This window comes from Cibotium barometz, chromosome 33 (genome assembly GCF_041138505.1).
Source record: "Cibotium barometz isolate CiBa-2024 chromosome 33, ASM4113850v1, whole genome shotgun sequence".
Lineage (NCBI taxonomy): Eukaryota > Viridiplantae > Streptophyta > Polypodiopsida > Cyatheales > Cibotiaceae > Cibotium > Cibotium barometz.
This window is the reverse complement of record NC_141078.1, coordinates 17,991,216-18,135,394: the sequence shown is the minus strand read 5'-3', so window position 1 is coordinate 18,135,394 and position 144,179 is coordinate 17,991,216. Positions and strand designations below refer to the sequence as shown.

The 144,179-nt window shown below is 43.2% G+C and overlaps 1 protein-coding gene across 8 annotated transcripts; it reads right to left on the bottom strand.

Annotated features, from left to right (window-relative positions):
- Positions 1-54,351: 54,351 nt before the first annotated feature.
- LOC147619370 (uncharacterized) lies at positions 54,352-141,793 on the bottom strand. 8 transcript variants are annotated; one of them, XR_015261844.1, is made up of 12 exons: positions 141,599-141,793; positions 141,371-141,488; positions 141,140-141,196; positions 66,662-66,734; positions 66,377-66,464; positions 58,738-58,806; positions 58,557-58,627; positions 58,386-58,474; positions 57,797-57,933; positions 57,599-57,688; positions 54,859-54,943; positions 54,352-54,745 (listed from the first exon to the last, which is right to left on the bottom strand). XR_015261844.1 is itself a non-coding variant. In XM_086773002.1 (11 exons), the coding sequence occupies exons 1-11, from the start codon at positions 141,707-141,709 to the stop codon at positions 54,989-54,991; spliced, it is 942 nt and encodes a 313-aa protein (XP_086629128.1). In that variant the 5' UTR covers positions 141,710-141,793; the 3' UTR covers positions 54,767-54,988. The 8 variants fall into 8 exon arrangements, 7 of the variants coding, with proteins under 7 accessions (XP_086629128.1, XP_086629129.1, XP_086629124.1 ...); XM_086773002.1 differs by lacking the exon at positions 54,352-54,745 and having other exon boundaries at positions 54,767-55,027; XM_086773003.1 differs by lacking the exon at positions 54,352-54,745 and having other exon boundaries at positions 54,769-54,943.
- Between the last annotated feature and the right edge of the window lie 2,386 nt (positions 141,794-144,179).

Below are 144,179 nucleotides of genomic sequence, written 5' to 3'. Positions count from 1 at the left end.
GAGTTACGGTGAGCACGTGGCAGTTGATTATGATAGCCGCCCACATCAATGCATTGGCATGAATCATTCTTTTGCGTCAGCCGCCTCAATTGGCGTTACTTTTCGCTGTGACACTGACGGTAACAAGATTTGAATTTTAGAAGTTTACGTTTGCAGAGCTTGAAATTTCAATTACGCTTGAATAAAATTGTTTGCAAATTTATTTATTTTTGGGAGAAACAGGAATATATTAAGAGAGGAGGAATTTACAACGTCCTATGAGGATAGTCCATGGGGAGACCATAAAACAGCTAAGCCAATAGGTGGCTTTAGCTACAATCCAAAAGCTCTCAAAGTTGAATTTACATATCTGAACAGGAAAGGGATTGATAGGAATAACATAGAACCAATGGACTGGGGATGAACCACCTATATTCAAAGTAAAGGACATGTATGAAAAGGTGTGCTCACCGTGTGTCCCCCACTGGTTTATTCAGTGAACTAAGCCAGATGATAACCATAATGAAGCCTGCTGAAGCATTCCTTTTCCAGGCCTTGACACATGCTTGCCCTAGTGTTCACAAAGCAATTTGGACGTAGGAGAGAGCTCTGAAGTTGGGCTATGGGAATGGTCTATGCCCTCGATGTAAAGCAAATGTGGAGATTGTTTCTCATCTCTTTTACACATGCCCTGACACTGAACAGTTCCTGAAAGTGCTTAATGATGCCTCGCTCACAGCTGGAAAGAAGTTCTGTTAGGGGAATGTCGACAGTTAGACCCCCTAATCTGGCAGTCTGTCACATGTCTCCTGTTGTGGCATGTCTGGAAACAAAGGAATGAAGCCCTCTTTGGCATTAAAACTAATCACAACTTCTTTCTATTTCTTGACAGCATTCTCAAGCTGACAAAACAAGTCCAACCTAGAGGTGAAAGTTCGGAAGCTGGTCGTTGGGGCAGGATCAACCGTGGAGAAAGTGGAGGAAAGTGCTAGATTGTTTGCAAATTTAGCTAATTCACCTTCTTGGTGGAGATCCCCTATTCCCCACTTTTTTTATAGGTCTGGACTCTAAACTCTCGAGGCCATTTGATATCAAATGAGTAGCCGAGGGGCCCGTCTTCTCTCCCCTTCTCTCTCTCTCTCTTGCTCTTTTTTTATTTTTCCATTTAGAACAAAACAAAAAAAAAACTTTTTTTTAATTAATTCTATTCTCGCTCTCTTCCCCCCACTAGTGGCATGACCCGTCTCCGACAGGCAAGAGATATTTTAACATGCATAAAAACACATACTGGTCCTTCGAACGAAAGAGGAGAGATAGGCCTTATATTTGAAGCCCATTTTGCGCCTCATGGTCCTCAACTTGGCTAATTACATATGAAGGTTACAAATAGTGTCATATTAGGTGCCTTCTCACTCTCGTTATGAGTACATGATATATTTGAAGCCCATTTTGCGCCTCATGGTCCTCAACTTGGCTAATTACATATGAAGGTTACAAATAGTGTCATATTAGGTGCCTTCTCACTCTCGTTATGAGTACATGATAGGATAACACAGACACTAGAGTCTAGCCCAAAAACCAATACAAAGTCAATAAATCCTCTACCATCCAAACACAAAAATGTCAAAAAGAGTGACCCAAAAAAGTAGATCAAAGCCCCATGTAAAACCATCATCATTGACCTGCACATAAATTGGCTTGTAAGTTAACAAGAACCACACAATTTACTTCTCTTTACACCGCTAATAACGAAGTTGATGTGGTTAACCATTAAAATAATCTTCGAGCAACTGGATTCTCTCCTTAGAAGTCTACTAGTGTCGCGACCTGTCTCCGACGGGCAAGAAGCATTTTACATTTTCAAGGAAGCATTTTCCATGTAGTTACAGGCAAAAGAAATATGTGTAAAATCACCCTTCCTTTCCTTTTAGAAGCTAGGCACATCAAGTTACACACAAACACGCATAATGATGTATGTATGTATGTACGTATGTGTAATCCATTGAAACCATACATACATAATGATGTATGTATGTACGTATGTGTACGTGTATGTGTAATCCATTGAAACCATACATGCTACAATTGGAAGATGTGTGTGTGTGTGTGTGTGTGTGTGTCTATGAACGCATGCATGCATGTCACATACACACATGTAAATATTGTCTATGTAGGTGCACACACCCATAATATCCATAGATATTGTTCACACTCATACATATATGTATAAATCGTCCTCAACTTGCCAACCTTCTATATAAACACATCATGATTTCTATATAAACACATCATGATTGCCATATATATCCATATAGAAGCTTCTAAAGCACCAAACTTGGCATATAAATATACATCTGGCATTACAAACCCATAAAATGATCACAATCTTAACACACATGAACACGGCTTTAAAACAATCTTTGTACAACTGGATTATCTCTCCTTGGTAGTATATACCTCGCGTCTCCATCTGGCAAAATTTATGCCAAAAAAAAAAGCATTAGCATTGAAGTGTAATTCTCATTGGAAAAAAGCAGGGTAAGGGTAAAAGCTTACAGAACTCATTTGGTGGATCAATATTTGAGGCAAACAATGTTTGAAAATGTTTGTAAACAGCAAATCGAAAAATTCTGTATTGTCCAGTGCCTATGCACCGAAAATCTAACTTATCAAGCTTTTCATAATCCACAAACATTACACGTACATAAAGTTGATCTACAACCTTCCGCAATCTTAGATTATAAATTCCTATGAGCCCAAAGCTCTTGTCTCGTAACTGTCTCGAAACAATAATCTAGGTTCTAAACAGTAAAGATATTCCCTGTTGCAAAAAGACTTTCAATAAATATATAAATTAATCAAACAAAACACAAAAGTTACATAAAAAGGAAGTTTCTATTTTTACCATAAAACACCATTGCTCTCTAATAGTTCGATAATTAGAGATGATGTTGCTTGTCCTTCCCAAAATGGAGGGTCTATAATTTAGACATGAATATTAAATAGATCTTGGAGAACAATAATACCTATATATAGCAAACATCTAAAAAATTTACCTTGAATATCTTGTCCATCACCATAAACAAATGAAAATGATCTCCTTGCCGCATCCATCCTAAGCAATATACCCCTGATATCAAATATAACTCTCTCTCTCTCTCTCTCTCTCTCTCTCTCTCTTTCTCTCTCTCTCTCTCTCTATATATATATATATATATATATATATATGTATGTATGTATGTATGTATGTATGTATGTATGTATGTATCTATATGTGTATATATATATATATATATATATATACATACATACACACACACACACACACACACACACACACACACACACATATATAGCTCTGTGTGTGTGTGTGTGTGCTCAGTAGCTTGAGCCAAGCAACGAGTAATATAATAGCACTGTATATAAAAGCAATCCAAAAGTAAACAAAGACTGCACTTACACATCTTTGGAAACATTCTCCATTCAAATGCTTACTTCATTGTACAAAAATAAATGTAGTCTCTAACATTTGGAAGCTGCCATTTACATTTACATTCTTCGGCATGCCATTTACAAAACCTCTTTGTAGACAACATTGGTTGTGAAGACTTCATTTGCATTTGAATCTCTTGTGCTACTTTCATATTCCACAATATTCTTTACACGCACACTTTTACTGCATCGCATGATCTAACACGTGACATAGCAACGTATAGTTGTCCATGTGTAAATATTTGTGTGGCCAAATAAAGTCCCAATACACTCAATGTTTGTCCTTGTTGGGACTTATTTATTGACATACCAAAAGCTAACCTGACAGGAAATTGCCTCCTTCTCATGTCAAAAGGAAATGAAGCATAGTAGACATAAATGTTATCCTAGGAGTCTCTCCAATGTTTGTACCTATAATGATTTCTGCTTCTATCACCTTTGAGTTAAATTGCTTGCATATCAATCTAGTCCCATTACAAAGTCCCGTCGAGGGTCCAAATTGCGGAGTAGAATGATAGGGGCATTAATCTTTAGAAGTAAGCAATGAGGAGAGTAACCACCACCTAAGTTCAAACTGTTCAAATACTCAATTGGATACAGTATTGCATCATTCTCGTAAGAAACAACGGAATCTTCACTGAGGTATTCTCTTTCAAGACCAGGCAACAAACTCAAGGCTAGTTCATTGATCTCATTAACCTCTAAGTTTCATGGTGCAAGAATAGCACGGTCTAAGTTTCATGGTGCAAGAATAGCACGGTCTTTGAAGAAGCATGCATAATCCTCAACTCTCTGAAGATCTTTGTATACCCATCCTACCAAACTCAAAACAGAGTTGCCATGGATCAACATTTGTAATGGAATTACCACTCTGCCATCATTGTTTTCATGACCTATAGTGCCATCCCCAATTTGTAATGTCCATTTGATAAATTCATGTTCTATACCATTATAAGCACTCTGTCTAGCCCGCATGTTTTGGGTGAGCTTTAATACACTCATATATCTCCAAATATGTGACCGGTATAACGTTGCATCAACAATGTCCTCGTGCAATCCCTTTGGCACAATCGATAAAATTTTCCTGATGTCACCACCAAAGAGCATAACTTTTCCACCAAGCATTGTATCACTTTGCATAATGTCTTGTCCAGTGCTTCATATGTGTACCTATGCATCGTTGGAGCCTTGTCCCAAATGATTAACCTTGCAAGCTTCAACACCTCCACTAATGGGCTATTAGCTTTGATTCCACATGTGCTAGAAGCATTGAGTACTAATAAGATTTTGAATCATGAGTGAGCAGTATGACCATTTGAGAGTAACAATGCAGCTATTCTAGACGATGCACGTGCCAAAGGCAGATAGCAAGGCATTGTAAAGATAAGTTTTGCTTGATCCACCCTATCCATCAAGGAAAAAAACACCACCCTGGTTCAAAGAAACAACTCTAAGGATAGTATCAAATGCTCTTGATTGACAACTATTAAGACTCCTTTCCATGGAAACAGACAAACCAGCCTACAAAACAAAATCAAACATCATCTCTTCCATCAACAAACCATTGTTGACTGTGGCAACACTTGAAATAGGCAACCCTTCAAAATTAGCTAACCGCTTTCCATACTGGTGTAAGAGATCTTGCATGTGTAACAAAGCCTGATTTTTTGCTATTGAGTGACAAACACCAACATCAACACAACCTCTCTGCTGCAATGAATGGAAAAAATCTTCTGAAAGTTCGGCAAAGAATTTGTCCCAAAGCTACCCAGGGTATATAGGCTCACAAAAAACCATTATAATGACAAACAATTGACGTAGCTGGAATCATGTATTCTAAATTGTAGCTTCATGGAGACACATGTACCACTCCTCATCACTCTCTAGCATTCCTCTGCCTTCACATGTAGCCTTAAAACATGGATACAAATGACCATTCATTGTTCGCAAATCCTCAAAAGATTTGCACCCTTTGCACACTGTGGGTAGCATCCGTAATAAGTAATATTGCTCACTTGCACTCGAACTAACATTATATATACGTCCAATCATATTTTCCCTTTTCCTTTTAGTCCATGAGCGAAGAGCCGAATTCCACACCCACTTGCAAGGGAAATCAACATACAATAAGCTATTTGCATCCGCATACAATTGATTGGCTTTGAACCATTCAATGAGAGATGTTCTTTGGTTTTTATCACAACTAATCACTTCACACTTCACGCAAGTCATCTTGGTCATTGAAAAGCACATTATTGTGCATTGGGAGATGAATATGTAACCTTTGTATATCGTGCTTTTCATCATGAAAATCATATTGATATATACGTCAACATGCCTCTGAAGAAATGTACCGTGCATCCAAATATTGACTAACCTCATCAATAACCCCATTTATGTCTTGCAACTCTATAGTAGCTCTATCATATTCTTTGTATACATACTTATACAAATATTTTACAGCTGTAATGGTAGAGCATATTTCTATGTTAATATGGGCTTTGTACCTCAGAGAGAGAAAAGGGTTATATCGAACAACCCATCGACTATCTACTCTATGATCCTTTACCTGGATGAATCTACCATCATCTCGTCGCATGTAAGTTGGATACCCATTGTCATCAATGCTAGTAGTCTCGTAAAAATGTCGAGGATATCGATGTTTGTAACTCCCATTAACCATGCAAGGAGAGTGCATATTCAGTTCACCACATGGTCCATGGACATTGCAATGACTAATTATGTTGTGCAAATCTTGTAACATAACCTTGACAGGAAGTTCAGCACATACCAACATATCATAGTGAGGGATCTCGATCGATTTACATCCACTTTCCAATATCAATAATATATGTACATGTGGCATGTCTCTTCTTTGAAATTCAATAACAGATTCAAATCCTAATACCGTTCCAAATATTGATTTTTTCACCAATAAGTGCATCATGTCCTTATGCTTCTCATAAAATACCCATGCAGTTAAGTTGAGTCGATCTTGGGTAACCTGACCCGACAATAAAGCATTGGTTATTTCATCCCACTTGGGATTGCAAGTAAAGGTGATAAACAGGTCAGGTTTACCCATCTTTCTAACAACAACCATTGAATCCTGGTACAATTGATGCATATATCTAGGCGCCCCAGTATATGTAGATGACAGTACCACCCCGCGTCTAACAATGCTCGCAGAGACTCTATTAACCCCGTCGCTTAAATTAACCATATTTGCAAGACCTTGGTATACTTCAGCACACAATACTTTTTGATTATTGCGTATCCATACTAATCTAGATTCTTCCATGCTACTATATGCATCAACAATGTACTGTTACAAAAGACGACCACCCTGTAGAAGGTATGCATTTGTATCTTCCCTAATTTGCAATCTATAAGCATAATATTGTTGTTGAGTTATAGTCTTTGCATCCTCATTTGAGCCTTCCCTATTCCTACCATTGACTGGAATTCCAACATGCCAACCATCCTCTCCTTTTGAGGAAATAGAAGAACATACACTAGAGGCATATATGAGCGATGCAAATTAGATATTTTTTTAGCACCTGTGCGCGAGATTATTTGAATATCTCTATGCCCCATATGAATATCATCTCCTTGACCCGGCATGATAGTTGCTACCTCACTTCCTGTAGGGACCAAGTATTGCCGTGAGGTTGATCGAGCTTCAGTGATGACCATTCTCAAATTTGCATGTGGACTTGACAGCAACATTTCTCTCATTGAACGAAGTGCACAAGCGTATGGATTATGTACATACATCATTTCTTGCAACCTTTCAACAATGTTATGATTTAAAGAGGGCATCCCATGAAGTCTATTCTCTAATTCATGCTCTATATCATACACATAAAGCTGAGCAAATCAAGGAGCCGCATTTCGGGTTTCATCAGGCATGACAAAACCAACACGATAATAGGTGGTACCATGGATTCGAAAATTGAATACTCCTCCTCCCCTAGTGAATTGACTATCCAAGTGAGCACCCAGTGAAATGAATGCCAAGGCACTATTATAAGAGCGTATATTCTTTCTATATTCCTTACTTGCATTATCATTACCACACAACAACTCCACTAATGCAAGAGGTGGATTTTTCAATGGTAGTAAAGAGACCTTCCCACTTCCACAATAGTGTTTGCCCACATATTCTCCAAGCTTTCTTGACGCCTCACACTTCCAAATTATAGCACCACAAAAATGGCACTTGCAAGAAAGGCCTCCTAATGAGTGAAGAGTACAATCTCCAGAATATACCACCCCATAGTTGCTGGGTGCTTGACATTCTGAGGCAAAGAAAACACTCACCTTATAGAGTGACATTCAGATTTAATATCTTTCACATCACCAACGACAAAAGTTATAGAATGGAAATAATTATTCATAGGTAGCTCATTTAAATAAAAGGAGAAAGGGTCTCACGCCAAATATCTATGTGTTTGAGCATTGTGATGTTCATTGATAGGTTCTTGAAGAATCGTAGCATTGAGAGTTGTTCTGTTTCTTGAATCCAAGTGGATTCTGCCATGGGGTTCACTATGCTCCTCATTTCCAACCCTTCCAAATGTTTCAATTCCAGTTATGTTACAGTAATCCATAAAATTAGCAACACTTTGTTTCCGAATGCAAGTCCTTGCCCGTGATTGTTTACGGTGAGTCATGCGTGTTACATCCAAAATTCAAAGCCGACAAACTTGGTCCAAACTCAAGTATGTATAGCTCCTAGCCATCTTCAATCTCCTTCCAAACACAAAATAACGAATACTATTTTTCTTGACTTCAAACAAACATAATACTTAAGATAGACAAAGAGAGAGACAATGACATAGAGAGAGAGAGAGAGAGAGAGAGAGAGAGAGAGAGCAGAGTTGAAACATATTGAGAGATGGAAAATAAGAGCACGAAGATAAAATAGAAGAGAGAAGTATTAAATTTGACAAAATAGAAATTTCATATATATCGCCAAAATAAAGAGCCAAATCTCTAAGTTGGAACACAATCTAGCCCTTTAAAAAAAACAACATCCCTCTAACAAAATCTCTAAGCAACTATCCTGGCTTCTAAAACACGACAAATCTTTTTCATAATTGCATTGAGTCGATTAACATATATCTTTAGACTCAATACCTCAACGCCTAATGTACGCACTTGATCTTTTAGAGAATCTACGTGTTCTTTACATTGCCCATTACATCCATGTAGACATTCCCCAATTTGAACATGCATGTTCTCCATGAAAGAAAGCATGTCTAGTCGGTTTGCCTCCATGCGACTACTACTGTCATGGACGCGATGGAGATGATGAGTCAACTCATCTCTTAACATATCTCCCCTTTGGCTACCACTTCCACGAATCTCATCCCAAAGGGCATCCAAGTACTCCTTGCAAGCAATCGAATTTTTCTCAGTACGATCGCATGTATCCGCAATAGTTTGTAGACGTTTAGAGCTTGTTTGTCTAGATGGAGACCTTGACCGAGCAAGGTGTTTTGTAGCTCGAACATTCATAAGCTTAGGTGGCATAGACAAAGCTACTTCTTCATTGGAAGAATCATCCACAGCCACTACATCTTTGGAGCGGTTGTTATTATTTTGAAGCTCCATTTGCTGAAATCCAAAATATATATCTTAAAGCTCTACAATTATCTCTACGTATCTGTGCCAACATATACCTAACCCTAGTAACCTATATGTATACCCCACAACAAAAAAGAAGAACATAGTGATACGTATAATTGTCTATGAGAGGTTTTTTTGCTTTTTAAAGAATATGTACCAATTAAGAATACATTCTCCAAGACTACTACAATTTGTATATTTTATATATTATGAACAATCTCAAAGGCAGAAGTCCAAAAAATGAAAGGTTTTTAACATATCAATATTACACATATTTGCAATCATATTATCAACAACAAAGTAAGATAGAAATATATATAAAAATTATCATGATGTACACAATCCTCTCTCTCTCTCTCTCTCTCTCTCTCTCTCTCTCTCTCTCTCTCTCTCTCTCTCTCTCTCCTTTTTAACACAAAAATTGAGAGAGATAGTGACAGCATCAAAAGAACTAACCTCAAGTTGAAGAGAGAATTATATTCAAAAGCACCAACTTTGATTCAATCGGCCTTGTGCTTGCTTCTACACATTCACATACAAAGACACATAAAATAATAAACATATGATCTCTCTATTTTTTCACCCTCTCCTAGCTCCTAGCCATATTTCACACCAAATAAAGCACAATAATCCCAATGTCTCTTTGATTAAAAGGAGCTTGAGATTGTCATCTAGCCTATAAGGATCTAAGACTATATAAATATATTGAGGATTAATATCATCCCACCCATCAAAGCCAAGAACTTCCTATTTTGGGCTACAATGATATCCAAAAAGCCCAATTGTGGCATCTCCTCAAAGAAGATCGTATCCAACAATTTGTTATTGTCATAGGTCAACTTCAAGATATTTAATGGCATGTCTCTGCATGAAACATAATCAAGCTATATATTAATAACAATCATGATCTTTTTTATACTTAGAGATAGTAAGAAAGAATAAAAAATACTTATACAATCTACCACCAATGGTTACTAAACAATTACAGAACCATATTTATTTTCGAAGGAGCTTATGCTTTGGGACACATTTGATAACCTCATCGAATATTTGTCGTCCTCGATCTCTATCACCATAGACATTATAATCTATTTCATAAAACGATCAATCAAGCCCAACCTTTCTTGAATAATCATGAGCGTAATATTTTCATCTAATTTATCTGAATCTAATCGTATAGTAATTTGGAAAACATCGTTCCAATTAACAGCATAAACTGGCCATGGCCCATACCAACTTGGAACATAGAAATAACGACGCTCAAACTCGCCAACCAAATTCACCCTTTCCTCAAAGGAAAGAGTGCTTCTCATGTGCTAAAAAAAATGCAAGTCACCTCTTCCATGTGTCAATCATACATACAATTATATATAAGTACGTCGATGTTTGTCAAATATACTAATGCGAATACATTGTGTGTGTACATGGATGTTTGGACCTGTACATTTGGGTGCTTAACCTTCGTGTGTGTACACGTGTGTTTAATTAAAGACACATAAGTACACACACACACACACACACACACACACACAAAATAACACACACATAAGATAACTATAACTCCCTCTCTCTCTCTCTCTCTCTCTCTCTCTCTCTCTCTCTCTCTCTCTCTCTCACACACACACACACACACACACACACACACACACACACATGCGCTAACAGAAACCACACAATTTACTTCTCTTTACACCGCTAAACGAAGTTGATGCGGTAAACCATTAAAATAATCTTCGAGTAACTAGATTATATCTCCTTAGAAGTCTATACTCCTCGCCTCCATCTGTCCAAATATATATATATAAGATAATAACATTAGCTATTAAAGATATATTTTTTTTAGAAAATAATCGCTACGAAGATAAAACCTTACAAAACTCATTTGGTGGATCAATCTTGAGAAGAATGGTGTTTGAACATGCTTGTAGACAAAAAATTGAAAAATTATGTATTGTCCACTGCCTATGCACCAAAAATCTAACTTATTAGGCTTTTCATAGTCTACAAACATTACATGTACATAAAGTTGATCTACAATCATTTGCAATCTTAGATTGTAAATTCCAAGGAGCCTAAAGCTCTCACTCTGTAAGTGTCCAGGCCATACAAACCTAGCAATAATCAAGGTTCAAAAAAAAATTATTTTTTAAAATTCTGTTAATAAAAATTTATATTTATAATTAAACGTAATAACTACATAAAAAGCAAGTTTTTATACCGTAATATACATGTGTACTCTAATAGTTCGATCATTAGAGATGTTGCTTGTCCTTCTTCCTAAGATCCCCCAAGGTCCACAATTAAGCTATAACGCGATTAAATTAATTATGATAAAAACTGATGACTATATTATAGCAAACATTGAGACAAATATCTTCGATATCTTGTCCATCGCTATAAATAATTGAAAATGATCTCCATGCCAATCGTGATATCAAATACGACACTACACTTCTCTATCATTTACGCAAGATTTTGAGCACTCTCTCTCTCTCTCTCTCTAGACATTAACTATTTTAAACTGAAAAGAAAAATTAATAATGCCACTCTAAATAAAAGCAAGTTAAATGCAAAACATTTATTTATCCAAATGTTATAAAAACAAAAATGCACTCACTGTGCCCCTATAACTATCTCAGCAGGAGCTGGGGTACTCCATACTTGTGGATCTGCATGGTGGCTTTATCTCAATGTCAACCATTTAATCCACACAATGTAAGTACATTTATATATCAATTCAACATTACTGACAATGGTAGCTCTCTCTCTCTCTCTCTCTCTCTCTCTCTCTCTCTCTCTCTCTATCTATCTCTCTAGACGTTAACTATTTTGAATTGAAAAGAAAATTTAATAATGCCACTATAAATAAAAGAAAGTCAAATGCAAAACATTTGCTTATCCAAATGTTATAAAAACAAATATGAACTCATCGTGCCCCTATAACCATCTCAGTAGTAGGAGCTGGGGCACTCCATACTCGTGGATCTGCATGATGGCTTTACCTCAATATCAACCATTTAATCCACACAATGTAAATACATTTATATATATCAATTCAACAATGGTAGCATCAATGTGGGAGATAAATTGAAAGAAGTTTGCCTTCCAACTCCTATTTAACTTTGTCTTCGCATCACAATAAAATAATTGTCATTCTAAAAGAAACATCAATCACCTTGAAAGCATGCACACTTACTTAAAAACCACATAGATTGCACATGTCATATCTTTACAAACATTCTCCTTTCAAATGCTTACTTAATTAATACAAAGATATTTATGAATGTAGTCTCTTGCATTTGTAGGCCGTTGTATCAATAGTTCATTCTCTACCTTTTAGGCATTGATTATATTTACATTCTTCTAGATGCCATTTATAATACGTCTTTGTAGACAACATTGGTTGTGTAGACTTTGTCTGTACTTTCAATGCTACTTTCATGGTCCACAATATCTTTTACACACACTTTCATTATATCTGATAATCTGACACATGACATAGCAACATACAATTGTCCATGTGTGAATACTTGTGTGGCCAAATAAAGTCCCAACACACTCAATGTTTGTCCTTGGGACTTATTTATTGATATACCAAAAGCTAGCCTTACAAGAAATTATCTCCTTCTCATGTCAAAAGGTAATTGAAGCATAAATGGTATGAATGTTATCCTAGGAATAAAGACCCTATCTCTAATGTTTATACCTGTAATAATTTCTACTTCTATCACCTTTGAGTGAAATTGCTATAATATCACTCTGGTACCATTACAAAGTCTCCATCGAGGGTCCAAATTATGGAGCAGCCTGATAGGAGCATTCATCTTTAGATGCAAACGGTGAAGAGGGTAACCACCACCTAAGTTCAAACTATTCAAGTACTCAATTATATATAATATTATGTCATGTACAAAAAAGAAACAACCGAATCTGCACTGAGGTATTCTCTTTCAAGACTAGGTAATGCACTCAAGGCTAGTTCATTAATCTCATCAACCTCGTGATTTGGTGGTGCAAGAATAGCGCGGTCTTTCAAGAAGAATCCTCCACTCTTTGAAGATCTTTGTACACCCATTCAAGGAGTTCCCATGGATCAACATTCACAACTCTACCTTGATTTCTTGGATGGTCTATATAGCCATCTCCAATTTGTAAAGTCCATTTGACAAATTCTTGTTATGTACCATTATAACCACTCTGAATGACCTGCATGTTTTAGGTGAGCTTTAAAACATTCACATATCTCCAAATATATGACTAGCACAATGTTATATCAACAATATCCTCATGTTATCCCTTTTCCCTACAAAGAGTAAGATTTGCCTAAAGTCACCAACCATTAAAGAGCATATTTTTTCCACCAAACACTCTAGCACTTTGCCTGATGTCTTTTAATGTCCTATCCAATGTTTCATATGCATAGCGATGCATTATTGGAGCCTCATTCCAAACGATTAACCTTGCAAGCTTCAACACCTCGGCTAATGGGCTATTAACTTTAACACTACATATGCTAGAAACATTGAGAACCAATGGGATTTTAAAACATGAGTGTGCAGTATGTCCATTTGAAAGTAATAGTGCAGCTATTCTAGAAGATGCACATGCTAAAGCAACTTGATTCTTTCCATGTAAGCAGGATAGCAAGGCATTATAAAGATATGTTTTACCTGATCCACCTGATCCATCAAGGAAAAAAACACCACCACTTGTTTAAATAAGCATCCTTAAGGATAGCATTAAATGCTCTTGATTGATAACTGTTAAGACTTCTTTCCATTGAAAGAGCCAAATCAGTGTATTGAACAGAATCAAACATCATATCTTCCATCAACAAACCATTGTTGATTGTAGCAACATTGATCTATCAGGAAGAGCCAACCCTTCAAAATCATGTAGATGTTTTTCATATTGTTGTAAGAGGTCTTATATGTGTAATAGAGCTTGATTCTTAGCTATAGAATAACAAACACCATATCAACACACCTTCTCTACAAGCCAACGAAAAAAAATCATCTAAAAGTTTGGTAGAGAATTTTTTCCAAAGCTATTGGGGAGATATAGGCTCACAAAATACCAAAATAATGACAAAATGTTAACGTAGTTAAAATCATGTTTTCTAAAATAGAGACATATTCCTTATCACTCTCCAACATTCCTCTAATTTCACATGTAGCCTTAAAACAAGGATACAAATTTCCATTATCACTATTTGTATATCCTCAAAAGATTTACGGACTTTACACACTATGAGTAACATGCGTAGGTAGTATTGCTCACCTGCACAGCAGTTGGCTAACATTATACATACGTCCAATAATATTTCTCCTTTTTCTTTTAGTCCATGATCAAGAAGCTGAATTCCACACCCACTTGTTGCAAGGAAAATCAACATATAGTAAGCTATTTGCATCTACATGCGATTGATTAGCTCCTCTGAATGATTCACTGTGAGAGTAGTTCTTTGGTTTCTATCAACGACTACTTACATCACGCAAATCATCATGGTGGTCATTGAATATAACATGATTTAGCATCGGGAGATGAAATGCAGCCTTTGTATATCTGGCTTTTCATCATGCAAATCATATTGGTATAAGCGTCAGCTTGCCTCTAACGACGTAGACACGTACCATGCATCCAGATATTGACTAAGCTAATCAATAACCCCATGTGTATCTTAGCTCTATCATGTCCTTTGTATACATACTTATACAAATATTTCACAGCTATAATGGTAGAGTATAATTCTATTTGAATATGGGCTTTGTATCTCATACAGAGAAAAGAGTTACATGGAACAACCCATCGACTATCCAACCTATGATCTTTTACTTGTATGAAACTACCATCGTCTCGCCACATATAAGTTGGATACCCATTGTCATCAATGATAGTAGTCTTAGAAAACTTTCAAGGATAACGATGTTTGCAAATCCCATTAACCATGTAATGAGAGTGCATATTTAGTTCCCCACATGGTCCATGAACATTATAATAATGACTGATTATGTTGTGCAACTCAGGAAACATCACTTTATCTAGAAGTTTAGCACATACCAACTTATCATTAATGAGCAATCTCAATCAATTTACATCCACTTTCCAATATCAATAATATATATGTGCTTGTGGCAAGCCTCTTTTTTGAAATTCAATAACAGAAACAAATGTCACTACCCTTCCAAATAATGCTTTTTCACCAATAAGTGCATCATATCCTTATGCTTATCATAGAAGACTCGTGCAGTCAAAGCAAGTCGATCTTGGGCAGCATGACCCAATAGTACAGCATTTCTTATTTCATCCCAATTAGGATTTCAAGTAAAGAGAATAAAGAGGTCAGGTTTACCCATCTTCCTAAAAACTACCATTAAATCCTGATACAATTGATGCATATGTAGAGGCCCCCCAGTATATGTAGATGGTAGAACTATTCTATGTCCAACAATGCCACAGGAGACTCTATTGACCCCATCGCTTATATTAACCGTATCGAGCCCCCTCCCCCCCCCCCCCCCCCGATATATGTAGATGGTAGAATTATCCTACATCCAGCAATGCCACCAAAGACTCTATTAACCCCATTGTTTATATTAACCATATTTGCAAGCCATTGGTATACTTCAGCATGCAATGCTTTCTGTTTATTACGTATCCATACTAATCTTGATTCTTCCATGATGCTATATGCATCAACAATGTATTGTTGCAAAACTCGACCACCACATAGAAGGCACACATTTGTATCTTCCCTTGTTGCAAAAGTCCACCACCGCATAGAAGACATGCATTTGTATCTTCCCTTATTTGTAATCTATACACATAATATTGCCACTAAGTTACAGTCTTTGTGTCTATTTCTACCATGGAGATGAATTCTAACATACCAACCATCCTCTCCTAGGAAACAGAATAACATACAATAGAGGCATATATGAACGATGTAAGTTAGATATTATTTTTATAGTACTTGTGTGAGACATTATTTGAATATCTCTATGACCTACATGGAAATCATCCCCCTTAAGCGAGCATGATACAAGCTACCTCACTACCTGTATAAGAACTAAGTATTGCCTTGAGGTTGATCGAGCTTCAGTGATGATCATTCTCAAATCTACATATGGACTAGACTGTGACATTTTTCTCATTGTACGAAATGCACATGCATATGGATTATGTTTTTACATCATTGTTTTTAACCTTTCAAGCATGTTATGATTTCAAGAAGGCATCCCATGAAGTCTATTCTCCAATTCATGCTCTGTATCATACACATATAATTGGGCAATTTGAGGAGCTGCATCTTGTGTTCCATCGGGTATTACAGAGCTAACACGATGATATGTAGCACCATGTATTCAAAAATTAAATACACCTCCCTCCTAGTGAACTGATTATCCAAATAAGCACCCAGTGAAACGAATGCTAAGGCATTGTTATGAGAGTATATTCTTCATATATTCCTTACTTGCATTATCATCACCACAAGTAACTTATTAACCAATGTAGGAGGATTTTCCAAAGACAGTAAAGAGATGTTCCCACTTGTAAAACAGTATTTGCCCACATATTGTCAAAGCTTTCTTGACGCCTCACATTTCCAAATTATTACAGTAAAAAATGGCACTTATAAGTAGCAAGGGCTCCTAATAAAGAGTAAAGAATACAATCTCCAGAACATAACACCAAGGTTACTAGGTACTTAATATTGTGAGGAAATGAAAACACATGCCTTGCCGAATGACATTCGAATTTAATACCTTTCACATCGTTAACAACATAGGAAATAGGTTTAAAATTAACACCATATTAGAGAATTTGGGAATCTACCAATTCCCGTTTTTGAAAATTAAAAAAGGGGGACATGGATAACATGCTTATAAGTTTCTCAAAAGCTTATGATGTGACTTATCATTGGAAAGCGCTTCCAAATGGGATCTAAAGAGCCATAAAGCGCTCATTTCGGATTAATGGTGTTCAAGTTATGGAACATACAAAGTTTTGACCACGTGTCCCAATCTTGTGGGAAATTCCCATATTCCCCAATATAGTGTTAATTATTAATATGACCAATCTCATCTATAGGTAGCTCATTTAAATTAAAAGAAACAGGGCCTCTTGCCATATCTCTATGTACCTAAACATTTTGATGTTCATTGATAGGTTTCTTGAAGGACCACGGTAGCAGTAGGAGTTGCTCTATTATACATGAATCGAAGTGGATTCCTGCATAGGATTCTCTATGCTCCTTCTCATCTTCAGCTCTTCAGCTCTTCCAAATGTTTCAATTTCATTCTTCAACCCTTCCAAAAATTTCATTTACATTAAAGTAATCCTATAAATTAGCATAAATTTGTTTTCAAATGCAAGCCCTTATTCATGAACAGATATGGCGAGATACACGAGTCATATCCAAAATTTGAAGCCGACAAACTTGGTTCAAACTTAGGTATATATAGCTCCTAACCATCTTCAACCTCCTTTGAAAAACAAAAAAGTAAATACTAATTTGCTTACTTTGCTTTTACAAACATTCTTAACTTCAAACTGATAACAAAATATTATCTTATCACATTTATTCTACTTGAAGTGCTATTATCTTTGCGTATGATCTTGGAGGCCTATATCACGACATGTGACCCTACTCTCAAGGATAGACTTTGCACAGTAAACATGATGTAATTATTAGATAAATTTAAAATAGAAAAGTGTGTCCCGGTAAATAAGAAGTTAGTAGATCTAACAAATACAATCCATTTACATCTCTAATTTCTATGTATGACACTAAGAAGTGATGACCTCTCTCCATCTATGACCTTTCTTTGCTAACAAAGGCATTACTCCAAAGAGAGAGAGAGAGAGAGAGAGAGAGAGAGAGAGAGAGAGAGAGAGAGAGAGAGAGAGAGAGAGAGAGAGAGAGAGAGAACTGTAAAACATGTTGAGAGAGAAAAAGAGAGAGCAAGAGAATATAGATAGAAAGAGAGATATAAAGACAATGAGAAAATAGAGAATTCATAAATATCACCACAAAAAAGCCAAAGCTGGAAAGTTGTAATAAGATTTTTTCCTTGAATAAATACATCAATTTTAAAGCTACTAACAAAACGTCATTAATCTCACAAAATCTCTAGACAACTACCTTGATTTTCAACATACGGCTCATCTTTTTCATGATAACATTGAGTCGATTAATAGATATTTTTAGACTCAATACCTCCAAGTCTAGAGTATGTACTTGCTCTTGAATCGGCTTGTTCTTTACATTCCCTAGTATATCCGCCCTAGACGTTCCCTAATTTCAACATACAAATATTCCACTATGGAAATCATGTCTAGTTGGTTGGCCTCCATGCGACCACTACTATCAAGAACGCGATGAAGATGATGTGTCAACTCATCGCTTAACATATCTCTCCTTTGGCTATCACTTCCATGGATCGTATCCTAAAGGGCATTTAAGTACTCCTTGCAAGCAACTTGATTTTTCTTAGTACACTCACATATGTCTGTAATAGTTTGTATACGTTTAGAGCTTGGCTGTCTTGATGGAGACCTTTACTGAGCAAGGTATTTCGTAACTCGAACATTGATCAGCTCAAGAGGGATAGACAAAGCTACATCAGAATTGGAAGCTCCATACGTAGTAGCAACCAAAACTAAGTCATTGTTATCATTCTGGATCTCCATTGTTGAAATCCAAAATAAACCTCTTAAGGCTCTTCAAAAATCTCTTTAAATCTTGGTCAACATATAACATAACCCTAATAACCCAACTATATACATATAGATACCTCGTAAATGCAAAGAGGAAACAATATATACTCTTAGCATGCCATATAATCGTCTCTTTAAAAGTATAGTATTAGAGCAACCATAAAGAAAGTTCTTTACTTTTTAAGGACATTTTTCTATTTTTTAAAGACTAATATAGTCTAAGTAAAAGTAATCAAATAATTTAACGTATGTATATCATCTTAAGTCCATATATTCTCTCTCTAGAACTCTCTCTATAGTCAAATGCAATGGTCTCATAAATGAAAAGTTTCTAGCTTAGCCAGCCTTGCATATCACTATAATAAACTCTATTTATGTGCACACACTAAAGTATTAAAAACACGCAAAAATCACTATTACATTCACATTTGCCATACCAATTATATCAACTATAAAACATTCAATAAGAGAGAAAGAGGGATAGAAAGTATTTCTCTCTCTCTCCCTCTCTCTCTCTCTCTCTCTCTCTCTCTCTCTCTCTCTCTCTCTCTCTCTCAGCCAACCAAACATATCGCTAATAAATAAATCTCTTTATCTACGCACACACAAAGTACAATTTATTTCTGTGAAAAAGTACAAGAGAATGTGTGAGATGATTCTATTCTCTCTCTCTCTCTCTCTCTCTCTCACACACACACACACACACACACACACACACACATAAATACGCAAATACGTTAGTTCTCTTTCTCGTTAGCTAACGTATTTGCTTATTTATATGTGTGTGTGTGTGTGTGTGTGTGTGAGAGAGAGAGAGAGAGAGAGAGAGAGAGAGAGAGAGAGAGAGAGAGAGAGAGAGAGAGAAGAACTAATTATCAAATGTGTGTGTGTGTGTGTGTGAGAGAGAGAGAGAGAGAGAGAGAGAGAGAGAGAGAGAGAGAGAGAGAGAGAGAGAGAGGGACCAAGATAGAGAGAGTGATCATGTGTGCCATAGAGAGAATGAGAATGATAACTCCTCATTGAAATTTTCATGGTGCGTTGGATGAGTGACAAATAATTATGAAGATATATATATATATATATATGTATATATATATATATATATATATATATATATAGAGAGAGAGAGAGAGAGAGAGAGAGAGAGAGAGAGAGAGAGAGAGACATCTATATTTACTGAATAATCTCAAAGATTATAACATCATTATCTTTAACAATTTCCTTGTCGAAATGCACTTCAGTATTTCCCTAAAAATGTAGCGCTTTTCCTCAAAGCTCCTACATCTACTACCCACAATATAAAACCCATCTAATAATCCTATAGGGGTCTAATGTTATATAAATATACTACAGATTAACATCATGCCGTCCATTAAATCCATGAACTTCCCATTTTGGCTTGGGTTAGTATCCAGGATCACCCAATTACGGAGCTTGTAAAAAAAATGTATCCGACAATTTATTATTTTCATACATTACCTTTAAAATGTCTAATAACATATCTCTAAATAAAACATAAACAAAACTTCATATTAAAAAACAATCATGATCTTTCGCTTGAGAGAGAGAGAGAGAGAGAGAGAGAGAGAGAGAGAGAGAGAGGAAAGAAGTGAGAGAGATAGAGATATTATTAAAATTACAAACAATTCAAATACTTAAAAAAACCTTCTAGCACCAATCAGGGATTTAATATTCACGTGATCACAAGATTTTTTGTGATAATAACACATGTGAAAAAGTATTTCACATGTTCTCATGATACCATTCACAAAATAACAGGTCACTTGCCATTTAGGAACCCCTCAAAAGCTTGGCTACATATGGGAATAAGCTATTCACATGTTCTCATGTTACCATCTTCACATAATAGCAGGTCAGTGTGGCCACCTAAGAAGATTTTTTATGCCCGACAAAGATAATTTTTTTAGGCCCTTGTGAAAGCTTTGTGAATATAACATGTGATCACAAGATTTTTTGTGTTATTAACATATGTTATTAACATGTTCACATGTTCTCGTTTACGTTAGTGAAATCCCTGGCACCAATACTCACAATCACACAAGAAAGACACACCCTAAAAAAAGGATAAAAACCTTATATCTGTAAGATTCCTCTCCCAACCCCTTTTTGATGTCTAGTATCTTCCCCTGTAATCAATTCCCTCTTCAGAAATATAAAGACCTTGTTTCTAATTGTTTTAACCTAGAGAGAGAAAATAGTCTAGAGAGAGAATATTCAGATTTTGAATATTTTTGGATAGAAAAATATCTCTTATAATTAAGATGAATTCCCCTAAAACAGAAATTCAAAAAGAATTTTCAAATGTGCAATTGGAATTAATTGGAAATAGGTATAAAGAACCTTAGTCTAAGGGTCTAGATTTTCAGAAATCTTTAGACTATGGTCCAATTAAGGTTTCTATGGACCAATAGCATCAATCCATGTGTAGGGAGGAGATAAATCCAATTTGTAAAAAGAAGATACCCAAAAATGAGTAAATGCTCACATAAGGTGAAGAGTTGAAAATGTACAAGGTTTATTAGTAAAAAACTATGAGCAATGTTAAAAATATGAGATATTTTGGGTATAATGATTCCATTTTGACACATATGTAAGGAAGGGGAGTTCTTTAAAGGAGGTGCATATTTCACATAAGATGAAGAGTTGAAAATGTACAAGGTTTATTAGTAAAAAACTATGAGCAATATTAAAAATATGAGATATTTTGGATATAATGATTTCATTTTGACACATATGTAAGGAAGGGGAGTCCCTTAAATGCTCACATAAGATGAAGAGTTGAAAATGTACAAGGTTTAATAGTAAAAAAAAAACTATGAGTAATATAAATATATGAGATATTTTGAGTGTAAGGATTCCTTTTTGACACATCAGTAAGGAAAAGGAGGGCCTTCAATGAGGCGCCTAAAACACATGCTTAAATGAGTTTTAAAATCATAAAAGTTGAGATATTTCATCTCTCCTCTCTCCTCATTCAAGTCTAGTTCCAAAAAGTTAGCTTAACTGACCTAAAAATGGTCAAAAAGTGACCAAACTGACTTGGAAAATTCTAGAATCAGTTTGTTGGTTAGGAGCTCAAATTTTCCTATAAATAGAAGCCTCCCCTTGTTGAAAAAAATATAATGTCTTATGCATTGTTACTCTACTCCACCTAAGCCAAGAACTGTGAATTCTTTAATAATTCACTAGTTTTTGACACTTCCCTCTTTCTTTAATCCCCATTGGTGGCTCCATCATCATACTAAACCAATTGATTGGTTGGGGGCCTCTACCGTGAACAAAGAATCAAGAAAATTGTAAGGTAAGTATGGTGAATTTTGATTTTTCTATAATTTCTCAATGTTTCTCTCTTCTCAACCCCTCTCAAGCTTGAGAAGCTTAATTGGTATGGTTTTTGAAATGCTATTGAAGTTAATTAATTAATGATAGTAAAGAATTACATAAATTTCCATTTATGTTTAATTCTAATGGTTTTTTTTCTCTCTCTCACTTAAGAAATGGTCATACTCATGACCATTCTCAATCCAAATGAGCTTTTCATAAAGCTTTTTCTTAATCCAAGATTAATCTATGCTTGAGAATAAATTAATAGTTTTTTTAATCTATATTTTTAGTTTATGATTATTTTTAAATTAATCCATTAAGAGTTAATGATCCAATTAGGGATCATTCTAATCATTCCCTTAAAGATAAGCCTTATTTTTTTGAGATTTATCAGTTATAGTAGCGGAGCTATGGCAAAATTTTATAAAATTTTACACATAAAATAATTTCATTCAAAGCATGAAAAGAGGATTTCCTACCATATTCTAGGAATTATCATCCTAGATTAATTGAAAGAAATTCATTAGAATCATGAGAAAATTAAATTTTTATATTATGCATAAAGAATAAATTTTTATATCAAAAGTATTACTTTTATCATTTTTATTTTATGCATAGAAGTATGCATAATGGATAAATTTTTATATCAAAAGTATTACTTTTATCATTTTTATTTTATGCATAGAAGTATGCATAATGGACAAATTTTTATATCAAAAGTATTACTTTTATCATTTTTATTTTATGCATAGAAGTATGCATAATGGATAAATTTTTATATCAAAAGTGTTACTTTTATCATTTTTATTTTCATGCATAGAAGTATGCATAATGGATAAAATTTTATATCAAAAGTGTTACTTTTAGCATAATTAAATTTCATGCATAGAGGTATGCATAAAAGATAAATATTTTATTATAAAAGTGTTACTTTTAACATAATTGAGTTTCATGCATAGAGGTATGCATAGAAGATAAATATTTTATTATAAAAGTGTTACTTTTAACATAATTGAATTTCATGCATAGAAGTATGCATAAAAGATAAATGTTTTATTATAAAAGTATTACTTTTAACATAATTGAATTTCGTGCATAGAGGTATGCATAAAAGATAAATATTTTATTATAAAAGTGTTACTTTTAACCTAATTGAATTTCATGCATAGAGGTATGCATAAAAGATGAATATTTTATTATTTTATTATAAAACTGTAAAGAAAAAAATAATTATTTTATTATAAAAAGTTATTTTCATCATATTGAATTTCGTGCATAGAAATGAAAAAATAAAATAAAATATTATTATTTTATAAAAATATTACACAAAAAAATGATTATTGTAAAAGTGTTACTTTTATCACAATTGAAATTCTTGCATAGAGGTATGCATAAAGGATGAGTTAGGATGCGATAAGATGAGTTAAGATGTGATAAGAGGTGTATGAGATGTGATAAGATGAGTTAAGATGTGATAAGAGGTGTATGAGATGTGATAAGATGAGTTAAGATGTGATAAGAGGTGTATGAGATGTGATAAGAGGTATATGAGATGTGATAAGATGAGATAAGATGTATATGAGATGGGTTAGGATGTGATAAGAGGAGTTAGGATGTGATAAGAGGTGTATGAGATGTGATAAGATGAGATAAGATGTATATGAGATGAGTTAGGATGTGATAAGAGGTGTATGAGATGTGATAAGAGGTGTATGAGATGTGATAAGATGAGATAAGATGCATATGAGATGAGTTAGGATGTGATAAGATGAGTTAAGATGTGATAAGAGGTGTATGAGATGTGATAAGATGAGATAAGATGTATATGAGATGAGTTAGGATGTGATAAGATGAGTTAAGAGATGATAAGATGTGTATGGAATGAGATAAGAAGTGTATGTGATGAGATAAGATGTATATGGGTTGTCATAAGGTGAAAATGGATGTGATGTAAAAGAATAGATGTGAAGGCGTATGGGGCTATATGAATGGGAAGGAAAAAAAATAGATGTATGTATGGATGTATGCATGTAGATGTGGATGTATGCATGTAGATGTGTATATATGGATGTATGTATGTGGATGTGGATGTATGAGTAAGAATGTGAAAATGGATGTATGCATGGATGGGTATGAAGAATAATGAAGGTGAATGTGTATGGAAAATAATGTGTCGTTGATATGAATGAATGGATGAGAATGAGTACATATGAAAGGAATGTGGAATAAGTAATGTGGATTGAGAAGGGATAATGTGGAAAGATGGAATTCGATATAGAAACTGTATTTTGTGACTGTTTGTAAATGACTGTTTTATGTCAAGAATGTTGGGAAAGCACTTTGACCGTCTTGTGATCAAGGTCGTGGAGACCTAACTGATAAAGTTGCAATTACTGACGGAGAGTCAATGGAGGACGTCTCGCGCAGCAAGGTCGGCCGAGGTCTTGACCAGCCTCGGTGCGATTAAAATGGTGAGCTTCCGGTACGGTGGATGAGGGGCCAAGGAAGCGGCCTATGAGTGAAGCGCTAGGTCACCTGCGAAGGATCCTAGAGGGTGCTGACCATACGGTGCTCGGGCTCTGGGTCGCCCAGGATACCCACGCGTGCGTCGAGGAAGATATTGGAACAAGGAGTAAGAGTTGTTTTCTGAAATCGGGCATGGATCTAGTTGATTGACCTTGCTGGTCTTCAATGGATGAGTCCATGGCTCTTTATATGGATCTGTTGGTTGATCTTGCTGATCTTCAACGAGAGTCCATCTTGATAAGTGATTATATTGCCGAGTATTATGGGCTAGGAACTATTGAAACGGCCCCTGTGTGGACAGTTGGTGAGCGTTCTAGTTGCCAATGATGCCATAGATACTCTGATGAAGGAATGATGGGAAATTGAATCAACCGGATAAATTGGAAGATTGTGATCAGTGATACTATGGTTTTATTAAAGGATTGTTTTTGGTTGAATCTGTAAAAAGGCAATTTCATATTGGGGGGTGTGTAAGTGGTGTGACTAGTTTTATAATTGCATGAATTTCCGGCTAGGGGACCTTGGAACTCTTTTCCTTGGTACCCGGGACAAAACCTAACCAAATTCTTAATTGGATCCCATCACTACAGTGGTTGGGCGGTTGGCTAACCCATGGGACTGGATGGGGTTAGGCTGGACTGATGGATCCGTAAATCGAGACTAAATTTTTGTTGTTACGATAGATAAAATAAATCCCGGATAGTAATTGTTCTATGGATAGGAATCAACGGCTGTGCCTCTTGAATGGGGAAAAAAGCGTTGATCCCAATGATCCAAGTGCAAGTTTCTTCCTTGATCTGACCGAGTATCTTTATAGATGCAGTCGGATCAACTTGATCAGTAATGATCTTGACTACGTTAGAGTAAAAAGTTACCCTGGTGGAATCGCCCGTGCTTTCCGGGTAAAGGAAGTTTTTCCGGGTTCGGTTTTGGAACACCCGTCGGATTAGTCTCTTGTCCGGATATCCATGGGTGAGGCCCCGAGTGTGGGACCCCTGTCCCGCGTGAGAAGTGCTACTTCCGCTGCTAGTACCCCGAATTCGTTGCTCGGTGGGAACAGGGATCTCACAGTTGGTATCAGAGCGAAATTGAAAGCTAATAAGGATAATTAAATTCTTATCTGAAATTAGTAATAAGAATTCAAAAAGAGCATTTTCATAATGCATTTTCATTCCGTAAGCTTCTTTAATGAAGAAATTTTTAATCAAAGAAATTGTTTTTATAGATGGAAGTTTCCCATTTATCTGGTATTCCTGACCTCACCCAGTCTCAAGATATGATTGCATTTGCCTTCGAGCATCTCATCTCTTCCGCTTCAACTCCATCAAGCCGAGCAAGACTCGCACGCCATTTCGAAGAATTATATTTTACTAACCTAATGGAGAGACGAAAGCATAAGTGGTTTGCACGGCAATATGTCCACGCCTCCTGCAACCGGCGTGCAATGCTGAGGCAGAACCTCTCATTGGCCATGATTTTGATAAAGCTGAAAATGACGCGTGGTGTCATTCTATATAATTCAACACCTCAAAATTTCAGACTTTATTGCCGAGTTTATAGACTCTTTAGTCGATTTATCCCTAAGGAGAAAATAATAGCTCCCTTCGCAATTAGAGAAATTATGTAACAGGGCATGACTATGGCCCAGCACCGTCATCTTATGCGTCTCCCGAGGAGATTTTGAATTTTGGAGCCGAGCCACTCGATGTACTTATTGCAACTTGTATATAAATATACAAATGTTTTTCCTATTATTTAAGTGATTGTTCACGGACGATCGGATAAAGAAAAATCTGTTTATCAAACATATGTCATAAATCTCCAATAAGATCAACTGAGGAACCAATTATGTCTAAAATTTATCAAGAAGCACAAAAAGGTTGTAATTGTGTGATATAATTCATACAATTTGATATTCAACTGAAATTCGTAATTTGGTAATTGGGTCTTCAGATGGAAGTACCGCAATTATAGAATCCCTGACTTGCTTGAGGCCTAGACATGATGGTATTTACCTTATAATTCCAAGGGCCGTGACTACCCGTATATACCGAGAGTATATTGCAGCTCTTTACTGACAGTATATACGAGTAAATCCAAGACTTGAAATTATAAGCGTTAATGCTATCCAGATGATGAATTCGAATAAGGTTGATATGATTTTTAATTCTGTTTGAGAATTGATGAATTGATTTGGATTCTGATTGAAAAATGATGATTTCTGAAATTTAGTTGAAATGTAATAAGCTGAGCGAAACCACAATGAGGATGAATGGGACGAGTCCCTGTGATGATATTCATAACTGGAATGATGATAATGATTTCAGCAAATCACTATGAGATTAGTGGGTTGTGTTGTCAGATTACTACTGTTAACACTTGACCGGTAGATCAAGTTAAGGGATAACAAATTGAGAACTTACTTAACTGAAATTCCCGTGGAAGAATGTTCAGAAGGAAATTTTTCGGTCTAATGGACCATTATCGTGTTAAAGATATGAATGATATGATCTGAATGAATTGTTATTTAATGATGAGTTCTATATAAGGGATATTTATCCCCGTATTCTGTTGGGTTGACCTGAATATAAGGAACCCCAGAATAAATTGGATCTTAAGAAAAAGAGTTGTCCTCTACTTACGAGATGAGGACATCTCGCGCTTTTTTAAGTGGGGTAGAATGTAAGATTTCTCCCCAGTTTTTGAGGTATTCAAAAATAAGAATCTCCCTTCTGATCTTATAACTATTCTCTCTCTAATATATAAATTTTTGACAGAATCATGAGACAAGGAAACCGTAGCCGTCAGCAGCCAGACCCTATCTCTGAAGATAACGAACTTGACCCTGATGTTCGCAAGGCTCTTCATAGGACTCAGCCAGGACCCTTCAATGGAGAAGGGGAGAACCTGGGTGAGACTATGGAGAAATGGGTGGAAGCCATGGAAGAGTATTTTGACGTCACAGGTTATAATGAGCTGAGCAAAATGGCTCTTGGCCGGTTGAAAATAGTGGAAACAGCCAGGGTAGCATGGAGGAACCACTGTGACACCAACCGTCTGAATAGAAATACTCAATCTTGGAATGACCTAAAAACCTATTTGAGAAAGAGATTTTGTCCCCCTGGATTTTTGGAAACCAAAATGAACGAATTTTTAGAGCTAAAGCAGGAGAACAAAACCATTGAAGAATATCACCAGGCCTTTGCTCTTCTACTCAAATACTCACCACCTCTAGATGAAGAACAGCTCATGTGGCTAGGTTCATTCGGGCAATGAACGAACCCTTGGACACACTGGTCAAAAATGCCAAACTAGTGTCCATGGCTGAAGCAGTAAAAATGGCAAAGGATTTTGCCAAAGCCTTTGTAGTAAAGGTCCCGCCAAAGCCTGCACCCTCTAACTTTAAAAGATTCCAAGCCCAGGAGGTACTTCAAACTTTCCACCCCCAAAGAGGCAGCAAGGACCGATTCAGAATCAAGATGCAGGAAGATTCCAAAGTGAAGGAAGATCCTTCCCCCAGAATACTTTCTCAGGAGGACCATCTATTTTAAGGATGCAGAACAATGAGACCAAAAGTGAGAACCGGTGTTTTGGATGCCAAGGTTTTGGTCATCAGTTAAAAGACTGCCCAACTCCTACCATGTCAAGGGGACAGGGAAGTCTAGGACCCCGAATTCAGAGACCAATTCCTTCATACCAGTCTAATCAGGGTCCGTCTTACCCAAGCCAGGGTAACCCCAGAAGAACTCCAAATCAACCATCTGCCTCTATCCAGAGTAACCTCAGACCTCCTTTCCAGAACAGGGGCAACCAAAGAGAAAGAATTTCACCTCAGACTGCAGCAGCCAGAGCAGTCACAATTTCAGAAGAAGTAGAAGAGGAAAAAAGGGTAAATCTTTACTGCAATTGAAAACCAAGGGCTTAACCGACAGTTCTCAAGTCATCCATACTCCAGCAGAATACCAGGGAAAAATCGACCATCCTCTCCAAGGCGTAACGTTGAAAGTGATTGAAGAAGAAGAAGAAGATGAAAGCGATCATACTCCAACTGTGAGATGAGAACATCTCGCGTTTTTTAAGTGGGGTAGAATGTAAGATTCCTCTCCCAACCCCTTTTTGATGTCTAGTATCTTCCCCTGTAATCAATTCCCTCTTCAGAAATATAAAGACCTTATTTCTAACTGTTTTAACCTAGAGAGAGAAAATAGTCTAGAGAGAGAATATTCAGATTTTGAATATTTTTGGATAGAAAAATATCTCTTATAATTAAGATGAATTCCCCTGAAACAGAAATTCAAAAAGAATTTTCAAATGTGCAATTGGAATTAATTGGAAATAGGTATAAAGAACCTTAGTCTAAGGGTCTAGATTTTCAGAAATCTTTAGACTATGGTCCAATTAAGGTTTCTATGGACCAATAGCATCAATCCATGTGTAGGGAGGAGATAAATCCAATTTGTAAAAAGAAGATACCCAAAAATGAGTAAATGCTCACATAAGGTGAAGAGTTGAAAATGTACAAGGTTTATTAGTAAAAAACTATGAGCAATGTTAAAAATATGAGATATTTTGGGTATAATGATTCCATTTTGACACATATGTAAGGAAGGGGAGTTCTTTAAAGGAGGTGCATATTTCACATAAGATGAAGAGTTGAAAATGTACAAGGTTTATTAGTAAAAAACTATGAGCAATATTAAAAATATGAGATATTTTGGATATAATGATTTCATTTTGACACATATGTAAGGAAGGGGAGTCCCTTAAATGCTCACATAAGATGAAGAGTTGAAAATGTACAAGGTTTAATAGTAAAAAAAAAACTATGAGTAATATAAATATATGAGATATTTTGAGTGTAAGGATTCCTTTTTGACACATCAGTAAGGAAAAGGAGGGCCTTCAATGAGGCGCCTAAAACACATGCTTAAATGAGTTTTAAAATCATAAAAGTTGAGATATTTCATCTCTCCTCTCTCCTCATTCAAGTCTAGTTCCAAAAAGTTAGCTTAACTGACCTAAAAATGGTCAAAAAGTGACCAAACTGACTTGGAAAATTCTAGAATCAGTTTGTTGGTTAGGAGCTCAAATTTTCCTATAAATAGAAGCCTCCCCTTGTTGAAAAAAATATAATGTCTTATGCATTGTTACTCTACTCCACCTAAGCCAAGAACTGTGAATTCTTTAATAATTCACTAGTTTTTGACACTTCTCTCTTTCTTTAATCCCCATTGGTGGCTCCATCATCATACTAAACCAATTGATTGGTTGGGGGCCTCTATCGTGAACAAAGAATCAAGCAAATTGTAAGGTAAGTATGGTGAATTTTGATTTTTCTATAATTTCTCAATGTTTCTCTCTTCTCAACCCCTCTCAAGCTTGAGAAGCTTAATTGGTATGGTTTTTGAAATGCTATTGAAGTTAATTAATTAATGATAGTAAAGAATTACATAAATTTTCATTTATGTTTAATTCTAATGGTTTTTTTTCTCTCTCACTTAAGAAATGGTCATACTCATGACCATTCTCAATCCAAATGAAGCTTTTCATAAAGCTTTTTCTTAATCCAAGATTAATCTATGCTTGAGAATAAATTAATAGTTTTTTTTAATCTATGTTTTTAATTTATGATTATTTTTGAATTAATCCATTAAGGGTTAATGATCCAATTAGGGATCATTCTAATCATTCCCTTAAAGATAAGTCTTATTTTTTTGAGATTTATCAGTTATAGTAGCGAAGCTATGGCAAAATTTTATAAAATTTTACACATAAAATAATTTCATTCAAAGCATGAAAAGAGGATTTCCTACCATAGTCTAGGAATTATCATCCTAGATTAATTGAAAGAAATTCATTAGAATCATGAGAAAATTGAATTTTTATATTATGCATAAAGAATAAATTTTTATATCAAAAGTATTACTTTTATCATTTTTATTTTATGCATAGAAGTATGCATAATGGATAAATTTTTATATCAAAAGTATTACTTTTATCATTTTTATTTTATGCATAGAAGTATGCATAATGGATAAATTTTTATATCAAAAGTATTACTTTTATCATTTTTATTTTATGCATAGAAGTATGCATAATGGATAAATTTTTACATCAAAAGTGTTACTTTTATCATTTTTATTTTCATGCATAGAAGTATGCATAATGGATAAAATTTTATATCAAAAGTGTTACTTTTAGCATAATTAAATTTCATGCATAGAGGTATGCATAAAAGATAAATATTTTATTATAAAAGTGTTACTTTTAACATAATTGAATTTCATGCATAGAGGTATGCATAAAAGATAAATATTTTATTATAAAAGTGTTACTTTTAACATAATTGAATTTCATGCATAGAGGTATGCATAGAAGATAAATATTTTATTATAAAAGTGTTACTTTTAACATAATTGAATTTCATGCATAGAGGTATGCATAAAAGATAAATATTTTATTATAAAAGTGTTACTTTTAACATAATTGAATTTCATGCATAGAGGTATGCATAAAAGATAAATATTTTATTATAAAAGTGTTACTTTTAACCTAATTGAATTTCATGCATAGAGGTATGCATAAAAGATGAATATTTTATTATTTTATTATAAAACTGTAAAGCAAAAAAAATGATTATTTTATTATAAAAAGTTATTTTCATCATATTGAATTTCGTGCATAGAAATGAAAAAAAATAAATAAATTATTATTTTATTATAAAAATATTACCAAAAAAATGATTATTGTAAAAGTGTTACTTTTATCACAATTGAAATTCTTGCATAGAGGTATGCATAAAGGATGAGTTAGGATGTGATAAGATGAATTAAGATGAGTTAAGATGAGTTAAGATGTGATAAGAGGTGTATGAGATGTGATAAGATGAGTTAAGATGTGATAAGAGGTGTATGAGATGTGATAACAGGTAGATGAGATGTGATAAGATGAGATAAGATGTATATGAGATGAGTTAGGATGTGATAAAAGGAGTTAGGATGTGATAAGAGGAGTTAGGATGTGATAAGAGGTGTATGAGATGTGATAAGAGGTGTATGAGATGTGATAAGATGTATATGAGATGAGTTAGGATGTGATAAGAGGTGTATGAGATGTGATAAGATGTGATAAGAGGTGTATGAGATGTGATAAGATGTATATGAGATGAGTTAGGATGTGATAAGAGGTGTATGAGATGTGATAAGATGAGATAAGATGCATATGAGATGAGTTAGGATGTGATAAGGTGAGTTAAGATGTGATAAGAGGTGTATGAGATGTGATAAGATGAGATAAGATGTATATGAGATGAGTTAGGATGTGATAAGATGAGTTAAGAGATGATAAGATGTGTATGGAATGAGATAAGAAGTGTATGTGATGAGATAAGATGTATATGGGTTGTCATAAGGTGAAAATGGATGTGGTGTAAAAGAATAGATGTGAAGGCGTATGGGGCTATATGAATGGGAAGGAAAAAAAATAGATGTATGTATGGATGTATGCATGTAGATGTGGATGTATGCATGTAGATGTGTATGTATGGATGTATGTATGTGGATGTGGATGTATGAGTAAGAATGTGAAAATGGATGTATGCATGGATGGGTATGAAGAATAATGAAGGTGAATGTGTATGGGAAATAATGTGTCGTTGATATGAATGAATGGATGAGAATGAGTACATATGAAAGGAATGTGGAATAAGTAATGTGGATTGAGAAGGGATAATGTGGAAAGATGGAATTCCATATAGAAACTGTATTTTGTGACTGTTTGTAAATGACTGTTTTATGTCAAGAATGCTGGGAAAGCATTTTGACCGTCTTGTGATCAAGGTCGTGGAGACCTAACTGATAAAGTTGCAACTGCTGACGGAGAGTCAATGGAGGACGTCTCGCGCAGCAAGGTCGGCCGAGGTCTTGACCAGCCTCGGTGCGATTAAAATGGTGAGCTTCCGGTACGGTGGATGAGGGGCCAAGGAAGCGGCCTATGAGTGAAGCGCTAGGTCACCTGCGAAGGATCCTAGAGGATGCTGACCATACGGTGCTCGGGCTCTGGGTCGCCCAGGATACCCACGCGTGCGTCGAGGAAGATATTGGAACAAGGAGTAAGAGTTGTTTTCTGAAATCGGGCATGGATCTGGTTGATTGACCTTGCTGGTCTTCAATGGATGAGTCCATGGCTCTTTATATGGATCTGTTGGTTGATCTTGCTGATCTTCAACGAGAGTCCATCTTGATAAGTGATTATATTGCCGAGTATTATGGGCTAGGAACTATTGAAACGGCCCCTGTGTGGACAGGTGGTGAGCGTTCTAGTTGCCAATGATGCCATAGATACTCTGATGAAGGAATGATGGGAAATTGAATCAACCGGATAAATTGGAAGATTGTGATAAGTGATACTATGGTTTTATTAAAGGATTGTTTTTGGTTGAATATGTAAAAAGGCAATTTCATATTGGGTGTGTAAGTGGTGTGACTAGTTTTATAATTGTATGAATTTCCGGCTAGGGGACCTTGGAACTCTTTTCCTTGGTACCCGGGACAAAACCTAACCAAATTCTTAATTGGATCCCATCACTACAGTGGTTGGGCGGTTGGCTAACCCATGGGACTGGATGGGGTTAGGCTGGACTGATGGATCCGTAAATCGAGACTAAATTTTTGTTGTTACGATAGATAAAATAAATCCCGGACAGTAATTGTTCTATGGATAGGAATCAACGGCTATGCCTCTTGAATGGGAAAAAAAGCGTTGATCCCAATGATCCAAGTGCAAGTTTCTTCCTTGATCTGACCGAGTATCTTTATAGATGCAGTCGGATCAGCTTGATCAGTAATGATCTTGACTACGTTAGAGTAAAAAGTTACCCTGGTGGAATCGCCCGTGCTTTCCGGGTAAAGGAAGTTTTTCCGGGTTCGGTTTTGGAACAACAGTCGGATTAGTCTCTTGTCCGGATATCCATGGGTGAGGCCCCGAGTGTGGGACCCCTGTCCCACGTGAGAAGTGCTACTTCTGCTGCTAGTACCCCGAATCCATTGCTCGGTGGGAACAGGGATCTCACAATATCAACTTAGCTATAGTATTCATTAAGATAAGCATCACATATATGATCATGAAATAATACTTGTATTTAATTTTTAATGAATTTATGCTTCGGAATACATTTAATTACTTCGTCAAATACCCGTCGTACCTTCTCTTTGTCTCTATAGACCTTATAATCTATTTCATAAAAATCTATCAAACATAAAGTTTCCTTAATATACATCAGGGCTATATTTTCATCCAATTTTTCTAGTCCCATGGACGTATAATAATTCCGGGATATCTATCATCCCATCTAGTAGCTTCGACGGTCCATAGCATAATCCATCCCCTATAAAAGAAACGGTGCTTGAACTCTCTAGCCAAATTTATCCTTTCCTCATAGAAAAGAGTGCTCCTCATGTGCTCAAATTATATGCAATTCACCTCTTCCAAAGCATATGTGATTCACATGTTCCATATGTGCCATACATACATATATAATAACATGTATGACATATGTATATAGATGTGATATGTGCAAGTATGCAATAACATATAAATAAACACATGAGATTTAAAAAAAACATGAAAATTAAAAGGCAATGTATATGTTAAAAAACATAATACTCTCACTTATATACACATGGAGATTTTTACAACCATCTTTATAAAATGGAAAAAAATATTAAAAAACATTACTCTCTCTGTACCTCTCAATTGTAATGAACACGCATGATAACGTCATCAACCAATAGTGTCAATTCTTCAAGACAACCGCATTATAATTTACATCTCGGATATTTTGGCTACGTGCGTCTACAGATCTCTCTCAGCTTCTCTACCCTCTCTCTCTCTCTCTCTCTCTCTCTCTCATGTGTAGAGGCTCTAGATTGCAAGAATGTTTAAGATTAAGAATTAATGATGATGGGTAGATTGTTTAGGTCATAATTGGTAATAAAATTTTATGTATAAGGTATTTGTTATCTCATATATATGGATAAGCAAGCCCCTAACTAGTCTATTATGGTAAAAACATGTGCACATATAAACACTTGTCTACATATCCACATATTTATGTGTGTTGCGTAAATAAATCCCTCTTTGTTCAAAATATTAGGCTTAGAAAACTTCTCAAATCATTTGCACAAATGAGAAGTGCTTTTCAAACATGTTTAAGTGAATCTAGTGATCTAAAATCTACTAGATTCTAAAATCTTACGTTTAGTTTTGTACTTCTCCCCATCCATAACCACTATTAATTTTCATTTCCTATGTAAATCTTTTTCTCTCACTACCATCCTTTCTCTCTACCCTCCCCACTCTCTCTCTCTCTCTCTTAGCATCTAAAGGTTTCAACACTTATCAAAAGAAAATTGGTTTCTTAAAGCTAAGTACAATCAAGGAGCACCTATCTTTTCAAATTGTCCTTTACACATGTGTGTCTAGGTTTCATTTGCACCTACACTAAAAATTGGTTTCTCAAAGCTAAGTACAATCAAGGAGCACCTATCTTTTCAAATTGTCCTTTACACATGTGTGTCTAGATTTCATTTGCACCTACACTAAAAATTGGTTTCTCAAAGCTACGTACAATGAAGGAGCCCCTATCTCTTCAAATTAAGCTTTATACATGTGTGTCTACATTTCATTTGAACCTACACTCATAAGAAAAATGCAAACAATTCAATGTACATAAAAACATACATATGTACAACCAAACAAACATAAATACATACAAATACTCACTTGTGTGTTTGTGTTCAAAAATATACACACATGTGTATAAGTCCATAGAATACATCTCGGATATTTTGGCTATGTGCATCTCTCTCTCTCTCTCTCTCTCTCTCTCTCTCTCTCTCTCGCGTCTAAAGGCTCTAGATTGCAAGAAAGTTTGAGATTAGGAATCAATGATGATGGGTGGACTGTTTAGGTTACAATTGGTAATAAATTTTATGTATCAATTAGAGCTGGGTGTTGGATAAATCAGACAGAACTACACTCATTGTGGTCAAAGAGGATAGGGGGAGACATCATGGAAACTTGGCCCAAATTAATCATTACTGATACCACAAACTAAACATGCATGCAATCCAGTGTTATCCACAATGGCTCTCCCTCTCTCTCTCTCTCTCTCTCTCTCATCTCATGAAAACTTACATTATTCAAACTTTACGTAGACATTATGTATAAAAAACTCACTTGTATTAATAAACAGGATTTACATTGATTGTCGAACATAGTATCTACGATAAATTTTAAAGCTAACTCATAATGTTCTCGAGACGCCTAGCTACAGCCTTGCGTCTCTTCTTGCTAAGTGGAAGGGTCCCTAACAATATGGCATTAACGACACAATCTGGGTCCTCACCAATACTCTCTGCAAATGCAGTGTGTGCAAGAACTTTAGAAGAGTAACCCCCTTGGAAGGTAGCGTATGCTGCAGCCTTGTTGATGAGCACTATCTTGTCAGCATTTCTTGGAATCGTTGACAAGCAAAGGACCTTGCTAAGTACTTTGAGGGCTAACATGTAGAAGCTGGCCATGGGGTTGAATGCATTGTGCACCACAACAAGGTGTTGAGGTGTAATACGACCCATGTAATGGGTCAACGCAGCATCTCTTCCAAAACCCTCGCGTGTGCCACCTTTACATTGAGCCCAAGCATCTACAGAGACTATATGATGCACACAAGAGATGCACACAAGTAGTCGGCGGCAATTGTTCCTGAGCTTTTCCAAACTCCTTCTCAGTCACAAGGCTTTGATCAACCTCTGCAATTGCTGATCTCAGGATCATCACCGACTCATGCACATCACCTTGCACCAGAACAAGCCCTTGTTGCAAAGCCTCTGAGCCCTTTTGTCGATGGGAAATTCATCATTCACAGCTAACAAGGAGAGGCACTTGGCTTGGTTGAGCTTGTAGACCTTTTCTAAGTCATGTAAAAAGAGGAATTCCTCCCCTTCAATCACCACAGAGCTGAGCTTACTAAGCTTAAGCTCCGACATCTCATGTGTAGCCTCCTTTTCCTTGCCCACATATGGTACATCTAGGGTACTCTCTATAGGACCCTCCCCCACCTCTTCTCCACCCTCTGTTGTGGCAAAGGCACTTGTCTCTCCAGAGTATGGCACCAATGCCTTTGACGAGGATGTTTCACCACATTGAGGTGCCTCAATTTAGAGGAGGATATCTTTGGCCATAACAACCTCAACAAGCTGGTTGAGGACCTCAGGTTTAGGCTCCTCCTCCTTGCCTTGTACCATGCCTCCAATTGAGACATCCTCCACCTCTACCTCTTCATTAGAGTCTTGCTCACCACAAAGGTATATGAAGGTGGCAACCCAAGAGAGAAAATCAAGGCCAATCTTCTCCCTCTGAAGTGAAAGCATCTCCTCCTTGGTGATCTGCTTGTAGTGACCATCAAGGAGCACAATATCTTGGAATTTTTGCAACCTCCTGAGGGCATTCGTGTCATTCTTGTTGATATATCATAGGAGATTGCATGGCACCTAATCACAGTCCTTCCTCTTGTGTGGTAGCTTGACAGTCCAGGGCCTCATGTACTTCTCCATGTAGTCAAGAGTACCTCTGTAGTCCTCTTCAGCCAAGAGGATGGTCGTTCCAAAGTCAATCTCACGAGAGACGATGAAGAAAAATTTCTCTTTTCAGACCACTCGGTCCTCTTCACAAGAACTCGACAAACCTCTCTCATATGCCATGTTTAGGTCCATGCTAGAAGGGAGTGATGAATGCTAGAAATGGAGAGATGAGTGGTGAAAGAGAGAGGAACTTTAAAACAAAGTGTTAGAAAATGAGAGGTCCTATATTTATAAACCTCAAAATTAAACATTTGACATTTTATACTATAACATAAGTGACCAGTAAATAACCCCAAATTTATATAAAAAATATAAATTAAATCGACAAGACATAACACAAGTGGTCATTTACAAGGAACCATCATTTTATAATAGGTTTGATACAAAACCATCTTAATTAAAAAAAAAAGACAAATAGCCCCTCGATGACTTGCGACACTAATTCTAAAGTTAAAATTTCCATCCACCGTTACTCCAGTCTTTGCAAACCTTTAAGCTCTTCTCCAAAGGTCTTCCATTCTAAACAAGAAAAGTCAAGTGTAATAAATAAAACAACATATTCAAAAAACACAAAGCAATGCAAATTTACAAATATCAAAGCTCACCTTTCGTCAGCCAATTTTGATGCTTGCTTCTTGGACATCTTGAAATCCCAGAATGAGCAAATGCTCCCGAACATCTCCTAAGCTCCATTCATTGCTTGCATTCACCACCTCAATTGAACCATCAGGAAGAGTCACAGATAAATCTATGGGTGTATCCACACCCTCACTTGATTGCAAGGGAACCCACTCTTGATTCTTCTTCATCCATCGTTCATAGAAAAATCGAATGGATAAGCTCTGACGAGTCTTCAAGTATCGAAAGGTCACATTTGAAAGCACCACTTTACACGAGTAGGTGTCCCCTTTGTGAAACCCCTCCACAATATTCCATCCAATTCCTAAGACATTGTTAATCTGTTCAATTTGCAATTTCTTGCAAATGAACATTGTTGGGGTGGATTGTGGAGAAAGCTTAGAGAACATAAATACAAATAGATGGATTGGGGCAAACCATCCAAGCTCCACAGACTTAGAGGCCTTAGAGAATTTTAAGGAGTGTATGTCAGAATACATCTTGTTTTTGAAAGCATTAACACTCCACCTATCCGGAACTGACCACTCTACACTATGTAAAGAGCGATTAAGAACTCGATGTGGACCTATGGCACTTGGTTGCATATAAACCCAATATTTCACCCTAAATGGATGCCCGATCCACTCACCTTCATCATTTGTAGTGCTGTAGAGAAGGTATTCAAAGATAGAATCACTTGGTCTCTTACTAGAGGTAGGCATAATGAGATGTATGGGTGAAGAAGAGTGAGGAAAAGAGAGGGCACAACAGCTTAAGAAATGATTAAAGAAATAGAAGATTAAAGTTTGGTATGGATGAACAAGAGAGAGCAAGATGAGATTAGGGAGAGTACAGTAGCTTTAGAGATGATTATGTAATAATAGAAGATTAAAGAAGCTTGTGGAAGAGGATTAGAGAGAGATTAAGAGCTTAAAGAGCTGAAATGAGCTTGAAAAATGGGTTTCCCACCATAGAATATGATTAGATAGCCTGTTTTGAGGTAAAACCACCTTTTTCGAGGAAAAACCAAAATTTTAAAATTTTAGGGTTTTTTTTGGCCGAGCTGCACTTTTTTATTTAAAAATGTTGGTCCATGTCATTTCAAAAAGGAGATTTGACCCTTGCCTTGAACTTTGGTGTGACCTCTAAAGAGAGGTGGAAGATAGGGGGACAAGGCTAAGAAATGTAATAACTACCCTATATTTAGCTAAAGCATGGTGAGGAATATGATTATGATCATGTTTAGAGCCCTGCAAGTGAAGCTGGTCAAGATGGATGTGAGGATGCACAGGCAACCCCTTCTTCTTTCTTTCTCCCCTTTACGTAGGCATGGCCGAGGGCACGGTCAGGCCCTCCTCTGTCTTTCCTCTCCGCCCACCGGGGGAGGCCGCCAGGGAGCTTCTTCTTCTTTATAGCAGGCGGTGAGGGCATAAGCCCACCTTCTTATTTGCTGTTACAGGGCCACAACCCTTCTTGCTCTTCGATCGCCATGGTGCTGGTGCATAAGGGCCAAGTCGTCTTCTCTTCGATACCGGCCTACTGCTATTGGTGTGCAAGGGCTTCTTCTCTTTGATCGTCACCCTGCTGGTGTGTCTTCTCTTCAATCACCACCATGCTGCTAGTACGTAAGCAACATGCTGTCTTAGCTTCGAGACGATTGTCACGACCCTTCCTGGTGCACAAGGGCTACATCATCTTCACTTCAATCGCCACCATGTGGCCCTTGGTGCACAAGGGCTAGGTTGTCTTCTCTTGGATTGTGATACCCTGCTAGTGTAAACGACCAAGTTATCTTTGCTGCGATTGCCCCGTGATGTTGGTGCGGCGATTTTGAGATTTTGGAGCTGGAGAAGCACTGCTTGCTGCTGCTGGTGCACAAGGGTCACAATCTCTTCTCTATAAGCAAAAGTGGGCATAGCCCTTCTTGCTCTTTGCTGCAACTGCTAAGGGTGCTTTGCTTCATGACTAAGTGACACATCATGAATGGAGGGATCTATGGTTGGAAAGAGGCATCGCGATCAGGATTTCATCAACACCGTTGGATTCCCAAGTGAACTACGAGTGAACTGAGGGTAAACTCGAGAGTAAACTATGGGTGAACTTGAGAGGTGAACTAGGGGTGAACTAGGGAGACCTTTTCCGACAAGAAAGTGAACTAGGGAAACATTTTTCGGTAAGAAAGTGAACTAGGGACCAAAATATCAAGATTTAAATTTAAAAACACTCTCCACAACCTGCTGGAAAGTATAGCATAGTGGTTAGATGTTAAAAGCTTGAGCAAATGATTCCAAGTTCGAATCCTCTTTTGCATTGAGCTCAACCCCTCCAAAATTTTCAAAGTCCCAAAAATTCCCATGGTATAATACCCTGAGTTCACCCCTAGGTCAGCCAGAGTTCACTCCTAGTTCAGCCAGAGTTCACTTCTAGTTCACTTGCTCGTCGACGAGAATCCGATGGTCTAGATTAGGCAAGATTGTGACGCCTGTTTTCAACCTTAGATCCCCCCTGATTCATAATGTGTCATTTAGTCTTGTGACTTTGGCTTTGTTTACCTCCCCTCTTGCAAACCTCCCCTTCTCTCTCTACACATACATCTAGGTTTCTCTCTCTACACGATTTGTTTCTCCCTCTAGACGTGAGGTGTGAGGAGTGGCATGAGGCATCAAGCGTGAGGCGACGTAGGTGCCACATTGTGATCAATAGCCTTGATTGTGTATTCGCGCTTCCCTAACGTCGATCTTGGATTGTGGTGATCCATCTTCTTTGATCACCGACTTTTTGATTATGATCTCACTTTCTAAACGATTCAACTTCTTTAATCGCTGATCTTGGACAATCCCTTTCATTTTATATATATATATATATATATATAATGTGTTTTGGGTTTTTGCATTTTTTTATCATTTCTAATGAAGGTAGTGATTATACACTTGAGTGGACAGGGTTACATTACATATGTACACATGAGTTGGGGTTCAACACTTACCATACATGTGTAAGCGCGGGTGAGGATAGAGTCACTTACTCATCCCCACGATGAAAGCTTGGGCGCCACCGCAATTGGCTTGGCTAGTGCACTTGTATGAACTTTAGCCAGTTCATCTTGCGGCATGGTGTGCATAGATGTTGTGGGATTGTGGTTATCTTTTTGAGCCCTAGGATTGCTTGGTGGTGCCACAGAAGTTTGTGCATGGTTCTCTTTGGGGTTTGGCAACATGGGTGGATTTTCTTCATGGAAACAAGGACGAGTAAGGCCATTGTACATGGGCAAGGTGTTGCCTCTTGCTACTCACAGTCCACGGGCTCTTTTGACTTTTTTGAAGGTGGTTTTGGCACAAGAGTCAATGTGGAAACTAATACTCTTGCTTAAGCTTTGAAGTTACATGGATTTGGATCTCCGTAAACCTCTTGGATTTGACATTCAAGGGTATGTTTACAAGAGTTTAGGGCACGGGTTTCTTTGATCTCGACACTCAAATGTGGGGTTTTCCTTCGTAGAATCCTTGTGCTTCTAGCAGTTTTGTCGAGATCCAATGAAGCATAGTCTTCTAGGGTGGAATTGGGTACTGAGGTCATTGCCTTGATCTTTTTGGCTTCTATGGTTATGTGGACGGCAAGGTTTTAGGGACCCATAGAGACGGTGTCCCTTCGTAGAAGCCCTAGGCTTCTAGTAGCTTAATGGGGATATAGCAAGGCTCAGGGTTCGGTAAAACTTTGTTGTTTGGGGTTCCTGCTTAGCAGATCTCTGCTCACAATTAGGTTGTGGGCCAAATGGTGGCTACCAAGTGTTATAGGAGTGGCATACTTTCCTGGGCTAGACAAGGTACTCTTGGGTACCCGTGTCTTCTTGGTGACCTCCCTAAAGGATTGTTAAGGTTAAGGTTTGAGAGGTGATCTTTGTATTAGTGAGGTTTTGGATCTCCATAATGGTTTGGGGGGGTAGCTGAAACGACAAGGCGAGAGGGTTGTTTAGTGCTAGTGGTTACCTAAGGTGGTGGTTTGTAAGTAGAGGACCAGGCTTGGGACAATGATAGGTTTGGGGTGCCCTCATCCACCAAGGGTATAATAACCAATCTTAAGGGGAGTCACGATCCTTCTTTGCCAACAGTTGATGATGTAATCTATGGTCGCAATTCATCCCCTCTCGAGGATGATGCTCTCTTTCTATGTATCTATGAAGGTCATATAAAACTTGCATGATATAGTCCGTAGGTTTAGATCCAATTAGAAACTCCACTTCAAAACAACCACCGTGGACGAGCATGGATTGGTTGTTATTTGTCGCGGTAATGGTTGCAACAAAAGGTGTGAGGGGTGGGTGGCCTAACCAGGTCCACATCTCCCAAGACAAAACATTGTGTGACTAGCCCCGCTATCAACCAAGGCTGGCCACAATCCTAGATAGTCTTTTCGAGGGAAGTATAGCTTAAGGTGAGCAGGTTCAATGGGTGTTTATGTTTCACTCGCATCATGGAGATTGATTGCATGTACAAATATCTATACATTGGGGGATTTGGTTGTTTTCTTGCGAGGCAACAATAGCAGTAGTTGCCTCAAGGCGTACCCTCCATTTTCCTATCGAGGGTTTCTAGCTTTATTATGCCTTGAGGAACAATCTCTGTCACTCGGTAGGGACTTTGGCCTCTGTACTTCAATTTCATTTTGTGTTTTTGGCATTAGCACCATGTCTCCTACCTCCATACACTTATCCTTGAGTTGGTCATCAAACCACTGCTTGTGCCTTAGTTTTTTAACCATCAATCCGTAAGCGGATCGTAGTCTTTGTTTACTAAGTTTCTCTAAGGCAACTAAACTCTCTGTGAGAGGGGATCCCTTAAAGTTATGTCTCGCCACAATTCGAAGGCTTGGAACCAAGTGTTTCATCGGCATGACTGTGTGAAGCCCAAATGCAAGCCAGAAAGGTTTATTGTTGATAGTAGCCACCTTGTATGCCATGTGGTAGACCCATAGAGCTGAGTGCACATTTTGCTCCCAATCGCTCGTTGATGCTTCTACTGTCTTAGTGAGAATAGTACACAACATTTTGTTTGTGCTTTCTGCCTGACCGTTCACTTGTGGGTAGTAAGGTATCGACTTTCTATGCACCAGAATGAATTCTTGAGGAAGAACACCACTGCATTCATAAAATAAGTACCAAAACTCTCACTATTTCTAGTAGGCAACCGAAATGGGTAATCACATCCTCATAGAGGAACTTGGCAGTAGCTCCTCTCAGCTTTTTACGTTGCTTTGTCCTTGGCCCATTTTGTGAAATAGTTTACAACAACAATAATAAAACACGCCTGGGTTTCCTTAGTAGGAGGGCTAATGGGACCAACAAAATCTAAACCCCATTTTTCAAAGGATTATTTCGAAACTATTGGGCTTAAGGGCATTTGGTCCTTCTCATGGACTATGGTGAACACTTAGCATTTGTTGTAGCACACTTAACAAACTCAACTGCATCTCTAAAGAGTGTAGGCCACCAAAATTTGGCCTGGAGAAGCTTATAGGTGACTAGTCGTATCCTCCGCAAAGTGTCCTCCATCTATGCCAAAATGAGCTTGTCCAAGAATGGCGATAAAGTCATCTTCATGGATGCACTTCCTAATTCTTGTTATTGATTGGTATGGAGGGACTCCTTCCTCTTGTTCTATCCATTTTGATGGGAGGTAGTCAATGGAAAATCCATTAGTTAAAGAAGTGGGTGATGTCTTCACTCCATTCTAGTGTGGTCAATGTGAAAGGGTGGAGCATTGAGAAGATCATCTTCCACTCCTAGAGGGAGAGTTGATGTCGATGAAGCATCTACAATAGGAGAGGCTAAGGTACTAATATAAATTAGCACTTTTTTCCTTCAAATCCATCCAAGTGAAGAAAGATGCTTCTGCCAACGGGTCGATTATCTCTGTTAAAATAATCCTTTTAAGCATGATTGAATATGTATTTATAGCATGTGCCTCTATAAGGAATTAGGCACAGGATTCAGAGTGCCAAGAGCACTTGAGGGATTTTGTGCAAGGACTTTGTGAGGGCACTCTTCAATATGATGTGAGCCTTTGCATCAAAAACATTGCATTGGTGGCCTGTGTACCATATTGTAAAGGTCTCTTGCTCTTTGTTGCATCATGGTCTCAAACAGACATGTGTACTCTATGGGTGAACATTGGTCAAGATATCCATAGGGATCGTATTGTTGTTGCCCATATAGGTTTTGTTGATCTAAGACTCATAGCTCTCTTGTTCTTAGGTTTATGTTTCTACCGGTAGGTCACTGACCATTGTACTAGTGCGGTTCTTTGAGAAACCAACCGGGATGGCAGTATTATCTAGAGGTGGCTATGGAAATTGGGGTGGTCTATACCTCTCGCAGGTAAAGGGTTTTGATATGTAGGCACTGGAGCTTGTGCCTACTAAGAAGTGATAACTATTGGGGACGTTAAGATGGCCAATGGTCGCCTTATCACTCGGAGCATCTATCATGGTGCTACCGAAGTCCACCTTGTTGGGTTTCCTTGGTACCAAACAATAAGTTATGTCATGGTTCTCATGGCATTAGCAATAAGCACAATATTGTTGGAGTCTAGGCCTCAACATTGGACACTTTAGACTTGTATGATTTCGATAGTAAATTGCACACCAAAACATCTCTTTGTGGGAATATATGTGGATATCCTACTTGGGGTGCTAGTGGAGTTGGCCTTGAGGTTGCCCTTGGGACTGGCCCTACTACTACTGGGGCTAGCCGTGTTATACGTTGACCTAAATGGTTAAGCAGATTCTCTACCAACTCGTCCATGCTCATGTACTTGACTAGGACTCTAGTTGGTGCTAGTTGGGCACCCTTGGTCGACAATGAGGCTTTGGATTGAGTCTTTGGATGATGCATCTCTTGTCTCTTGGTTCAGGTGGATGACTTCTACATCCTTGTCTTATAAGTTTTCTAGTAGGCCTATTTTCTCACGGTGGTAGCACTCACATCAAAGATGTAGTGCCTAGATCTATAAAAATGGTCATGAAGCCTCATGCTCTTAAGACTGTTCATAAATCGATTGATGAGCTATAAGTCATCCAGTCTTTTGTAGCAGGTGCTATATCTCATGTGGAGATACTTGGTTCTAGTAATATAGTTCCATATGGTTTCTCCCTCCTCCTGCTTAATGTTTTAAATTTGCCCGATAGGACTCCTAACATCCACATTGAATATGTGTCTCAAGACCTCATAGCTAGCCATTTCAAGTGGGTTTAGTGACCTAAACCACGAGCCTGCTTTGCCTTCAAGGTAAAGTCCAAATAAGCAGATCTTGGTGGGGATCATCAATATGTCCCATGGCCTCACAAATTTCATCGAGCTTCTCTAGGTATTGAATGGGATCTCCAGTTTCATCAAATTTGGTTATCATTCTTGAGATGTGGATTGGCTTGGTTTTAGCTATGTTATCCATAACCCCCATTCCCACTTCAAATATCACCCTCAACATTAACAAAAGTAACTTAAAAATGGTCCAACCTCTTACTAATCATAAGCAAAAATATATAAAAGTTCTTAGACATATTGTAGATGTGGTGTGCATAGAAATTGGGTAGAAGGTGAACCTATGTAGAAGCTCCTTCCAAGTAAAAACACTAACACACCGCTTTCTTTAACACTTATTTGTCTACTTGCCTCGACTCTTCTACATGGCTTGAGATAGGAACTTGAGTGTTAATATAACGAGGATGGTCGATAAGGCAAGTGAATGAGGTTTGGTTGTGAATGAAAGAATTTAGGACACCCACCACTATGAAAAAATTCAGGACACCCAGTTTAACATATACGTTGGTATGGAAATTTTCTCCAAGGGAGGAATTGTTTCAAAAATTTGGGAGAAGAATTTTAAAGGGTCTAGGAGGGAGAAAAATTAAAAGGGTTAGAGGGGAGGGTAGTTTTTAGAGGGGGGTTGAGTATATGGGTGCACCTGTTGGGTGAGTATGGGTGTATGTATGTGCTGTGTATGTGTGGGTGCACTTGTTGGTATGGGTGTGTGTATGTGATGTGTGCTCGTACATATAAATGTGTGTTTTTAAATTTTTCGATTGTTTTTAGTTTTATTTTGGGTTTCAAGTTTTTTTTATCATTCTTGGGTATGTGTGGGAATCTATAGGTAAGTGTGGGTGTGTGTGGGAATCTATAGGTGAGTGTGGGTGTGTGTCGTGTGCTCGTAGATACAAATGCGTGTGTTTAAATTTTTAGTTGTTTTTAGTTTTTTGAAGGTTTCAAGTTTTCTCTCTCTCGGGTATATGTGTATGTATAATTAATATGAAGTGCTATGTTACATATGTACAACGAGGTTTTAAGGTTTTGGCTTATTATGGGACCTCACAAGGTGGAGAGCCACTTGCCCATCCACCGTGTGACGAAAGCCTTAATGTCACTATCACTAGCTTTGCTAGCACGTTTGATTAAGCTTTGTCTTTCTAGTTCTACCTTGCAAGTTGGTGTTGCACCGTGGGGCCTCACTAAGCAAAAGTGGAGAGTCACGTGCCTATCCACCATGACAAATCCTTGACGTCACCATCACCGGCTTTGGTCGCATGCTTGATTAAGCTTTGTCTTTTTAGTTTCAGCTGCTGGCGCAAGTTGGTGTTACTTATTATGGGGCTTCACTAAGCGAAGGTGGAAGAGTCACTTGATTATCCACCACGACGAAAGCCTCACTAAGATTTTAACTTATTATGGGGCCTCACCAAGTGAAGGTGGAGTCACTTGCCCATCCACCATGACGAAAGCCTTGCTGTCACTATCATCGGCTTTGCTGGCACACTTGATTAAGGTCTGTCTTTGTAGTTCTAGCTGGTGAGTTGGTGTTACACCATGGTGCACATAATTGTTCTCGAATCCTGGTGATCTTTTTGAGCCTTGGGGTTGCTTGAACGTGCCACAAAAGTGTGTGTACGACACTCCTTGGGTTTAGCACAATGGGTGGCGTTATTGATGGGAATAGATGTGGGCAAGGCAACTGCACATGGAAAAGGTATTTCATCTTGTTGCTTGGCATCCATAGACTCCTTTGACTTCTCTTTGGTACATAAGTTAAGATGGAACCCACTACTCCCCATTCCTGCTTAACCTTTGGGGTTGGCATCAAAGGCATAGCTTTTGGTCTCTCCTCTCCACCTTTGGTCTAGCGTTTGACCACATGGTTATAGAGGATTGTGGTGTGGGTTTTTGTGACTTTGGAACATAAATATGTAGGGGATCCCCTCATAGAAGCTTTGCACTTCTAGCAGCTTTGTTGCGACCCAACGAAATGTTGACTATTAGGCTAACGTTCAAGGCCGCCTAGCATGACTCTCTTTGGATTTGAAAATTTGGATGCAATATGCCAGGTTTTTGAGATCCAAACAGAAGGGTCTTCATCATCCTCGTGAGAATCCTTGTGACCATCCAGGTCCTCCCTAGCTTTTGCTGCCTTGGGGACACTAGACGTATCACAGTCATCATCATGTATATGATCATTGCCCATCTTTGAAAACTTGGTCATGGCATGGGCTGCACCTTTGGTCTTCCAATCCTTGGCCAAATGAACCTGCTTTCCAGAATAGTAGCAGTGACACCGACCTTCTAGCATCTTGACAAGGATCCAATGGGACTCGAGGGTTGGGTAAAATTTTATTGCATAGAACTACTGCTTTGCATATTTCCGCTCATGGATAGGCTTTTGGCTAGATGGTGGTTGTTGCGCCAGAGCATGTCTTTGCTTGGGCATCATACTTTTCTTGGCTAGCCAGGGTTTTCTTGACTACCCACTCCTTCTTTAGGACCTCCCTAAAGAGTTGTTGACGTTGAGGTTTGGAGAGTGGTCTTCATCTTCCTCGTCAAGGTTTTAAATCTCCATAATGGTTTGAGAGGGTGGTTGGCGTGGCAAGGTAAGAGGAGTGATAGGGGTTACCTGAGGTGATGTCTTATAACTGGAGGATGAGGCTTGGGATATTGATAGGTGTGGGTGCCCTCATCCCACCAAGGGTATGGTGACCATTCATGGAGGGAAAGCTTGAGTGTTGCGATTCTTTTCTGCCAAACTAATGGTTGCGATCTATCCCCTTCCCAAGGACGATACTCTATTACACTATACCTACGGGGGTCATATAAAACTTACAAGACGCACGTTGAGTTCTAATATTGAAATTCAACTACAAAACAACCGATTATCATGGATTGGCAATTATTTCCCGTGGTAATTGTTGCTTGCGTGGATGATGCAAGACGTGGGTGGCCTAATCAGGTCTAAAGATAACACATTGTGGCTAGCCCTAGTGTCAACTAAGGTGGGCCATGGAGCCAGGTGTTCATTCTAAGGGAACTCTAGGGCAAGGCGAGTAGGTTCCACAAATGGTTCAATTTCAAATAGGGTTGTGATTTTGACACCATCCAATCATGCAAACCTTGTCCCAAGATTCTATGGAAGCATGTCCATTGTCTTTAGAACGTGTATCCAATCTTTAGAGTCGACAAGCTCCGAGAGGGGTTCATATTCTTGGTCATCATCTTCACCATCCTACATCTTGTTACAAGCTTTACAAATATCAATTAATGTGGTCTGAGTAGTGTTAGACTCATTGGCGAGAATGCCTCGATCCATAGGACCCATGGATTAGTCTTCCCTGTTTTCAAGTTTATTTTCAAGGACTGGTTACCTTTGGGTAGGTAAATGTGATTGATTTTCCAATCTTGAGAACCAACCTTGTGGCTCTCATGAAGGGCATTCCGAAGGTCATGGCATATGACACTCTTCTTTGAAAATCCATGACCACAAATGTGTGGTGGAAGCTTAGTTTGAAGGTCTTAATCTTTACATCCTGAAGGACGCCCAAATGTTTAGCTGCGTTTCCATCAGCAAGCTTTACCGCAAGGCTTGTACTTGGGCTTTCCCACGTCTCCCAATAATCCTTGGTGATTATTTTGACATAAGCAACACCATCCAAGATTTCCAAGGAGAGCAGATCTAAACCTTTGGGTGTCATAAAGGATAGCTGACAGAGCATTTATTTCATCACTTTCGAAATAATGTCCCAGCTTGTTCATCGGTACTTTTGGTTGTCCCTTAGTATGGGTGGTAGGACTATGGCCTTTGACATGCTCTGAGGTTTGCTTACTAGTTTCATGATTGACTCCAAAATAGGGTTTGGGATATGCGAGGGTCAATGGTTCATACTCAACCACTTCCTTAAGTATAGGCTGGCTCTAGTTCAACCTACACCTTCCTTACAAGCGCTTGGGCTTATTTTATTCGCTCCTTCTCCAACATAGGGTCGGGGTACTCCTTGAGTTTCTTTGAAAGGTTTGTGTAGTCAAAATGGACTTCTTTTCTTTCAGAAGCGCTAGTTTAAGTGGCAGATTATTTATCGTCTCCCCCACGACAGAGGCAACTTTGGAGCTATCTTCTGAACCACTTTCAATGGTCATAATGTCATTGCCCTTCACAGCTAATTGTGTGTTATGTTTTTGCGTACTCTAAGAGGTTTTCTTTTGGACCTCTGATTCCAATTCTTTAGCCTTTTTAGGGGCTACTGCCAATCTTTGGGACTTGTGTCTCAACCTCTTTGACTGATAGCTTTGAGGTTGAAGGCCGAGCTTTATAATTCTTAGCTACCTTGGATGTTTCCATGTCCTTGACTTAGTTTGTATCCATATGATAGCATTAAGAGGGGCTGCATGAATATGAGTTAAGCTTCATCGAAGTGGTTGATGGTCCAACCACAAGGGTGATTGTCACTTTGTTGGGATAATCCTTGAAAGCATGTTAGGATCCACACTTGTAGCATGTGCCTCCATATGGAATAACATTGGGATTTTGACACTAGATTTAAAGATAGAGTTGAGCGACTTGGTGTGCGACGGCTCTATGAGGACACTTTGTAACACAATGCAGGATCACATAATGGGAATATTCAAGAGATGGCATATGTGACATGTTAATAAAGTCTCTCGCCCTTTCTTGCACCGTAACTTCGAACAAGGATGCATAGTCAATAGTTGTGGGTTGCTCTGGAGATCCATACGAGTTGTAATGTTCATATGACTCATAGCTCTCATCTTGGACTCTTGGAGTCAACTAGCAATGCCACTAAGTACTATTTTACTGATGCAATTCCAAGAGGAACCCGTGGGGGTGGTAATACCAGAGGTGGGTATGGCATTCATGGTGGTTTGTATGTACCTCTCGATATAGAGTTTTGATCAATGCACAGTGGATTACACACCAATTGAGAAGCATTTGGTATGGGTGGTAGGACTAATGGTAGCTTTGGCGCCAAGTGTATAGGTGCCATGTTTCCCTAGTAATACTGGAGGTGGGTATGGTATTCGTGGCTGTCTATACATACCTCTTGGTATAGGGTTCTAATAAATGGGCACTAGATTATGTGACGATTGAGAAGCATTTGGTATGGGTGGTATGACTAGTGGTGGCTTTGGCATTGGAACATAGGTTGTGTGGTGTGCTAGGTTTCTCTAGTACTAATTATGGATTCTATGGTGGTTCCCATGGCACTGTCAATGGGCACAATATTGTTATTGTTTGGGTCTCATCATCAAAAACTTCATGCTTGTATGGTTGCGATGGCACATTGCACATCAAACCAGCTCTCTTCGTGGGAATAGGTGTGGGTGTCCTGCTTGAGGTGCTAGCTCAGACTGGCCTTGAGGTTTTCCTTGGGCCTAGGTCATGCCACCAGCTAGCCTAAACTGTTTAGCAGATTTTTAGTCAACTTGTCCACGATCATGTCATTGTTTAGAACTCTAGTTAGTGCTAGTGGGGCACCCTTAGACATTTGAGGCTTTGCATGATGCGTCCCCTATCGCTTGGTTCAGGTGTACGACTTCTATATGCTTGTCTTGGAGAATGTCTACTATGGCTATTACCTCGCAACAACACTCATCGAAAATGTGGTTTTAGAGATGGTCATAAAGCCTCTTGCTCTTGAGACCAATCATAAATCGATCGATGAGTGACAAGTCATCTAGTCTCTTGCGAGCGAGGGCTTCATCTCATATGGAGATACTTGGTTCTAGTAATACAATCCCACATTGTTTCACCCTTCTTTTACTTGAGGATATAGATGTGTGATAGGGCTCATCTCACAATGAATGTGTGTCTCAAGACCTCATAGCTAGCCTTTTTATGTGGATTTAGAGACCTAACAATGGGGCCCGCTATACCTTAAAGTTCGAATGAACAAATCTTAGTGGGATTATCAATCCTTCCCATGGTCGCGCAAATTAAATCGAACTTCTCTAGTTCAGAATGATATCTTCACTTCCATCAAATTTGTTTATCATCCTTGAGATATGGATTGGCTTTTTTTTACCAACTTTGAGTCTCGAGGTATTACATTTGTGGCAACCCCCCTTCCCGTTTCAAACGATATCCTTAGCATGTCTTCTCCATTATTCACATTGCCATTGAAAGTAAGGAAGTGGTTGCACAAAACTCTCTATTTAGGGTTTGGGATTTCTTGCCCCATGAGGTTGGGCTGTGCAGTTTCCAATTGCACTCATCCTACATCGGCTTAGCTTTGAGACTGCTCGCTCATTGGTCTCCAAGCTCACGTGTATTGACTCACGACTTTTTCACAGGAGTCTCAGCTCATGTATCCTAACTTGAGAGCTCCTTTGGATTGGTTATTAGTTTTTTGAGATTCTATGGGCATGATTAAGGGCAAGTGTATGGTTATTATACAAGAAATTAAGTGTTTTTTTAATTGTTTTTTTGTTGGTTTGGCATGTTTCTAAGCTACCAATTCAAACAATGCATGAAAAAACACGAAATGCATGAACAAAAAATAAATATCCCACTCTAATCCACACCTAATGAAGCTTTATACTCATGTTTTTAGAGTGGATTCCACTCCTAATTACAATTGCTAAGCTATTCCTTGACTTAATGTAATAAAACCTAAGTCTTATGAGCTCCAAAATTATGAAAATCGCCAAGATATGATTTATCCCTTCCAAGCTATGAAAATAGAATGCCCTAATGCAAATAAACTTCAAATCATCAAAAGCAATAAAAGTAACACATCCAAGGCTCCAAAATTGTATATTTTTCGAAGTGTGGCCTCTTGTTTAAGTTAAGAGCTTACCTTAGCCTTGTCAAATTGGGTCTTGCCTTAGAGCCACAAAATGCAACTTCTCTATATGGGTGCGCTAGTTGGTCCAACATGTGCTCACTCTATTATCACACTGAAATGCTGCTTTGCTAATAGGGTGAAGCGAGAGCTTTCTTCGCCTAGATGGAGACAAATAGATATGGTTCTTTGTGATGGTTCTCTCACAAAAGGCGGAGAATGAAGGGAAAACTAATGCAAGACGACACCTTACAACCAAACCTATCTAGCATGCATCCATTAAGCAAGTAAGATGCAATGGCATACAAGCAAGCAAGAAGTGGGAAGAGAAGAGCTCACAAGTAAACTATTGCAAAGAGAAGAGAATGATAGCAAACGAGGATGTATTGAATGAATGACTGTGCATTGCTTATTGTAAAAATGACTTGTGTACAAGTGACTAGTTTTCACTCTAAGCCAACCAAACTTAAAAATGGACAGACCTCTATTACTAGTCTTAAGCAAAAATGTACTCAAAGTTCTTATACTTTCCATATTTAACATTAAACACAAGGTAAGACTGCTTTTTTTTTTCCAATGCCATCTTACAAAAGATAAGTGCCCATTCGAGTGGATAAGACAACGAAGTGTCTTATGGTAGGTCGAGCGGGTGAACCCATGTTAATCTACGAAGTGGTTAACACCTCATAATCAACACAGGAGAACATATTGGGTGATCCCAATAGCTTGCTGGATGGATGAATGCAACAAAGCCCTACACAATTCTCGACAACGATGCCAAAGACGTTCTAGTCAAAAGCTTATCTTAGCCTTACCAAAGCATGTGTCGTTGAACCTTGCCTTTGAGCCACAAATGCAACTTCCCAATGTATATGGCTAGCTCATCCATTGTGTCCTTACTTTGTTAACACACCGAAATGTTGCTTCCAATGGGGTTCAAGGAGAGCTCTTTTCGCCTAGATGGAGAAAAATAGAGATGGTTCCTTGCGGTGGTTCTCTCTCACAAAAGGCAAGGAGAGAGGAGGAAGTTAATGCATGTAGAAAACCTATAAACAATCGTATTTAGCATGCATCCATTAAGCAAACAAGATTCAATAACATGATTGCAAGGGCAAGAAGAGAGAAGATAAAAGCTCACAACTATTCTATTGCGAGGAAATAATGTGTATTACTGATTGTCAAAAATGACTTACATACAAGTGACTAGTTTTCACACTAGGCCAACCAATCTTAAAATGGTTCAACTTCTATTACTAGTCTTAAACAAGTATGTACAGGAAGTCCCTTAGAATTTCCCTATCTAACATTAGCATAAGGTAAGGCTGCTTTATATATTCCATCGTCATCTTACAAAAGATAAGTGTTTGTTTGAACGAGTAAGATGACAAAGGGCCTTGCGGTAGGTCAAGAGAGTGAAACCATGTCATAGAACCTGAAACATGAAGCTAGGAATGGAAGAAAGAGTAGAGAAGCTGGGAGAAAAAACATGCACAAGAAGGATTGTTGAAAATTCAATGAATAAGGAAAAAATAAGTGATCAAGAACCACTGAAAACTTGGTAGAAAGTGTAAGATTAATTTTGGTGGCATGGGTATCTTGGGCTCTTTTATATATAAGATAATACTCCAAAGACAATACTCTTTTTAATATAAGATAATACTCCAAAGACAATACCTTCGAGATCTTGTATTTAAAATATTTAGGAAAAGACAAAATCAACTCAAAGAATAATCTTGCAAGCTACAAATAGAAAACCAAGAATGACAAGCTTATTAGAAGCCCAAGAACAGAGAGCTGAAGTGAAGCCCGATCAAAACCAAAGGCCAGAAGTAGACCAAGAATAAGCACGAGAACACGAAGAACCTTTTATCAAGAAAATAAATTGTTTACTCTAGAAACAATTTATACTTCCATCTTGGATGCTAGAGTACCCAAAATTGTTTCCATCTTGGATGCTAGAGTACCCATTATCATAGTAGAACGCAAAGAGGAAAGACTGAAGATATAGTTGTTAATGACAAAGCATAGGTTGATAAGGTTTCTGAAGACACTAGAAAGAGTTTTCATTGAGAGGGATGACATTTCCAAAGTACAAGCAATAATTTGCTAAGGAATTTATTGTCATGAGGTTAGCAAGAAGCTTATCTCATGTTGTTAAGGATTTCTAGGTTTAAATCATTCGGACTATTGTATGAGCTACTAACTTTGAGTGCTCAAGACAAAATCCTGCAAGTTGAGTACTCGAAGAAATTTCCATGTTCGGAACAAAATTTTGCAAATTGGCTACTCGAGCAAGATTTTGAACTTTCATTCATTGTCTTGAGGATAGCAAAAGCTTTTACCTCCTGTTGTTAAGGAGATCCAAGTTAAAATCATTCCAACAACTACAAAATTGGAAGAATGAGCTACTTAACTTTCGACATTCGAGACAATCGTACAAATTGGATACTAGAGGAAATTTTCCTAAATGACCTGGTTTGCCACAATAATAGCATTCCATGTTATTTCCACCCTGAAGAAGAGAGAAAAGTGTTGGAAGAAAGGATTATGAAGAGAGAATTTTACTTGCCCACGTTGACGTATATGAGATACAAGAGGAATCTATTGAGCATGAAGAATATTATGATGTCTCTTAAGAAATGTTTGAAGAAGTCAAAAGTGAACTACAGAGGCAAAAGGCACTGCAACCAAACCCTAATCAGGCAACAATCATTGTAAAAATAGAAGTAATCTAGACGGTTGAGTGTGAAATCCAAGATAGGTGGCAATCATCATGCAGAAAGAAAGCTCTCACCTTTATTTTTGTCTTTTATCTTCTTCCAGTATCTCCTTTGATCTTGCCGACGGCACGATTTTTACCAATTGAAGTGGGGTTTTCTCTGAAAGCGGCAGGAGGAACTCGATTTTCCTCAAACACATAAATTCTATCTCATCACAAACCTCGACAAAAAGCAGAAGTCTCCCTACAAAGTAGGACCACAAGTCTTAAGAATTCTATTCAATCATGAATCAATAAGGGAAGACCAATAAATAATAGATATTAGAAATGACCGATAAATAATAGATACTAGAAATAACTCGAGGAACGAAAAGATCAAATCCAAGAAAAACCACGAAAAGCAACCACACTCAAAAAAAAAGCAGAGCAAGCAAGAGAGGCGCAGAAGCACGAAGCCAAACAACCTCAGGTTTCAAGGAATCAATCCAAAAGAAAGATTGCCATGTGTAAATGTCTAGGTGGTCGATCAAAATTCAAGTTTGAGATTTGTTTTCACAAGCCCAAAATGTCCGGACAAATGCTAAGGCACAAGTACGCCAAGATATCAGACAAGAATCCACAGCCAACCCTGGCAAGGAATTTCGCTTGAAGTATTGTTCTAGAAGAAATCGGAGGAAGAATTAACTCAATAGATTATAGACAATAAGAGAAGCAGATTGCTAAGCTTGAGGAACATAGCAAAGAGAATTATAGGCAGTTATTGAGAATTCAAATAAGCGAACACAAGATTTCAACACGAAGCAAGCAACTAAGAGTTTGCAACAACAAGCCAGTATTGATCTTACGAGATACGTTCAAAAGATCAAAAAGGAGAAACTAGAGAGGCAGGAAGAGGAGCTCAACTTGAGTGGAAGAGTGTTTGTACAAACCAAGGGCGTCCAGAAGCTCCCGGAAACTCTCTAATATATGTCAGGCATACAATTTTCCCAAAAATTAAACAAGTTAAATGGACACGAAAAAGAAGGAACAAGGGAGGGACGGAGGGAGGGACGGAGGGATCATAAGCACATTTCCGACCAAGACATCCACAAAAACAGAGCCAAGCATTGGGCACTGGCCCGCAGCAGCAGCAACACCACCACCCACCACCACCACCACCACCACCACCACCACCACCACGGACAAGTAGCAAGCAAGACAAAGCAGCGGTGGCCAGAAGCAGTCAAGGCGTAGAACAAATAATGATTGGTCAGTAATTAAGGCTCATGAGATGAAGCTAAAGCTTGAGCTCATGCATGCGAATGCAGGTAATGAAATTGTGGGTGTGTCTGAAGCTGCTTAACAGCGAGTCATGGATGTGGGCAGGGAAAGCAACCCAGCCCTCCGGTACAATATTGAGAAACAATGTAGAACTTTCTTACAATCACCAAGCTTCATAAGAACATTCTAGAGCACAAAACATAAACTCTACTTACTTTCTTCGCCACAAGGCTTTGCCAAATTGCATACTTGATCGTATTGACTACCACGAATAACCAACTTCAGCTTAACCTTTGAGCTTGCTTATTGCCATGGGCCATGCCAAGGAACAACTCCGCTGTCCCTGTCAGCTTCTCGCTTACTTCCCAAAGCTCCGACGCCAACTTACCATTCCGTGCTTGAGCGCTTGGGTCCCTTACTCGGGAGTCCTCAAAGTAAAAGCCCGAAACACCCTCCAGCATCTCCGAAGACGCAAGATGCACAGCAGTTGAGGCCCCTTCCTCTGATGTCTGCACAAAAATAGCACTTCATTTGTAGCATTTCCCCCATTGACAAAATTCCACAGCTCAGAGCGTACTTGCAGTACAGCCCACCTGGCCAATTGATGGCCTTTATATACTTGGATGGTATGGAAGTAAGCAAAATGGCTATTGGAAAGGCATCACTTCTCTGTGATGCTTCATGGATGGTGGAGATGTTGGTCATTTGTTGGCTTAAGGCAAGTGTGTGAAGTCTCTCAGTGAGCATCAGCACGGACCATTTCCTGTCAAACTTTTTTTCCTTACATGTGAAGTTTTGTGTAAAGACTTCTCAATGTCTACTCTACAATAGTCTGGTCCCATAGCTCACTGTCCAATATGTCATACTTTGGCATTCAATCAAAAACATAATACAAATTTAAACATCCCTAACAGAAATATGCATAGTCAAAAGAGCACAAGAAACCCTTAACAACATGTATCTGGAAACTATGTCAACTACATTTCTCCAGCAGTCCAATTGAAATTTTCAAGTCCGCTTTGTGACTCCATCCATGTTCACGCCTATAACAGGAAGATCTCTATTGCTACCTTATCAACCTTCTTGAACACCCCTGAATGGAATCTGTGATCCAATATGCAGAGCTAAGGAAAAGTAAGGATCATCTAGCCTATGTTACTGGGATCTGTGAGCACCTGTGATACCATATTAGGAGGAAAGAGGAAGTGCTCAAGGTGAACAGTCTTGCCTAACTTTCTTATGCTATACTCATTTTGAGGAATGCATAACCCATTGGAGCAACCAAGCTATCCAACCACATTCAAACCTTTCAAAACCCATGTTAAATACACTGAAGACATTAGCATGGATTCAAAAAATATGTGCTGGTACATGTATTAACCCTACTACACCGACAACAAGAGATGGCCTTCCCTAATAGAGGAGGTGTATATATGATATCAAACTGTTTGCAAGCATTCAACAGTGCGAAAGAAAACTTGTGCGGTGCTATTTTATGCCAAGGCAAGTCAACCACAACAGATTGTAGCATACCATGCCTATACCTACCACTTACCTTCAATCCAAGAACCTTCAGAATGAAACGACGAAGATCAGGAAAGACTGAGTTTTGAACCATCATTTGAGGAAGAATATATCGGATCAACTGCATTCAAGAAGATCCACACATGGCAAAGCATAACCCAATCCCTGCCAGTCAATGTCATACAATCTTGACAATTCAAAACTACACAGAAATTGAGATAGTACCAACCTGGGTGTCAACAATTCCTGGGTGCATGCTATTTGAAGTCACTCTAATATTTTCTGCTCTGCAGCGCCGACTGAGTTCATATGAGAAAAGGCAATTTGCCAGCTTTGATTGGCCATAGGCTATCCAGGGATTGTAACCTGCAACAAGTGATAAAAGTAGCAAATCTCAACAACAATTCATAAACAAGGCATTCACAACAAGCAAGAATATGGATAATAGGCCTGGATGTCTTTCTGATGTAGAAGGATGTTCCTCTTGAGAGTGGGTGTCCCTACTAAACTTGTATAACTTTGTCTGGCCTTTTTTGATGTGCACACAATGCTTGCAACTCATTTGCTGCTGGAGCGAGTTCAACAACAACACTCATTTACCTTTTTATATAAAAAAATTATGAGCCAAACCAGCTTCATGTCATTGATACAAACTGACCCTCCAAAGAACAAACTCTTGTTTGGGCTTGGTGCTTAGAGAGAAATTTGTTACTTCTAAGCAAGGCCTCAAACAGTTAAACTTAGTCTGTTAGGGTACGAATCTTTCACTGAAGTCTGTTAGGTTAAGAATCTTTCACTGAATTTGGGAACAACCGTACCTCTAGAACCCTTGAAACTGAGATCCTTTAAATCAATGTTTCCAATTCGCTCTGCAGCAGATGCTAGGACCACTACCCTGGAATATAACCTGAAAGTAACATCCTCGATCACATCAACTTTAGAATGCTGTAACCATGTGAAATGATTTAGATTTGGACACAACATATTACCCAGAAGAAGCGCTCTCCACTAAAGTTTCTAAAAGCAAGGCTGTGAGCAAAAAGTGTCCCAAGTGGTTGACCTGTATGTCCCATTGTATGAAGTTAAAAAACAACAAAAGGAACCTAATCTTACAACCCACTGCAAAGGTTTTGACACGATTTAAAGCAAATACAATGTAAGCTGTGCTACCCCAAACTGCCTTTCAAATCCATCTTCAGTGTAGGATTGTGGGCATGCCATAATTCCAGCATTGTTCACCTACATATAAAACACATATTTGAGTTATCAACCACCGGAAGGCATAATTTAAAAACTGTTATGACAAATTATAATAACTGACAATATTTCAGCCGATTCTTGTTGCTATTAAAACCATACAAAACCTTATTACCGGCAAGACATCACTAGTACTTGAAAGTCACCAGAGGTTCAACAAGGATCAACATTATGCGAGCACACAAGGACCTCCATTAAGCACATAGCTTTTTGTAGAAACTTGCCTTCTGAGAAGGACAAATGATCCTTCAATCAAGATATTTTCTAGAAAAAAATATGCTCAGCAAGATATCTTCTGATGCACCTATTCAAAACCCATAGTTTGATGTACCAAACATCAGTTTATAGCCCTTTAAAGAGCAGTTACCCACCTTGACACTCAAAAAAAATATGGGGGAGATCAGTTACATGCCTCATTAGAGGCCAATTATCCTTTGTAAGTTCCATATCCATTTTATAAAAGTTCTTCCCCAGCTGCTATGAATTGTTAATAGCCAATTCCTTGGCCCATTTAAAGTGTCTAAACTGCTGGTGGTATCTCTTCCTGTTTTTTCACTCTTGAACTGACCAGTTGTGTCTTTAATTTACACTGCTTGGACTTCGTACATTCCATGGCTGTAAATTTGTATTCACCTTGATCTTTACCCTCTTTTCCCATGTATCCGTAGTGATTAGAGGCAGGTGTGTCAGATTCTCCCCCACTTAGGTTGCAGCTGCCCTCGGATGCATAGCCTCTTGATTTGCACACAACAAAATAGCAAACAAACTCACCCAAGGCACTCAACGTCCTAAGGTCTCCACTACAGCTCTTACTCCCCTTGTGAATCTCCTCACATGTAAAATGCAGGAACTTGTAAATGTACCTCCTGACTAAGAATTTGCTCAACCACCTCCTAATGAAGCAGCTGATGAAGCACCTGAAATGATCAAAACTCTCCTCTATGAGCATCTATCGAGAAAACTCTTGCTTAGATTTCTCCTCTACTTGCTCTTGTTCATAAATCCCATAAACGAACCCATTTCAAAAGTCAGTGAACCATCCACTCAAGCACCTGCTAGGATGGGAATTGAAATCCACTTTGGATTTATTGAAGCAATCCTGCAGACGAAAAAGTAGACACTGCTCAAAACTTCTGATTAGAACCTGTAATCCCTTGGCTGTGTATTCAAACCACCAGCATCTATCAGCTATGTGTTAAGCTCAAAGGGTAGGACCTCTACTCTAGTGGGAGTTGGGACATATTCAAGGAAGTAAACGGGGTTTCCATAAACACGAGATAAATTTGTGACCCTTGCCTCAAAAGCTTTTGCTACTAGACCTGCTCCTAGCAGGGGTGAATATACAAAGGTGCTCAGCTTCCTACCAAGGAGACCATGGATGCTGCTGCAAATTGTGTCTGCATGTGTGCGGCGCGTGCACTGGTGAGGAAGACCTCCAAACTGAGTCCTCTGTCCAAAGACTGAGAATACCAAATGCCAAAAGAGACCAAGGTGTCCCTTTTGATATGAGTTATTTTTATAGAACAAACTAAATGCAAGTCAGATGGCTCTTTAATGCCCACTTTTTCCATTTCAAGATAACACTCTTGAGAGCCCTTTCTTGCTGCCAAACCATACACTTACATGAAGGCCCACTTTCGGCACCTTTCCACCAACATTTCGTTGCCTAAAATGCTCTTGGTATCTCTTGTTGATGCCCTACAATTTCTTAAGTGAAAGAGTGACTCTATTGCTTCATTTCCGCTGCAATACTTAGCCGCCATAAACTTTGAGAGCTGTAACTTTGGGTACTTTGACCTCGATTTTTACACTTCTTTTCCCATGTGTACATAGCGGTGAGTGGCAAATGTGTCACATCTCACCCGGCATAAAGTAGATTCCTACTTCTTGAATGGGTGCACCATGTTGGAATTAGGGTTGCAGGAAAGCACACAAAGCTTGGAGAAGAAGAAGCAAGAATGCACACAACACACAATGTATTAGATTGTGTCAATGTACAAAAGATAAGTTAGCCCTAGAATGATGGGCGTATATACAAGCCAAGGAAAAAAACCTCCTAAAGAGGAAAAAAGTGCCCTGGCGGTCCTAAGTGTGTTCACACATCACTCCCTATATATATGGCAACAAATCCCCCTTGGGAGTGATGGTGTGAACGAGAGCTGGCACTCATGTATAGGGAAGTGCCATGCCCGAAGTAGATCAGTCCACAAAGGGGAGCAAGCCCAAAGCTTTGCGGAAAGCTTCGAACTTCTCACGAGGAAGCGCCTTTGTGAAAAGATCGGCGAGGTTGTCTTGTGTTGGCACATAGGCCAAGCTGATCTCTCCTGCTGAGAGTCTCTCCCTGACATAGTGATAATGCACCTCAATGTGCTTTGTGCGAGCATAAAAAACTGGGTTTCTCGCAACTGCCAATGCGCTCTGACTGTCAGTGTAGATAGAGGTGGCAGACTCCTGTCCAACACCCAAGTCAGCCATAAGCTGTCTGAGCCACACACACTCAACCGTAGCTGTGAAAGCTGCCCTGTAATCAGCTTCACAACTAGAAGTGGCCACAGTAGGTTGCTTCTTGCTCAACCAAGATATGCATGAGCTACCGAGCATGAAACAAAAACCACTTGTGACACTCTTGTGTCATAGCAACCAGCCCAATCTGAGTCCGAAAAAGCATGTAAATCTGGCGGCAACGATCCCCCCTTGGGATAAAACAACCCAAGATGTATGGTGCCACTCAAGTAGCGAAAGATGCGCTTAACTGCCTTCCAATGCTGAGACCCTGGGCTATGCATAAACCTGCTCACCTGTGAGACTGGAAACTGAATGTCCGGCCTCGTAATGCATACATAAATGAGGTAACCAACAGCTGTCTGATAGAGTGTGACACCAAAGTGATCTCCAGCATCATGAAGACTCAACTTCAAACCTGTCTCCATTGGAGTAGCAATAGGCTTGCAGTCTTCAAGGCCAAATCTTCGCAACAATGTCTCAATATACTTTGTCTGACACAAAGCAATACCTCCATCACACTGCTTAAATTGTATCCCCAAATAATGATGCAAATGCCCCAAATCTGACATCTCAAAAGAGGCATTCAAATCAGCCTTAAAATCAGCAATATGACTCTCATTTGGTCATGTGAGCAGCATGTCATCGACATAGAGAGCAATGATTAGATGTACATCATCCACACGTTTAACATACAAAGTGCTTTCTGTTGGACTATTCTGAAAACCATGTGCAGTTAAATATGCATGTATTTTTTCATACCAAGCTCGTGGAGCTTGCTTTAAACCATATAAAGCCTTTTTCAACCTGCACACTTTGTTTTCCTGCCCTCTTTGAACAAAACCACGAGGCTGCGATACATACAGCTCCTCATGCAAATCTCCATTCAAGAATGCAGTCTTTATGTCCAACTGATGTACATTCCAACCATTATGAGCTGCCAATGCACAAATGCTACGAATGGTAGTCATACAACAAGTGGGAGAAAAGGTCTCATCAAAATCAATGCCTTTTCTAGAGCATAACCCTTTGCAACAAGTCTAGCCTTATAGCGATCAACATTGCCATCTGGCTTTCGTTTCAACTTAAAAACCCACTTACATCCAATGACCTTTTTACCAATAGGCAAATCACACAAAGACCATGTACCATTCTTCATTATAGCATCATATTCACTTAGCATTGCAGCCAACTGATTTTTGTGCCTCATCAAATAAAAGAGGTTCTTCCTCTTCACACATACTCGACACAGCCAAAGCATAACAATCTAATGCATAAGAGGCATGCTGAAAACCTGAACAAGTACGACTAGACATTGGTGCATCAATTTTACTATCACGCAAGGTTTGCACCAGCCATTTAGGCATACCTCTAGCCTGCTCATTTTCAGCCCTATCCTCATAAATTACATCCTGTAAATCTGCATCAAAAATAGGCTGATCTATGATGTCGTTTGAAATCTACATAGACTGAATATTTGCCTCATTAGGACTTACATTTGAATTCCCACCTATAAACAGAGGCAACAACGTATCAAATACATCCCGTGAGCTCACACCTGTCTCTTTGGTACATGATAACAAAGGCTGCACAGCATCTTCCACAAAAACAACATCTCAACTAATCAAGATACGCTTTGATTGCGGATGATACAATCTGTAACCCTTGCTCTCAGCACTGTAACCAACAAAAATGCATTTGACAGCCTTATCATCCAATTTTCTACGTTGTTGCACAGACACTAAAGCATAGGCCAAGCAACCAAAGATACGCAATTGACCAATAGAAGGCTTCCTGCCATGCCAAGCTTCGTATGGAGTAACAGACTGCAAGGCCTTAGTGGGACACCTGTTGAGTACATATGCAGAACACATGACAGCCTCAAGCCAAAACGCATGTGGCAAAGCTTGGCTCTTGACCATACATCGTGCCATCTCCATAAGTGACATGTTTTTCCTCTCAGCAACACCATTTTGCTGAGGGGTATACGGCACTATACATTGGTGTTTTATCCCACGACTAGCCAGAAATGCATCAAACTCTTTAGACATGTACTCCCCCCCTCGATCAGAACGGAGGGTACCCACAGTACAATTGGATACATTTTCAACCATAAGCAAAAACTGTTTGAAGCACAAAAACACTTCGGACTTTGCCTTCAGTGGATATACCCATGCATGCCTTGAGTAATCATCAATGAAAGTCACGAAGTACAAGTGTTTACCAAATGACGGAGTTTGCATAGGCCCACATACATCACTATGTACAAGTTGCAATTTGCGAGTGGCCCGCAGAGAACCATCCTTTGGAAACGCAGAACGCTGCATTTTGCCCAAAATAAAGCCTTCACAAACATGTTTCAATGGTGCCTTAAGAGGGGGCAATGAAGCAACCAGGCGTTGGTAAAATTATGCTTATTGCTGCAAATGGCAGCGCTTTCACACTTTCAGATGCTTTGTATGTGCCAGGGATAAAGAAGAATCTATTGTCTGTCTCGGCGCTTGCTAGACTTGGACTTGTAGTCAAATTTGTGGATGACAGATGTACTGTTCATGATTTGACTTCTGGTGATACGATTATTGCATCTGGCACCTTGTTTCGTGGGCTGTATAGGCTCAATTCTTATGACAAGTGTGTGGAAGATTCAGTAAAAAATGCAGTTTCTGATGAAAAGGCAGTTTCAGATGCAAAACTATGGCATGCTCGTTTTGGTCATCTGAACTTTGCTAGTTTGCTGCGTTTGCAGAAATTTGATACTTCACTGGGTAAGAAGCATTATTGGCACATGTGACAGTATTCCCATTAGGGATAGCCTCAAGACAAGTGAACATATCACGATGCGAGGTAATGTGCTTTGTAGCACCACTGTCAAAATACCATACATCAGAGTCAACAGAAACTGCCAAACATGCATTATGTACAGATGGGTCATACTGGAAATACACGCTAAACGCCCATTCTGTATCCTGCACAACATTTGCAGAATCTGCATTTGTAGAAGCATCCGCTATTGTGGCTGCATTTGACTCTTTCTTCTTTGCCTCTTTAGCCTTTAGCTTAGGGCAATTCTTAATGACATGATCAGTTGCCTTACAATAGTTACACCTGATCTTTTTCTTGCCTTTATCAAGAGCCTTCTCAGACCTGTTGTTGCTACCTGTGGAAGGAGAAGAAGTTGTAGACCTATTAATAGGAGAAGAAACAGTGGAAGGGGCTGCCTTACCACTTCTTCTCTCCTCGGCAGCAGCAAATGCCTGATCAACTGCACGCTGTCTAGCCTTGTTTTGCCTGGACTGCGCTTCTTGCAAGAGCTTGTTGACTGAAGTATCATACTTGACAACATCAGATCTGTCCTCAGTAACAAGTCTCCACGTGGAAGCAAAAGTCTGATATGACTCAGGTAAAGCATCAAGAACAGTCTGCACAAGAGAATGATCAGGAATAATCTCACCTGCAAAAATCAACTGTTCCTTGAGATCTTTAATCTCAGCAAGAAAAACATTCATGTTATCATCTTCCTGCATAATCTTCGATTCTAGCTCTTTACTCAGGTAAGAGATTTTTGCCTCGTTACGACCTGCATACAAACCAGCTAGAATATCCCAAGCCTGTTTTGCTGTTTTAGTTGAACGAATATGTGAAGTGATGTTACGTGTGACAGAAAGTGCAATCAAGGCATGAGCCTGCGCATCTTTACCATCCCAACGAGCTTGTTCAGCAGTGGATAAAACAGCAGCAACAAAAGAGCTGCTAGAACCTGCAACATCCTCAACAGATCCTATATCCACAGAACCTGGACGTACATCCATACCCTGCACAATGTTCCACACTCCTTTTGCAACCAAAACATGCTGCATCATGTATGCCCAAAGTGGGTAGTTGCTGTCTCCATCCAATTTGTCATCAGTAGACAACATGCAAAATACATCATTGCTATTATCAGCCATGGCCACTGACTGAAACTAATGCAAAAGCTACCTGTAATGAAGCAAAGACTGAACAGAAAACAACTCGTGCTATGTAGCACGGTCCACAATAGAATACGTATGCCTGTTTTGCAGAAAACTACACTGTCGAAATTTTTGCACAAAATGACGAAAACACTTGTGCAGAACTTGTAATGCAAAAACCGAGCCCGAAACGATCTCAGATGCAATTTCTGAAAACGCATAAGCCCTACGGGCTTGTTTGCAGAGTATAGGGACCTGTAAGCGCTCGTGAAAGCTCACCTCAATCGGAGAACGTGAGTCGGAGGGTGCTAGCGGCGTAGTCCTGGGAGCCGATGCCTGCTCTGATACGAATTGTTGGAATTAGGGTTGCAAGAAAGCACACAAAGCTTGGAGAAGAAGAAGCAAGAATGCACACAACACACAATGTATTAGATTGTGTCAATGTACAAAAGATAAGTTAGTCCTAGAATGATGGGCGTATATACAAGCCAGGAGAAAAAATCTCCTATAGAGGGAAAAAGTGCCCCGGCGGTCCTAAGTGTGTTCACACACATCACTGCCTATATATATGGCAACACACCATAGCAAGCATCTTCTTGTAATAAGTAGCATAGCATAACTATCCTTGTACTGCCATAATCAATCATTGCATCAGCTTCACTTAAGCTAGATCCAACACCAGTGGACTCAGTCCCATTGGAATCCATAGCAGCTTTGAATAGAGCCTTCTTGTACCAATGAAGAGACTAAAACCATGACCCTATGAACCACTTAGACCTCTCTGCTCCATCGAAAGGAAATTCACCAACCGCTTATCATTATGAATAGAGGTTTGCCCCTTCAAGAAGGGTAACTGATAACCTTACCTATCCAAAAAAGGATATGTTTTTTTTTTAAATCTATTGGGTACCCTCCCAAGGCACCTGAACTTACACTACACAAAGGGTGCTTCAAAAATCCAAAGGAAATTTTTAGCCTCAACTAATTCCTTTAACAACGTGCTATGACAAGAAGTGTTTGATGCATCAGCCTATGAAATATACCAAGACAATCACAAAAACATGAAACATATACTACTTTGAGTAATCTTTAAGTCTCACCAGAACATGCAGTGGGAGACCCTCTGCCCGGTACTCTTCCACAAAATTGTGCACTGATTTTAAGGAAGCAAGATCACAAACCATTGCCCTTCAAAGAAATGTAGTCATATGATGAGAGTTTAGAGAAAAACTTTTTAGAAGGAATACTTAAATGGCAAAATAAGAAATAAGAATCTAAATGCAAATGATCCCACATTGACACCCAACTTTAAATGACATGATTAATTTGAAAGCTAGAACCCTTGCAGCCTACACAAAAACTTGCGTCTGAACCTCATTATTTACCTGACATGCGGATTATCAGAAAGGCGTGAGATTTCAGAGCAGGCAATATTTCCTTTCTCTTTGTTCCTGCATGCTACCTTATACATCAACAAATTCATAAACCTGGTTAGCCATACCCTGGAATGGAGGGCAAAGTTTTATTCTTCACATCGACCTATTTCACTAGCTCTATCAAGAAAGAAAACTGCCTTTGTATTACAATCTGTTTGCCTCTGTAAACAGCTTATAAAAAACGGATTTGCACAGCTTAAGCACAAGCATTGGATGCGTCTGGACCCCAAGCGAATCTTGCTTCATTTAAACCTCACTTTGCCTCAGCTCTTGGATTGCTAAAACTGCAAAAGGGGGAGGGTATGGGGGGCTTGGAGCAGCTTTTTATATTATAGGCAGCCTAGACCTGGATTTCAATTCTAAAAAATCTTGCAAAACATAGTTGGATTTGAGGGTTCAGCCAGAATCACAATATGGTGAAGGGGATTATGCAAGAACATGATTGAATCTTGATGATAAAGTAACATAATGAGAATACGTCCAAATTCCAAGAAGTTTTTAATCCAAGATGCTTACATCAAGTATAGACCTCACAGAGAGCCTCTTTCATACAGCTTTCTCTTCTTTTCCACAACTTACATTCACACACATGCATGCATCCTACTTTTTGGGAAAAACATTTATTCTTTATATTCTAGACCTTATCCTAGCGCCTTAGCCTTCTCATCCTCTTATGCATGATGAAGTGAAGGTTGACCATTGATAAACGTTACCATGATGAGGATTCAGCACTCATAAACCTTACAATCCCTCCCTCAATCCGAACCAGGATACAGTCTATTACAAAAACAAGCGGTTACCCTATGAGAGCCACTTGAAGGATAGAATTACAAGGCCTTGAAAGAGCCAATCTGCATCATCATCAAGGCTTGTAAAATGACTTTCTAGCTGCGAACATTTCTTTAGGGACACTTTTATTTTTTATTTTATTTATTTTTTTTTCCGGAAAAAAGATCCTTCTATTAGTTAATGAGAAAACGCCATATGGCTACAAAGCTCACCTCGCAAGGAGGGATAAAACACAATGAACACCTGAGCTCCCCCCCGTGGCTGGCCGCTCTCTGGGGGGGGCTACCTAGTAATACATGAAGGAGGTGAGAAAAGCCAAACTGGCGGCCGATAGTGCCAAATGACATCCTCGTCCCTCGCGGTGAGGAAAGGGCCAGGCTGCCAAGTGCGGAGGAAAGCCTTGCGGCGCCCTCTCATGCGATCCGAGTCTCCCTGGAGTTTCCCCCAGTGTCCTCTCAAGGTGTGGATGATGTCCACCCAGAGGGCCTGTATGACCTCCGCCGGTGGAGTCGTCTGGTGGTCAATGGCCTCCCTGCATCGGGCTCTCCATATGTGCCAGGCCGTCATGCTGCTGATCAACTCCCATCTCTGCCCGATCCCCTCCTGAGAGGCTGCCGAGGAGAAGTCTGGCGTCGGAACCACCGCCATCGCCCTGTCAGAGACCTGGATGGTCACACTGCCAGGAGCGTCCTCATATCCAAGTGCAGGGCCGCTATCCGTGGCCCAAGCTACCGCACCCCATGTCACCAACATCTCCCCTGGAGAACCTGCAAAAACCATCCTGAGAGCGCGCTGCCAGACCTGCTGTGCCTGTGGGCAATCCCATAAGCAGTGCCGCTGTGACTCCTGTGCATGATCGCACCGAGGGCAGGACGCTGGGTGTCTACCAAAAGCAAGCCAAGCCCCCACAGCCAATCCTCTATGCGCTGTGAGCCAGAGAAAAAGTGTCACCTTCCGGGGACGGAAGCTGGCCCAAAGGCGCTGCCAGAAGTCCCTAAGAAAGGCAGGTGAGAGCCCCTGTCGCCGCCAATGCTCGGCCGCTGCCGGGGTGCTCTCTATCCTGTGTCTCTGAATCCGCCGCCCCAGCCTCGCTGTGTACTGAAAAAAGGGAATGGCAGGGCTGGTAGGGGCCGAGTAGGGATCTCGCCAAAACCACTCCCCTGGGTCCCACTGAAGGCGAACAAGAGGCTTGCTGTCCCAAGCCCAGAGTCTCCAAGAACAATCCTCCCCTATCGCGGCCGGTGAGGGGTCTACATACCACTGTCTCTGATGAAAGCCGACCACCCGAACCCTCTGAAGGATACAACCCTGGAACCCATCCAAATCTAGTCGTGACCTCTGAAGCTGGCCACCCTCTCCCACCTCGAAAGTGAGTGGGGCGACTCTCTCCGCTGTGCCGCAGACCGCTAGGAGGATCTCATGCCGAGTAAAGACACCCATCCACTGTGGAGGTGAAGGGTCCTGTACTGGGGTCCTCCACTCCCGGGGGATGGCCGCCTCAATATCCTGTCTCATCAACTCTCTGCCCCTCATCCCACTGAGTCTCCTCTCCTGAGCCTCTGGAGGCAGCTGCTGAAAACATATCCAGTCGTCTAGGGACTGGGCTGGGCCGGAGCTCAACGGGCCCCACGACACGTGAGACCGCGAGCCAACCATATGGCCACTGGGGAGACGAATCAAGGGGTTCCAGATCAATGGCTGCCTCAGGCGCTCCTCATCGGTGCCCGGGGGAGTCTGGAAGAGTGCCGGCCTCAGATGCGCCCAGGCCCTCAGAAGGCTGGCTGCAAAACGCTCCTCGAAGCCAAGGCCCACTCCTCTGGAGCGCTGCTCCGTAAAGATCCACCTGATGCTGGGGTTCCAGGGGCCGCTAAGAGACGGAGTGCGGCTGAGCATCCTGGAAACAAGAAGCTCCTTCCACGGCTCAACACCTGGCAGGAGACCACGAACTACCAGCTTGCCAAGCAAAGCTCGGCTTTGGCAAATAGGATCTACAATGCCCAGGCCGCCTCTCTCCCTCGGCTGAGTGATCACAGCCCATGCCACCTTTGCCCTAGCGGGTCGCCCATCGCCTCCGGACCAAAGAAAGTTCCTGATGAGCCTCTGCACCTGGCCAATGCACGCCCGAGAGAAGGCCCAACAGGAAGTGATGTACCACATGGTAGCGAGCAGAACCTGGTTGGCCACCACTACGCGGCCAGCCAGAGATAAACGAGCAGTACTCCAATACAGAAGCTTCTTCCGAATGCTCAGAAGAAGGGGGGCTATCTGCTGCTCTGGAGAAATATCAATGCCCACATAGCAGCCCAAATAACGCACTGTAGTGCCGGGGGGCAGCCACTGAAAACCATCAACTGGCCTCCAAGTCGGGGGGGGCATAGAACTGACCCACAGCCCACACGACTTGTGCCAGTTGATCAAAGCGCCCGAGGCTCTGCAAAACCTGTCCATGGCTGAGGCGAAGCGGCGGAGGTTCTCCTCACCTCCCTGAAGATAGACAGCAGTGTCATCCGCAAACTCCGAGTCTAGGAGCTCCTCCGAGGTGCGGATGGGAAGCTGGAGGCCCCTCAAACCTGTATCCTGTGCCGTCAAGAAGGTGCTCATGGCCTCCGCCACAAAAAGAAAAAGAAAGGGCGCCAAGGGGCACCCCTGCCGCACCGAGCGCGAAAGCTGGAACCTCTCTCCGCACACACCCTGTATCAGCACCTGGCTATGAGCCGAAGTGTAGAGTGCAGATACCCCACGGATCCACTGAGGGGGGAAGCCCATCCTCTCCATAGTGCCTTCCAAGAAGGCCCAGTCCACCCGATCATATGCCTTCTCGAAGTCGAGAAGGAGCACCGCCAAATCCTCCTGCCGAAATCTAGCCAAGGCCGTAGCCTCCCAGAAAGAGAAAATGTTATCCAGAATGCTCCGATCCTGGATGAAGCCTGTCTGCGTGGAGTGGATGATGTCCGGAAGGTGAGGCTGAAGCCGCCTGCTGATCGCCTTAGCTAGGACCTTGTAGGCCGTGCCTAGCAAGGTGATCGGTCTCCACTGTCTAATCTCCAGTCTGTCTCCGCCCTCTTTGGGGATCAAGTGAATCAACCCCTCTGCAATGCTATCCGGCATGACTCCCGTCTCCATAATCTCCTGGAATGCCAATCTGAAGCCCCTATGAAGGAGGCCCCAGTACCTCTGGAAGAAAGCCACTGAAAGACCGTCCTCTCCTGGGCATTTGCCCCGCGGTAATGCCTGAAGAGCCTCCTCCAGCTCCGTATCCGAGAAGGGGGAGAGAAGGGAGTGCTGTAGATGGGCCGGCACAACCGGTCTCGTGAAGCTCCAGACTGCCTCCCTAGCCTCTCTCACCCTGTCGTCTGCCGGCTCAGCAGAGAGAAGAACCCTGTAAAAATCTGTGGCTATCGCCCGCACCCTGGGGGGATCCACCACAACCTGGCCATCAGCCTGACGAAGCCGCCTGAGACCCTCTCGTCTGAAGCGAGGCCCAGTCGCCTCAAAGAATTCCCGAGTCACTCTATCTCCAGCCTGAGTCCAAAAAGAAGACCGAGCATGGAATCGGAACTCCACCCGCCTCTCCTCGATGGATCTGATCTCAGTGCGAGCTGTCTCCATCTGCTCAGAGATCCAAGGACTCAGAGGATCTCTCTCCTGGAGTCTCTGGAGGGACGCTAAACTCCTCCGTAGGCTCCTCTCCTGCTCCCTGAAGGCCTCCAGACGGTCCAAGGCAGCCAGTCTGAGCATCCGACTAATCTCCTGCAAGCCACTGGCAAGATCACTGGCTGCCGAGCCTCTCCTGAACTGTAGCTCCTGCCAGACCTGCTCAACTCTGAGTGCGATCTCAGGCTCCTCTATGAGACAATCAGGAATCCGGACGCTCTGGCCCCGCTCTCCTCTCGAAGGGTCCTCAATCTGGAGAAGCACTGGGAAGTGGTCTGAAAAGGAGGAGCCAGCAAGTATGCCCACAGTGCCGCCTCTATCACAGGCCCACTCATCAATGTAGAATCTGTCGATGCGGGAAAGGTTAACGCCTGTGGCTCGTCTATCCGAGCGCGAGAAAGATAGACTCCCCTGCAACCTGCCAAACTCCGGGAGAGTCCACGGATCCTGGCCTCTCACCTGTAGCACTAGCTCCTCCCAGGCAGCTAGCTCTGGCCCATGAATGGTCTCCTGGCTGCCCCCCATCCTATCCTCTGCGTCCTCCAGCATGTTGCAATCCCCTCCTAGGCACCAGTGGTCTGCCAAGGGGAGGGACTGCCTGATGGTGCTCCAGAACTCGGCTCTCCCGGACGCCCCGTTAGGGGCGTAGAAGTTGAGGAAGCCAATGCGGTCTTCCCCAACCCGAAGGATGACCCACTGCGCTCGACCCTGAACCAGAGTGCCAGAGTCCACAACCTCAGAAAGAAGCTGCTCGCTGACTGAGATGCATACTCCGCCCTGGTTCCCCTGGGGGCCATATGCCGGGGACCAAAAAGTGTGACTCCTGCCTGGCAAGATCTTCCCGCAGATGCGGGTACGCCCGGCAGAAAGGTGGTGCTCCTGGATGAAAAGAATATCTATGGGTCCTCCAACGAGAGCCCTCTGGATCTCCTGACGAAGTCTGCCCCGACCAATGTGGCAGCGATGTCCACCGAGACCCTGGATGTTCCATGAGAGGATCCTCATGGATGAGCTGAGGCAAGTGAAGAAGCCGCCACTGGCTCACCCCTCTCAGCCGGCCCGGATGATCTGCCCTCCACTCTAGGAGTCTTGGGCGCCGGCTTGGAGGGAGAATAATCACTGTCTGTCCGGGTGCGGAGTCTCTCCAGAAAGAGGGTGACCTGTGTCTGAGTCCAGCCCCACTCCGCCTTCGCCCTATCCAGAGCATAGGCGTGAGACCAATCCTCTGCATATAAGTACCTAAAGGAAGGCTGCACCCTCGGGGCGGCATGGAGGAGAATCAGTAGCACCGCCTCAACTGATGTGTGGACCGGATCCACCCGCCAATCTCCTATACCAAACAGGCTCATGCGGGCTGAGTGAAGTCGGGTCTGCAGTAGATCCGTGAGCCCCAGGTCGCTGAAGTGGTGAGAAAACTCCAGTATCTGGTCACGCAGAACTTCCTCTACAGAGCTGCAATCCCAGGCTGTGTCTGGGGCAACGCTGAGAGGAAAGGAGAAGGCCACCATGCTGCTCACCACTGAAGGAGAACGCGAGGGATGGCACACCACGCAAACTCGCAGGGGCGCGACCAGAGTCTCGAATGGGCCAGCATCCAGCTGGAGGCACCTGAAAAAACTGTAATCCACTGGTAGCCCCATCACTCGCGGGGGCCCCCCAGGGGAGGCTGGGGCGAACTCTGTGGCGGGTGAAGCGAGGATCGCCATCTCCACCGGCCCGGAGTGGCGGTGAAACAGCCGCTGGACTGAACTCTGGCCTACCCAGCTGCGCTGCCCCGGGGCAGTGGGTGGTCTGGCGAAGTATCCTGGAGAGGCTGAAGGAGGGATGGGGGCGCGCGGCGAGGAGGGGGGAGAGCGAGGGGAGGATGGAAAGGCATCTGCCAGAGGATAGGGGTCAGGGGGGGCCGCCGGGGGAGGAGGGAGGGGGGGGGCGGGGGGGGGAGGGGGGGAGGAGGGAAGAGTGCTCTCCGGGTGGGGGGGAGGGGAGCCGGGGGTCGCAGAGTGCGGCCGGGGATCCTCAGGGAACTGCTCCAAGGAGGGGGCGGGGCCCCCCGCGGGGGGAGGCGGGAGTGGGGTCTCCACGTGGGAGACTCCTCCATCGGCCTCAGCAACGGGCATTGAGACTGAATCCTCGTCCATCGGGGTGGGACCTACCGGCCGCCTATCCCTGACTGGAGCATAAATGCGGGTAGGTGCCTGTGGGCCAGCCGGAGTCGCCCGTCCACCATCCTGTCCGCCAGCCTGCGCTGCCTGCTGGCGTCTGCGACGGTCCCTGCGAGCCGGGCGTTTCCGCCGGCGAACCTCCTGCCAGCCTCCAGCCTCCTGAGTCTGTGCGGCGTCCTCCGCCAGAGCCTGCTCGTCCGATGGTGGCGCCTGCTGTGACAAGCCAGAGATGTCCGGTCTCGGAGGTGGATGGCCACCTCTCGGGTCTCCCGCAGGGGGTCCAGAGGCAGCAAAGCGTGAAGGATTAGCCCCCTTGCGGGGACAGGAGCGTGCGAGATGGCCCATCTCCCGACATATGAAGCACTGACCGGGGAGGCCCGAATACTCCACGCGCTGAATCAGATGTCCTCCAGAAAGACAAGGGAGGAGGATCGTCTTCGGGAGGGACTCCGGTGACGAAACAACAACACGAATGGCCGGGAGTCCTGCTGCCCGAGCAACCACTGAAGCCGCGGTCTGTGGCACCTCCACCACCTGCCCGAAAGCCTTGCCTATGGCCGGCAGGAGGGGCAAGTACTCCCTTCGGAGACCTGGAAAGCAGACGGTGATGGGGAATCCAGTCGCGCCTGCCAGTGGATCAGACGATGGGTCGAAACCGTGTGTCCATCGCGCCAAGAACGCCCGAGAGGAGCGTAGGGCAATGGGGCTCCGAGCCAGCACCCTCTGAGCTGCTGGTGGGGACTCGAACTCCACCTGGTAGTAGCCGCGGCCTAAAAAATCCACGCTGACGATTCTGGCAGTCTCGCCGATGAGGCTACCCTGAAGTAGGTCGCGTAACTCTCTCCGCATTGGGCGGCTACCCACCACCTTGCAAACCAAGGAGGAGGCCTCCAAAGAAGAAACGGAGGACGCGAGAAGCTGCTGCTCTGCATCTGAGAAGTCTAGTCGAAGACCTGTATCGGTCGGGGCTGACGGAGAGGCTGCCATGGAGTCCTCCTAGGGGAAAAAGACCAGGTACTGGCTGAATCGACGAGACGAACCCAAGAAAGACCACGCCACTTAGGGACACTTTTATGTCTAAGTTACAGTACCAAACTAGTGTTAATGTGACAAATTAGCATAATGAGAAGACCTATTATGTACATGATGCTAACCACATGGTTAGTTGGGGCTGATTTGGGGTTAGGGGACCCTAAGGATTATGATTACAAGGGTTAAGGTGTTAATAAGTGTTATTACCCCATAAAGTATAGCTACTTATGAGTCAACAGCTATTTATAGGTTCACTCAGGCTATATAAGTGGGATGAGTTTATTGAGTGGGTTGTTCCATTGTATTGTATCCTACTGGTGTTTGTTGAAAGACTATGGTGGATGGAGGATAGCCATTGTGTGTGTGTGCAGAGAGAGAGAAATGAAATGAAATGAAATGTAATGTTATATTAACGTCTTCAAAAGGCCAAAGTGACCTATGAGACCAAAGTAACAACCATGTGACATCTGATACACTGTCTGGAAAAGAAAAGAAAGAACTGAAGGTAAGTATCTAGCCCTACAATACATTAGTAGGGAGAGTGGGAAGCTAATGCTACTAGTCAAAATGGGGTACATGAGTACATGGATACATGAATACATGAATATGGGGGAGTACAAAAGTGACAGTGAGTACAACAGTATATGGCTGGAGTGGTAATCATCCTAGGAGCTCTAGCATGGGTCTCTGCCGGATGACGTGGATATCTGCCATAGTGAGATGCCTGGTCGGACAAGCCCGATGCCTTGCAATAAGGCTTTGAATCCTCCGGTGTAGGCACCGTCTCCGATGTGAGGATCCGCGAACCCTCGGGCGTCTGGATCTACCCAACTGGTTAGCTCTCTCAACTAGAGTCCCACGAGGTGCCCACTGCTGGGCTGTCGACGGCTATGTGTCCTCCCGGGTAGTCCCTCTAAAGAAGTCAGTAATCTGTCTCTATGTGGACTCCCTGCCAGTCGGGCGTCTGCTCCTGATAATGGACTCTCTGAGCCTGCGGATCTCCAGGAGATAAAAACCCAAGCATCGCTGATCACAATAGTCCATGACTATAGCCAGTGGTCCAAATCCCTCTCCGAAAAGGCAATGGTAGCGCCCTCGAATCTCATAATATGCTGTGCAGTGACAGATGTAGTGCTCCTCCGTCTCGCTGGCTCTATCCAACAAATCTGACAAATCCTGTCCCCTGGAGGTATGCCTCTAAATCTGCCTGTCTCTATCTCTAACTGATGTGAAGAGGTGCGGATCTGCCCAATGGCGCACCTCAATCCATGAGACAGATGGGTATCCATGTAGCTCGGTCTAAGTATAAAGCCATCCTCAGTGGTGCGGAGAAGATGGTCTCTATAGAAAGCCATCTTCGTCCCCAACTCCTGTGAGGGCTCTAGCCATGTCCTCCTAGTGTCCAACTGAATGAGGTCTTGTCTGATGACTCTACTAATCTCAGAATGTGTCAAGGTGAGAGAGGGTGCCTCTAGAGAGTACTGGAAGGGTGGAAGTCTGTCTAAACTGAACCCGTGGAGCTCAAACTAGGATGCTATCTGCGCATACCAACACGAAGTGTCTCCCTCCATGGCTAGCTGATGAGAGGACTCTAAAGCAAGTCGTGCATACCGGTGTCGGGGAAGCTCCCAGGTGCTATGAATGAAGGACACTGATTTGGCAAGAGCCTCGACTACGATCGGTGGTGCTCCCATCTCGGCTCTAATAATCTCATGGGGTACCGAGGCCTTAGCCCGAATCATCTTGGAGATCATGGACACAAGTGGTCTCTCCATCGATCTCCATCCATGGTATGTGCGTCTTGATCGACTGTGACGATCTAGGCTAGGCCCCCAGATCTGTACTCCATATAGCATAGCCGATGTGACCAGTGTGTCAAAAAAAAGCCACAGCTTAGTGCGTGGCTCCTGAAACTATACCTGTGAGCACATCCTCTCTAGACCTCCTAGTGCTGCATATCGTCTAGTCAATCTGGCCTATGCTGCCCCCCTCATGGAAAATGTGGGCCAATGAACACCACTCCAAGATATGTGTATGAGTCAACATACTCCACTGTCTCCTGCCCATATGTGAAAATAGGCGCTGATCTCCAGACCCACTGAGCTGTAGTGTTAAACACCATAACCTTGGTCTTACCAAGGTTAACTGAGAGCCCACTGTCCTGTGCATAAGCATGTAAAGTATCCAAGTGCCTCTGCATACCCTCTGGTGAGTCTGCTATAAGCACAATATCATCAGCATATAAGAGCAGAGGTATCCAAGTGCCAGCCAACTGGGCTCCTCTATCCCCTCGTGTCCCAATATAATCAGAGATCTCATCAATGTATAGTCCAAATAGAGTCAGAGAGAGCGGGCAGCCTTGTTTCACCCCTATAGTGGAGTGTACTGGCTGGGAGAGACCCTCTGAAGTCCGCACCTACCCAACTACTGTCTCATAAAGTGCCATAATACCCCAAATGAGCTCACATGGAACCCCCAAGTCTTGCAGCCTGCGCATCAGTCTAGCTCTGGGCACTGTGTCAAAGGCCTTGCGGAAATCCACAAAGCCAAGTAGATCCTCCTCCCATGTGCTCTGCCCTCCTAAATGATAGCCCTGAGGGTAAAGATATGATCCAAAGTAGAGAATCTCCTCCTAAAACCGGCCTGTCCCTGAGCTCGGACCCCTTGTCTCTCTGCCCATCTGCTCAACTCCTGCTCAAGAATAGAGGCATATAGCTTGGCCAGCGAGTGACCAATCATAATGGTGCAGTAGTCAGTCGGCAGGCTCGGATCTCCAGACTTGAGTACCGGCACAATCGTGGAAGTACTCCAAGTCCCTAGAAACCCCTCACACATGGCTCTATTAAACATGAGAGCTAGCAAGTCTGCAATCATATCTCTAGCATGTATGAAATGCTCGGCTACAATGCCCTCATGATCATGTGCCCTCCCTGTATGCAATCTATTGATGGCCCTCCTCACCATCTCTGCTATGAAGAAGGTAGAAGTGGGTGGACAAGGCTTTGAGGGTTCGATAGTGGTGGCTGCTTTGGTACTGTGTAGAGGAAGGCTGCATACTTGCCCCATGTATCTGGAGGGGTAATGGCCGGAGGCGGGGGGTGCTCTCTAAGAAATCTCCGGGCCTCCCCAGAATCCTGACTCAAAAACAGCTGATACACGTCTCTCTCCAGCCGGGCTAAGAATGCTCTCTTCTTCCACCGAATGAGGCATCGGAAGATGGTGCGTGACTGTCTATATGTAGTAACACCTGTGGCCACCTCTCTCTGTAGCCGGGCTCTGAGCTCCCTACAGTCATCATCAAACCAACTATTCTGGGGCATGCTCCCAAGACGTGGTCGTACTATGGGCTGCGTGTGTGGGAAGGCCGTCGCTGCAGCTGTATGTAAAGCCTATGTCAGGATCTGTGTGAGCTCTGCTAATGGCCTCTGTGGATCCTCTGCACTCAACAAGCTGTAGATCTCTGCGGTGTATACTCCATCAGTCTCTCTACAGAAGGTATATCTCGGGTGATAGGAGGACTGCCCAACTTGGCGGGTACTGTAGTGGAAATCCACCGTAAAGGAGAGAAGTGCATGATCCACCGTAACTCCAATGGTCCTGGGGCCAATCGCAAAATCCTGGATACTCGGGATGAAGGTTGGCGAGGCTAAAACATAATCCACTATGCTGGCCCCATGTCTATGTGGAAAGCAAGTAAAGCCACTGGCAAGTGGATACCTCTCTAGGCCATTTAAAATGGCCAGCCCATGTGCAGTCCCCATCTCCAAGAGGTATCTCCCATACTCAGTACACTCCACCTCATCCTGTGATCTCCGGGTCAAACACATCTCCTCCACATCTATCTCTCTCAACATCTCCTCCAAAGTGTCAAAGAAGGAGGTCTGGTACTGAGCCGTTCGAGCATTAAAGTCCCCAAGTATGATGAGTATAGGTGTCTGTTGACATTCACGAAGATCTATATGTAATCTTCTTATAATCTACCGTAGTGGTGAAGGCTACCTTGTACTCAGCTTCATAGGTAGATGTGGCAACAGTGGGTTGCTTTTTACTTAACCATGATATGCATGAATTGCCCATAAAAATACAATTCCCACTGATAGATTGCCAAGTATCATAATCATCAGTCCAGTCTGAATCACTGTATGCATGGAGCTGCAAACTGCCCCCTTGGGATAGAACAATCCAAGATCCAGGGTGCCCTGAAGATAGCGAAAAATGTGTTTCACAACTTAAGTGCCAATGCTTTTTCTCTGGGCTGTGCATGAATTTGCTTGACTGGGACACACCAAACTGAATATTTGGGCGTGTATTGCCCAAGTATATGAGGCAATCCACTACCTGGCTATACAGGCTCATGTCATAAGGCTCTCCTGCATCATTGAGAGAAGAGAACCCCTCTCATATTCCTGGACCCCTCTCATATTCCTGGATCCCTCTTATAGCCATTCGAGTACTTGAGGCTGACTTCCTTATCATTGCACTGATCTTGAGCTTGTGTTGTGTGGATTTGTGCATGTGGTGTTGCGTGTTGTTGGCGGCGTGTTGACTGAGGTGTTTTCCTCTGAAACATTATCCAAAACCCTTGTCGTATCAGACTACTTGTTTGTAAAAATCATCCAAGTGAAGTTGTGAGTGTGTGCCACGGTTTGGGAGTGTGTATGTGCAGGTTGGGTGAGCCTCTTCAGATTTGAGCCACTCTTCCCCTCGAGTTAAGCTTGTGGTCGGGTAAACAAGGTGTCGGGTGTGTGATGTCGTGGTGATTATTGAGTTGGTGTGTTGTGAGGCTCCAAAGGCACTCTTGTGCAAAAGTATTCGGGTGCCGGGGAGTTATCATTACAAATTGTATAATCTCTCTCCAGACGGTTGGCTCATTCCGGATGGAGTTCGAGTGGTTTGTGTTGATCATGCTTCCTTCATGGATGAGAAATGTTACCATTGCTCAAGAGTTTCCCGAGGGAATCATAGATGCCGAATTCTATTATGATGATGAAGTAGATTGAACCACCCATCCATCTTGATGTTTTATATATAAATAAACACTTTCTATTAGCTCATATACTCAAAGTATCTATTGCAATTTTATAAATCCTCACTCGACATAACAGTATTCCTTCCAAATTTTGGGTTTGAGAAAGTATGGCCCCATCACCAAACAAGTTACTCCTCCATGAGACCCTTCGTGATGATTAGATCAGCTTTAGATGGTGGCCTTCCTCTTCTTGGTGGGTTTGAGCAAAACAATGTCAGACGATGTGTTTGAGGCACCTGCTTTTGCTACCATAATGGTGTTAGTAAGAGGAATTAATAGAGAACCGAAGGGGGTTGTGAAGGTGGGTGATTTCTGGAAAAAATTGGCAACAGTTTGGCTAGCATGAGAGTGAATAGTGAAAAACTAAGAGGGCCAACTTATATAGTTTTGAGTGGATATATATGTACATAGGTCAAAACATGCATACGCAGAGCGGCAACATGCGTGCACAACTCTGAATGTGTGTGTACCTTTTGTTATAGACCTATGAATGTGCATGCGCATGTGGGTATTACATGCTCAATTTGAGCCCAAGTTCTACAAGTGTAGAAATAGGTTTACAATCCTGGAAGCCAACCTTATGCAGGAGTTTCTGTATGTATTTGGATTGAAGCATAAAAATGCCTTCATCCATTCGCACAAACTGTATGCCCAAGTAATAGTATAATAAACCTAAATTTGACACTTCAAATGAGGTCTTTAATGTAGCTTTGAAAGCCGAAATAGCATCCTCATTATTTCCAATCACAAGGATGTCATCTACGTAGAGTCTGAGCATAATCAAAATACTATGATCCTCTTTGACATAGAGGGTGCTCTCAGTTGGACTATTGTTGAATCCCTCGTTGGTCAAGTATACATGAATTTTCTCATACCAAGCTCTTGGAGCTTGTTTGAGACCCTAAAGTGCTTTGCGGAGCTTGCACACTTTGCCTTCTTGACCATGCATCACAAATCCAATAGGCTGACTTACATAAAACTTCTTCCCTGCAAGTCCCCATTAAGAAAAGCTATTTTTATATCCAATTGATGCACTTTCCATCCATGATGGGCAACCAATGCAATAACACATCTAATAGTCGTAAGCCAAGAAGTAGGTGCAAAAGTATCATCATAGTCTAGGCCTTTTTGTTGGGCATAACCTTTGGCCACAAGATCGTCCTTGTACCTGTCAATAGTACCATCAAATTTCCGTTTGACTTTGTACACCCATTTTGTGCCAATAGGTTTCTTCCTGGAGGCAAGTCAACTAAATCCCAAGTGTTGTTTTATGGATAGCATCCATCTCTCATAGCATGGCTTCTATCCAATGCTCATTCTCTTGAGCCTCTTCAAATGAATATGGCTCATCTTCATCACAAATAGAAATCATGCATAATACATTTGCCTATTCTTGAGCACTCCTAGAGCCAGCCGGTGTCCCTCCCAAGTAGAGGAGCTGAAATTTATCTCTCTTGCAAAGTACGAACCAGCCAACGAGGCATTGCTCTAGCTTCTTGCATGGCTGTCCGGTCTTTGTGAATAGCTTCTTGTACAACATGAGGAGTAATAGGCTGATTCGGGGGCTGGTTTTCAGTACCCATAGGCTGTCCAATATGCATATTTTGCAGTTGTTCTGATGTTCCATCTATGCCCAATGGAATCAGCCTCTCAAACATATCCTATGGACCATTTTCAAAGTGTTTGCTAAACTCTGCAAGTGGCTGTGCTGAATTTTCAGCAAATACAACATCTCTACTTTCAAAAATCTTGACTCATGGATTGTAGAGACGGTATCCCTTGCTACCACTGTTGTAGCCCACAAATATGCATTTGACTACCTTGTCATCAAACTTGCCTCTTAAGCTGTGAAGCAACATGAGCATATGCAAGGCAACCAAAAATTATGAGATAGTCAACCATAGGTTTTCTATCATACCAAGCCTCAAAAGGAGTGATGGTCTTCAAAGCCTTCATAGGGCACCTGTTTAAAACTTGAGTAGCACACATAATTGCCTCCATCCAAAATTTGTGAAGCACATTCTTGCCCTTAACCATACATCTTGATTCTTTCCACCTCCATCAATGACCTATTCTTCCTTTCTACTACACTATTTTGTTGTGGTGTGTAAGGCAAAGTACATTGGTGCTTGATGCCTCTTTTTACCAAATATGCCTTGAATGCATCTGACATGTATTCCCCCCCTCGATCTGAGCAGAGGGTTTGTGCTTTGCAAGCTATCTCATTTTCAGCTTTAGCAACAAAATGCTGAAAACACATGAAGCCTTCAGACTTTGCCCTCAAAGGGTAAACCCAAGCAAATCATGAATAGTCATCAATGAATGTTACAAAGTATAGATGCTTCCCAAATGATTGTGTCCCCATGGGACCACACACATCACTATGTATGAGCTGTAATTTCCAGACAACCCTTACAGATCCGTCCTTGGGGAAGGCATTTCTGTGCATCTTGCCCAAAATGCACCCTTCACATACATGTTTAGGTGGCAGCTCAACATGTGGCAAACTTTGTACACCCATTTTGTGCCAATGGGTTTCTTGCCTGGAGACAAGTCAAGCAAATCCCAAGTATTCTTATGGATAGCATCCATCTCTGATTACATGGCTTCCATCCAATGCTCATTCTCTTGAGCCTCTTCAAATGATTCCTTCTATTGATGTGATAACCTTCACCAAGTACAATGCTTTTATAGGCATGTAGCCTTATCTTTTGATTCATAGAACACACACACACACACTAGATAAGTGACACATGGCACACTTATCCTATCCACTCATAAGCCAGTGCTCACACACTACTAGAACACTAACCCTTTTAGGGGTTGTTCACACACATACGGACACACACACCAAGGGACACACATGAGACTACAAATCCCAAGGTACACACACCAAGGGACACACATGAGACTACAAATTCCAACAAACCCCCCTTCGAAACGAAGGTGGAAATGCTTGAGAAAACCTCTCAATAGTCATAATTAGTTGGCCTCAAGATTGTACCATGTAATCCACTATAGCAAGATCAGGACATGTTCTCCGCTTCAATTCAGAGGCTCCAGTGTGAACATGGCTCAGAGGCTCACATATGAGCATGGCTCAAGGGCTCACCAAAGCATGGTGTTTGCGAAAGGATCAAAAACCAAGCTTTCCTTTCACAGAGGCAATGGCACAAACCCATACTCTCATGTTCGGCCCGATATAGGAACTTGACCAACAAATGACAACCTACATCAACTCACCAAGATATACAACCCCCCCCCTCCCCCCGACCAAAACAAGGGTAAGACCGGAATGATGGAGCCTTTTATAACAAGGCACTACAGAGAAAACACACACACACACACACACACACACACACACAAGGATTATGTAATTCAGTTTTTGAGGGACTCCTTGGGCAGAGAACCCTTGACTCACACATAAATTAGATAATTTTGGTGTTGAAAAAAATCCCCCTCAAGCGTATAATAGTGAAGAGTGGTCTCTTTTGGCAGTGTTTCCATGTTAGTGGCGATGACGACATGCTGTTGCTTCGGCCGGAACTGATGATGGAAAGCTTGATGGCGGCAAGACAGCGAAGCGATTGGGGGCAACATATGGCATTGGTGGGCTCAACAAGTTAACGGGCGATGTGGACAGCAAGTGACGGCGTCGGCACTGTGATAGGAGGTCAAGACGGCATAGGTGGGTGGCAATGGCAGTAGCAACAACAATAGGCAAAGGCGGCAATGGTAGATGTGGCAGACACAAGTAGCAGCAGCAGTAATTGAAGGCGACGGCAGGCACAGGTGATGACACGATCGGCAACAGAGCGGCAGGCTACATTATTTGGCTCTAATACCATTTGTTGGTATTAGGGTTTGCTGAAAAGCTATGGTGGATGGAGGATAGCCATGGTGAGAGAGAGTGTGTGTGTGTGTGTGTGAAGGGGTTCTAACAAATACTGCAGGTACAGTAGGGTTACCAGCAAGTACTGCAGGTACAGTAGGGTTTGCAGCAGCTGGCACTTGTACGGTAGCAGCAATATCTCTGGAATGATAGTCGAGTTGCAGATGGGGAGAGAGAGAGAAGGGATGTGCCGATTTAGGGTTTGCAGCTGTTGAATTAGGGTTTGCAGGTGCTGAATTAGGGTTTTCAGGTGCTGAATTAGGGTTTGAGAGAACGGGTTTTCTTTGCTTTTGTACATGGATTTGGATGACCCGGCTGCTGCTGTTGGTGGCATGGCTACCAATAGCCTTAACATGGATCTTATTGAGGAGATGATCGAGAAGGATGTGGGTTATGCTTCAGATGCCTCGGAGCAACAAAAACGTCAAAGGCTTGATGTTGATGCAAGCTACACTCCGGTGAATGTTGGAGAGAATGTAGAGGAAAGTTCTCAGGTACCTTCTCCGGAGTTTGCACGTTTGCTGCAGATCACTGGTGAGCTTCTGCAAGAATATGTGAAGGCAAATAGCGTGCAAACGGTTGCAGTAGATAATGGTGGTGTGGCTGATGTATGCATGGAGACCCCTTTGTTGCTACAACAGCTAGTAGATTTTCATGATCGTGCTGCTATTTTCTTCTTTACTGGGTGTATTCCGTTGTTGTCTTGTCTTAGAGCATGGTTGGGCCGCTTGGTGTCGCCTGAGGCACTTGAGGAGATTTATGATGGTCCGAGAGGCTTTTATGAAATACTTTTTCGCACTTTGGAAGCCCGTAGGGCAGTCTTGGAGCAGGTGCCACTCTTTTTGGATGGGCAGTTGGTTCATGTGGTTCCGTGGAAGCCTATGGCAGAGTACCAAGATATGTTGCGCCAGGCTTGCCCAGTTTGGGTTGAAGTGAAACAATTCCCACCAATGTTTTGGCGTGTTTTACCAGGTCTCATGCGAGGTATTGGTGATGTCTTGGTGGTGCCTCGAATGACATCTAGAAACCGAAATCGTCTATGCATGTTGTGGGATACTGGGAGACCTAGGCCGACACATTTGCGTGTCAATATGGCTGGGCTGCCAACCTTTAATGTATGAATTGAGGTGGGATACATTTGCTAGCCACTGTTTCAAATGTGGTGAGATGGGTCACTTTGTCTCCGAATGTCCTAAGAAAGAACAAGTTGTTGTTACCAAGGATATCGTTGATGGGCAGTTGCCCATGGAAGATGAGCATGATACATGATGCCAGCACATGGATGTACATGTGGATGTTCAGAATGAGGTTGAGCAGCCATGGGTGGAAGTACGTGGTAAAAAGACACGATTTGTTGCCCCGCGGGGGGATTTCTCAGATGCTGTTTGGCGGGGGTCTTTGCGTACTCATCAGGGGCCCTTACATACATATGCTCGTCGCCCTTTGGGTTCAGGTGCCCAGCAACAGACCAGGATTGAGAGGCCGGGAGGCCAACTTTCTCAGGGTACAGGGGCTCTTGGGGTGGATAGAGTAGAACGCTATCCTATTAGAAGTCGCCTAACAAAAGAAGCACAACAACAATTGCCTCTTGTGTTTGGTTCAAAGAGTGAGGTCATCTCGCCATGGGATGGTCATTACCCTTCGGCACGTGCTCAGGAACTCCAAGGGCAGTCTAAGATCACAAATACCATGTCTAAAAATGCAATGCTTCAAAAGGTTTGTGATTTGGCAGATTGTCCTGGGCCTAGTACACAGCCTTGTTGATTCCTTTTCTGGGAAGGCTTATGAAAATTGTACAATGGAATGTAAAGGGTATTTCTTCGTGCCAAAAGCAGTTCAGGCTTTGGCGTACAACTTTTTGTCATGGTTGGGATGTTTTGTGTGTAGTTGAACATAAGCAGCATAAGTTGGTTGGCAAAGCCTATGTATATAAGGGGTTTCATGTTTTCTACAGAGCGGACATCCTGCTTCGCAGTCAGGTGTTATGTTTGCTGTTCGTTCGCAGTTTTAGCCTTCTCTTGTGATTCAAGACGTTCATGGAAGATTTCTAGTGATACAGATTGTTTGGGATGATACGCCTTTATGGTTGTTAGAGGTGTATGCTCCAAATAATGCTCGTGCACGCCGTTTGCTGTGGAATGACTTGTGTGCTCTTTCAATCTCTCATCCTGGCTTTGTGATGGGAGACTTTAATATGTGTGTCTCTAGGGAGCAAGCCACGTCGCCTCATTCTGTAATGGATGGCCCGGAGAGAATGGCGTGGGAAGCTTTTGCAGCAAGGTCGCTAAAACAAGACATGTGGTCTTGGTTGCATCCAGATGAAAGGGGTTACACTTATGCCTCACAACAGTTTCGGGGCACTTATGCTAGATTGGATAGGATGTATATTTTACATCAAGATCTCTTTTTGCCAGAGGTTCTTACTATGATGGTTAATCAGAAACAGGTTTTCTCGGATCATTGGCCGCTTGTGTTTGAAATGGTCTATCATCCTGTGGATGCATATAAAGGCTTGTTGGGACGCTTGCCTTTGCGCTTAAATCACACTTTTTTGGAGCATGAAGTTTTTGATGTTTATATGCGTCAGTTGATATGACATTTCTCCACAAGAGTGTCCATGGCTGATTATCATGCTTGGCTAGTGTTCCTTACCAACACTCGGAAATTAGCGCGGCATTATGGTCTTGCTAATGCCTCTATACAAAAACAGCATGTGGCTCTTCTTCAGTCGCTTTTAAAGGGCTTGCAGGCGTTCATGTTTACTGACTCTATGGATGCTGAAGTTGTGGATGCCATAGAATGGCTGAAAAAGGAGCTATCTAGGGTGCAGGAAGCACAATATGTTTGCTTTAAACTACTTGCACGTCTTGATGCTTTGCGGGATGCTAACTGTCAATCTCATCGCTTCTATGATAAGTTGCATCAAAAACATATGCGTGAGAATATTGTTAGGCTGATGGATGCCCAAGGCAACCTTGTTACTCAACCTTCTGAGGTTATTTAGCATTGCATCAGGTTTTATGAAGATTTGCTTGCCCCTCGAGAGGATGTCTCGCCGGCTGTCCTGGCTGCAAGGGAGTCATTGTTTGCTGAAGTACGATATCAAGTTGACCCTGATGTGGCGGTTCAGCTTGATGCTCCTGTTACTCAAGGGGAAGTGGAAGCTATTCTCTCCAAACTTCCCATGGGAAAGAGCCCTGGTTGGGATGGTTTGACAAATGAGTTTTTCCGAAAATATGCTGATCAGCTTGCAGAGCCTTTGACGCTTATTTGTCAAAGGGTTTGGGATGAGGGATATATGCCTGCCGATTGGAAGTTGGGCATACTTCGTTTGTTGCCCAAAGTCCCTTCGCCTACTTCTTTGGCTCAATGACGCCCGATCTCACTTATGGGTATTATGTATAAAATCTTTACAAAGATTTTTGCCAATCGCTTGCAGAAGGTGCTTCCTACTCTTATTCATCCATATCAATATGGATTTGTGCATGGCAGGAATATTTTGCATAATATTCTTAATGTTCAAATTGGAGTGGATTATGCCAAGGCAAAGAAGCAAGAGATTATGATGGTGCAGCTGGATCTTGAAAAAGCTTTTGACCATGTCAGCTGGTCTTTCCTTTCTCAGTTAATGACAGCTATGGGCTTTGGTCCCAAAATGGCTAATTTGGTGCATTTACTTGGCTCTGGCTCTATCACGCGGATTATGCTCAACGGAGGACTTTCGGATGGTATTTCTCTCACCCGTTCTCTCCGGCAGGGCTGTCCTCTTAGCCCTCTTTTCTTTGCCATTGCCACTCATCCTATGTTTTCTCGCCTAGATGCTATGGCATCGCATGGTGAAGTGGTTGGTTTGCATCTCCCTCATGGCAAGCAATTGGATGCTCAAGCCCTTGCGGATGACACTTTTATGTTTCTTAGGGCCGAAAAAGCCAATATAGATCTAGCAATGGAAGCTTGGAATAATTTTGCATTGGCTTCTGGGCTGAAAATAAATTCAACAAAATCAGCCCTCATTGTATGCACGGAATTCGATCTTGAGGCATTAGGGTGGCAAGGCCGTGTGGTGCATACAGGAGACATTGTTCGTCATCTTGGGTATCTGGTGGGTGTGGATGTGGACCCCCAAGCGCTTCTTGCTTGGATTTCTGCTCGGATCTCGAATAAATTTGTGTATTGGAAAGCTCAAGGGTGGCCTATGCACGTGAGGGTTAAGGTAGCTCAAGTTATTATGCTTAGCATGATTTCCTATTTTTTGCCTTTGCTACCTTGGACGCACAAATCTCTTCTCCGTTTGGTTGCTCCCATTCGGTTTATGTTGTGGAAGAGGCAAGGAAATATTATGGGTCAAACATGGATAGCTTGGAATCACATTATGACGCCCAAAAGAATGGGTGGCGCTGCTTTACTGGATGTCCGCTTGCATATGGTGGAACGTAGGTGGGCGCTTTTCAGGATATGTGTTTGCAGGAGCAGCCTTGGGTATTCATGGCTTGTGACTTGATTGAGTTGGAGGGATTGTCACATGGACGGACACGTGTGCAGGCTTCATGGTGGGGCATTGTGAATGCGGCTCATCCTGTCCGTATTCGCTCATCTCACATTTTATCGCATATTCTCCTTTCTTGGCATGAAGTTCTACTATTGGCTAGGTGGGATCATGGTCATGCTTCACACATACGACTCAACCGCATGGTCAGGTTAGGCTTGGTTAGAATCCGAGATGCTGTGATACCTGGTCGTTTGACAGGCCATATTCGTTTCGTCGTATTTGGCAGCACTTTAAGGTTCCTCGGACATTTCAGCCACTATGGGTTGACATCATGCACGCAGTTGAGCCTATCATAAGCTCGTATCAGAGAAAGATTGGGTTTCAGCCAAGGCCAATAAGGTGTGGGGATTGCACAAGTCTAAATCATGGTGGCAGAAAACTCTTATGCGTGGTTGGCAGTCTAAACTCCCTTACCAAGGTAAAGTTTTCATTTGGAGGATGTTGGTGGGAGGGTTACCTACACGGGATCAGCTCAGCCGTCATAAAATTACATTGGCCTCTTGCTTCTTCTGCACGACATGCACTGAAACAGTTATGCATCTGTTCATGAGTTGTCCAGTGGTCCGTCAAATTTGGTCTTTTGTCTCTCGCGTTTGGGAGGCAGTAGAGAGGTCTATTGTTTCGGCTCATCAGTGGATATTTGGGATTTGTCCTCAAGTCATTACTTCGGACAGTCACCTTGTGATATTCCATTTCCTTAGATGGACAGGACTTTGGCATATTTGGACTACACGGAATGGGTTCATCTTTGATTCCTTGTCTGGAATACATGGGCACATTCTACGTATCCGCGGTTTGCTGCTTTGGCAGTTTTCTTCTCTTCTCTCAGCTCAGCTACTGGATGCAGATGTTATTTCGTTATGGTCTACGGCGGCTCGGCTGGCTCATCTTTGATGCTTTTTTCTGGGATGCTTTTTTGGCTAGGAGGCTTTCTTATTAGTGTACAGGTTTGCATGGTCATGATCCTTTAGAGGATCTTTTGTGGGGGTTTTTTTTGGGGCCATAGGTTCTGTGTGAGCCATGTGGCTAATGTACATTTTTACATATAATATAAAACACCATTTCATGAAAAAGAGAGAGAGAGAGAGAAAAGAAAGAAAGATTTTATTAACGTCTTCCAAAAGACCGAACTCGGCCTATGAGACAAATCGGAGTACCTGTATGGGGTAACCTCTGTCATCCCAACAAAATGAAAAAGTACTGAACAAAAAAAAACTGAATCTGGGTGTGCAGGGGATGGAGCTCTACTACTAGGAGAAATGCAAAGCTATATGCATGGAGTATACAATCATGATATGCGACCTAGCTAGCTCCATCTTGTACCATACTGGGGATATAAAATGGTATACATCAGTGAAGGGGGTGTCCACAGCTCCCTGAAGAACATGCCTGGGTGTGCTCTGAAGCGAGCCAGTCGCTCCGCACCCTCTCTGTGAAACTGAGCTCTGATCTCTGTCATCTCTCTCTGGTATAGGCGTGGTGTCCGAAAGCCAGGTGTCCTCTGTCTCCTGCGGGCTCTAAGTGTCTCTGCTCTTTGGAGAGTAATTCCCTGCCGTGTAGGGGTTGGGAGGGGGATGGATCTCTGAAAAAATGCAGTAATCTGTGTCTGTCGCCCCCCCTCTGGAGCTGTCTGAGCCTGTAATAATGTCTCTCTGTGTCGCTGTGTCATGTGCACAGTGGGTATCTACCGTGTGCTATAGGCATGCAAGACTAGTTTCGAGGCTTGGGGAAGCTTGGAACTAGGCAGGCTGATTGACGAGCTGAGTTAGGGATATACTAACGGGCGGGCACCCAAGTATGGACGGGCGGGCGGCCAAGTGTGGACGCCCGATGACCGGCCAAGAGCCTATAAAAGGGTGGCCAAGGTTAGTTATTGGACATAGAGAGTCTCGCGAGTTTGTGAGAGCTCTATGGTCTTGGAGCCTGGATCTAGTGCAGACGTGCACCTGCTTTATGCAGCCGAGGCCGGCAGCAATCTCAAGGCCCGCGAGGGCAACTTCGTGGCGGTATGGGACGTCGCGAGGAGGAGATTGGTCAGTACGTCAACCTAGTTAGCTCAGCTCGTGGCTCGGTGGGGACAGCCAAGACTGTGGGCTCGCCCACGGCTGTCATGGTTGGGAGGTGAGTCAGGCCTGCACCCCCTTTTGCTGTTTGTTGTTCGTTTGTTTGCAGGATTCGAGTTTCGAACCAAGATCGATCACGAGGGGATCCGTGGGGATTTGACAGTGGTATCAGAGCCGATCACGAGGGGATCCGTGGGGATTTGACAGTGGTATCAGAGCATACCTTGTGAACGAGCAAGTCGGTAGGTAGAGAAGAAGAGGTCGAAGAACGGTATATGTGTTAAAAAAGCTTGCTGTTTTTTCTGTGCATACTGCAGTTTTCAATTTTGTATGTGTTTTTCCTTCATCAAAGAACCCCATGTTGATGGGAGATGGTAGGTTGAATAGGGTTGATTGCTTTTGCAAAGAAGAGGCCTTGTGTGCAGTCGCATAACTTGCAGTGAGAGAAAATAGAAAAACAAGGAAAAAAAGCATGATGCTTTTCGTTTCTTTTCGTTGAATGAACGAGAGAGAGAGAGAGAGAGAGAGAGAGAGAGAGAGAGAGAGCGTGCGAAGCGTATGCTGTCCGGCTGATTTTGTGCGTTGGCTGTTGTTCGCTGCTGCGGGGTGTAGAAGGCGGAGGGCGCAATGTTATGGGCGGCCAGTCGGCTGGCAGGCGCCTAGGCTTGCGTGGCCAGGCCTGCCAAGCCAGGCGGCCAGACTAGCGCAGCCAGCCAGGCCTACGCAGGCGCCTCAGCCAGGCCTACGCAGCCTAGCATAGGCGGCCCAAGCCAGGCCGGCCAGCGCTCACGCCAGGCAGGCCAACGCCTAGGCAGGCGCCCCAGCCACGCCATGTAGGCGGCCCAGTGTGTGTAACGCCTGGCGCACACGCAACCACAGGCGACGACGGCGGCAGCAAGCTGACGGCGAAGGTGACGCCTGCAAGCACCGCCGGCCGATTAATCCTGGAGAGGGAAAAAAAAAACACAAGGTAAGCACGTTTTTTTTAGCCTTCGTTTTTTTTTAGAAATTAAAACTTTCAAAGTTTTAAAAAATTCCTCCAAGGTTTCAAGGGTTTCAAAGGTTTCAAGATGTTTAAAAAAAAAAAGAAGAGAAAAGCAAATATATATATCCATATATATAAATTAAAAAAAATATATATATATATATATATATTTATTCAAAAAAAAAACACAAAAGCTAAAGTAAAAGCTAAGCTTAGCTTTTCGAGATTTTTTGGCTTTTGGGAAACCTTTATAAACCCCCTCACGTGGGCTTCTTGCCACACATCTCTCGAGTTCTCAAGTTCTCAAGTTTTCAAGCTCTCAAGCTCTCGAGTTCGCTCGCACTTTTATTGTGCAAAGATCAAATTTTCTCTCCACGTACCCTCTTCACGATGTCGACCCAAGAATCAGAGTTGGAGCCCCTCGTGGAACGCGAAGGCTTGCCGGCTACGGAAGGCACTGATGCCGATCTTTTTGACGAGTTTGTGTCAAAATCAGATTTCCAAGAGTTCAAAGTAACTCTTGAAGCTTCTTCGGCGGAACGTCAGGCACAAATCGCAGCCCAGATGCAGGCTTTGCAGAACTCCATCGCTCTATTGACCACTACCCTCTCTACTTTCTCGGGAATGGATACCTTGGCTTCAGCTTTAGGCCCCAATATTACTCCGGAACCGTTCGGGGGCGAGCAAAAGCAGAGAACCAAGGAGATCGTGGACACTTGGCTACACAAGTGGCAAGTTCACTTTCAGTTTTATCCATATGATGATGGAAAGAAGATACAGTTAGCAGCAGGTTTCCTGTCCGGCAAAGCTTTGCTTTGGTGGAAGGAATTGAACCCAAAGCCAACGACTTGGGCACAATTTGAAGACATTTTCAAGAAAGAATTCCTCAAAAAAGAGGATGATTATGATGTTGTTGCCCGGTTTTCAGCTTTGACCATGACCTCGCAGCACCTCACTTATGAGGTCTACCTCCAGAAGTTCCGTGACTTGCAGATGAAGGCTACAAAGATGGATCCCACTACTCTTTTGGGGTTTTTCGTAGCTGGTTTACCAGACTCGTACCGATTACAGGTTAAAAATAACAAATGCAAAACATTGGACGAGGCCATTCATTCAGCTCGTATCTATGATGATACGATGGTCTCTTCCAAGTCAAAACCCGTGACCGAGCAGGGGAACAAGCATAAAAGAAAGTTCTCCGCACCTATGGCTAACACGAATGAAGGCAAGTCTTCGGACCAACCTTCGAAGAATACAAGTTCGACACCAGCGAAGAAGAAACGACTCCTTAGGGCTTTGAAGCTCAAGAAGGAAGGACGTTGTTTTATCTGCGAAGAAAAAGGACACATGCGTAACGAGTGCCCAAAGAAAAAGGGTACCAAGTCAAACGCAGGACCCAAGCCAAAGGCAGCTAACCAGTTGTCTTTGACAGGTACGTCAATTACTGTACTTTCTCGCCCTAGTACTTGTTCTGATTGTCTGTTCAATTCTAAGGTATTTGGCATGCATGATCTTCTCCGAGTTTATGGAGAAGTGAATGGCCATAAAATTCACATTCTGTTAGACCCTGGCAGTTCGCATAACTTTGTTAATTACAAACTTGTGCAGAAATTGAGTCTTGATACGACACTCAGCGACCATACCTATGAGGTACGTCTACCTGCGGGAAGACAAGTTTGGGATCGCAAGGTCGAGATGCTTCCAATCCAGATTCAGGACTACAAAGATACTCTGGAATGCTATGTTATGCATCTGGAAAATGTAGACTTGTTATTAGGGATTGAGTGGTTTAAGACTCTTGATGTCCAGATAGATTGGTCTAGTCATATTTTTTCTTTTCAGCATAGGGACACCAAGTATAGTATTTTACGTGATTGTATCCATCCCTCTCAGGGACCTCTTGTAAAAACTATTGATTTTGGAAATATAATGGATTCTTCTTTGTACACTGCTTTCCATTGTGTATTGATTCCACTTTCTTCTTTTCTCATCCCTTCCATGGATGTGAATGAATTAAGTGTGTTTGAAAGCAAAGAATTACAGAAGATACTTGATTCGTTTCAAGATGTATTTCCTAAGGAATTGCCATCAGGTTTACCACCTGAACGGGCAGTAGATCATCGTATTGACTTGATCCCTGGTGCTCATCCTGTGAGTATTCCACCTTATAGGATGAGCCAAGCTGAGGAAGATGAGTTGGCTAAACAACTCGCAGATTATTTGAGGATGGGCCAGATCCGTCCAAGTAAATCACCTTGGGGTGCACCTGTGTTGCTTAGGAGAAAGAAGGACAATACTTGGAGAATGTGTATAGATTACAAAAGATTGAACAAGCTGACTATTAAGAACCGTTATCCTCTCCCTAGATCAGATGACCTAATTGACCGGTTAGCAGGAGCGAAATATTTCACGAAGATAGATTTACGTACTGGCTATCACCAGATACGTATTCATGAAAGGCATGTCGAAAGAACCGCCTTTCGGACTAGGTATGGCCATTACGAGTTTCTCGTATTACCTTTTGGGTTAACCAATGCTCCAGCCACTTTCCAGCAAATGATGAACGATCTTTTTCGTGAACATTTGGGGAAATTTGTGGTGGTGTTCCTGGATGATATTTTGATATATAGCCGTACTCTTGAGGATCATGTCAGACACCTCACGATTGTCTTATCTATTTTAAGACAGAATCGACTATATGCTAAGTTGAGTAAATGTGAATTCTTTATGACCGACATCATTTACTTGGGACACAAGATCACTAGAGATGGATTGAGCATTGACTATGACCGAGTTCAGAAGGTTTTGGACTGGCCTATACCGCGAACAGTGAAACAACTTCGTTCTTTTCTCGGTTTTGTTGTTTTTCTTAGGAAATCTGTACGGGAGTACTCTCAGCTCACACTACTGATGACCGACTTATTGAAAGGTCGTGGACGTAAGTCCAATCAGCCTATCACTTGGAATAACGATTTGGATATGGCCTTCAGACTTTTGAAAGATAAAGTCAAGGAAGCCCCTATCTTAGCATTGCCTGATCCTAGTCAGCCTTATGTTCTTGAAACTGATGCCAGTGACTATGCTATCGGGGCTGCTTTATTTCAAGATGGTAGACTGGTTGCTTTTGAAAGTAAAAAGCTAGACGACACTCAATCTCGTTGGCCAACCCTTGGGAAGGAGCTTTATGCTGTCATTCATGCTCTCAAGGTTTGGAGACATTATTTATATGGCTCCAAGTTTGTGGTATTGACTGATCATCAGTCAATCAAGTATGTGTGTGATGCGGATGATTTGAGAGGCCGGAAAGCTCGTTGGGCAGAGTTAATGCAAGATTTTGATTTTGAGATCCGTTATCGGAAAGGGTCCATGAATAATATTGCAGATGCGCTTAGTCGGATTAGAGAGGTGAACACTTTGTCGTTCACCGAGATTTCTACTGACTTATTTCAGTCATTGAGAGGGCTTTGCAGGACTGATAGTTATTTTGGTCCATTTTGGCAGAAGATCCAGGACGGGAGCTCATTGATTGACCAAGACTCGGTGACTGAGCAGTCTACTATTCAAGCTGCAGGAGGTCAGTGGATGATTCGGAATGGTTTACTATTCCGTAATGACAAAATTTGTGTACCACAGATCCCGGACATTAGATCCAAGATTCTGAAGGAGTGTCACGACGCACCTTCTGCTGGACACCCTGGGGTACAAAGGACACTATCATTAGTGAAACACACTTTTTATTGGCCGAAGATGAAAGGGTATGTAGAAGATTATGTTCTCAAGTGTCAGATTTGTCAGGCAAATAGAGCTGAACGCTTTAGACAGGCTGGGTTGTTGCATCCTTTGCAAATCCCAGGTAATAAGTGGGAAAGTATTTCCATGGATTTTATTTCCGGATTGCCAAGAACACATCAAGGCCACGATTCTATTTGGGTTGTGGTAGATCGCTTGACAAAAATGGCTAGATTTTTACTGACCCGGAAGACTATTACAGCTACGCAATTAGCTCGGCAGTTTATCGAACAATTGTTTAGACTGTACGGGTTACCGCAGGACATAGTCAGTGATAGGGACTCTAAGTTTACGAGTGACTTTTGGAAACTTGTTTTTGAGAAGTTGGAAACAACTTTGAATTTGAGTTCCTCTGATCATCCTCAATCTGATGGCCAGACTGAAAGAGTGAATCAGATTTTGGAGGATATGCTTCGAGCATATGTATCCAAAAGACAAAGATGTTAGAATTTGCATATAACAGTACTAAGCATACGAGTACAGGGTTTAGTCCTTTCATGCTTATGTACGGTTTTCAACCAAGATCACCTGTTACAGTAGGATTCTTAGGACTTCAGCATGATGCAGCACGTAATTTTTTGCAAGATATGCAAGAAATGTTACAAGTTGCGAAGGAATCTATTAGAAGGGCTCAAGACCGAGACAGGTTTTATTCTAATAGACATCGTTCACCTAGAGAGTTCTCTGAAGGAACGATGGTGTATTTGCGAGTTCCGAAAGATTCCGAGACTCTACGGACAGGTAGATCTCCGAAATTATCCCCTAGATACTGTGGACCATTTCGTGTTACACGACGGATTGGTTCAGTTGCATATGAATTGGATTTGCCTTCTCATGTGAAAGTTCATCCTGTATTTCATGTCAGTAGACTTAAGGAAGTACTGGGTGGAGCAGATCAGTTAGTTACTCCTCAAGAAATTATAGATGTCCAAGACATGACATTTGTTCCGCACGAACCTGAAAAGATTCTTGGCTTTCGTGAACGAAGATTGCGTCATACGCTTATCACGGAATACAAGATCAAGTGGAAGGATCGTGTTGAGGAGGACGCTACATGCGAGACATTGACTTCTCTTCAGAGAGATTACCCTGGCTTTTTAGTGAGCTCAGGAGTGAGCTCTTAGAGGAAGGGGAGTATGTCATGTGCACAGTGGGTATCTACCGTGTGCTATACGCATGCAAGACTAGTTTCGAGGCTTGGGGAAGCTTGGAACTAGGCAGGCTGATTGACGAGCTGAGTTAGGGATATACTAACGGGCGGGCACCCAAGTATGGACGGGCGGGCACCCAAGTATGGACGGGCGGGCGGCCAAGAGCCTATAAAAGAGTGGCCAAGGTTAGTTATTGGACATAGAGAGTCTCGCGAGTTTGTGAGAGCTCTATGGTCTTGGAGCCTGGATCTAGTGCAGACGTGCACCTGCTTTATGCAGCCGAGGCCGGCAGCAATCTCAAGGCCCGCGAGGGCAGCTTCGTGGCGGTATGGGACGTCGCGAGGAGGAGATTGGTCGGTACGTCAACCTAGTTAGCTCAGCTCGTGGCTCGGTGGGGACAGCCAAGACTGTGGGCTCGCCCACGGCTGTCATGGTTGGGAGGTGAGTCAGGCCTGCACCCCCTTTTGTTGTTTGTTGTTCGTTTGTTTGCAGGATTCGAGTTTCGAACCAAGATCGATCACGAGGGGATCCGTGGGGATTTGACACGCTGTATGTCTGGAATGTATCTCCCCAGTATGCGCTGGTCTGCTGCCTCAAAGATCTGGCGTAGGGAATGTGGCTCTCTGAATAGAATGAGAGAGAGAGAGAGAGAGAGAGAGAGAGAGAGAGAGAGAGAGAGAGTATTTGCACGACTCAATGATTGCTTCTATTGATGTGATAACCTTCACCAAGTACAATGCTTTTATAGGCATGTAGCCTTATCGTTTGACCCACAGAAATCACACACACACACACACTAGATAAGTGACATGGCATGTGCATGCACATGTACATGCTAATCCCACAGCTAATCCCTGAAGGGCAACGGATAAAGACTAGATTCAGGAGCTTCAGCAACTAGTATTGGCAGGGAAGCCAGTGGGATGGACCAAGTTCCTGTCGGCCAGCGGATAGAGGACTTATCAAGAGGATGTCAGCAACAAAAGAGTATTTTGTGTTGAAGGACCTGGCCGACAACAGGTTGGCTAGTCCACATGGCTTCCAAAGCCTATATAAGGTAGCGCATAACTCATTGTTAGGCATCTCTCGCCTTTTGAGGTGTTAGGTCATAGCCTAGGTTTAGACTAGGTGATACTACCTTTTATGGGGAAGCCTATGGCTAGCCACGATTGTACCTTTTTGTACTATATGAAAATACTAAAAATTCAGCTCTCTCTCTCTTCTCTCCATCTTCTATTTGTGTTTTGCATCTGTGTTCCTCGAAAGGTGTTTTGGGCTGAAAGAAGACTCCCAGAGCTTTCGCATGTGACATTTATCCTATCCACTCATAAGAGAGTGTTGACACACTACTAGCACACTCACCCTTTTAGGGCTATTCACACACACACACACACACACACACACACAAAGGGACACACAAACAGGATAACCTTCACCAAGTACAATGCTTTTATAGGCATGTAGCCTTATCTTTTGACCCATAGAAATCACACATACACACTAGATAAGTGACATGGCACACTTATCCTATCCACTCATAAGAGTGTTGACACACTACTAGGACACTAACCCTTTTAGGGGCTGTTCACACATACACACTTTTTTTTTTTTGGTGAAAACCGCTGTTTCATTATAAATGCAATGTACATTCATAGCTGCCCCAACATGGAGCAGCTACTACCAGAAAACTAGAAACAGTGATAAAACACGTCCAATTGGGCCGTGGAAAGGTCTCCAAGAAAGTGGGCATCTTGGAGAGACTGGAGCAAGGAGAATCTGAAAAAGGCGAAGACATCCACACACGCGCGCGCGCGCGGGGACACACGAACAGGGGTTCACCGACACAAGGGGACACACATGAGACTCCGAATCCCAACAAAACACACATTTTTTATTGTGTGGATCCTTGTGATTGTAGGCTACGTGGTGGATACCAAGGACTAACGAGAAGGAATGATAGCATGACATTGGATAGTGATATGCACTTTTGTTGGTATGATTATCATGGTTGTCAAGATTGACCTAGCGATTTCTTCTTACACCTTCAGAATTCAAGGATAACATAGTTACTCCTAGATAGATTGTCCGTGATCATGTTAGATACTAATCCAAAGCCAACGACGACAAGGAATTTCGCGACTGGTGAATGATGACTATTACTAGTTTCTATTACTTACATGTACGATCATTGATCTTGCATGTTGTGAAATTATCGATTATAGCCTTAGTTCAACAATCTAAGATCTATCGAAGCCGAGTGCTCGTGACTACTGAACCTTAGTTCAACAATTTGGTTCCAATGATCTTGTTTGTCCTACAAAGAGATCATGGAGGTGATTGCACAAACTTTTGTTGCAGTGCACGGTACTCTTGGAGCATCCTTTGATAGAGTTTATTGCTTTACGCTAGGGTTTCAATGGGGCTCCATGTTGCGCCATCAGTTATGACTCGGATGAGTCCAAGCCACGATGAGTATAAGTCTTGACCACCATCAAGACCAATTCACCGATGTGATTTAGTACACTTATGTGATTTCTTGATCATCACATGAGATAGCTTTACAATTATCAGAATGTGAAGGATGGGCTGTTGTGCCGGTTGATTTCCCTTAAGGTGCACTAGTTTTATTCGTACTTCACTAGCAATTCCAAAATGTATGAGGTAAGGTTCTGGAGAATAGATATCTCTTTCCACAATCGAATGATCGTGGATGAACCATGTGTTGTGGTTGGTCTAACAAATATACCAGGTGTCACATAGCTCAGGAGGAGAATGTCCTACGACAGTGTGAAGAACACCGAGTGACCATTACTTGATTTCTAGGATACTTTGACTAACATATATCTTTTAGCCTAGCTTTATAGCAATTGTTGGACGACCCGTTCTCACAAGACATTATTAGCTAGTGGGTTTCTTTACGCATATTCATGATGCACCTTGGCCTCGTGTCAATGTTTCTTGACGAGAGATGCACCAGCTTTGGTTGTGAGAAGAGGCTCTTTGATAGGACTTGTTCATCACGGATTTTGAATCTCCTAGATCGGGCATGTACATTGAGGTCGACAGACACAGAGGGTGGAAAGGTCGTGCGATTCCTCAATACGATCGGGAATTTTGTTGTGTTGAGATTTATTGTCTCTCATGAGAAGCAATATGATACTATTCTCGGTAATATTTAGGATTTCCTAGGATTCTTCTCCTGTGAATTGGATACTTGTCCGTGGGTCCTATGATTGGAATGACGAACTCCACATGCTCTTCATGAGATTCGTGTGTAGGACTTAGCTCTGGTAGCGGTACTCAGAGACTAGCTAGCCATTTTTAGCTTTGATTCATGCCAATAAGTAGCTATAGTTTTGTCAATTCTGAGTGGTGTTGGCAAAACCCAATAAACGCATTGATTCGGTTACCCAGTTGTAACATGTAACGGAAGTATTCGTAATTTGAGGATCCTGTCACACAAATGCTCACACCGTCTTCTGTATCCTGAGTTTCACGAGTTTAGCAATCCACTTTAAGACTTCAAACTTTAAGAGATTTGAGAGAGAGAGATAGAGATAGAAACTGTACACCGTATGGGGTCCTGAATTACCCACTGAAGGGTCCCCCTATCCCGTTACCGGAATAGTATTTGCTTTATTTCTTTGAAGAGACTGACGGTGGACTGACAATAAGCCAAACGCAAGATCTCGGAGGACCAAGAGTCGGGCTAAACTGTACACGGCTGTAGAAGCACCAATGATGACCAATCTCGAGCCTATGCACTCTTCCCAAGGGATGTAGGAAGGCTGCAAATCTGAGGCTAAGAGAAGGGGCTGATTGGGACTGTTCTAGACTATGTATGAATGCTGAAAATGAGTATGAATGCTGAGTTTTACCTTCACCATGTGGCTGTAGCAAAACGATGCATATAAGGATGCTGAAAACGCAAGAGGATTTGTAGGCTGAATGCTGTAGATGCTGCGTTTTACTGAATGAAGGCTGAATTGCTCAAGCGTTGATGCTCCTATATGCTGATGAGGAAAACGCTGAAGGCTAATGTGCTGAATTCTGCAATCGCTTATGCTCCTTGTGCTGAAGGCTCTAAGCGTTGAGGTCTTCAATGCTGAATATGATATGAATGATGAATGGATGATATGCGCAGCTATTTATATGGACAAATGATGCTAGTCGGTTGGCTACAGAACTGGCCGACTACATCTGTCTTGGATAAAATAGATAAATGATGCCCAATAAATGCTGTAAATTATGGGAATAATACTGGATAAATTCTAATGAATGCTAGATGTTAACTGAAGGCTTCTGCAATGGTCTAAAGAAGTGGATGAATGCGATGCATTATGAAAAGTGCTTTCTAATGCAAACCCTAAGGCTTCTACTCACTCTACATGCATGAATGCATCTCTTCAAGTGGGTTAAGGGACTTGGACTAACTGACTGTCTGTCTAGGGCTCAGAATGACCTACGTAGTTCGTACTTGACTTATCCTGGATTGAGGATTACAATGGGGTTACGGCGTACAACAGATATCATCCTGAAAGGTGCTAATAATGTACAATGTTGCACTGATGATGATGAGCCTTCTTGTCACCGTGCACTACAGTGCAGAGTGCATGTGACATTCCCTCCTGCTTAGCTTGGCGGCTGCAGGTTCATGGCTTCCAAGTAGTCCGCCAACAACTGGGGGTACTCTTGAAAGAACTCCTCGTCTAGCCAAACGGCTTCGTGGGTACCTCGATCTCGGAACTTCATATAGAACTAACGTATCCGTCGACCGGAACCATGCTTCCAACGATGAAGAAGGATCTGCTCGAGCTTGATGACTTCTGCTTCGTCTACCATGTCTGGCTGCTGTTCATCTGAAACATCAAAAACTTCTGGTCCAACATATGGTTTTAGCCAAGAAACATGAAAAACATCATGCATTGTCCGACTGTTAGGCAACTTCAATTTCATAGAGACATCACTTATCTTTTTAACTATTGGGAAAGGTCCAAAACTACGGAATGAAAGCTTGGGACAACGTTTGCCCACTTGTTTCAATCTTTGTTTCATGATGCACAGATAGACCCAATCCCCTTCCTTGAAGTGGACATCTCGTCTAGACTTATTTGCCTGTCTGCTATAAGCTTCCTGTGCTTTGGTCGAGTGGTCCTTAACTGACTCAATGATTTCGGAAAATGCTTCTGTCGTTTTATTACCCTCAAGAGATGGAGACACCAATCTCATCAAAAGAGAAGAGACACGGCGACCAGCGGCTGCTTCATACAGAGTCTATCCAACACTGGATGAATGAGTATCGTTCAAGATGACTTGGACCAATGGAAGATAATGTTCCCATTTGGACTGCTGGTCATGACAATATGACTTGAGAACATCAAAGGCCAACTGGTTATAGATTTCTGTCTGGCCGTCTATTTGTGGATGGAATGCACTAGACAACTGTAACTTAGTTCCAAAGTTTTCGATTAATGCCCTCCAAAAATGGGAGGTAAACTTGGAATCTCTGTCTGAGGCAAACCACAAATGGGGTACCAATGTTTGAGAAAAAGACGGGCTACGTCCTCAGCTGTGGCCGTATGCTTGCATGGGATGAGCATGCAGAACTTACTAAAGTGATCCACAATGGAAAAACACTGAGTGTTACAGGATCCGGTGGATGATGGTAGAGGCCCTACAAAGTCCATAGATATGTCGATGAAAGGTCCGTCAGTCGACCGTACCTCCACCGAACCGTACCTCCTAGGCGGTGCGCGAACCGGGTGCCACTATGGTTGATACCTCTATGTCCTCCAACTAAGGAGTCATGGGTATCATGGAGAAGAGCTAATCACTTTTCCCGAATGACATAGAGACGGTTCTTGAAGAACAACCAACCGTTCCGTACTGAATAATGGCCAGGCTCAAAATTGAGGACCAAACTGGGTTGAGTATCAAACTCTGCGGAATCAACATACTGATCTTCTATACTATTCGAATCTTTTCCAGAGATGTTGAGAATGGTAGACTCCCGAATGGTCTGGATGCTAGTCTTTCTACTAAGAACATTTGCTACTGGATTATGCTGACCAGGGATGTACTTGATCATTCCTTCAAAAACTAGTGGAAGAGCTGACCCTGTCTAGTGTGCTGATCACTCCAATGGGCACTTGGCATCGTCGGGAGCCACTTAAGTGCTTGGTGGTCTGTGGTGACTGTGAAAATGCGTCCATAAGGAACCGGTTTCAAATGTTTGAGTACTGACTGCTGTTCTAGCTTGCCCTTGAAAGTCTTGGAAAGACGATAGGAAAAACTTGCTAGGAGGTGCTGCCCTAGGGACCAAATCGATATGATGATCCACAGGACGAGAGGGTGGGATACTGGGTGGGAGATCATCCTTAAAAATGTCTGAATGAGAAAGGAGATCTGCCAAAGCTGAGGGACTGAAGAAGAAGATGAGACAACGGTTATCGATGAGATAGAAGCTGTTTGAGCATAAACCAATGCTCCTTCCGCTCCCTTGATAGCTCGTCGGGCCTGGAGATGAGAAATCATAGGAATACCAAGAATGCTTCTATCCCCCCGAATCATGACAGGCTCAGGAAAACCTTTAGAGATAATAAAGGTGTCCTACCCCCAATTGGGAATAGGTGTATACTAACGAAACCACTGGACTCCTAAGATCATGTCACATCCCAAAAGAGGAGAGACAATGAAATCTCGCTGCAATGAGGCCTTTTGAACCTAAAAAGAAAATTGTTGTGCCCGTTGAGATATGTGGGTGCGGAGACCAAGTGTAAACCCGTCTACCTCCAAATGATAGGGCACTAAGGTACAGCTCATGTTGGTAGCCAACTGGGGAGAGATGGCGTCCTCAGAATTGCCCATGTCAAAAAGGATTATGAATTGGTGGCCCTTGGCAAAGCCATAAGCTTAGATCAGGCTTTTCTGTGTGGTTGTTGCCTCACCCTCCTGCTTAGCATCAAGTACCACGGATGGCATGGGATGCATAGAAGGTAAGATCTGAACCGCATTGGTGGTAGCAGGTGGGTCTAGAGGAGCGGGGGATACTGCGATAACTGTGGCAGAAGGCTCTTTGGACACTTGCATCGCTTGCCTTTTTTGACAATCCTTCTTACCATGCCCAATGGTATGACAAAAAAAACATCGGTTTTTTGACTGATACTGCCTTTGCTCCTCTGGAGGAAGATACCCTCCAGTGATGTCTGCTTTAGCCTTTTCCTCAGGTATTTTCTTCGGCTTGGGTTCCTTACCCCCTGAACTAGAGATAAGACTGTTGTTTGTCTTAGTGTCTTTAGAAGACGAATTACCCTTCCCTGGTTGGGATTTCAAACTAGATTGCGGTTGTTTAGGCTTGCCTCCGTTCATTCTCATTTCTTCATTTTGAGCAAGAGTCAAAGCCCGGTCATATGTACTGGGTTCAAAGTTGTGAACTGTGAACCGGTTGTTGGGATCTAATCCACGAATGAATTGATCCATCTTAGCCTGCTCAGATAACCCTAACTGTTGTGCTAAAGTTATGACCTTTCTGGAAAACTGAAGCACTGGTGACCCGTTCTGTTTGAGTCCATAAAACTCATCTGCATATACTGAGGCGGGAGAAATCTGGTCATTAGGTCTTGAACAAATGTATCCCAGCTAAAAGTTGTGACACCTGTGGTCTAGTCTGTATGAAGACTAGACCAATGTTGCCACCAAGTGACTGTCTCGCCTGTAAGGTGGGAAGCCGCTACATGGACTCTGTCCTGAGGATCTGTAATCCTAGCGAATGGAAAATGAGCAGTAAATTGATGAATAAACTGATTAAATGCTAAATGATCACACTTACCATCATACTTACTAAAATTTGGTTGACTTCGAATGACGGTAGTCGATGTCGCGAGCTGCTGGCTAGTGGCACCTGAGGCTAGGGAAACTAAAGAGAGGTGCTGGTATCTAAGATGCATGGCCTCCTCCTTCCTTTGGTGCTCGAGTAACATACGTTCTGGATCGAGCTCTCATTGGTGCTCCCAAGCGGTGAGTTCAGCCTGACGTCGGTCTTCTTCGATCCTGCGTTGGACTTCCTCATAGTCCCGTCTATCTGCTTTTTCTTGCTGCTTTCTTGCTTCAGCTTCTGCTTTTTCTTCTCTTCGTCTAGCCTCGTCTTCTCTTCTCTGTTGTTCCATCTGAAAGAAGAGGGAGATGTAGTCGGGGGTTGCTGGAGGCGGAGAAGACGTGTTGTTGTTGCCTCCAAGAGTTGGAGACGCTCCATGAGAAGCTGGTTCTGAGCTCTGAGTACAGCTATGGTGTTTGCGGTGGTCGGAAGAGCAAGGTCTCCTTCGGGGGAGACTCCTTCCGGCTAATGAGTACTCTCCTATGTAGACATGATGCTAAAGTCGGTGGTCGTGCCGGAACGCAATCTGACCATCCAAGGATGCCCTCACGCTAGGATACGGTGTGTGTGGACAAGCTGAATCTGATACCAATGTGACATGCAGCGGAAGTATTCGTAATTTGAGGATCTTGTCACACAAATGCTCACACCATCTCCTGTATCCTGAGTTTGCGAGTTTAGCAATCCACTTTAAGACTTCAAACTTTAAGAGATTTGAGAGAGAGAGAGAGAGAGAAAGATAGAAATTGTACACCGTATGGGGTCCCGAATTACCCACTGAAGGGCCCCCTATCTCGTTACCGGAATAGTATTTGCTTTATTTCTTTGAAGAGACTGACGGTGGACTGGCGATAAGCCAAATGCAAGATCTCAGAGACCAAGAGTCGGGCTAAACTGTACACGGTTGTAGAAGCACCAATGATGACCAATCTCGAGCCTATGCACTCTTCTCAATGGATGTAGGAAGGCTGCAAATCCGAGGCTGAGAGAAGGGGTTGATTGGGACTGTTCTAAACTATGTATGAATGCTGAAAATGAGTATGAATGCTGAGTTTTACCTTCACCATGTGGCTGTAGCAAAACAATGCATATAAGGATGCTGAAAACGCAAGAGGATCTGTAGGCTGAATGCTGTAGATGCTGCGTTTTACTGAATGAAGGCTGAATCGCTCAAGCGTTGATGCTCCTATATGCTGATGAGGAAAACACTGAAGGCTGATGTTTTTCTGTGTGAATTGTTTTTATGTGTAGACAATGCTCCCTGGGATTATTCATGGGGCCGGGGACCTAGGGCACCCTGTGGACGTGTGGATTCCCACCATCTTTGATCTTTAGTGGGTCCAAACAGCGGTGCTAAAATGCCTAACACCACTTGTCCCACAGTTTGAGTCCCCCTTGGTGCTGCCAAGAAGGTACCATGAATTGGTGCTGCCAAACAAGGGTCTTGCCCCATGACAATCTCTCATAGCCCCCTAGATATTAGCAGACTATTCATCATGAAGCTCCATAGTGAGTAGTCGGGACCATCAAGCCAATCTTCAATTGTCATGAACCCACCAAACCCGGAAAGATTAGTGGCAGTTGCTCTTTGCAACGTCCTCATCACAGTATGGGATTTTCCAAAACTGGATAGGATACAAGGAACCGTTGTCACATGCACCCTGCACTGGAGTGATATGTGACACACTGGCTCTACATCAGTGCACCATTCATCAGTAGGAATTACCTTTTTTAGGAATATTTTGTCATATGCCGTGACCCCATTGTGAGCCCTCAGTTCAGTGACAGTTAGGCACGAGCTTTGTAGGTCAATCTCTGAGCCTTAGAGGTCAGTCAAGTGCCAGTCCTCTTAACCCACTTGGAGAATGTATCAGATAGTGCATATAGTGTCAGCCTTAGGATTAGGTTGCATTAGGAGCATATAGGTAGGCCTTGGGCCAGGCCATGGCATGGCCAGCCCCATGGGGCAACTTCTAGGCCATAGGAGGGCCTGGGCAGCCAGTCGTCAGCCCACATAAAGCCCTTCCTGCAGTCGGGTAGCATTTAATGCTGCCAGGCTCCAATTGGCCAGCATAAGGGATGGCCTCATGTAGCCGGCCAGCATAAGAAGATGCATCAGCCTGCAGTCGGGGGACAGCCAGTCGGGCAGCATTATTTGCTAAGCACAGCAGATTTATTAGCATTTAATGCTAATTTTTGTTCAAGAGCTGCTGGCCAACCAGCAGCCTAGGACTATATAAATACATGCGATTCAGTAGTCCATTAATTCATTCAGGTATTCAGCATAATCAGCAAGATCAGGATCAGTTCCAAGCATTGCCAAGGCTCCACAAAGGGCATCTTCAGCATTCAGCCAGCATATGTGCATACCTCAGTTTTAGGGTTGCATAGTGGTCATTGAAGTGCCAGCATTGGGTCTACATCTTCCTTGCGTTTGGCAATCCTCAATCATCCTTCATACTCATTGCAAATACTCCTAAGGGGGGCCCTTCAGTGGGTAAATTGGGACCCAATATTGTGTTGACTCTTATCTGCTTTTTCTCCCTTCTACTCTCTCTAAGTGGAATTGCACAAACTCACAGGTATAAAGAAGGCTTTGTTGCGTGTTACGACAATCAACATCTTGCATGCTACAATGGTATCAGAGCTGCAAGTTGTAACCCAACTTGGCTACCCTAAAGTGAGAGCATTTCGTGGATGGTAAAACTGCGATCAGGAAAAACCACCCAAGCCTCCACAATGTCAGGAGAGACATTGTCACCAAGCTACAAGGAAGACATTGAAGAGGAATTTTACAGGGAAGACACACTGCCTATAGCCGCCAAGCAATGAAGATTTCATGAGATTGCTCTTGGAGCAAAATAGGTTGCTAAGGTAGCAAATTGAAGCCAAAGAAGATGCAGTAAAAGAAAAAAAGCTCAAGAAGAGGCTGAAAAAGCCAAAGCAGCACCTGAAAAAGCTAAGGAAGAAGCAGAAAAGCCCAAAGAGCTCTCAGAATTGGAAAAATTATTTCTTCTCATGGAGCAGCAACGGCACAAAGAATGGCTACCCAAAGAAGCTCACGGTGAGGATGAACGAAGGGCCGAGGAAGCTAAATGCATGGAGGAAGAAGACCGAAAGCAGGCAGATCAAGCTACCCGCGAAAGGCTTCATCGTGAAACTATGCAACTCCAAAATCAACAGTTGATAGTCACTATGCAGGCGAATGTTTGGTCTATTCTCCCTACACTAGCGAACCAAGGCGCAAGTTCCTCCACCACCCCAACCACCACCGTCATACGAGCTCAACCGAACTTCAGTAAGTATGATGGTAAATGTGATCATGCTTCAGTTTTACAATTCATTCATCAATTTGTCGCATATTCAAATTCACAAGATGGAGTCCACCTGGCGGCACCTCACCTTTCAGGCGAAGCAGTCACTTGGTGGCAGCATTGGTCCAGTCTACATGTAGACTCGTACCCAAGGGCTCCACAGTATGTATGGGACACCTTTGTGTCCGACCTAAAGAAAAGGTTTCTCCCTTCATAGTACATGAACAACTTTGAGGATGAGTTTTACAAACTCTCCCAAAATGGGTCACCCGTGCTAACTTACTCTAATAAAGTAATCACATCAGCATAACAGTTCATTAGAGGTCTGAATACAAACATTAGGTTTACTATATGTAATTTTGAGCCACGGTCTTATGATAGGGCTCTCACTCTTGCTCAGAATCAAGAAATGATGCTGAACGGAGGTAAGCCCAAGCAACTCCAAACCCCAACAACCATCATCCACAACCCAACAATCATCATCTCAAGGGGAGGAAGCAGGCTCAGAATAGCAAAGACAATAAGAAAGAATCCCAGAGCACTTCAGGAGGTAAGAAGGATAAACCCTTTGCACCTAAGAAAACACTTGAGGAAAAGGCCAAGGAGGACATTACTCGTGGATATCTCCAACCACAAGAGAAAACGCGATATAAGGGGGAGAACAGATGTCTCTTCTGACACACCGTGGGACATGGTAAGAAAGATTGTACCAAGTGGTAGGCTGCGCAATCAACCAAGGCCTCTAACTCCACAGTAGCCACCGCAACAGCTACAACTACACCGCCGACATCAGCCATGAGTGCAATGCAACTCTTGCCTGCCTTAAATGTCGTACCCGCAGTGGTATTTGACGATAAGCAGAAGGGTGAGGTTGAGGAGCAAAAGAAAACTCTCATTCATGCTTATGAAACAACAAAGGGACAACAGTTCATTGTTCTCTTTGATATGGGTAGCTCCGAGGATGCCATTTCTCCTCAATTGGCTAAAAAGATGAGTTATACTCTTGTAGCCCATCATCTGAACGTAGACGGTTTTACACCCGGTCTTTGCACACACATCTTTCATAAGGCTCAACAATTCTCATTCATGGTTCAAAAGGCCACATTTCAGCAAGACTTCATTGTCTCACCCCTTTTGCGGTGTGATATGATTCTCGACATTCAGTGGTTTAGGGATTATACACCCATTCCTGATTGGAGGCAGGACACTTTCACGATTGTTGATGGTGTTCTTGAGCCTGTCCTAATTCGCGGGGATAGGAGCATTCCCAAGTATTCTCCTAATTTCACACAGCCAAGCCCGATGAGCTATCAAAAAAGGAGCCGAGTGTGCATTGATTTATGTTCATAGCCAGTAATCTGTTGTTCAGTCAGCAACCCCATTAACGCTAAAGTTGGATGGTCTCCTCGCACAATTTCAGGACATCATGCTAAAGGACGATCTTCCACCACAGCTGCCACCCAGTCGTCTTGAGGATCATCGCATTGAGTTGGTGTCTGGGACAGAACCACCAGTAAGTTCTCCTATTGCCTTTCTAAGGCACTGGAGAGCGAATTGGAGCATTAGCTTTCCCATCTACTCCGCGCTGGATGTATCCAATCGTCATCCTCACCCTTTGCTGCACCTATCTTGTTTGTGCAAAAGAAAGACAAGTCCGCACGATTGTGCATGGACTACAAGGCTCTTAACAAGCTCACAGTGAAGAATAGGTTCCCAATGCCCAAGATTGAGTATATCCTTGAGAGACTCAATGGTGCAAAGTTCTTTTCCAAGATAGATCTCAAGAGTGGCTATCATCAGGTTCGGATCTTTATGGCGGACATTCCAAAAACAACCTTCAGGACTAAAAATGGCCATTACGAATTTATGGTGATGCCATTCAATCTCACCAATGCACCTACGACGTTTAACAAGATGATGTCTTGGGTATTTGTGGAGCTCATAGGAAAGTGCGTGTTCATCTTTTTAGATGATATACTCATTTTTTCTGCCACTGCAGAGCCGCATGTGCAGGATGTTGAAAAGGTCTTGCAACTTTTGTGAGACAATGCGCTCTACATCAATGCGAAAAAGAGTGAATTTGGGGTAGAAGAAATCCATTATCTGGGATATGTCATCAATTCAGACGGGACTAGCCTAGACCCTGAAAAGGTGAGGGCAATTCTCGAATGGGATGTTCCCAAGAATGCGCAAGAGATCCGCTCTTTTGTGGATCTCTGCCAAGCATACAATATGGACAAATTTTCCGACCTTGCAACTCCTCTCACCGATCTGCTCAAGGGCGTGAAGACGTGTCGTCAAAAAGTGTCTGTCATCACGGGCAAAGCACTAGAGGCATTTCATGCAATGAAAAAAGTGGCCTCGAAATCTCCGGTTCTCAAATTGACTTCATGGGATGATCCTTTCGAGGTAATCACCGATGCCAACAATTTAGCCATAGGAGCTGTCCTCTAGCAAGAAGGGCGCCAAATGGCGTATTATAGCCGGAAATTAAATGATGCAGAAAAGAATTATTTTGTGTATGACAAGGATTTATTGGGGGTGATGACAGCACTTAAACATTGGAAACACTTCCTTTACGGGAGACAGTTTACTGTTAAGACAAATCACTAGGCACTAAAATGGTTACAAACCATGCCTAGTGCCCAATGGAGTGACAAACAAGTCAAATGGAGTCAGATCTTCCAACAATTTGGAGGTATGATTGAATACACTCTTGGCTCAAATAACCCCGTTGCTGATGCTCTTAGTCGAAAAGGCACAATTCAAAATTTGCAAGAGTCCATTGTGCTTGAAATACAGGGAAAAGATCTCGACAGTATGAAGGCACAATACGAGGATTCTTTGGAATTTGGGACTCAATTTAGATTGGCCCTGCATTCAGAATCAGGTCACTACACCATTCATGATGGCTAGTTATTTTACAAGAACTGGCTGTGCATTCTCAGGGAAAAGCGACAAGCACTTCTCCATGATGCTCATGATTCTCTCATTGGAGGGCATTATGGTATCAATAGTACACTAGAGAAACTTGAGCGATCATTGTATTGGCCAAAGATGAGATAGAATGTCTATCAATATGTCCAAGCATGTCAAATATACCAGAAAGTGAAGGTACCTCATACGAAAGAGGCAGGGTTACTTCAACCTTTGCCAGTTCCAGAGGGTCCTTTCCAAGATATCATTACAAACTTTGTTGGACCTCTTCCCGATGCATTTGGATCTCGGAACACATAGTGCATGACCATCATGGACCGGTTCATTAAATTTTGCATGTTGATCGCATGCAAGTAAACGGCCACAATTGAACACATCGCTCGCCTATTCATCCGCTATTGGTGACCCATCAGAGGTTTGCCAAGGACAATAACATCAGACAGGGATCCCAAGCTTACTTCAAATTCTTGGAGAGCATTGTTTGATAACTTTTGCATCTATCCAATGCATTCCATCCACAAACAGACGACCACACAAAAATATACAATCAGCTGGCTTTTGATGTTCTCAAATCGTATTGCCATGACAGGCATCAAAATGGGAGCATTATCTTCCTTTGGTTCAGGCCATCCCCAACGACACTCATTCATCTAGCATTGGGTTGAACTCCATACGAGACAGCATTTGGTCCCCGTTTCTTGTCACTTCTAACAAGAATGGTATCACCTTCCTTGGAGGCCAACAAGACCACAAAACCATTTTCAGAGATAATTGAGTCTATCAAAGAGCACCTTGCCAAAGCACAGGAAGCATACACTAGGCAAGCCAACAAATCAAGAAGAGATGTCAACTTTAAAGAAGGGGACTGAGTATATCTCCGGATTATGAAGCAAAGACTAAAACAAGTGGGCAAACATTATCCAAAATTATCCTTTCACAGCTTCGTACCCTTTCATATCATTAAAAAGATCAATGATGTCTCTATGAAGTTTAAGCTTCTTGATAGTTGGACTATGCGTAATGTTTTCCATGTTTCTTGGTTAAAGCCCTATATTGGTCCAACTTTGCAGGATATTATAGATGAGCAACAACCGGATGTGGTAGACGAAGCCAAAGTTATTGAGCCTGAACAAATTCTCCTCCACAGGAGGAAGCGTGGATCTGGTCGAAGACAAAGACAACTCTACACGAAGTTTAAAGACTAAGGTACCCATAAAGCAGTATGGCTCAACCAAGAGTTTTTCCCTGAGTCCTAGCATACTACTTGGAAGCGATGAACCTGCCGCCAACCTAAGCAGGAGGGAATGTCACATGCACCCTGCACTGGAGTCCTATGTGACACACTGGCTTTACAATAGTGCACCATTGATCAGTAGGAATTACCTTTCTTAGGAATATTTTGTCGTATGCCGTGACCCCATTGTGAGCCCTCAGTCCAAGGACAGTCAGGCACGAGCTATGTAGGTCAGTCTTTGAGCCTTAGAGGTCAGTCAAGTGTCAATCCTCTAGTGCATATAGTGTCAGCCTTAGGATTAGGTTGCATTAGGAGCATATAGGTAGGCCTTGGGCCAAGCCATGGCATGGCCAGCCCAATGGGGCAACTTCCAGGCCATAGGAGGCCCTGGGCAACCAGTCCGGCAGGCCACATAAAGCCCTTCCTGCAATCGGATAATGCTACCAGGCTCCACTCGGCCAGCAATCGGGTAACATTTAATGCTACCAGGCTCCACTCGGCCAGCATAAACTATGGCCTCATGCAACGGCCAGCACAAGAAGATGCATCAGCCTGCAGTTGGGGGACAGCCAGTCGGGCAACATTATTACCCACGCGCAATAGATTTATTAGCATTTAATGCTAATTTTTGTCCAAGAGCTACTGGCCGACTAGCAGCCTAGGACCATATAAATACAATGCCAGTAATTGTCACGACCCTGTGTTTTTCTTTGGACAGTATGCAAGTGTGCACGGGGACATGGTGGACAGTGTGAATGGCATCAGTTTGGAGTTGAAAAGGAAACCCATGTGTGGACAACCCAAGTGTGAAGGGGACAAAGAGATTTTAATTTAAAAGGTTCTATAACCTTTGGTGGGCCCAAAAGCTAATTTGGGAGGCTACTCCACTTTTGGAGGGTGGACACGCCTCTCTCTATTCCTCTTGCTTTTTGGGAGAAAAGGGGGCTGGTGGGCTGTTTTCAGGCGCCTCCCTATTGGTGAAAAGGGGGAGGGTTGAAGAGAAGGAGACGGCGGGCTGGAGCTGTGGCGCATGTCCTCTCTCTCCCTCTTTCGCTTGGCACACGGAGGACTGGACTGCATGCTGAGGGGGCACACATGCTTATGGAGGGGCTGGCGGCTGAAAAGACACGCCTCCTTCTGAACAACACATGGGGCTTTCTTCTCTGGCCAGAATCGGCTGTACGCTGGGGGCCTCCACACGCCTTTGGAAGGCTGGTCGGGGAGTTTACAGGCAGCTGGCTGCAGAAAAACGGTGGGGAGTAGGGAGTGTCCAGCTGGACAGCAGCAGGTAAGGGCTGGTGTAGGCGCATGACTTTTCTTTATCTCCCTCTCTCCCTCCCATAGAAGGCGGCCAGGACTGCAGGCCGTTTCAGGAGGGGAGGTGCTGGGCTGAATACACGCAGGCTGAGCAGGTCTCTCTCTATCTTTCTCTCTCTTGGAAGGAGCGGGCTGAAGGAGGCGCACAGCCAGGACTGTTTTGAGATTGTTTATGGGATGGAGCTGCGGCGCATGTCCTGTGTCTCTCTCTTTTTCTCTCTCCAGAGACTGTCGGCTGCATGCTGAGGGCTGATACAGGCTTTTGGAAGATCTGTAGGCGGGCAGCGCTGGATTCAGTCCTGGAAAAACAGCTGGTGGGAGATCTGCGCTGCTGGTCACAGGTTGCTTCTTGGAAGAGCTACAGTCGGGCTGTGCTGCAGAGTGCGGAGGCGCAGCCTAGTACTTGTTTACACATGCTTTTAGGAGATTACAGTCGGCTGCTGTGCTGCGCTACAGGGCAAAGACACAGGCCTACTTCTCTCTCTTTTTGGCTCTCGGAGGATTGGTTGGCTGCTGTGTGGCTGAGTATACAGGGGCCTACAGGATTTTTTATGGGCTGTTTTTGTTTGGCAGAAAATTCAGCTATGTGCTAGGGTTTCCGGCTGCAGGTATAGGTCAATTGAATGTGTTCCTTGGCATGGGAGTGATGCAAGCTCGCATGGCTGCATGCTCATGGAGCAGATTGTTTTCTTACTGCTGGAAAGGAACAGAGGGACCTACAATTATGGGCATCTCTATGTTTCCAGATGTTTCATGAGGGAACAGGTAACTAGATGTATGCCGTTGTTGGCACTATTGTTGAATGGTGTGTTGTGAATGGTTATGTATGGAAACAGGACAAAGGTTTCAAAGGGGAAACAGGCCTAAGGGTTTTCACGTGGAAACAAGTCATAGGTTTCTCAAGGAAACATGTTTATGGTTCTCTAGGAGATAGGTCACATGCAAGCAGAAGGTACAAGAATGGACACATGTTTGGTACTGCCTTGCTACTGATTGGATAGGGGACAGGGAATCCATGACAGAGATGGATAGTACCCTTGGAAGGTAGAGAGGGTTGGTACAGGTGTGTCGACTGTATGGTATGTTGTGCTGTGATGCGAGTTCTCTTTTGGGAGACAGTTTGGGAGTCTGTGTTGTGATGCAGAAGCACTGGATGTCTCAGGGTGATGCTGTTCATAGGGTAAGAGGCTATGGATGGTTGTGGCAGCCTTGATCATGGGAGAAAGCTTCTGTATGCAAACGCAATGTGTGAGAGTCTTTTGATGTGAACAATGGCTGGACTTGTTTGTGGATGCCGAGTGGATATGAAGCCATGATGCAAGGTCTTTGCAGGCTTCAGGAGTTCTACTGTGACGGCTGAGTTTCCAGCCTTATTGTAATCAAAGCTCTTATAATCAATTAAAGAAATACCGCAAGGGGCGCCACTGCATTTTGGGGCCAATCGATGTCCGTGTATTGTGTGCAGGAACACTCTAGCTCCCCTTGTTTGTTTTCCTTTTTTTGGTCCTCAAAGGTGTTGAAGTGTTTTGTGTGCAAGTTTGTTTTTGCACCGCCCTTTGGTTTTGTCTGAAGACCGACGCCGATTTACAAGGTTCCGTTGCCGCGACATCGTTGACTTTCTCAAGGAGGCGAGCCCGTGGTTGCTCTGGTCGAGACAATCGCCAACTTTCCTAAGGAGGTGAGCTCGTGGTTGTCTCATGAGAGTCACATCAAAAGCTTCAACATGTGGAAAGTGAAAAGGAAGTGCAGGAGGCAGTGCAGGACTGTGTGTCTTTGCGAGTATGAGGTGAAGAGCAAAAGTTGAAGATGAAGCTCAGGTGAAAAGACACCAAGGACAAGAAGTACTCGGCCAGGAACAAGAAGCAGTTGAAGTGTTATGGTGCAAAACATGGGTTGAAGGCTATGGCTTTCGACAGTTTGTCACCGGTGGTATCGTTACGGAGGCTTCATGGGTTCGGAAGACAATTTCTTTCTATGTTTAGCAATGGTGATCTACTATGCTTCATTGGGGACTTGTGCTTACCACTTGGGTGGAGTGCAAGCAAGTTTTGGGTGCCTGAGGATGTATCAGATGAGGCTCAAACAGAAGTGGAGGAACTTGATGAGGTTCTTATTCCCGAGCAAATACTGGCACATAAGTAAAGAAAGGTACAAGGTAAAGTTAAAAATTGATAGCGCTCGCTGAAGCTTCCGCTCCCCCCCCTGCTCGCGCTGCTGCCTGCAGGCCCTCCCCCCTTCCCGCCTTCGCATCTGTTCCCCACCCGCCTGCCCTGTGTTTTTGCCACCCGCGTGTATGCCCCCCCCCCCCCCCCCCCCCCCGCCTGGGTTTTCTTGCGCCCCCCGCCCCAGCGCTGTAGCGCCCGCCGCCCCCTACTCCAATCCTTCGCGGCCCCCTCCCTTCTTCAGCGCCCCGCCCCCCTCCGCCAGCCTCCGCCCTCTCTTCCCCCCCCCCCCCCCCGCGCGCGTTCCCCTGGGGTATTTTTGCCTTCCGCCTTCCCCCTCCGCCCTTTGTGTGCAGCTCGGTTCTTGCAGGACTCTCCGCATTCGCTCCGCCTTCGACATAGCTTCAGACTCTAATGGAGGCTCCTCCCGCCCCACCTCAGAGGGACTCTTCCGCAGCCCCCTCGCCCGCCCCTGAGGATACCCCCATCAGGCTCTCTCTTTCGCCAAAAGAGGAAGCGAGCCTCGCCGCAAAGGTGGAACACCTCCAGGCACATTCCACCATCTGCCGTATAGTCGGCACTCGCCCCAGCAGAGGGGAGATCCGGGATCTTCTCCAGGCCCGCCTTCTTGCAGATGTGGGCAAGATCCTGGACGTTCAGTTATTACTGGGCCGTGGACACTACCAGATTGAGTTCGAGACAGCCCAGAGCGTGGCCCAGGTCCTAGCCATGAGTCCCCTTGACATCAGGGGCGCTCGGGCATTCTTCAGACCTTGGCAGCATGGCTTTGACCCAGCAGCGGTCGAGCAGGGAGAGCACCTATTTCATGTTACAGTTTGCTTCCCTGGACTCCGCCGTGAGTACCTTCCGCTCCTTTCTAGGCTAGGAGCATTGGTGGGCTCGGCGCTTGGACTGGCCCCACAGCAGCTTCAGTGGCGACTAGAGCAGCTGGGCTACCTTCGGTCAGAGTTTTGGTTCCTGACATTCCTCCCTTTCGAAGGTCATTCACCTACCTAGGATAGGGGGGGGGATGGATTCATCCGAGAGTGGAGTTTTCGGGGCTCCCGAACCAGTGCTTTATCTGCAGGGAGGTCGGCCACATGGCCAAGGCCTGCCCTCACTGGAGACCCCGACTTTCACCGCAGCAGCAAGCCCCCGGTGGCCCGCCCACAGATGCGGCTCGGCAGGCAGCCTCCGGGACACCTGCTCAGCCCACAGAGACCTCGGAGTGGCAGCCTGGACAGGGGCGCCGTCGAGGGAGACAGCCACAGCAGCACGCCCAGAGACCGATGCAGTAGCAGCCACAGTCTCAGCATCACTGGGTTCCCGTGAGGAACAGCTTTGCTCCCCTCCAGGAGGAGACCCTAGCGCCGACTGAGGACCAGGAGATGCCAGCACCCCCTCCTTCGCCCCCACCCCCCCTCCCCCGTCCCCCCCTCCCGCCTCGCTTCCACCTTCGCCTCCTCCCGTTCCCGCTCCGGTTTTGGCAACGGCTCCTCTCCACCCCCTTCTACCCCCCCTCCTCCCCCCCCCGCTCGCCTCAGCTCCCTGGGAGGCCTTGGCAGTTCCCTGGCGGTCACCTGCAGTTCGGCGGACACTGAGCACCGACCTTGCTCGAGCACCGCAAAGGAGACTTCCCATGCCGATTCGGGCTTCACAGATATCCTCTATCCGCAGTCGGCTGAGTCGTCTCGACACTAGACAGCGCTCGGAGGCTTTTGATTACTCCTTCACACGGCTTTTTGGAGCGGAGGGCCCCCATGAGCCAGCACCCATCAGAGTTCATGTAGTGGAGGAGGCACTTGATTCAGCGGTGGCCTTCTCATTCCCTCTCTCTGGCCCTAGCGACCAGGAGTGGACTCTGGATCTCGCTCTTAGCAGTTTGAAGACTCAGGCAGTTGAGTTTTCTCACCATGTGAGCGATCTGGAGGTGACAGACGTGATAGGCCGACTATGGGAGTTGGCTCATTTTTTCTTTGATACCGGGAGTGTGGATGCCTCCGGGATCCGACATTTGGTGGTTCGCATAGTGGCAGACTTAGCACGCAACCCTGGATATGTATGCATACACGAGGTTGCTCTGTCTGAGCGGGAGGCAGTTGCCATGGGGGACAGCCACTGGCGCCTGATCCGCGATTCTTGCAACACACCGGGTGGGCAGATTCGTAGCCGCTCGGATGGGGACTATTCTCCATCCAAGCCGCTTGCGAAGGCCCGCCGTACGGCTGAGACAGCCTCCACCTCAGCAGGTCATCCATGAGGATCATCTCATGGAATGTACAGGGCCTTGGCGGCGCACACTATATACGTTATCGTGGTTGCTTGAGGCAGGAGCTTCAGAGATGCCTGGTTGGGGGCAGTATTGATATTCTGATGATGCAGGAGCACCATTTGGGTGAGAGCAGGATCCGGAGATACGGTTCGGTGATGCCTGGTAGATGGGACACATTTTGGTCTACAGGGTTTGGCCCCTTTGGCGGCAGGTCATTGTGGATCGCGGGATCATTGTGCCTGGTAGAGCACAGTATGTCATTCTGAGGATGCATGATGAGCTCTTTGGCGTGCTCAATGTCTATGCGCCCAACCATGCTAGTGCCAGAGCTGAGTTCTGGACCCAGGTTACGGATGCATTGCCAGAGGCCGCACATTGGTGTGTCGGGGGAGACTTCAACATGCTTGAGGACCCGGCCGATAGGGTGCGAGGCAGTCATGTTACAGTGCACGGCACGGAGCTTGCAGCTTGGGAGCGATTTTGCATGACACTGAGGATCATTGATGCATGGCAGCATGAGGCTTTCTCCCGCTCTCAGGACAGTCTTAGTTTCTCTCGGTCGGATCGCCGGCAGGGAGGGACTAATCTATCGCGGATTGATCGCTTCTATGTGGGCGACAGGTTAGGGGAGCGTGGGGGCTCCGTTGGCATTCTCGCTGGCACCTCTTTTTCAGACCATGCGCCAGTTATTTTGACACTTGAGGAGAGGACATGGGAGACCAGCTTGCATTTGAGGATCCCAGAGAGGGTACTTACAGATCCTAGTCTCGCTGAGGACATTGAGAGGATATGGCATGATAGCCAAAGCTCCGACCAGGATGCAGCAGGCCAGTGTGCCCAGGGACTCATTGAGCTCAGCTCTTTTTTGCACGCTGCAGCCTTGACACGGCTGAGAGACTCGCGAGCGGGAGCGTCGGTTGAGACGTAGCCTTGCTTCGCTTCAGCGCCTTCAAGAGCAGCAGCCTACATGTGAGTGGGTGGCGTCCCAGCTGAGCCAGGCACGCCAGGAGGTTAGAGAGGCAGAGGAGCAGAGACATGAGTTCTACTATCGTCGCCAGGCCTCTCAGTGGACGCAGCTTGGTGATAGAGTGACTTGGGAGTTTTTTGAGATTACTGGACCTCGCCATGCTCGAGCAGGAGTCCACCAGCTCACGAAGCAGGACGGATCAGTAGCCACTAAGCCTGGGGAGATCAGAGCCATTGCCACTGAGTTCTATAGAGACCTGCTTTTAGCGGAGCCAGCCACTGAGGCTCGGGATGCTTGCAGACAGACTGTGTGGGCCCATGTGCAGAGGAGGGTCACAGATCGTATGCACACAGTTCTGGGTGAGCCTCTTTCAGAGGTTGAGCTTGCTGAGGCCTTGAGGATCCTTCCGCGCCATAGTTGCCCTGGGGAGGACGGATTGACGCCTGCCTTTTTTATGCGCTATTGGGACCTTTTGGGGCCAGGCCTCCGCAGGGGCTTTCAGTATGTTTTGGACACTGGGGTGATGCCACAGAGCTTTTCAGAGAGCTTGATCTTTCTTATCCCCAAGGGGGAGGGAGTATCAGATGATATTCGGCATTGGAGACCGATTACGATCCTCAATACTGTCTACAAGGTCTTAGCAAAGGCCTTGAGTTTGAGGATCCAGCCCTTCCTGGGGGAGTTGATTCATGCTACCCAGACAGGATTCGTCAAGGAGCGCAGTATCCTTGACAACATTTTCACCTTCTGGGAGGCGACGGCCCGAGCTAGATTTCTCGGTGAGGACCTCGTCGTGATGCTTCTCGATTTTGAGAAGACATACGATAGGGTCGATTGGGGTTTCTTAGAGGGCACTATGCTTCGCCTGGGCTTTGAGCCAGTTTGGATTCAAGGAGTGGCGGCTGTATATTCCACAGCTCGTAGCCAGGTGCTGATGGCAGGAGGACGGGGGCCGAGTTTTGAGTTGACCAGATCAGTCCGTTAGGGGTGTCCTCTCGCCCCTTTTCTTTTTCTCTTCTTTGCTGAGGCTATGAGCATGTATCTGACGGCAGAGGAGGTTGGTTTGAGAGGACTCCAGCTCCCAGTCCGCGGGGAGGACCTGCTCGATGCTGAGTTTGCTGATGACACGGGTTTATTTTTGCATGGCCAGGAGGCCAATCTTCAGCGGGCAGAGCAGTCACTTTAGGTTTTTAGTGCACCTTTGGGAGCATTGATCAATTGGCGCAAGACAGTGGCCTTTTGGACCAGTAGCGCTCCCACTCCGGCATGGAGCCCAGACCCGGGTTTTAGATGGATTCCTCTTGGCACAGCAGTGCGGTATTTGGGATGCCAGATTGGACTAGATTTGTCACCTGAGCAGCAGATTGCCCCGCTTCTTCTGAGCATTCAGAAGAAGCTTTTGTATTGGAGTACAGCTCGGCTATCCTTGGCTGGGAGGGTGGTGGTGGCAAATCAGGTGCTTTTAGCGACCATGTGGTACATCACACGTCCTGCTGGATCTTCTCGAGCTCTTGCATCAGCCAGGTACAGAGGCTGATCAGGAACTTTCTTTGGTCTGGGCGGGATGGTCAGCCAGCCCGGGCTAAGGTTGCTTGGGCAGTTATTACACTTCCGATGGCCCAGGGGGGCTTGGGCATTATAGATCCAGTTGATCAGAGTAGAGCCTTATTGGGGAAGCTTATTGTTCAAGGGCTGCTTCCAGGCGGCGCTGAGCCTTGGAAAGAGCTGCTTTTTCAGCGGCTGCAGGCTAGGACTCCCCCAGCAGGGGCACTTGGGCACCAGAGATACGATGGATCTTCATAGAGCTGAGGAGGACATGCCTCAATAGAGGATGGGAGGACAGATTTGCCTTGAGCATCCTGCGAACTTGGGAGTTGCTGAGATCGGGACTCTCTCAGAGACCACCTTCTTGTGATGAGAGGAGCGGGCCAGACAGCCGCTCATCTGGAGCCCAGCGGTACGCACAGAGCAGGGTCATATACTGGGTTCTCGGCCTCGTCTAGCCTGGGGACCATTGGCGGCAGGCCCAGCACGTAGTTTTGGAGACTGGCAGGCCTTCTGCAGTCTCCAAGAGGAGATCCAAGTGGAGAGGCTGAGTCACTTCAGAGGGGGGCTGATTATGAGGGATGACATTCAGGAGGCACTCACAGAGGAGTGGTTTACGCCTCTCGAGCCAGTGGCCCCACGGTGGATGGGAGCCTTTACACAGTTGGAGATCCTGATTGCTGTCAGAGCTTGCACTGAGGATGGTAGATGCCTCTACTATGAGATCCAGGATGAGGGTAGACTTCAGAGAGTGGAGGCGGAGTCACCTTTGGTTGCAGAGTGCATCTTTCAGAGGATACGGGTAGTGGCCGCCGCTTCCCGAAAGTGGCATATTGATCTAGACCCTGCAGATGTGGACTCTGATTGGCGCATATGGGCATATGCAGCGCGGCCCTTGGCCCGGCTCCAGTGGGACCCTGGCGAGTACGAGTGGCATGATCCTTATGCATCCCCCGAGGCCACAGAGATCACCTTTTTCCAGTACACTGTTCGGTTGGGGAGACATATTTTGACAGCGAGGAGGATGGTCTCTCCAGCTGCATCGGAGCATTGGCGGCTACAGGGACTTTCACAAGAGTTCCTGCAGGATTTTTGGACCAGGCTCTGGGCTAGTCGACAGGCACGCAAGATCTCGACTTTCCAGTGGCTGGTCGCCCACAGGGGCTCTGCAGTTGGCACCTGGCTTGTCTACAGTGGTCTTCCGGCGGCCTGCGTCCGATGGGGCCACCCTTTGGAGACACAGAGACATTGCCTCTGGGATTGTCCTCAAGCGCAACAGATTTGGCTGCGGATGCTGCGCATTCTGGCCCCCCTCTCTCCAGAGGGCATGTATACGTGGGGTGTCGCTGCTTGGTCGACTTCGTCAGGGCCTGCTATGGGCTATGAGACGGAGCAGGACAGCCAGGCCATCAGATTCATTAGGGACCAGCCTCGCCTTGTTCCTTCACCGGATTTCTCGTCCGCCAGCTGGACACAGGAGAGGGATATACGATGGGAGCTCCTCAGCAGCCTCACCATCTGGTTCACCTGGAGAGCCCAGTGTTTCAGGGCCTTTGAGGGGAGACCGGAGCCACCAACAGAGACTGTCCGGGGGATTTGGCAGGAGTTGATCCACACCCTGCGAGGACAGTATGACCGCATCCGAGGCGACTCGGATGAGGCGATCTTGCGGCGCCAGGCCTTTCACACCACTTGGCGCAGCGGCCCCTTCTATACCCTACACGTGGGCTTCCCCCGCTGGCACTACAGGCCACCTGTTTGGCTTTTTCCCCCTCCTATTGTATGATATAGCCCCTCAGTTCTTTGTGCTGATATTTGTACTTTTTTGCACCTAGGGAGAGTCTCCCTAGCTGCCTTGCTTGGATCTCTGCTCTGTTTTCTTATGAACAGGAGAGAGTCTTTTGTAGCCCTACGGGCATTTTTTTTATAACTAATGAAAGGATCTTTTTTGGGGAAAAAAAAAAGGGTACAAGGTAAAGTTTCCCGTCGCTATCGTGTGAAGTTCAAGAACTGTTCACCGATGGATGCGAAGTGGATGGAGGAGGGTGACTTAGCAGATTTACCTAAGGTATTGCAGCTTTATCTTGATGCCTTTGAGTTGGAGCCGACTCTTGCTACGGCTCATTCAGGTTCAGTAGAGCATAGGTCTGGAGCATTGCCTGATGCTCAAGAGGGGGGTAGCACCTCCGCTCCCTTGTTACAGACAGGCTCAATTGTTATCTAGGAGTCGCTTGGTGACATCTTTGTATTCACCCGAAGGTACTGAGGCTGACAGTACATCTGCTTATGGGACTTCTATAATATTGTGTACTAGTCACATGAGATGGTACAGTTGGGTATGGTTCACAGTCGGCCGCCCCTTGAACTATAACTACAACTATGGACAACTCTATGGAGGGCATAAGTCTTGCGAGCAGTCCTAGAGTTGGTTTGGTTCATGGATATATGGATCGAACTCTTTGTGCATGTATGCATACACTTTTTGAGGTATTATTGTATTCTGGTGCCATTGGATCCTGGTACCATTGAGAATACTTTGGGTAATACTCTGGATTGTGTCGTGTGATGCATGTATATTGGTATGATACATCAAGTACTTTATTATGTTCATGGATGCACCACTGGGTGTGATTCCTGTTGGATGACCATGAGACATATCTGGGAAGTACTTAGTGGATGTATTGTTTGGATGCATTGAGTACCACTCGTGGGTCCTGCGGGATGCCCATGGGCGTAAGGCTTGCGAGCAGCCCTTAGACTGTTACTTTAGAGTAGGTAGAGCATTTTGAGGAGCATATTGTTTGCGAATGCATATGTGATATGTGTGTCATATGTAGAATGATGCATGGTTTTGTTTCTGACTAACACAGGTTACGTGTTTCCACTTGGTTTTAGACTTTTGTTGCAGGTACTGTAGGAACAAGCAAGAGTTGTTTGTCACTATGACGTGACGGTGTGGCCATATTGTGCAGGATGATTGATTCATCACCCAGATGCACTTCAGGGCCATTGCTTTTGTCATATGGGGAGTCTTTGCTCATAAGATGCCTTACTGTGCCATTGAGTGCAATCGAGGATGCTTTCTATTTTTCAAGAGGGGGGTATGTCACGACCCTGTGTTTTTCTCTGGACAGTATGCAAGTGTGCACGGGGACATGGTGGACAGTGTGAATGGCATCAGTTTGGAGTTGAAAAGGAAACCCATGTGTGGACAACCCCAAGTGTGAAGGGGACAAAGAGATTTTAATTTAAAAGGTTCTATAACCTTTGGTGGGCCCAAAAGCTAATTTGGGAGGTACTCCACTTTTGGAGGGTGGACACGCCTCTCTCTATTCCTCTTGCTTTTTGGGAGAAAAGGGGGCTGGCGGGCTGTTTTCAGATGCCTCCCTATTGGTTAAAAGGGGGAGGGTTGAAGAGCAGGAGACGGCGGGCTGGAGCTGCGGTGCATGTCCTCTCTCTCTCTCTTTTTCTCTCTCCAAAGACTGTCAGCTGCATGCTGAGGGCTGATACAGGCTTTTGGAAGATCTGTAGGTGAGCAGCGCTGGATTCAATCCTGGAAAAACAGCTGGTGGGAGATCTGCGCTGCTGGTCACAGGTTGCTTCTTGAAAGAGCTACAGTCGGGCTGTGCTGCAAAGTGCAGAGGCACAGCCTAGTACTTGTTTACATGCTTTTAGGAGATTAAAGTCGGCTGCTGTGCTGCTCTAGAGGGCAGAGACACAGGCCTACTTCTCTCTCTCTCTTTTTGGCTCTCAAAGGATTGGTTGGCTGCTGTGTGGCTGAGTATACAGGCGCCTATAGGACTTTTTATGGGCTGTTTTTGTTTGGCAGCAAATTCAGCTATGTGCTAGGGTTTCCGGCTGTAGGTATAGGTCAATTGAATGTGTTCCTTGGCATGGGAGTGATGCAAGCTTGCATGGCTGCATGCTCATGGAGCAGATTCGTTTTCTTCCTGCTGGAAAGGAACAGAGGGACCTACAGTTATGGGCATCTCTATGTTTCCAGATGTTTCATGAGGGAACATGTAACTAGATGTATGCCGTTGTTGGCACTATTGTTGAATGGTGCTATGAATGGTTCTATATGGAAACAGGACAAAGGTTTCAAAGGGAAACAGGCCTAAGGGTTTCACGTGGAAACAGGTCGTAGGTTTCTGGAGGAAACATGTTTATGGTTCTCCAGACGATAGGTCACATGCAAGCAAAAGGTACAGGAATGGACACATGTTTGGTACAGCCTTGCTACTGATTGGACAAGGGACAGGGAATGCATGACAGAGATGGATAGTACCCTTGGAAGGTAGAGAGGGTTGGTACAGGTGTGTCGACTGTATGGTATGCTGTGCTGTGATGCGAGTTCTCTTTTGGGAGACAGTTTGGGAGTCTGTGTTGTGATGCAGAAGCACTGGATGTGTCAGGGTGTGATGCTGTTCATAGGGTGAGAGGCTATGGATGGTTGTGGCAACCCTGATTGTGGGAGAAAGCTTCTGTATGCAAACTCAATGTGTGAGAGTCTTTTGATGTGAAAAATGGCTGGACTTGTTTGTGGATGCCGAGTGGATATGAAGCCATGATGCAGGGTCTTTGCAGGCTTCAAGAGTTTTACTGTGACGGCTGAGTTTCTAGCCTTATTGTAATCAAAGCTCTTATAATCAATTAAAGAAATACCACAAGGGGCGCCAGTGCATTTTGGGGCCAATCGGCGTCCGTGTACTGTTTGCAGGAGCACTCTAGCTCCCCCTGTTTGTTTTCCTTTTCTTGGTCCTCAAAGGTGTTGAAGTGTTTTGTGTGCAAGTTTGTTTTTGCACCGCCCTTTGGTTTTGTCTGAAGACCGAGGCCGGTTTACAGTAATCTTGCCATAGGAGCAATTTTGCAACAAGAAGGCAGACCCGTGGCGTATTACAACAGAAAGTTAAATGATGCAGAAAAAAATTATTCTGTCTACTATGACAGAGTTACTAGGGGTTATCACGGCCTTGAAACATTGGAAACCTTTTCTTTATATAAGGGAATTGACTGTGAAGACAAACCACCAAGCCTTGAAGTGGTTGCAAACTATGCCAAGTGCCCAATGGAGCGATAGACAGCACCGGTGGAGTCACTTGTTCCAACAGTTTGGCAAAATGATTAAGTACATACCGGGTAAGCACAACCCTGAAGCAAACGCCCTGAGTCGCAAAGGTAGTATTCAGACAGTACAAGAGTCCACTGTGCTAGAGATAAAAGGAAAAAATTTAGACCGTATGAAGACACATTATATAGATTGTCCAAAATTTGGAACTCCTTATAGTATGGCCCTTTATTCAGAACCGGGTCATTATACCATTCAGGACGGTTGGCTCTTTTACAAGGGTCGACTCTATGTTCTCATGGAGAAAAGACCAACACTCCTCCATGATGCCCATGATTCCCTTATTGGTAGTCATTGACCTTGGAGAAGTTAGAAAGATCGTTTTATTGGCCGAAGATGCGCAGGGACGTGTACAACTATGTTTTCACATGTTCCAATGTCAAAAAGTGAAAGTACCTCATACCAAACGAGCAAGGTTGCTTCAGCGATTGCCCGTTCCTGAGGGTCCGTTTAGCGACATTTCGATGGATTTTGTTGGACCCCTTCCCGCATCTACTGGATCTCTGAATACTCAGTGTATGACGATAGTTGACAGATTTAGTAAATTGTGTATGCTTATACCATGCAAGCAGATGGCCACAGTAAAAGATATAGCCCGGCTTTTTCTCTGACATTGGTATCCAAATTGTGGTTTGCCGCAGAGCATTACTTCAGATCGCGATCCAAAGTTTACATCTCACTTTTGGCGAGCTCTGTTCGACAACTTTGGTACCAAATTGCAATTGTCTAGTGCAGTCCATCCCTAGACCAATGGCCAAACCTAGAGTTATAATCAGTTGGCTTTCGATGTGCTTAAAGTGTACTACCATAATCAGCAGTCAAAGTGGGAGCTTCATCTCCTGTTGGCACAGGCGATTCTCAATGACACACTCATCCAGTGTTGGCACAACTCCGTATGAGGCAGCCAAACAGTTGGACGATGCCTAACGTCTTCCACGTCTCGTGGTTAAAGCCTTACATTGGACCTTCATTGCAGAATGTTCCAAAAGAGCAGCAGCCAGAAATGATTAATGAAGCAAAAGTAATAGAGCCTGAGCAGATCCTTCTACATCGTTGGAAGTATGGTTTCAAATGACGTCTTCCCCAATTTTATACAAAGTTCAAAGACCGAGGACCCCATGAAGCCATTTGGCTAGATGAAGAATTCTTCCTCGAGTATCCACAGTTATTGGCGGACTATCTCGAAGCTATGAAAGGGAATGTCACCTGCACCCATGCAATGTGGTACACAGGGACAAACTGGCTCATCAACAATGCAAGAATCATGTACATAAGTAGTACGTGTTAGGATATTTTGTCATATGTCGTGACCCCTTTGTGAGCCCCAGTCCGGGACATGTCAGGCACGAGCTACGTAGGTTAGTCTCCCAGCATAGAGGTCAGTGTCGAGTCAGTCCTCTTAACCCATTGTGGAGAATTCAACAAGTGTTCATCCTGTAGGTGCATATATATGTCAGCCATAGTAGTACTATGCTCCTAACTTGATGCACATTCTGCAATTCTGGCCAATCCTTGATGGCTTGAATCTTTGTGGGATCCATGCGTACTCCATCTTTGGAGACAATATGCCCTAAATAGTGAAGTTCTGACAAGAAGAATTCACTCTTCTTCCCATTGATGAAAAGCTTATGTTTCCTTAGCTCTTCAAAAACAATGGCAATATGCTCTTTATGTTTAGCCTCACTCTTTGAAAAAATGATAATATCATCAAAGAAAGTTCCTGTGAACTTGCAATGAGGTCTAAAAATTATGTCCATCATTCTATTGAAAGTGGCGGAAGCATTTGTAAGTCCAAATGGCACAACCAAATACTCATATAATCCAAATGATGTTCAAAAAGCCGTTTTGTGCACATCTTGAGGTACCACTCGAATCTGATGGTAGCCACACTTAAGATCAATGCGACTGAAACAAGCAACTCCTTCAAGTTTATCAAGAATATCATCGATACGACGAATCGGAAGCCTGTTCTTGATAGTAATCTTGTTAAGGGCTCTATAATCAACACACATTCTGTATGTCCCATCCTTTTTATGCACAAGTAAAACTAGAGAACAATAAGGCGAAGAACTTGGCCTTATCAACCCCTTCTCAAGTAAATCATTTACTTGAGTCATGATTTCCTCCTGTTGGATAGTACTCACCCTATAAGGAGGTCAGTTAGGAGAAGCTCCCAGAGATTATATCAATACAATGATCCTTTGGCCTCTCTGGGGGTAACTGTCCTGGTAGTGAATCAGCAAAACAATCAGCATATTCACTTAAGAAAACAATCTTATCTTGATCTATGGGAGTTACAACATCATGCTCAACATTATCACGTACAAAGACCAAGTAAGAACAAGCTAATTTCTTTATTGCCTTTGAAATAGATATATGGCTTACAATGGGAATGATACTCCCGGTACTACCCGCATCAATACAAACTTCCCTACCCCTATGAGTAAACATAACTTTCTTTTCTTTGTGCAAAATCTTGGGATCCAAACGATAATGCTAGGGCATCCCAAGTATCACATCACATCTCGTAAGTGGTGCCACGAGGAAGTCTTCATGATCCAAATATCCATGTATCTGTATGCGAAGCTTTCCAATGATGGGAGTGACCTTAACTTCCTTGCTCTCAAAGACAACATATCTGTTGAGGCATTATCAAAAAGGAATAAAGATGTTTGGTCCTTTAACTTGCCCCAAGCTTTGCATAAGATTCTGCTCTTTGGTTCATGTGCAGTGTTACCCTGAACATCGGGTATAACATTTACACTTGGTTTGGCATCCTGCACATTATTCTTTTTGAGATTTTGGGGGCATTGAGCTTTCATGTGATCTTTGCTCCCACATGTGAAACACTTCCCCTCTCATGCAATCAAAAATATGCTGTCTGGACAGCTTAGAATCATCCTTTTTACCCCTCTGAGCCCCCTTTTGCATCCTTGGACTCATTCGGCATAATCTTAGGTGGCTGTCCACCCTTTTTCTGCTCATTTCCAGCTCTGAATTTTCCCTTGTATGAGCTGAATTCTTGTCTTTTTGACACTCCCTTACCATGCAACTCCTCAGAAATAGTGGCCGAGTATATGAGCTCCTGTAAGGTGCTGTGGGGATACACTGCAAGGCTCTTTTGAATGATTCGTTGCAGCCCTGACTCAAACTTTCTTTTCTTCTCATCCTCACTAATCGTCATGAAAGGTGTGACTTTGAGAAGAATCCGCCAAAACTTTGAAACATAAGAGGAAGCAGGTTCGCCTTCATCCTGTGTTAGCCAATCCCATTTCTTTCGTACATCCTTCTCGAAGTGAGGAGGAAGGAACTGATCATAAAATTGCTCTTTGAATGCACTCCATGTACGCGCAACTGTCCTATCCAAAAGCCTTGCCATCCACCAATCACTTGCAGTCTCTTTAAGATGCATACCCACATGCCTGAGCATAGATTTCTCGGTAAATTCCTCAGTGCAAAAGGCTATTTCAAATTGCCTTATGAAAGCAAGTGCCTTGGTAGTATCCAACTTTCCATTATAGCTCTCAAATTTGATGTCCTTGTCCCCTGACTTGAACTCTTTGGCCTTCTTGCTATGACGAGCATCCCGACGCTCTAATACATCATCCTCCTTGTCATGTCTACGATGGCGACAGTACCCAGATCTAGGGCTGATTCCCGTGTAACACCTTCCACTCTAGATGGAACTTTAGGAGCAAGAACATAGAAGGTGGAGACACCACCGACAATGCATGAAGATCTTCTGCATCTCTCAAATGGGCTGAAAAACCCTCATCATCCCCACGAGCTGCATGTCGATGTACATCTCCTCGGGTTGCATGCCCCCTCGTATCTGTTGCATGGGCTGCTCAAAACACTTGCTCGGGCTGCATGCCCACTTACATCACTTGCTTGGGCTGCATGCCCTCTTACATTACTGGTGCGGGCTGCATGCCCTCTCACATCACTGGTGCAGGCTGCATGCCCTCTCACAACATCATCGGAGTTCCCTTCACGAGATAGCCTGCGAGGCTGCCGTATGAAGACCCACTTGCTCTCATCATCGGAAACAACATCACTACGGCTTTTTAAATAAGCAACAGCCAACTCTCGTGGTTTGTCGATTCCCATCTGTTGGGCGATTGCATCAAAAGTGACCACATCAGCCTAGACATGAGACTTTGATTCAATGACCCTCTGTACATCAGGATCTCTTTGCAAAGCACGAAGCACTTCAAGCTCATTCATCAAGGCATCAATATCCTGCCTATCCTTAGCCCCGGCAAGACAACGGTGGATCGTTATCCGCCAAAGCCCCAACATGATCCCTGTCTCTATCTTCTTCCCACATGCAGCGAATACGGGTGATAGAGTCCTCCACAAAATGATCAGATTGGTTGGCCATAATGTATCTTCCACCTTTTCAGAAAGAAAAGAATTTTCCGTGTCCCGGAATCGCTTTCTATCAGTTTCCCAAGTATGATACCAAATAGACTGCAAGGATGCAATAGTGCCCCTACACAGACAGGAGGGCCACGAAGTCTTTCCACACGCTTCCTGCCACTTAAACCAAAAGTAACCTCTTTCGAGGCACGACAATAAGACAAGGGCTACCTCAGAATCTGTACCACGCCGAAGCTTTGAGAGTCTTCTTTCAGCCCTAAACACCATCTAGAACATGCTGATGCAAAAACACAGACAGAAGGGAGAGTAGAGAGAGAGAGAGATGCTGGAAATTCAGTATATTCTTATGGTACAAAAAGGTACCTAATCTACAACCATAGGCTGCGTTACATAAAAGGTGGTATACACCCAAAATCTGTCCTACTCTAAGGACCCAACTCATAGGGAGTTGAATGATCATAACAATGAGCTTTCATGCCTTTATATAGGCCTCTTGGACCAACAAAGTGCTGGCCGGTCGGCCAGCAAACTGGTCACTCATAAAATCCATAAATGCAGATGCGCCTGCAGCCGCCTGTGTTCTTATCTGGTTCAGCCGACAGCTCTTTCGGTGTCTCATGTGAAGAGGCCAGTATTTTGCTGACATGGACGGGAGCCAGACTGGTGCCACCCGTGTTAACAGGATGGTGTCGTATGGACGGGAGCCAGACTGGTGCCACTCGTGTATGACCTGGACTGTGCTCTATCCATGGGATTGTCACGCCATGGAAGAGCTAGTATTCGTGCTGTGTCTTGCCTATGGGACTGTCACTCCATAGGGAGGCTCGTGCTTGGAACTGTGTCTTACCTATGGGACTGTCACTCCATAGGAAGACTAGGATTTCCTGGGAGTTCTTCCCGATCTGTGTTCCTTGCCTTGGGCTTTGAATCCGTGTACTTTCCTGTACCTTGGACCTGTACACCATCATCTGGGACTGAATCAGTGTTTAGCTTTGCTGAGCCTGATGCTCTGATACCAATGTAACGCGCGGAAGCTCTGGGAGCCTTCTTTCATCCCTAAACACTCTTGGAAACCATCTGATGCAAAACGCAGATATAGAGAGAGAGAGAGAGAGAGAGAGAGAGAAGTGCTGGAAATTCAGTATATTCTATGGTACAAAAAGGTACCTAAATCTGCAGCCATGGGCTGCCTTACATAAAAGGTGGTAACACACCAAAATCTGTCCCCTATGGGACCCCTAATGACTCACACCCCTAGTGGAGTGAATGACTAAAACAATGAGCACTTGGGCTATTTATAGCCCCTTGAAATCCATGGGGAACTGGCCGACTGCTGGTCGGCCAGAAATAAATGCATAAAATGTTATTTAATACATCCGACTCCTCCTCCTTGCGCCTGCTGCTGCCCTTATCTGCTGGTTCAGCCGACCATGTCTATGGGCAGCCGACACCTCCTGTCCTGCAGCCGACACACTTCTGGCACTGCTGATGTCAGCCGACAGTACTTCCTGGCAGCCAGCCGACTGCATCACCCCTCCATGATCCCAGTTTGTCCTGCTCCAAGTCAACCACAGATGCTACAACTGAGGTTCCTAAATTCTGGTTCTTCTCTTTATCTGGCTGCCTCTTCTGGATCTAGTCCTGAGAATGTCCATGGCATCTATGATGCACACGACATGTACATATTTTGCTCCCTCACTTATGAGACTTCTAGTGTCTCTTGCTTGGGACTGTTTTGCTTCACTATATTCAGCATAGTTGCTCCATATCTCTCTCTCTCTCTCTCTTGCACTCTCTATTCAGCACACTCTAGTGCCCCTTTGCTTCCGCTCTGTGCACTCTTTCAAACATGTGGACATGCTAATCCACCTTTTGGAACAGTAAACATCCAAGGTTAATATTAGGATTTTACACAAGGCAATTGGAGGACATTCACTGGCGATTTGGCATTTATGTCTATTTTTGCATTTGATTTGTCCAAAGACGTAGGCGACAGCTATGCTGCATTGGGCTGCAGCATAGGGATAATTAGTAGCCTATAAATAGGCAAGATCACTTCCTTTTGTAATCATTTGATTCCTCATAGGTGTTGGAGTATGCCCAGGCGGAAGCATAGACAAAGGAAGAGAGAGAAGAAGGATACTCCATTTCGATGGACCCCTATGTGCCAAAGCACCTTTGATAAGGTAAAGGTTGTGTTGGTAACAAATCTTGTTTTGAAGCTACCAGAGTTTGGCAAGCCTTTTGAAGTTATCACCGATGCCAATGGATTTGCTATTGGTGAATCCTAATGCAAGACAGACGTCCCATAGCAAATGAATCCTAAAAGTTGAGGCCACACGAGAGAAATTATGCTATCCATGACTAACAACTACTTGCAATAGTGCATGCTTTAAAGCTTTGGTGTGTTACGACCCTGTGTTTTTCCCTCTGGACAACAAGCAGGTGGGCACGGGCACGGGATGGACAGTGTGGACAGGCATCAGTTGGATATAAAAAGGAAACCCATATGTGTGGCCAGCCCAAGTATGAAAGGGGACAAAAGGGATTTTAAAGTTTATAAGGTTTAATAACCTTTGAAGGCTTAAAAAAATATTATTATTATTTTTATATAAGCATGCGTTTTTGCTAACTCTGCTTTTGGCCTTTGGAGAAAAAGCGGAATCGCATCTTTATAAAGGAGCGAAGGGTGGCGGAATCGTATGCAGGTCGTCGGGTGGTCATCATGTGGCATGTGGTTCACGAGGGCGCATCACCGTGGAGCAGGCCACGTGCGGACGCCAGGCTGCTACGCGCATGGAAACAGCCAGGTGGGCTGCGAGCGCCAGTAGGGCTACGAGCACCAGGCGAACTGGTCAGCAGAGAGTGCAAGATGGGCAGTTTGTAGGCGGCCACAAGAGCGCACAGCTGAACAGCTCTCTCTCTCTCTCTTCACAAGCAGATGGGCTGCAGGAAAACGCACAGCCGAGAGGTTTATCTCTCTCTCTCTCTTGGCAAGTAAGAGGAACTGCAAGTGGCGCCAAATTCAGAGTGCAGTTTTCTCTTTCATCTTCTCTTCACGGGTAGAGGAGTGCACGGCCAATAATGGAAGCAGGGGTGGAGACTAGAGATCAGTTTCTCTTTCTCTCTCTCTCTCCCTCTCTCTGTGGATTGCAATCCCTAGTGCGTGGATATTGTTCTCTCTCTCATCGTGGATTGCAGGCCTTGTTTACGGGATTGGGATACAGAGGATCAAGCTAAGATGCAAAGGATGATGTTCTTGGAAGCGATGTGTTGTTGCTCTTCGTCTTGGACTTATGTGTATTCAGGGATTGCTTGACACGTCCTCTATCTTTTCTCTCTCTAGGTTTTGGCAACCGTGCTTGGATGGCATATCTGTCACATGGAAACAGGACATTAGTTTTTCAAGAGGAAACAGGACTTTGGTATCAAGGAAACAGGCCTATGGCTATGGGATACAGGTCTATGGTTTATCGGATACAGGTCTTTGGTTTCATATGGAAAGCATGTCTCTGGATTCATGTGAACAGGTTCTAGTTTTCTCGAGGTTCATGCAAGCTGTGACTATAGGGAAGGACATATGGTTTGGTACAGCCCTACTGATGTTTGGGAAAGGGTTTGTGGAATCCATGGTAGAGATGGAGAAGACCTTTTCAAGCAAGGAGATGTTGTACAGGTGTGCCTTCTCTATGGAATGCTTTGCTGTAATAACAAGAGTTCTTATTTGGAAGTCCTGGGTGAAAGCTTCGAGGGATCCTATTGATAGACGATTCTACAAGTTGTAATTTGTACTCAAATTTTGTTCCAAGTAAAGAAATACCGCAAGGGGCGCCACTGCGTTTTGGGGCCAATCAGTATCCTTGTACTATTTGCAGGAGCACTCTAGCTCCCCCTGGTTGTTTCCCTTTTCGAGGTTCCCATGGGTGAGGAAGTGTTTTATGTGCGAGTGTTTGTTTTTGCACCGCCCTTTGGTTTTGTCTGAAGACCGAGGCCGGTTTACATGGTGACATTATCTTCTTGAGCAAAAATTCACCTTAATAACTGATCATAGGAGCTTAAAGTGGATCTTCACTCAAAGTGATCTCAATATGAGGAAAAGAAGATGGATGCAAACTCTTCAAGAGTTCGACTCTGTGTCAGAATTATGTACGTATGTGCCAAAGTGAGAATGCCGGAAGGAGAATGTCACCATTTGCAAGGGACGCCCACCCGTGAACCATGCGAATGCGATGTCTTTTGGCTGAGTTTGTGGCATGTGAACACATGGTAAGTATCATTTCTAACCTTATTTTTATTTGCAAAGGTTTTATAACCTTAGGAGTCCACAGTCACTTTAAATACTGGGCTGCCCGTTGGCAAGTGCTCGAGGCCCAGTTCCTTAACTCTTGTCTAGCCAGCCTCGTGGGCACCCTCACTCCCTTTCTCATCCACGTGAGGCCATTTAATGGCTTGGGCAGTGCCCACCCTATACTTAAGGGGGCACTACCACGTGGCAGGCGAGGATTGGACCCCTTCCATCCCCCTTCACCAACCTATCCCACGAGTGCTTCTCCCTCTCTCTCTCTCTCTCTCATTGGAAAAGAAGCACATCATTGCTGGGCTATCCTTCTACAAGTCGACTTTCTCTCTCTCACACACAAGATTTCCCCTTGGCTGGTGTACATGCTGTGTTCCTATTGTATACCTGTTGTTGTAGCTGCCTACTGGACCTATTGTATCTGCTCTGTACCTTGTTGTACCTGTTGTGTACTTGTACTTGATGTAGCCACCTATTGTACCTATCGTACCTGACTATGTACCTATTGTACTTGTAGCCGCCTGATGTACTTGCTATACCTGACTATGTATCTACTATACCTACTAAAACCCAATTGTACCTGCAAGTACAAGCTAAAGCCCTAACTATACTTGCAAAGTACAAGCTAAAAACCTAACTACGCCTACAAGTACATGCTGAAACCTACCTGTTTGAGTAACTGCTATTGACACCAAGTACCAATACCTGCTCGTATACTTGTACATGTGCAAGTACTTGTTTGAGTACTCACACTAGGGAGGCTTGAGCCACGTATGGTCTCTACGAGGGTGTGAGTCAAGCTCTAGTACAAGAGCGCCTATTTGTGCGTGGTCTCGGAACGACAATTTTCGCGTTCACTCCCCTCTAGGTATATGAGATTGGTGGCCAAGCTACTTTGACTCATTCGATGAGTCCGACATCGATAGTCTACTCCGACATACTTTTGTTTGGGTAACTGGTCTTCATGCTTGCATTGCATTGGATTATTTGGCAAGGCCCAGGCAAGATTTTGGAACTTTGTACAAATTAAAATACTCCAATAATATACTCAATATTGAGGGGGGGTTGCCCCGTTCGCGGCCCCAGAAGTGATGTCATTGTGCAGTTCTAATTTCAGCTTTGTTATTTACTTTGATGCAATGTCCATTGCTTAAGTGTTGACGTGCTATCTATTTCACAAGACAATATCCAGGAACGTCACACCTAGCCTGGTGTATTACAATGGTATCAGAGCACCGTTGTTTCCCTCTCCTTAGTGGGGAAACAATCGTTTGGCATTTAGGATACCATGTGAAATTGCCGTCATACACAACGGACAGCCAGGAAGTGCCGAATTCTCGTGGCCATTCAACTCGTACCCATGCATCAGATGCTTTGCAAAACAAGTACATGCCTTCCGCCCATGAAGTGGCTAAACACATGGGACAGCACTCTCGTGGGAAAGAGAAAATGTATGAGGAAGACCCTAATGTGTTAAGGGCTGAGATTGAGCATGTCAAGAGGCATTTGTATGCCAAAGAAGCAGAGCTGAAATTGTTGCATGAGGATCCCCAGGTGTCACATGCACCTTGCACTCGGGTACACAGTGACACACTGGCATGATCATCAATGCAACATTTGTTCAGAAGTAAAACCTTTTTCTAGGAATATTTGTCGTATGTTAGGACCCCATTGTGGTCAGTCTCCGAGCCATACAGGTCAGTTTGGAGTCAGTCCTCTTAACCCACTTGGAGAATTCATCAGATAGGTGCATTTAGCACTCAGCCTTAGCATGTAGTTGCATTAGCAAGCATGTAGTTGCATCGTAGATATAACTATGGGCCAGCCCATAAGGGGAAAAAACAGGCCATAGGGGGTAAAGGCAGCCAGTCGGCAGCCTGTAGGTACCCATACTTGCAGTCGGCCAGCAATAGATGCCTTAGTGCATCAGTCAGCCAGCATCAAACCATTCAGCATCAGGTCGGCCAGGGTGCTATCAGTCAGCCAGGCCTCAGGGGCAGCAAAAGCAAAAAGCGCAACATTTATTGTTGCTAAACTATGTTTTTTGTCCAAGTCTGCTGACCGACAGCAACTGGTATGAACCGACCAGCAGCTAGTTCCATATATAAGCAGTCACCTAAATTCAGCATTAATCATTCAGATTTTCAGTAAAGTCTCAAGCAGTGAGACATTTTTCAGTAGTAAATTGGCAGAAAAACTCCTTCCTCTCGAGGCTGTCATTGAAGCTCCTCTTCCATTATCAGCCAGCATATGTGCAGTCCTACAGCTATCTGGACTTGCATAAGTGGCCCTGAAGAGTCTTCTACGGAGCCCTTGGATTGGTGGATACACAACCAACGTACGTTCTTCCTCGTCCTTGCGTTGGGCAATCATATCGCTTGTTCTCAAGCATCGTACAGCAGTTCTCCGAAGAATTTTTATAAGCAAATACTCCTCCTTGAAAGGGGAAGGGGGCCGGGCCGGGCCCGCGGGGGGGGGGGGGGGGGGGAGGGGGGGGGCCATGGTGGTAGTGGGTAAATTGGGACCCAATACTATGTCGTCTACTTCTCTTTTATTCTCTTCTCTCTCTACTCTGTGAATTGGATGCTAAAGATCTCACCACATAAAGGTATAAAGAAGGCCCTATTGTGCATTACCACGATCAACCTCAGTGCATGTAACATTGGTATCAAAGAATCAGAATGGGGACCCGACTCAACTACCTAAAGAAGTGAGAGCATCCAGTGGATGGTAATACTGGAGTATGGGAAAAACACCCAGGCCTCCACCATGTCGGGAGAGACATCGCATCAAGAAGAAAGCCAGCAGGAGGTTATGGAGGCACAAAGTTTCCAAAGCGATACACCAAAAGAAAGTACGCTTCCCCCAAGCAGAGAAGAGTTCCTAAGAATCATGATGGAGCAAAAAAATTCATCGAAGATGCAGCTTGCCGCAGAAAAAGATAAGCCAAAAGAAGGCCTGTCAAATCCAGCACAAATGTTCTTTGGTCTAGAGGAACAAAGAAGAAAAGACGACGAAAGACGTGAAGAAGCAAGAAGAAAAGATGAAAAAGAAAAAAATGACGCAGAACAAAGACGTGCGAAGGAAGCCACACGCAAGTATGAGAAAGACCAGCGCGGTCGAGAAGCCGCCAACCGAAGACTCAACTAGGAGCATCTGCATACGATGGCATAGATTCTGGCATCCCTCCCCAAGATGGTGCCAAATACCTCGTCCTCCACCGCCCCTACCACCACCGTCATACGAACCTCTCCAAATTTTGGTAAGTGTGATTATGCTACTGTTACTCAATTCATTCATCAATTTGAAGCACATTTTCCATGAGCTAAAATTACAGATCCACAAGACAAGGTCCATGTGGTAGCACCCCAACTCGCTGGGAAAGCTGTTACTCGGTGGCAGCATTGGTCACAACTTCACACAGACCCCCTCACAAGCCAATTCCAATTTGATTGGGCTACTTTCGTGGCTGACCTCAAGGCCCGTTTTCTTCCACCACAGTATATGACCAATCTTGAGGACGAGTTTTACAAACTCAATCAAGGTGGTTCCCCTGTTTTGACCTATTCCAACAAGGTCATTACCACAACATAGCAGTTGGGTATATCGGAAGAAGATAAGCTAAAACAGTTCATTAGAGGTTTAGACACAAACATTAGGTACCCAGTTAGGAATTTTGAGCCTCAAACTTATGCATGGGCACTGACCCTCGCTCCGAATCAACAACTCATGCTGAACGGAGGTAAGCCCAAGCAAGTATAGTCTAATCCTACACCCCACCAGCAATCATCTACCCAACAGTCATCTACCCAGGGTAAGGGGGCTCAAAACAACAAAGACCAAAAGGACCAAAAGAAAAATTCTCAGGGTCAATCAGGCAATTAGAAAGATTCTATGCCAAAGAAGACTCCTGAGAAAAAGCTAAGGAGGGCATCACTAGAGGTTACCTCCAACCGGATGAACAGACACGGTCCAGGGCAGAGAACCGTTGTTTCTTCTGCCACCTGTGGGATAGGGGAAGAAAGATTGCACTAAGTTTCAGGGTGAAAAGTCTGCCAAGGCATCCACTTCCACAGTAGCGGCCATAGCAGCCCATCCACACCTCCACATCAGCCTCTAATGCCGTTCAACTATTGTCCGCTTTGAATTCGGTGCCACCAGTAATATTTGATGATATGCAAGAGGGTGAGACTAAGGGACACAAGAAGGCTCTCATCCGTGCCTAAGGCACTGCAAGGGGATAGCAATTCATTGTCCTCTTTGACATGGGCAGTTGTGAGGATGCCATCTCTCCACAGTTGGCAAACAAGATGAGTTGTACCTTGGTTTCTTATCATACACATGGCCTTATGAGTTGTACCTTGGTTTCTTATCATTTAGATGTGGACGGGTTTACACATGGTCTGCATACACACCTCTCTCATAAAGCTCAGTAGTTTGAGTTTCAGGTTCAAAAGGCAACATTCCAACGGGATTTCCCTGTTTCTCCTCTTATAGGGTGTGACATGATCTTCGGGATCCAGTGGTTTAGACAGTATGCACCCATTCTTGATTGGAGGCATGACACTCACTATCGTTGAATGTTTTCCTTAGCCCATCATGATTCGCGGGGATTGGAGCATTCCTGAAATACCACTCATTTTCCACATTCAGGCCCAACGAGCCATAAGAAAAGGGGCAGAGTGTGCGTTGATATATGTCCGCTCTCAATCTAATGCAATTCAAACAGCACCCGTAGTGGATGGTTGGTCTTTTGTCTCAATACGACAACATTATGCTGCAAGATGACCTTCCACCCAGTAGACCTGAGGACGACCTTCCACCCAGTAGACCTGAGGACCATCGCATAGAGTTGGTTCCTGGTTCAGAGCCTCCCAATAAGTTCCCCTACCGCCTTTCTAAGGCATTGGAGAGCGAGCTTGAGCACCAATTATCCCAACTACTCCGGTCTGGGTATTTTGTGTATCCGTACCCTTTATTTATGATGTAATAAGTGACTTTCTCTCTCTTAACTCTATAGCATAATTAGTAATCTAATTTATCCCTAAAATTCAATTATTTAAGTCACTTTAAATCTAATCTCTCTTATAAAGAATTTATTCATTTTGAATCCTAAAACATTATTGATTTACATGTGCATGTGCATTTTCTCTCTCTACAATTATTGATTCAAGTCTAGACTATTCTTCTTAATTCTAAAGTTGGGTCAATTTTCTTAGCCTAACCACCTTAGATTAATCTATGTGCAAAAAACTTAATTGTGTATGGTGTTTAAAATAAATTAATTCTTCAATATGATGTAAGGCTAATGTGCTACATTATAGTCAATGAATTCTCTAGTTTTAGGGTATGTGCAAAAACTTTATCCATCTCAAAAAATTAATAAAATATTCAATCTTAACCCACCTTAATCTAATTTATATTCTTGTGAGAAAAAAAGGGTCAATTTAGGCTATTAAAGCCTTTTTGGTTATATAGCCTTAAATAAATCATACCCTAAGGTGGAGATAGACCTTCCTTGAGTAATGTGTACTATTTAGACAGAGAAAGTCGGTTCTTGAAAAACAACCAACCATCCTGTATACTATAGTGGCTTGGTTCTAAACTAAGGCCAACTGATACCTCCCCCACACACGTGTGCACGTGGTGTCTCCGAGGATTCCATGTGCACAATTATTGGAGAGAAATTTGTGTCTCAATTTCTGTGTGTTTTTCTCATAGGTATCTGATATAAGATTATGATGAAGCTTTGGCGATACCATTGGCTCTTGTGCTTGTATTCGATTTATGGTTTATTTGTATCAGTGAATATCTGGCAAGGCCAATTGGGAGTATGGATGATTTCTATGGACATTCTTTATGGAAGTTGTGAACTTTTGAACTATGTAAGACTTCATGGTTTCGGATCTTGGGACTATACAAGAAGTTATAGTCCCAAGAAGTTATGGATTATATGACTCCACTTAGAGTTGAGGACAGCTGTCGAAGAGAGGAGAAATGTCACCATTTCTGAAATTTACGAGATTTATAAGCATTTTTCAATATTTCTCACACTTAGCAAGATTTATGGACTTTTTAAAAGTGTGGCCGCCCGAGTGTACGACGTGTATGAACTGCACGAACGCCTTGTACAGACCGTCCAGAACACCTAAAACTGCCTCACTAACCTGAAAGGATTCTATTGCCTGGAAATCAGCAAATCAGGCTGTAAGACTAGTATCATCCATCCCATGGTTTTTCTCATCGTCATGACCATGCGTGAAGTGGTGGCTATCAGCAATCAGGTTATAAATAAATTTTATGGCTAAAAGCATCTATCCCATGGTTTTTCTCATTGTCATGACCATGTGAGAAGAATCATTTAGGGTATTGGATCATGTGAAGAAAGTTTCCCAGGTCACCCAAACACTTGTGGGCGTGGTATTCTTGTGAGGATTTGACATAGAGATTTGATTCTTGGACTCTTACGCAAAGGCAGAAGAGTATAGGAAAACATCTTTGGGAATTCTCACTCAGGGTGGGGTGGATTGGAAACTATCAGGCTAAGTGACTGGGAATCACCGAGGCTTGCTTATTTGATGGAATAAAATCCTTCAGAGGAGGGGTTGACCCATCTTTCCAGCCCCTACTGTGGTGTCTAGTGTTTAAGTATGGCTGTGGTTTTAAGTGGATAAATTATGTGCCCTTATTTTTAGTGCTAGATTGCATTGATAGTCACATGTGAACCCCCGGACTTGTTACACATTCCAAGAAGTCGAGTCAACAGTCTAAGTGCGTATTCTGCATACAGTCAGCATGTGCATAATGCATCCAATAATAATCAATTGATGTAGAAAACTTCGTTTTTGATGTGCGTAATCTACACTCATATATATGGAAGGCTATTCTTAACAGTATTTGCATCTATGTATGAAGGAACGTGAGCCAACAATGGTCAGTTCATGTGGCAGCGACTGACTGCTGTTATGCTACTGTAGGAGTGAATTAGCAATGTGCCACGTGCATGAAATAAATCTGGCATAGTATCTTAGAAATATCACTGCCTGCAGGATGCAACAGATTGTATGCTTGAAATGAGGGAAAAAAATACCAGGCTTTTGTGACATATCTACCACAATCCACTGCAGAGGACCAAAGGAAGATAAAAACCAAGGTGGCGTTTTCGCAACTGTCCCTAACTGCTATCCTCTCCCCAAGTCCAGGTTCGTTACGTCCATGCCACTTAAGTAACTGAAGCAAGAGCTTATGGAGTCTATGGAGGCCAAGTAGATCTAGCACACAGCCGGCTTTGGAAATGAGCAAGATAAACAAGCAAATCATCAACAGAGTGGTAAGGTGCTAGAAACTGGCCTTCCCTTGAATGTCATCATGGACAGAGAGATTGGGCTGTTAAAGAGGCTTTTCAATAGTGGGGGGTAAAACAGGGCTGGCGTCCTGTAATCGCATGATTGGGTCTCAATTCCTGAAGATGATAATTTAATCTCTCTCTCTCTCCCACTCTCTCTCTCTCCCAAGACTCTTGCATTTCTCCTCTCTTCTAGAGCTCCCTCTTCCACATGTCATCAGATCTTTTTGTTGTTTTCTAGATACTTCATACCACCTACTTTGGAGGGGACCATCCAGTATGGTTTTACAGCCATGCCTCTCTTCCGTATCTTTTCCTTGTGTCCAGAAAATCTATCTCATTTTTCCCCAAAAAGGTTCATCTTGCCTCTTACCTCCCATTGAATGAGACAATGTTGCTCCACCCTAGGCAATCCTAATAAAGCTTGAGGGTCTCCCTATGGGCAGTGGGTTGGAAAAGCTGCTGATGTTTTCTTAAACTGGTATCATGAAGTATCTAAACTTGATCAATCCCGCCTGTTTTCTGGCAAAGTCCAAGATAAGGTGGTATCATACTGACCCAGAGTGATGGACATGCCTCGCTTTGCCAATTCCGTGGCTGTTGCCTTCCCAATACCTGGCGCAGATTGCAAAATAAGTAGTCAGGCGTGGTGAAGGAGTTGGACTCAATTCAAATAAGGACCTGGGTTCGAACCCTAGAAAAACGCAGTCCACCATCACTAAGAATAACACATAAACTACATATATGCATAAATATCTTAAGACAGCCACAAATGAGGTGCAAGCTCACCACAATTGCCACCGGTGATGATAACGTGGCGCTGAACATTGGAGTTGTTATCATGAGCAGCTGATAGCAGCACAGAAGCTCTTCTTCTGCCACCCTTCACAAGTTGGGAGCTCTTCTTCTTCAAAGCACAACCAAGCCACCTACTCTCTCTCTCTCTCTCTCTCTCTCTCTCTCTCTCTCTCTCTGCGCGAGCAATGGACAACAAAAACCAAAACAGAACGCAGTTACCTGGAAGAGTGTAGATAGTTTGTTGGTCCATTGGTGCTGTGGAATCGCAAGACGTGATTTTGGGGCCTGACCAAGACTAGCGCTGTCCATGGCGCTACCCGCGCCGTGCATCGAGAATGCCTTTTATGTTTGGCTAAAAACTTCACTCCCGTGAAAAAAGAAATAGACCATTTTCTATCCAGTATGAAAAATATGGCATTCTCCTAAATGCTTGAGTTACATACTGCATTTTGCCTTAAAGAGGAAAAATTTGGCTTCCTCACAATTCAGTAATTTTCTTGGAGTTGGAGTGTAAAACGTTCACAAGCTACACAGTTTTTAAAAACCCCTCCGAAACTGCCTAAACATGTTGCATGATCCCTTGCACTCTAACACCATGTTTTTACCTACAAAAACAAACATCTCTAGCCTTTAAGAAAACTTCAAAAAGCACTTTTAGAGGTGCTATCATCTCTTGAGTGTACTTATCTTGGAATATGATGAGATTAGCGAGCACCAAAAAAAAAAGAGACTAAAAAGAAAGTAACTGCAAATTCACATAGGTAACTTAATATGTCTAGTGGATATTTCCTCAATATAGCAAGTTGCAAATTGAAATTTGAGTCCCAAATGTTTTTCTATTAAATAATTTCGTTAAGTGGTAGAGGACTTTAGGTTTGAAGCCTGAAACCTTAAGGTGGGAAAGGATTGACACGTGCTCAATCTTCCCGATTTTGTGAAATTTTCTAAGAGCAAACGCCTCTCTCTCTTTCTCTGGAAACACCACCCAGATTCTCTCTCTTTGTCATGGATCTAATTTTCTAGGAAGATAGAATTTAAAAGAAACTTGCAAGAATTTATTTAATTCAAATAACTCATCAATTATCTCATGCTCAACACTTTTAAAAATTGAATACCAATTGAATAAAGTAAACAAAAATTAAATTTGCAACAACAAGAGTTAGGGATAGAAAATACCACACAAGACAAGATTGGGTGCAATCTCCCCCCCTCCTGCATGTAGCTCCACTTCCATGACATGAGTATTTAGAGAATTGTATTCATAAAAATAGCCCAAGGAGCTAATAATAGTTGTGTGTACAAATTTGGGCTTGCTTTTCCCACTTTCGGGTATTGCTTCACATATTATTAATCATATGAAAGTTCCTAAGGTTTGTACATATAAAAGCCTTTGCCCAAATATAAATGCTATTGGGTCTTTACACGTGAAATAACTTTGTGCACACTCGCACACATATATAATAACCTTGTGCACATTCGCACATTCCATTTAGCCGATTCCATTCGCACATTTCATTTAGCCAATTCTTGCACGCATTAAATTAAGCATATTTATTTACGATTATTAATTCATCAAAAATATGATAAAATATATACCTATAACAGTCCTCCTGTTTGAGGAAGCAATTGTCCTCAGTTGTGTAGAAGAAAATGTTACAACAACAAGATTATGCTCGTAGCTATCGATTTCATAACCTGCAAGGTAAACTAAGTTGTTCTTATGGACATGGAATACCACAAACAAACTCAGAGGTTCATTAACCAAGTATGGCTCAAAGGCTAGGGTGAACATGGAATGCAACAATAAAAGTTGTGCGACACCTAAATTGGTGATCCTCGCACTCATCATCAAATCACAAATCATATACACAAAATGCCATAAAATTCTAATACATGATTAACATCTTCATGCCACCACTCAATCCACCATCCATACGACACCTCAATCGGCACCCTCGTATAGTGCAACACCTCATTCGGTACCCTTGCACATCTCATGCCATATGACACCTCAATCGGTATCCTCGTATAGTGCGACACCTCATTCGATACCCTTGCACACCTCATGCTATACAACACCTCAATCGGTACCCTCGTATGGTGTGGGTAACTATACTCATAGACATAATCCACGTTAATTAAATAATTAATTAAACACATCAATTAACACCAATACCATCATGAGATATAGGCAACCATAAAATCAAAACACATGTATCAACAAGCACACACGGGTGTCCCCGATAATATAATTCCCAATACACAAGAGTTAATTCTCATATCCTTCCCTCTTACTCGGGTTGCAATTGTCCTTAGTTGTGTAAATCCATGAGAGGATGGATTCATGATTGGTGTGGAAGACTAGATCAACACATAATGCATATACAATGAACCAATCAAATGAATGTATGTGAGACGAGTCTAAGTATCCCATACAACATAGGCGCCTTACACATACACACATAGGATGGTGAAAGATAGAAGGCATAAATGTGTCTGGAGTAAGTATATAAACCAATCTAATTTCCCATACCACCAGATTAATTCCATATATCACTTCCTTCAGAATAAAAGTTTGAGGCGGAGTGGCTAGTTCCCTCTGAAACTTAAATTCTGACACAAAGTTTCTCTATCTTAAAATTTTATTTAAGTTACTGAATTTCAACTAATCTTAATGTTGAATCTATGGTTTATTAATTAGGCTCGTAGGTTATAAAAATATTACATAAAAGCTTTTGAAAAAGTTTTACAAAAGGAAGTGAATATATACATACCTCCATCGTTTGTGGTGTTATTGAAT

What these genes read in the sequence shown, in the direction of transcription:
- LOC147619370 (XM_086772996.1), bottom strand. Translation starts at nt 141,709, where the DNA reads ATGCACGGCGCGGGTAGCGCCATGGACAGCGCTAGTCTTGGTCAGGCC. An exon ending in AACTATCTACACTCTTCCAG is followed by an intron (nt 141,489 to 141,598) that starts GTAACTGCGTTC and finishes TGTGCTTTGAAG; the next exon opens with AAGAAGAGCTCCCAACTTGT. An exon ending in CAGTTTCAAGGGTTCTAGAG is followed by an intron (nt 57,934 to 58,385) that starts GTACGGTTGTTC and finishes CACTTGTTGCAG; the next exon opens with GTTACAATCCCTGGATAGCC.